We start from the raw sequence: 144,179 nt of genomic DNA, 5'->3' as shown, positions 1-144,179 counted from the left end.
GAAATGGTGATTTTTTTCTGCTTGAGATAATGGGTGACTTGGTGGCACAGTGGTTAGTGCTGCTGCCTCATAGCACTAGGGACCTGGGTTCAATGCTGGCCTCAGGTAGCTGTCTGCGTGGAGTTTGCATATTCTCCCCATATCTGCTTAGGTTTCCTCTGGATGCTCTGGTTTCCTTCCATTGTCCAAATACATGCAGGTTTGGTTGATGAGCCATGGTAAACTGCCTCCTAGTATGAAGGGAAATTGGCAGGGTAAATATGTAGGATGGGAACAGGGCTTGGGTGAGATTGTTGTCAGTGCAAGCTTGATGGGCTGAATAGCTTTTTTCTGCACTGTAAGGATTCTGGAAGATACTTTCTGAAAGGCATGATTCCACAAGTAGAACTATGTCAAGCTGTTGCTTGGCTGGTTTGAGGGACAGCTCTCCCAATTTTCGCACAAGCTCCCAAACGTTCTTATAAAATAACTTTTCAATGTTAACAGGACTGGGCTTGTCTTTGTCATTTCTGCTTCCATCATGGTTGATCCATCCCTTTCATTAAGTATTAACTTTTCTGTAGCTGTTTGATACAACTGAGTGACTTGCGAGGACAATTCATAGGGCATTTAAGCGTCAACCACATTGTTGTTGTCTGGAATCACACGAAGATCAGACCAGTTATCGACGGCAAATTTCCTTCCCTAAAAGGGAATTAGTGAAACAATCGTATTTTTACAACAATCAACAATGATTTCACAGTCACTATTACCTGAGAATTCCTTTTAATTCCAGGTTAATAAATTGAATTTGAAATTCTCCCAGTTTCCACAGTGGGATTTGAACCTGTGTTGCCAGAACATTAGTCTGGACCTCTGGGTTTCTTCTCCAGTGACATTTCCACTTCATCATCATCTCCCCTTTGGCTGCAATTGCATCTAACCTGGCAAATTGAAGAGAATTCCATCCCACATATGATTAGTGCTTTGTAAGTGGTAGAGGACTCCTGAAGCCAGAACGTAAGATCATTGTCTCAAAGTACACAGCCTCTGGTCAGTACTTGCAGCACACGGCAATTATGTGGTTGGTGCATATGAGATCCTGGTCAATCTCCAGAACCTATATTGTGGAGCACTTGTCAATGGTAATGTCATCAATGTTAAGGGAAAGTTAAAATTTACTTATTAGTCGTGAGTAAGGCTTGCAGTAACACTGCTATGAAATTACAGTGAAATTCCCCTAGTCACCACAGTCCAGCACCTGTTCAGGTCAATGCACCTAACCAGCACGTCTTTCAGACTGTGGAAGGAAACCAGAGCACCCAGAGGGAACGCACACAGAGATGGAGAGAATGTGTAAACTCCACATAATCAGCAACCCAAGCCAGGAATTGAACCCAGGTCTCTGGCACCGTGAAGCGGTAGTGCTAACCACCGTGCTACCATGCTACTTGTGGAAGGTAGACAGATACTGTCTTACACCTGTGTGATAAGGTACCTTGTCTCTTGACACAGGAGCCTTTAATTTATGTGGGGACGCTGCGTGCAAATGTGCTTTGGTTTTGATTGGCAGAATTAACATTCAGGATGTTTGAAACAGAAGTCACGTCATTTGTATATTAATTGAATAAAACATGATTAAGATACAAAATGTTCTACAGAAGCTGCATTTTGCTTACGCAGAGATACATATTCATTCTGCTCCCAAAGAAATATATCTCTTTGATATATGTTACTCCAATCATATATTTCACATATTCAAGATTTTAGGGATTGATTTCATCAATTCTTTTTACAGATCCCCAATTTAATATGGCTCTTTTAAAAGTGCACGCACCTCAGTTCAGTACAGCGATCATAGCTCTCTTACTATATCAAAGTGGAAAAATCACTTACTTCCCATATTGAAAAATAATTAACAAAAGGCAGGCATCCTTCCAATTTTCCCCAATTGGACAACCCAGGCCCAGTGAAAATGCATTAAAATAATGACTGTCATAACAATTAATGATCAGTAACCTTCTCACATACAATCTTTATACAGCTAACTCAGTAAATGCCACCTCAGTAAACAAACACCTGTGCAGATTTTGTTCTTAGCATGTTGATAGTTGGAGAACAGATAGCAAATCTGCAATTGCTAGCTTTGTGCATGCACTGGAAGTGCAAAGAACCCTCAACATACTTGTGGAATATAGACAGGATGGCATAGTGGCTAGCACCACTATCTCACAGTGCCAGGGACCCGGGTTCAATTCTAGCCTTGGGTGACTGCGTGTGTGGAGTTTGCACATTCTCCGAATGTCTGTGTGCATTTACTCCAGGTGCTCCGGTTTCCTCCCACACTCCAAAAAGTGCAGGTTAGCTCGAATGGTCACGCAAAAATTGTCCCTCAGCAGGGGGGTAAACATATAGGGCTACAGGGATAGGACCTGGGTGGATCCACTTGTTGTAAGTGTAGGCTGGATGGGTTGAATGGCTTCCTTCTGTACTGTAGGGATTCTATAAGGATAAATAAACACATTGAAGTTGATGAAATGAAGTTTTTACCCCTGATCAGGATGGTGAACCTGGCTATTGCTCACTGCAGCCATGTCTAATGTTCCCACATACCACTGAATATGTGTATTTCAACTTCATACCACTTGCTGTCTCTTCCACCTATGGCTTTTTGTTCAAAGTGGTCAACTTTATCTGAGAATAATGATTCCTCTAACCTGGTTTTGTTGACAGTGAAGCTTGAAGCAATTTCCAATAAAAGTGAACTTTAAAAATACAGTAAACTTCAAACACTAACCCAAAGAGGAGTAGCTGTAAATGCTGCAACTCAGGTTCCCAGATTTTCCTGCTTTGGGGGCCCTCGCAAACTAATGGATGAAAGGAGGTGGAACCTCACAGGGATAGAAAGCTCTGAGGGAACAGTTTCTGTCATTTGGAGGAAATCAATATGAGGACACAGCTACAATGTTGCAAAAGGTTCAGTGATCTCACCAGAGCTATGAAGGTGATGTTGCCTTCTCACTCTCCTTGCTCACACTTGCATCACCTACAGCCAACCTACTAAAAATAAACAACCTCGTTAATTTCACTCTCCTATAGTCACTGCGTCATTCCTTACTATACTTCCTCCTGGTCACACAAACACCACTATTTCAACCCTCACTGCTCCATACTTGTTTATCCCCAAGCATTTTTCTCTGTTGCAGGAGACCAATTAATTTCTTCCTTTATTTGGAATAAAACACTCAGAATTATACAACGACCCAAGCATTTAGGTAGCTTGGCACTGCCAAACTTTCAGTTTTATTATTGGTCTGCTAATCTCCATGATGTTTCTTTCAGTTTCATTTAGACCCAGCTCGTTAAGCGCCAGAGCAATTGGAAGCAGCCTCTTGGTCTGTTCTGTTGTGCTCCTTGAATCCTTTTTCAGCCAGTCACTTCTCTTCAAACCCTATCGTTAGATAGTCACTAAAAATATGGACCCAGATCAGAATACACCGTGGGCTAAATCTCTCTCCTTATGCAGCCTGTTGATGCAAATAATTTATTTTCACCTTCGTTAGGAGATTCTATACGTTTGAGACATATAAGATGATGAAAGGGATGGATAGGGTAGAAGTGGAGAGGTTCTTCCTGCTCAGAAAGGACAGCAGGCCTAGAGGGCACAGCCTCAAGATAAGCAGGGGGGTGGGGGGGGTGCAGTTTAGAACGGGGTTGAGGAGGAACTTCTTCACTCAAAGGATGGTGAATCTCTGGAATTCTCTGCCCGTTGAAGTGGTTGAGGCTACCTCGCTAAATATATTTAAGATGCGGGTAGATAGGCTTTTGGTAAGCAACGGGATTAAGGGTTATGGGGGGAAAGCGGGAAAGTGGAACTGAGCCACTTCAGATCAGCCATGATCTTGTTGAATGGCGGGGCAGGCTCGAAGGGCTAGATGGCCTACTCCTGCTCCTATTTCTTATGTTCTTATGTTCTTATGTTCTGCCTTTCAAGTCTGGCACACAAGAGATGTCAAAACTGTTGGTAACTTATATATTGATAATATTTTTGCTTTTTTTTTGACTCTCTCCATCTTTCCCCTACACACTTCTTTCACTACTTACAAATCAGAGATTTTGTGCGCAAAAAAAACGCTCCATTTTCTTTTTTACGCCCTACATCACTGATGTATTAGACGTAAATCATTTTGTTCGGGGGTTCATTTCCCAATTATATTCTCTAATCTTTTCACTATACTGCTCTTTGTTTTCCACTCTAACAGCTCTTTGGGAGCAAGATACTGATACAGACTTATCAGAAGATAATTGGAAGTCTATTCTCTCGTGTGGATTCCTCACCTGTATTTGCAAGACGTGGGTTGCTGCAGTTTAAAACCTTACATCATATCCATCTATCCAAAGTTAAATTAGCTAAGCTTCATCCAAATTTTGATCAAAACTGTGATAAAGACCGTACTGCCCAGTCTCTCTAATTCACATAGACTGGTTGTGTTCCAAATTGGCTTTGTTGGACAAAAATGTTTGCATCACTCACATCTTGTGTAGTAACACTGAACATTCTCCTATTACAGCGTTCTTTGGAGTGGAACCAAATGGCCTCCCTCTTACAAAAATTCAGATTGATGCACTCACCTTTTCAACATAATTTGCTAGATGTATTATTCTACTAAATTGGAAGCAGTCTGCCTCACCTTGTTTTACTAATTAGATATGCAATCTTATGCAGAATCTCAAATTTGAGATAATAAGGTACACTATAAGAGGCTCACTGATGGATTTAATGTAGTTTCCCAAACTTTCCTGGATTATTTTGGGAACTACAGATCTCCATTTCCATATAACTGATCTAGGTTGCATATATTTTATCACTTGAAACCATGGCCGGAATTTTACAGCCTCACTCAGGCAAGACCGGAAATTCCACCCAAGATCAACAGAGGTTTCTGTCATCAGACCTTGCCCACACCGACGCTGTGGCGGGCAAAGTGGTGGACCTCCTGCCTATATCTGTCCTATGATTGTTGATGACTTCATTACTTTTTTTTGCGGGGGCGGGGGGGGAAGGGGGGCAAGGGCAGGTTTGTTTTAATCTTTAATTGTTTTTTCTTTATCTTCGTCCTCCTACTTCTCCTTTCCTTGTCCTTCTCTTCCAAATACAAATTTATTAAATTATTGCTATTTTCTGTACTGCTGTTCATTATGATCATTGTTAGAACTTAATAAACAAACAAAAAGGCCCAGAGCTCTTAGAAGATGACCACCACAGCCATTTGAAATGTCCACAATGAATGTTCAGCAGCCTCCCAAGCAATAGCCATTGTAGGAGCAACACAGTAAATGCAAGAGCTCAAAAACAGGACCAAGCTTTTAGGTGGAATATTTCTTTTAAGTATTGAATTCAGCTGGTTCATCTTTTTTATTGTGATTGATATTTATATTTGTAGTGAATGCCAGACTCATTAGGCTGAAGGAAGGTGGTCGTATTGTCACCAATGATAAAGATGACAAAATTGTTTTTGTATTGGGAACGAGACTGCTCTTTAATGAGCTGTTCTTCAAGAGCTTTGCCAAATATGAGGATTGATGGTTGATCCTACTCCTGCACTCCTCCTCCTATACATTTTACTACCTAGGATGGGGGTAAGGCCTGTTCCTCTCATTGACAAAGTTATGCACAGTGACCACAGATCTGAATGCCCACTGAAGTCTATTTTGCAAAGCTCCTCTGGAAGCATTAAGTGAACATGCCAATATTGTGCTTACATTCACAGCCCAACTGAAAATATTAGCTGTATCTACTCCTTATTCTCAGTACTGAAGATTTAAACAAAACCCAAAGAACAAAGAAAGTTACAGCACAGGAACAGGCCTTTCAGCCCTCCAAGCCTGCACCAAACATGCTGCCCAACTGAATTAAAACCTCCTAACTCTACTGGGGACCATATTCCTCCATTCCCCTCCTAGTCACATATTTGTCAAGATGCCCCTTAAACTTCACTATGGTATCTGCTTCCATTACCTCCTCCAGCAGCGTGTTCCAGGCACCCACTGCCATCTGTGTAAAATATTTGCTTCATACATCTCCTTTAAACCTTGCCCTTACACTTTAAACCTATGCCCCCTAGTAACTGACTCTTCCACCCTGGGAGAAACTTTCTGACTATCCACCCTGTCCATGCCTCTCACAATCTTGTAGACTTCTGTCAGGTTGCCCCTCAACCTCTGTTGGTCCAGTGAGAACAAACCAAGTTTCTCCAATCTCTCCTCATTGCTAATGCTCTTCATACCAGGCAGCATCCTGGTAAATCTTTTCTGTACCCTCTCCAAAGCCTCCACATCCTTCTGGTAACGTGGCAACTAGAATTGAACACTATATTCCAAGTGCAGCCTGACTAAGTTTCTATAAAGCTGCAACATGACTTGCCAATTTTTAAATTCAATGCCCCTGCCAATGAAGGCAAGCATGTCATATGCCTTCTTGACTACCTTCTCCACCTGTGTTGTCACTTCCAGTGTCCTGTGTACCTATGCACCCAGATCCCTCTGCCTATCAGTACTCTGAAGGGTTCTGCCATTTACTGTATATTTGCTATCTGTATTAGACCTTCCAAAATGTATTACCTCACATTTGTCCAGATTAAACTCCATTTGCCATCTCTCTGCCGAAGTCTCCAACCCCTTCAGTCTTTTTCCCCCAATTAAAACAAATTCAGTCTATGAGATTCTCTTTTAATATCTGGAACTCTATAATTACAGTATTACAAGATAAGCAAGGATGAAAAAGGCGACAAAGGTCATTTAGATATCTTGACTATATATTTTTATATATTCGGTGTTACTGTTCAGGTCAGAAACTCCAGAGTGTTTTATGCAGCCCGCCTGGATTATAAGTTTTGCACCTTGAATCGAAATGACCTTTGTCGCCTTTTTCATCCTTGCTTATCTTGTAATACTGTAATTATAGAGTTCCAGATATTAAAAGAGAATCTCATAGACTGAATTTGTTTGAATTTGGCTAGGGTAAGCATGATATGGTTCATCTTGGGTATGATTTAAATGACCCACTAGAGAGCTTTTGTCAAATAAAGTTTATTGAAGAATATAGTTAATATATATGGAAAGAAAATTAGTAATAACCTTTATCAATTACAAACAAAAACGAAACCACCACAATAAGATATAACCCTTAACAGTTGCAATCAAAACCAAAACTTCCTTTAGACAAAATCTTTTTCACAGGTTTTAACACAGCAAAGACTAATGCTCATGTGATACTGGAACTGAGTCCTTTGGATGAATGCTGCAGTTCCATTGATAAACTCAGGACAGTTTGAAGTTAGAACAGCTTCCCTGAAGACCACAGAGACTCTCTGGTCAAACCATCAACAGCAGATTTTCTACTTCAGGAAGGCTTTCAGTTAAACAGCAGGATTTCCCAAAACGAGGGAGGGAGAAAGAGAGAGATATACTTCTTTCCAGCTTGATGTCCTGCTAAAAACTAAAACCTGCAGCTCAGAACTGAAAATGAAACAGCTCCTGTCACCTGACCTGCAAACATTCTTCCTCCTGACAATGCAGGGTCATAAAACTAAATCCCAAAGTAAAAATAAACAAAACCTTATTTAAGTAGCAATAAAAGGGCTCTGAGACGACAGCCTGGTGCCACAATGACAATAGCTATAGCTATGAGCTACAGAGAACTTGATTTTTTTTAAAAAAATCTCTTAAAGGTACACTAACATCTTCTCAGGAATAGTGATGGAGGAGTTTGCTATGCTGGCTGATGAACATGGCTCCAAAGGACTATATCAGGTCACTACATGATCTTATTGAATGGCGGGGCAGGCTCGAAGGGCTGGATGGCCTACTCCTGCTCCTATTTCTTACGTTCTTATATGGTAGCTACGTGTGGGAAGAACTCTCCCAATTTGGGTCCTAGTCCTCGGGTATTAGTGATGAGCACTTTTCAGGGTTAAATAAGCTTAAATTCATTTTTCTTCATACCTTCATCACTGGCAAAGCCAGAATTTACAGCCCATTCCCAATTGCCCTCCAACTAAGTGGCTTGCTAGATCATTTCAGAAGGCAATTAATCATAGAACCCTACAGTGCAGGAGGCCACCATTTGGCCCATCGCGTCTGCACCGACAACAATCCCACCTAGGCCCTATCTCCATAACCCCACATATTTACACAGTTAAGCCCTCTAGCCTACGCATCCCTGGACACTAAGGGGCAATTTAGTATGGCCAATGCATCTAACCTGCACATTTTTGGACCGTGGGAGGGAACCTGAGCACCCAGAGAGAACCCACGCAGACAAGGGGAGAACGTGCAAACTCCACACAGTGACGCAAGCCGGGAATCAAACCCAAGTCCCTGGCACTGAGGCAGCAGTGTTAACCATTGTGCCACCATACCACCCATTATGAATCAACCACATTGCCGTGGTTCTGGCGTCTCAAGTACGCCTGACCTGGTAAGCATGGCAGATTTCCTTCCAAAAAGAACACTGATCAACTAGATGGGGATTTTTTTAAAAAACAACAATCAATGATAATTTCTTGTTCACGATTACTGAGACTAACTTTTTATTCCAGCTTCACTAATTTAACTTAACTTCCACCAGCTGCCATGATGGGATCTGAATTGTTTGGTCAATGATATCACAACAGCACCATCATCTCCGCTTGCCCTAGTTGATTGCCAACTTCATAGCTAAGATGTCAAACTGGTATTTCTCTATGGCTCTATCCAGTGGCTAACTGAGTAACTGGCTGGACAATTTCAGAGGACATTATGCGTGACTGGAATCACATATTGGCAAAGCATGGCTGACAAGTTCTTTCCTGAAGGATGGTGGTAACACAGCAGCTTTTATTTCTTAGTTTTCCTGTTGCCAGCCCATGAATTAGAAGATTTATTGAATTCAATTACATTTTTGCCATGGTGATATTTGAACTTATTAACACATCTGTGATATCATGATTAATAGCACCATTAGATTAACCATTAAAGAGGATGTGAAATACTTGAGTAAATATTAACTGAGTGAGTTCAACAGTTACATTTAAACTATATTTGAACCAGTAGCATTACCACTTACCATCTCAATTCAATTTAATAGAGCACCAGGTTATTCTTATTATGATTATGTAATTTAGCAGTTACGAGTAACAAAGCTGACTCGGTTAACCTTTGTGGAGATCCACTCTTTCTTCATACACTGCAGTCTGTGTAGGCATTTTTAAAGATCCTTCCATAGGACCTGTTGCCCAATTCTAATTGCCCTCAAACTGACTGGCTTGAGAGGGCAGTTAAATGTCAACCACATTGCTGTGGGTCTGGAGTCACATGTAGGCCAGACCAGGTGAGGATGGCAGATTTCCTTCCCTCAAGCTCTTAGTGAGCCAGATGAATTTTCACAACATTCTATGACAGCTTTACATTCTACATGTTATTAACTGAATTTAAATTCCACCAGCTGCTATGGTGGGATTTGAACCTTTGATTTTTAAAATTCTTTCACAAGATATGGGCATTGCTGACTAGACTGCTTGCTGGCTGGACTAGTGTTTATTTCCCATCCCCAATTGCCCTCGAAAAAGTAATGATGATTTGCCTTCATGAGCTACTTCAATCCAAGTGGTTTAGGTACTCCCAGAGTGCTGTTAGGGAGTTTCAGTACTTTGATCCAGCGACAGGAGGGAACGGTAATATATTTCCAAATCAGGTGGTATGTGAATTGGTGGGGTGGGGGAGACTTGCTGGTGTTCCTATTCTGCTGCTTCTTCCTTTCAGATGGGTGAGGTCACAGGTTAAAAACGTGCTGTTGAAGGAGTCTTGGTGAGTTGCTGCAGTGCAACTTATAGACGATATACAATGTTACCATTGTGCATCAGTGGTGGAGGGGAGTGAACGTTGAAGGTGGTGGATAAAGTGTCAATGAAATGGACTGCTTTGTCCTGAGTGGTGTCAAATTTCTTGAGCGTTGTTACAACTGCACTTAGCCAGGCAAGTGGAAAAAATCCAACACACCGGACTTGTGCCTTGTAGAGAATGAACAGGTTTTGGGGAAATCAAGAGGCGAGTTACTCACTTGCAGAACTCTGACCCACTAACCTGCTCTTGTATTTATATGGCTGGTCCATTGCAGTTTCTGGTCAATGGTAACCGCCGAGCTGTTTATAGTGGGGGAACTCAGTGATGGTATACCATTGAATATCAAGGGGAGATGGTTAGATTCTCTCTTGTTGGAGTTGTTCATTGCTTAGCATGTATGTGGCACAAATGCTACTGGTCACTTATTAGCGCAAGCCTGAATGTTGTCCCAGTCTTGATGCATATGGACAGGGACTGCTTCAGTATCTGAGTTTAGAATAGCCAAAGTATAATTATTGAATTAGAATGTCTGAACAAAGAATGAACGGTTTCTGATCAGCTTCAAGTGTAATACAATTTCCATTCAATATTGGTACATAAATATGTCAGTGCTACCAAATTTGCACTATTAAAGGTATTTGTATTTTGTTAGGACCAGGTGAGGAAGAATGAACTGACTCCCCTTTATTCAGCCTCCTTGGTTGATCACTACAAAGGTTTAAGTTTCTTTTTCACGAAGATATGCCTTTTCTGAATCCAAATGTATTTAACTATTTAAGCTGTGAATAATAAGTCAATCAAGGTTTTCTTGAGGGGAACATAACAGAAACACATGATGCATTTGACCTTCAGACTGTCATCGGGGACACATACATAGATGGACGGATAAACACATACATGGATACACACAGTATCAGAGATAAGGAGATAGGTATCCAATAAACAGTAAAAGAACATTTGGTTAATTGTCCTCTGATTGTCCATGAGATGATTGCTGCAACATGTAAAATCAATCTAGGCGTGCTGGTGTCTTGGATGCAGTCACCAAGAGCAGCTTGGTATTATCATCACAGACTGAGCTAGCCAGGTCCTAAAGGCCATAGCTGCTAGACTGGGATTGCAGCAAGTGGTAGGGGAACCAATAAGAGGGAAAAATTGACTCATCCTCACCAATCTGCCTGCTGCAGATGCATTCGTCTATGACAATATCGGCAAGAGTGAGCACCGCACAATCCTTGTGGAGACAAAGTCCCATCCCCACATTGAGGATATCCTCCATCATGTTGTGTGGTACTACCACCATGCCAAGATGGGTTAGACTTTGCATAGACCTAGCTGCTCAAAACTGGGCAAACCATGAAACACTGTGGTCCATTAGAAGCAGCAGAATTCTGCTCAATCACAATCTGTAAGCTCATGGCCCAGCATATCCCCCAATCTACCATTATCTCCAAGTCAGGGGATCAACCCTAGTTCAACAAAGAATGCAGGAGCAACACCAGGCATGCCTAAAAATGAAATGTCAAACCGGTTAAGGTACAAAAAACAGGGACTACTTGCATGCCAAACAGCATAAGCAGCAAGTAAAAGACAGAGCTAAATTATCCACAACCAATGGATCAGATCCAAGGTCTGCAGTCCTGCCATACTGAGCTGCAAGTGGTGGTGGACAATTAATCAGTTCATTAGAGGAGGCGACACCACAAATACCTCCATTCTCAATATTGCACATTTTGCACAATGCAAAAGATAAGGCTGAAGCATTCGTAACAGTTTTCAGCTAGAAGTGCCATGTGGATGATCCATCCATGACAATATTCCAGCAAAAGTATGGAAGACTTGTGCTTCTGAAATTTATGGAACACTGGCTTGATAACATCCAGGACAAAGCATACCCTTGATTGGCACCACATTCACAAACATTCACTCCCTCCACTCTGAAGAACGGTGGCAGCCACGTGCATAAGATGCACTGCAGGCATTCACCAAGCCTCCTTAGGCAGCACCATTCAAACATGCGACCACTATCATCTAGAAGGACAAGAGCAGCATATACCTGAGAATACCACTATCTAGAGGTTCCCCTCCAAGTCACCACCCTGAATTGGAAATGTATCACTTTTCCTGCACTCTCACTGGGCCAAAATCCTGGAACTTCCTTCCTAACACCACTATGGGTATAGATGCACGTCAGGGACTGCCGTGGTTCAAGAAGGCAGCTCATCACCATCTTCTGAAGGTGGACGATAGGGATGGGAAATAAATGCAGGACTAGGCAGCAACGCCCGCATCCCTTAAATGAATTTTAAAAATATTTATGTTGCAAATATCATGAGACCTCGATTTGCAGATTGGTTTCTGAGCAGTATACTGATAATATATACTAATAGTAACAGAGTAGTATACTAGTTTCAAAAGACAGAACAAGAGGGAGAGCCTAGTTTTCAGCCTGCTTCTTTTTCTGAAAACCTTCCTGCAGTCTCTGTACAGTGGATGCAGCCTGGCCTGAAATACTTCACCCACTGTATTTCAAAGGGATTTTGGCTGAGTCTATGGCAGCCATTACTTTACAATTCATACTTTGCACTTTTATGTCTGTTCCTTAGACAGCAACAAGTTCCAATAGATCTTGGAATTATTGAAATTGCCCTCTCCTTGCATTCTCCAGGGGGTATTTTGTTTGCTTTTACACCTTCACCTTGGAAGGTGGTCTTGCATTTCTAAGTAGTTTCTTTTGTCTCTTTTCAAGTTGCAAAATTTCAAGTCAGTTGAAAGCTAAAAAATCATGTGTTTGAAAATAAATGGGAAGAGTCTTGTGACAATATGGTCAATCAATGCTCTTTTCTGACATGATTACAAGCTAATTATTCATGTTACTGCACCTCTATTTTGGATTAATCAGATTAAGTATGTCTTTGAATACTGAACAAAATAATTCTAAATATTAAAAAGAGAACAAAAGCTTTTAATGAAAGAGTGTAATTATTCGCATTCCAAACACCAAGGAAGTCTGTATGTGTGAAGGTTGTCAATTCTCCACATCATTATTACTGGGATTTTCTGGCCAGGAACTCCTGGTCCTGCCTAAATTCAATGGACCTTTGGCTAATCTGCTGGGTCATACAGATGCAGGAGCAGAAAACACTGGCCTACGTAGTTCAGTGGTTTCCAACCTTTTCCTTTGTGCGGATCATTGATTTGTCAAAGGCATTTGCAGACCACGACATACGCTAGCTGTTTAATACTTTTTTTTAAAACGTAGCCTGCGACTGACAGGAGTCAAATTTGTATATCAACAGGTATTAAAAAGGCAGCTATTTCTAATAGTTTATGATGCATCACAAATAAACTAGACTTATCACAGCACACTTACTTACAGTAGGCCTACCAGTGAAAATAAGTAACTCTTAATGAGAAGGCTGATGTTCTTTTCCATGGATCACCTGCAGTACCCTCATGGATACAAGTTGGGAACCACTGGTTTAGCTGACTGTGTATGCAATTGCTTTTGGGGCCCTCTTTTCATGAGCACTGTAAGGGACGACTTTAAAGCCAGAAGAGAAAGCACCATTTTACTTTACTTAAAGAATCCACAACAGCTGTGCTTGAACAAAGAACAATACAGCACAGGAACAGGCCTTTCAGTCCTCCAAGCCTGCACCATTCATGTGTTCCTAACTACTCCATCTGTTTGTATCCCTCTATTCCCAGTCTGTCCAGAGCAAACAAAAAGATTAGGTCCTTGGGACAGGATAAGGACACTCAATAAAGATTTTATCTGCACAGGGAATGGGGATCCCAATGCCAGCCAACATACATGTTCAATGCATCTATGCATGATTCCTTAAACAGGACACGGTACACAAGAGTACGAAAATACTGACTTGTGAAAAAACACATTTGGTTAAAAAAGAGCGAAGTAGGAGGAGGGAAAATCAACACCCAGAGCGCCAATTAGCCAACTTATACGTGTTAAGACAAATATTGCTTTTTAACATGCGTTTCATAAATAAAAAGTTAAATTCCTTGCAAAAATGTCATTTATAGCTTTTTGAGTTGCAAATGAACACAAGATGCTGACACTGGTATTATTGCTATTTACATATTTGAAATATACTGGAAAGAATTTGCATAATATATTGTAGCTATTTACTCTTGGGAGTTGCATTCTAACATATTGGTGCTTAATGAACTCTGAAAAATTAATTTTCCACAGAGTAAATTACAGAATGCATTATAGCTGTTAAAGCAATCTTGAGGGAAATTGCAAGTTTCCACTGCAGCACCATGCTTGGTAAGTAATAAATTACATGTTATACTTATTTGCCTTAATTCATGCTAATTTTGCCCAATTAATGTATCACAGTAATTCAGAAGCCTGTCACAGGAGAGCTAATTATTTATTGGAATTTTGTGTTCTGCTCCCTGGGAGTTTACTAGCAAACAAACTAGGGATTGTCTTTCAGCTGGGACCACGGTGACATTCCTGGACTCATCTGTGTGGCTGAGACCCTTTCCTTCCCCTGTTCGGAGTTGGATATGTGGAACGTTATTATCCAGAGTAGGCTTTGTTTATGTATTAGTCGTGTAGCGCTGACAGCCTGTTATCCAGGCAGACACACCTAGGAGGTTTCTCCTGGATCGTTTCCTCTAGACAGGCGTAAACAGGAACTATCAAAATGAGGGAAAACGGTAAGGTCAGTCAGAGGAGTCAATTTGTTTTCAATGATTTCCGGAGCATGGTGAAAAGGTGGGTACGAAAGCAACCACTTCAATTACTAGGTTTGCAAGTAAAATAGTTAAAATAAAATAAATAAAAGAAGAAAGTTAAATTCAATTAAAGCCATTACCTATGTAGAATTAGCACACAGCTTTATACAAAGAAATCCCAGGAACAATAAATTGTGGTCTTAGTGGCAAGTTGTCTAATGATGCAAAACAAAATAGTGCAGATGTTGGAAATCTGAAACAGAAAACACTTTGCAGGTCAGGCTGCATCTGTGGAGAAAAAGAACAGAATTAATGTTTCTAGGTCAAAGATCTTGTGCCTTGAACTTTTTTTATTTCTAATGAAACATGTTTCCGAGAAGTTAAAGGGGTATGGGTGGGGGAGGGAGGGGAATGAAATGAAAGGTCTATAATAGGATGAAAGACAGGAGACATAAAGGTTTCAAAGGAGTCAAAGCGCGAGTGCGTTCAAACTGTCAGAGGCTCTACCTTTCAGATGCGAGAAACTGCCCCTGCCTTTCAAGCAGATGTAAAAGATCCTGCGGCACTATTTCAAAGACAATGAGTTCTGGCCAGTGCCCACAGCAACATTTATTCCTCAACCAATATGACAAAAACACAAATTATCTGGGCATTATCACATCGCCAATTTTGGGAGCTAGCTATATATAAACGAGTTGCTGTGTTTCCTACACTATCGTCAGAATTCTACTGCCTCACCCGTCATGGGAATCGAAGCAGGCGAGAAGTGGATAACAGAAATGTCTGTTGACTTCAGGCGGGAATTTCTGGTCTTGTTCAGGCAGGCTGAAACATTCCACCCTATATGCCATATTCTATGGCCTTGCTTGTCCTGAAACCATAAAATTCCACCCCAAGTCAGCAGATTTTTCCATGTTCCACCCTTCACCTGCTCCGAATACCGTGGCATGCGGAACGATAAAATTCTGGCCTATCACTCTGACTATACCTTTTTTTGTTTAAAATAAAAGCATCTATTTAGCTGTAAAATGCTCTGGGGCATCAGGTAGTCATGAGTGGTGATGTATAAATGCAAGACTGAACTACAAGAAAAAGATGTTGCTGTTATTGTATGTACTATTCTTAAGGCTCATAGCCAAATCCATGAAATAATAATCCATTCAAATAGGCTTTTAGAGTGAAATACCATCACAATTCAATACAAGGTATAACATTTTGTTTTTTTTCATAATGTTTGAACACTATGGGGGCAGGTGGGGTGGAATTTTCCTGTCCCACCTGCCACAGGAATCATAATGGGCGGGGGGAGGTGTTGCAAACATCTGTTGATCTCGGGTAGGATTTTCTGGTTTTGGAGCAAGCATGGCGGGAAAATCCCACTCTTTGAGTTTTAGTTACAAGACATAATTGGTGATAGAGATTTTGATAAAAATTCAGGAAGGCCACAAGAATGATACTCCATTTTAAAGCACATTTGATAGGTTAAAACACAGTGGTGGGGGGTTACTTTAGAAATGTAATTGCGGGTGCAACTTGAAAGAGATGCTTAAAATAGTGGAGAACCCAGTGTGCCAGACAGAGTGTAATTGGATAAATTGCAGGGGAGAAGGGGAGAAGTCATGCACTTAATGAAAGAGCAGTACTAGGTTATTCATCAGGAGGGTCTTCATTTCCTGAATAGACTTACGAAACAGTTGTGCTGGTTTGCTACGTAATTACAAAAAGAATTTACTACAAGGGTTCAAAACTGTGGCAGAGATCACAGTATTTCATCTACATTTTACATGCTAAGTAATGGTCAATGGGGCCTCATTTTTATAACTTTTTCTTGGGATGTGAAAATTGCTGGAAAAACCAGCATTTATTGTCCACCTGTAATTGTACTTGAGCCAATGGTCATGAGCTACTTTCATGAACCATTGATTCACACTCTGGTAAAGGCTTCAGAATTTTGAATTAGTGACAGTGGCGATGATGTGCAACTTGGAGGGGAGCTTGCATATGACGATGTTCCCATGCGTTTGCTATTCGTGTTCTTCAAAGTGGCAGAAGATACAAGCTTGGGAGGTGCTGTACAAGAAGCCGTAGTTGATTGCTGCAGTGCAGCTTGTCCACGGGACACACTGCTGCCACCTTTGCTCTGCTGTTGGAGGTGGTGAATGGGGTCCCAATCAAGTGAATTGATGTGTTGGATTTGCAGTCATCCAAGCAAGTGGAAAATACTTCATCGTACTCCTGACTTCTGCCTTGTAGATGGGGGAAAGGCTTCGGGGAGTCAAGAGATGGGTTACTTGCCTCAAAATTCCCAGCCTCTAACCTGCTCTTGAAGCCACATTATTTATGTAGCTTGTCCAGCTCAGTTTCAGGATGTTGATGGTTGTGTATCCAGTGTTGATAATACCACTGAATATCAAGGAGAGATGGTGAGATTCTCTTTTTAGAGATGGGCATTGCCTGATACTTAGATGGTGAGTAACATCTGTGTCACACAAAGGCCAAGTCTGAATGTTATCCAAGTCTTGCTGCATGAAGACACTGACTGCTTCTGTCTTTGAAGAGTCAGAAATGGTATAAAATATTGTGCAATCAACAACAAACATCCCCACTTCTGACCTTGCGATGGAGAGAAGGTCATTGATGATGCAGTAGAAGATGGTCAATCCTAGGACATTACCCTGAGAAATTCCTGCATCAAGGTGACGGAGACCAATTATCTCAGTTCCAAACAATCATAATCATCTTCCTCTGCAGTGGGTATAACTGAAGAGTAGAGATTTTCCCAACTCCCAGGGACTTCAAATTTTCTAAGGCTCCTTGATGTCCTACTCAAATATTGTTTTAATGTCAAGGCAGTCACTCTTGCCTCATCTCTGGGATTCAGCTTTTTTGCCTATATTTGGACTAAGATCATAAGACCGGGTGGCATTGTGGAACTCTGGTCAGCATTGCTGTCTCACGGCGCCAGGGACCTGGGTTCCAATCTCGACTTGGGTGACTGTCTGTGTGGAGTTTGCACATTCTCTCCATATCTGCATAGGTTTTCTCCAGGTGCTCCAGTTTCCTTTCGCAGTCCAAAGATGTGTGGGTTAGGTGGATTAGCCATGATAAATTCCCCCTTAGTGTCAAGGGACTAGTTGGGGCAAATGCATGGGGTTATGAGGATAGGACGTGGGTAGGATTGTGGTTGGTGCAGACTTAATGGGCCAAATAGCCTCCTTTTGCATTCTAGGATTCTATTCTATGTAATACACAGTGGTTGAAGCAAAGCTCAGCATCGGATGAGCAGGTTGTCATGTTAAGTGCCAATTGATCACAATTCCAATGACATCTTCCATCACCTTACTGATAATTGAGGGTAGACTGATGAGATGCTAATTTGTCAGATGGGATTTGTCCTGCATTTCGTGGACAGAGTATTCCAGGTAATGTTTTACATTGTCAAATAGAGGCCAGTGTTTGGAGCAGTCATGGAAAGTTTGCCTAAGTGTGTAGCTTGTTCTGGAACATATGTCCTTGAGCCTACAGGAGGGAATAATGCCAGGGTCACAGTCTTTGCTGTATCCCTGCCCTCAGCCATTTCTTGATATCACATGCAGTGAACTAAATTGAAGTTTGATATGCATAATAGCAAGGACATGGCCAAGAAAGTTCTTCAACCTGGCATTTATAGCTGAAGAATTGTTGCAAATGTTTCAGTTCTGATTTTCCATTGATATACTGAGCTCCCCCTCAATGAACCTGGTCTGTTCCTGGCCATCACAGTAGGACTAGGGGGCACAGCCTCAAGATAAAGGGGAGGCGGTTTAGAACGGAGTTGAGGAGGAACTTCTTCACTCAAAGGGTGGTGAATCTCTGGAATTCTCTGCCCGTTGAAGTGGTGGAGGCTGCCTCGCTAAATATTTTTAAGAAGCGGGTTGATGGGTTCTTGATAAGAGAGGGGATTAAGGGTTACGGGGAGAGGGCGGGAAAGTGGAACTGAGCCACAACAGATCAGCCATGATCTTATTGAATGGCGGGGCAGGCTCGAAGGGCTAGATGGCCTACTCCTGCTCCTATTTCTTATGTTCTTATGTTCTTATGTAACCGAATTTCCAATTCAAGCTCATACACACTATTCTTATTTTCACATGTCCATTAAAAAATCTGTTGTAAGTGTAGATATGATTTTAATAATGAAAATAGTAGACTAAAGTTTGTCATGTAATTATAGTTTCTGCCAATGGCAGTACTACTAGTGTCTCCATGGGTGGGGGTGTGTTACATTGAAGCCTTAACTTTTCCATCAGCAGTTCCCAATTCCCACGGGGATTTGTAATGGAAAATATTGTCAGGAAGTATTCAAGATGTAAGATTTTAAAATACAAACATGCTATGAGGGGTGGCACTATTGCGTCACAGCACCAGGGACCCAGGTTCAATTCCAGCCTCGGGTCACTGTCTGTGTGGAGTTTGCACATTCTCCCTGTATCTGCAAGAGTTTCCTCTGGGTACTGCAGTTTCTTCCCATAGTCCAAAGATGTGCAGGTTAGGTTGATTGGCCATGCTAAATTGACCCTACTGTCAAGTAGATTAGCAGGGTACATATAATCAGCTTACGGGAATAGAGCCTGGGTGCGATTGTGGTTGGTGCAGACTCGATGGGCTGATTGGCCTCCTCTGTACTGCAGGGATTCTATGATATTGGTCAGTTACATACTGATATTGCTAGATGATGACAAATTCAACCTTATAGGCAAAGATTTTTTTTGTTCTTTGGCTTTTTTTTACTTTAATAATACTGATTAAAACAGTAATCAAACTGATTAGGAACATATATTTCTTATAACTGAGCTTTATTTGCTCTTGCATATCATCAGAAATTGAAAGTAGCAAATATGAAAATTTAGCAAACTTATTGATGCAAAGTTATACTTAGCTTGTTTTTTCTTTCAACTTCATTTTTAGTAGGCAAAGCACCATATTAAAATAGCTATGGACATTGATATTCCAGCTGTAATATTGCAAAACTTTAAATTTTAACAGTATTGTTCCTCTGAAACTGACAATGCCTGCAGGCCACACATGCAGTTAAACAATGCAATCCAGAAGTTGCTATCAACGATTCTATGCGCTTCTCCTTGGATTGTGCTGCTGAAATTCCTGCAGGCTGCAATTAGAAATGATTGGGAACTTCCAATTTTACACTCACTGTACAAACCCTGGAAAAAGTTAAACCTTGTTGAATGAGGAGTAACTGGGTCTTTAAGTGGCATGCTAAGTCACAATCTATCTGATGCAGCAAAACTTTTTTTTGTGGATGTGGAATGTCTAATTCTATTATAAAAGTTTTTAAAGTTTATTTATATGTATCACAAGTAGACTTGTATTAACACTGCTGTGTTACTGTGAAAATCCCCTAGTGGCTACATTCCGGCACCTGTTCGGGCACGCAGAGAATTTAGCATGGCCAATGCACCTAACCAGCATGTCTTTTGGACTTGTGGGAGGAAACCGAGCACTTGGAGGAAACGACCACAGACACAGAAGAACATGCAGACTCAGCATGGAGTGGCCCAAGCCAGGAATTAAACCCAGGTTCTTGGCGCTGAGAGGTAGCAGTGCTAACCATCGTGTCAAGTAGAACTGAAATGTTTAAAAAATCTTAAGCCCTTATGATATCTGTAAAATGATTTAAGTAATAGACAATCTGGGCATTTTACTTTTTATTTTGCTACATGTGAAGATTGGTCAATGGCATTCGCTGTTTACCCTGCTTGATGGTATCTATGTTGCTTGAGGCCAGGAGATCTTCTTGACTTGGTTCTAGATTAAAACCAACCATGCACAGATAGCTAGAACTTTGTGGTAGGGATTTTCCAAGGTAGTGTTTTTCCCTCAGGACAGCTATCGCTTAACCACTGATCACAAAATTGAAGCCATTCTGAAAAATGTATTGATTACTTTTCATTGTGGTGATCATTCTTCAATTGATTTTTAGACTTGTTTCTTATCATATAACATGAATATGTAAAATATAAAGAAAAAGGAAAGCGTAGTTCCTTTGATAATGTTCAGCTGTAACTTCAGTGATATTAACTTATCGGCTTCATAAGGCTAACATATTACTTCACTTTTTTGATAAAAGTAGCTACTTCTAAATAAGTAGTCTAGGAAGAGAATAAGATCCACTCACTTATGGCCTACATGAAAGTTGGTGACAATTCCCTCCGATGATTAAAATCTTCATGACTAAAGCAGTAACAAATACTTTGTTGAAATATACCTCTGTATTTCAAAGTTTTTATGCCATTAACTTTAATATTATAACAACCGTCAGTGATTAACTAGAGTGAGGTCAGCCCAGTCATCGCAAAAGCCAAGAATTGATGGGTGGGAACTCTCTAGGACTTTTGTATTTCTTTCAAAGAATGAGAAAGACCATATCTTAGGTTCATTTCCAACAACCTCTTCTTACAAAAAGGGATACAGTACAGTAGAATAAATTGGCAGTGGGATTCTTAAACCTTACTCAGAGAATAGCAACACCAAATGCATGTTAGCAGCTGTCTATCCAAGATAACATTGTGACGACATTGAATGAAAGCAAGTACACTACTCCAGGTCAGTACCCTGCTAAAACATTGTTAGAGTAACACTTGGTTCTTGATCAAAATTTTAAGACAGAAAAAGGCCAGTGCAAAGGCTTCTTTTGCATTTTATGGTTCAAACGCCCACCTACTTGTTTTCTGACTATGATCTTTAATTATGTTCCTCCCCAGAATTGTAGTCACCTCCTGATTAGTCTATATATTTGTTCAATGGTTTTCCCTCAGAAACTTGATCCACAGATATATTATGTGCTTCCTTTCTAAAAGGTTCCACACAAATTTCTTCTACCTCCTAACTTCCGAATTATTTTTAAAATTTGGGTTGCTTAAGGTATAAATAATTTGAAATATTTTGTTAATCTTGGTGGTGGATTTTGCTGTCTTAAAGATGAGATCTATTGGTTAAAAAAGATCGTCATTTTGTGGTCAATGAAGTTGCAAAAGTAACTGACACTTCAGTATAAATTTCTCCACGTGTTGAAGTTTCCCAAAAGAAAAAAACCAACTATCAAAGGCCTTATATTTTAGCACTTGGAACATAACTCTGGTGCTCTTACTCTGATATGTAGCATCTTCTACAATCCTCTACACTCCTTAATTATCTATCCCCTCCAGCAGTTAGGTAGAGGTCACAAATCCATCAAAGCCTTAGCCTGCAAAAAAAGAAATCTTATTTCGGCAACCTCATTGCAAGGGCCATCATTTGGTAAAGAAATCAACCCCATGCAGCCCTAGTTTCAAATCTGAAAACAGATTACGTTTTAAAATATCATGTGATTACAGAGGACATTGAAGACAGCTGTCCTGAAAATTATTCAATGGGAAGTACTCTGACTGAAAATGCTCAACATCACTCAGCAAGTTGCAAAGCCAGGCAACTGCAGCCAGTAGGCATCAAACAATTTGTAGCATCGAAGTCAAAATTATATTGTCAAACAGCTTTAAAGCTTAGCTATCTGTATACAACAAAATAAGCATGGATTTTAAAAAATTACCCCGCTGTGCCAAAAGCCAGTGGAGAGGATTTAAATGTTTGGTGAACGGGATACCAAAGAATCAAAACTGAACTTTCATTAGTCCCAAGCTATATTCGAACAGAAAAGGCAATGCCTCAGAAAGAACAAAATTAGGCAATTCTGACTGCTATTTATAAGCACAAATGGTCTGAGAAGTAAAGCAGCCATATAAATACTGTGACCACAGGAGCAGGTCACAGGCTAGAAATCCTCCTGACTCCCAAAAGCTTGTCCACCATCTACAAGGCACACAGTCTGGAGTGTGATGGAATACTCTCCCCTTGCCTGGATGAATGCAGATCTAACAACGTTCGAGGTTTTGACACCAACCAGAGCAAAGCAACCTGTTTGATTGATACCCCTTCTACAAACATTTACTCCCTCCACCACAGACAAACAGCGGCAGCAGAGCGCACCGTCTGAGAGATACACTGCAGGAACTCACCAAGCATCCTTAGGCAGCACCTTCCCATACCCCTAACATGCCACCTAGAAGGACAAGAGCAGCAGATGCACAGGAATCCATCGCCTGGAAGATCCCCTCCAAGCTACCCACCATCCTGACTCATAAATACATCACTGTTGCTTCACTGTCACTGCCACTGTTGGTGGATCATGAATCAAAAACAATAGGGGACGCATTAGATGCAAAAGTGATAGCATGCGTAAAAATATTTGAATTACAATTCATTACAAAATTGTAAATGCATCTATGCCACAGGGACAGCAGCGGTTTAGAAGGCAGCTCACCACCACTTTCTCAGTGACAATTAGCGATGGCAATAAATGCTGGCCTAGCAGTGATGCCCACATCCTATAAATGAAAAAAAGTGACTACAAATTTGGAAAATGATCACAGAATCCTACAGTGCAGAAGGGGGCCATTCAGTCTATCGAGTCCGCACCGATCCCAATCTCACCCAGGCCCAATCTCCGTAACCCCATGCATTTACACTAGCTAGTCCCCTGACACAAAGGGGCAATTGACCTTGACCAATCCACGTAACCCCCTAAAAGCTTGACTTTCACTCAGATATAATCATATTGCAAAGTTTCTAGAACACCCGATGGAAACCCACGCAGGCATGGGGAAACCATAAAACATAGGAGCAGAATTAGGCCACTTGGCCCATCAAGTCTACTCCGTCATTCAATCATGGCTGATATTTTTCTTCTCCCCATAACCTCTGATCTGCTTATTAATCAAGAACCTATGTTTTAAACCTACTCAAAGACCTGGCTTCCACAGCCTTCTGAGCCAAAGAATTCCACAGATTCACCACTCTGGCTGAAGAAATTCCTCATCTCTGTTTTAAAGGATAATCCCTTTAGCCTTAGGCTGTGCCCTCTAGTTCTAGTTTTTCCTACTAGTAGAAACATCCTCTCCACATCCACTCTATCCAGGCCTCGCAGTATCATGTAAGTTTCAATAAAATCCCCCTTCATCCTTCTAAACCCCAATGAGTACAGACCCAGAGTCCTCAAATCTTTCCTCATACAACAAGCTCTTAATTCCAGGGGTCATTGTTGCGAACCTCCTCTAGACCCATTCAAAGGCCACTATATCCTTCCTTAGATGTGGGGCCCAAAACTGCTCAAATACTTCAAACGGAGAATGTGCAAACTCCACACAGACAATGACCCACTTCAGGACTCGAACACAGATACCCAGCGCTGTGAGGCAGCAATGCTAACCACCGTGCCACCCAATAATGAACTGCAACTTTTCAATATGACTGTCTAGGTGGAAGTCAAGCTTTTACAATATTTTAAAAAAGGTTCCATCCAGGATCACTACAAAGACAATTAAGCAGGAATATTTATAAAAAACGTTTTTAAACCAAGCAGGAATACTATACTAAATCACTTCGCTTGTATCAGTTCATTCTTTGTACTGGTGACATACTGAACTCCTAGTTTAGAATCAAGCACTTTTTTTGAAAGCTGTAACACAATGTGATAAAGCTTGCTTTTGGTAAACTGAGGTCAAATTTATTTTGGGAAGACATGAATTGAATTCAGTTTAGTTTTAACAGGTCTAATAAGGAAAATGGAAAAACTTATTCGGTGCATGTGATTTCATTCCCTCTGAAGTAGTATGTTTGATCTAGTGCAAACCCACTCTCGAGGGATTGGTTGGTACTCTTTCCATCCTTTCTCAAAACAAAACATGTTCTGTAGTAAGTTATGTCAATAAATAGTGCCATTTCAAATATCTGATTATGAATCAAAAACAGTAGGGGATGCATTAGATGCAAAAGAAAAGGTGATAGCATGTGTAAAAATATTTGAATTACAATTCATTTCGACCACTTCAAACAAGTGTCAAAAATCACCAAATAAAATGCCTGTCAAATTACTTGCTTTGTACCACTCTAATATAAATAGATTTTAATGGGCATATTTTCTCGACCAATGTTTAAACAATTTAACAGTTCCAAAGCATCATAGATAGGTTACAGAACAGGATTGAGCCATTTGGTTCAGTGAAGCTATGCTGAGGATTTGCAACGGCAATTTATCAAGCCCCACTCCCCCATCCTTTCCCATTGCCCTGAAAATTCTCTCTCTTTAGGTGCTTATCCAATTCCATCTAGAAAGCTATGACTGAATAGCTCCTATTGCACTCCAGCAATATTATTCTTCCTGCCGATTTTGGTTCTTTTGTCAATCACAAAAAAATTGTTTCCTCTGATTTTAAGCACGCCCGCTAAGGGAGTAATTTTTACCTACATTGTCTAGGACCCCTCATGATTTTGAGCACCTCTTATCAAAACTCTCAACCTTCTCTTCTCGAAGGATAACAACCCCAGCTTCTTCAATCTGTTCCCTTGACTGAAGTTCCACATCTGTATATATCTTTTCTGCATCCTCTCCAAAGCCTTCACATCATTCCTAATGTGAAGAGTCCATAACTGGAGACATGACTCCAGGTACTGAGGCAAAAAGAGTGTGTTTGTCAAGGTCGATAACGTACATGCTTTTGTAGTCTGCGCCTCCATAAAGCCCAGAGTTAACTATTCCTCAACTTCTGCTATCTTCAACAATTGGTGTACATGCAACCTCAGGTCTCTCTGTTCTCCCTTTCAGAATTGGATCTTTTTTTCTATAATGCCTCCTCTCGTTCTTCCAAACAAAATGTATCACTTCACAATTCTGTTTTTCATTGCATCTGTCATGTGTCCACCAATTCCACCAGCTAATGTCCTCTTGAAGTCCATTACTGTCCTCCCTACAGCTGACAATGCTAACAAATTTCACATCAGCAAATTTTAAAATTGTGCCCTGTATACCCAGATCTAGGTTATTGATATGAATCTAGTACCAACCCTTGGGAACTCCCATTATATAAGCTTCTTCCAATCCCAAACACGACTATTTACCTTTTTCCTATCAGTCAATTTCATACCCATGCTACCATTGTCTTTTATATTTCATGGATATCAATTTTACTGACAAGTCTATTGTGCGACACTTCATCAAACATCTTTTGGAAGTCCATGGATAACAATCAACCCAACGTCATCACCCTGTTATCTCTTAAAAAAACACTCAATCAAGTTGAGTTACACACAATTTGCTTTAAACAAATCTGTGCTGGCTTTCCTAAATTAATCCATACCTGTCCAAGTGGTTGTTAAATTTGTCCCAGATTTTTCAACCAAAGAATTGCATTGCATTAGTGAGGTTGCCTCTCCTTCAATACACTAGCGCACTAGCAGTAAATCTTCCTAAAAACATAATCAATACAGCAAGTTTGTGATAAGCTGCAGATAACCAGTAAAGTTTAGCAACAGCATAACTCAAGTTTTAACCTATTGTGGAAATGGTTCAATCCTCTTTTAAAATCACCAGGTGATCTCAGACATCTGGGGGGGGTGGGGGGGGGGGGGGGGGGGGGCGGGATTTTCTGGCTGCGCTCGCCCCATTACCAGAAAATCCCACCCAAGGTCAGACCTTTGTGTGATCCTGTCCTGTCCGCTATGATTCCCATGGGTGGGAAAATTCCACCCCTAAAGTTTTCATAATAAACAGTTTAATAATAGTGTTTCTACTTTTCATAATGGAGTCAACAACAAGTAATGTCATGAATCAAGTATGTGCCCCACTCCAATCAACGTGTGTGATATTCTGTTGAAATAATGCTGTTATATATAAGAACATAAGAAATAGGAGCAGGAGTAGGCCATCCAGCCCTTCGAGCCTGCCCCGCCATTCAATAAGATCATGGCTGATCTGTCGCTGCTCAGTTCCACTTTCCCGCCCTCTCCCCATAACCTTTAATCCCCTCTCCTATCAAAAACCCATCAACCCGCGTCTTAAAAATATTTAGCGAGGCAGCCTCCACCACTTCAACGGGCAGAGAATTCCAGAGATTCACCACCCTTTGAGTGAAGAAGTTCCTCCTCAACTCCGTTCTAAACCGCCCCCCTTTTATCTTGAGGCTGTGCTCCCTAGTCCTACTGTCTTTTTTGAGCGGGAAGAGTCTCTCCACCTCTATCCTATCCATCCCATTCATCATCTTATACGTCTCAATGAGATCTCCCCTCATTCTTCTAAACTCTAACGAGTACAAGCCCAGTTTATTCAGCCTCTCCTCATAGCTCAGCCCCCTCAACTCCTTTTAACTTTCTTTTAACAATTTGAACGAACACCCTTTACATTTGAAAATTTGTACTGATTAAACTAGTACCATTTACTTTTGGCAGATTCCTCAAGTCTGGATAACTTGTAATTAATTGGCCATAAAAGCATTACTAACATTTTGCAGGATTAGAATGTGAACACCTACTTTTTTAACCTGAAGCTGGTTTATAAAGCAGAAGCTGTGTCATGTAATTTTTAAACAGTAGAGGTATCAATTCATTATGAAAAATAAAAAGATTATTGTTATTGTATTACTGCTCATCAGCAATGATTTAAATGAACATTTTATTAGCAGCAAGGGCCCAATTTGTTTTACCTGGTATTACATTTAATCAGACGATGGTTCAAATCAAATTTATATATCAGTCAACAAGCCTGCAAACGTATATACATAACAAGTGCTTAAACCTCAATCCAAAACAGAAAATGCTGGTAAATCTCGGCAGGTCCGACAGCATTTGTGGATAGAGGATAGAGCCAACTTTGAGTCTGGAGGACCCTTCAGATCTACTTGAGATTTGCCAGCACTTTGGTTTTTGTTTCAGATCCCAGCATCCGCAGTACTTAGCCTTTAGTTTAAACCTCAAATTACCTTGACTTCGTTGCCTGCCAATAGAATATATCCAGGTACAGAAAATAATTGTTCTGTAGTTGACCCAAACATTAAATTAACAAGACAGTGGGCAGAGGGAACAATAGTGTCACGATCCCCCTGGGGATCAATAATGTTAAAAATAAATTGAATTACTTGTTAACTGAAATGAATGACGTGACAAAATTTCACCCTTCCACTTTTACTGCAACAAATGACAAAAAAAACACAACTGACTAAATCATGTTTTTTTTAGGCAACCTGTACTTTAAACTACAAAAATATCTCCCCACTCACTTCTTACTCTTTGTCCAACTAAAAACAAACTTGTCGGGTACAATTTACACTATCCTGTACATAGATATCAATCCAAAGTGATTTGTAGCTCCCAAGGATTTACTCCTGTTCTTTTCGTTTCTCAACCTTATTACTTACAATATTGACATGGTCTTTTGCAGTGAGGCTCTCTTTTCCAAGAAACTCTCCTTCTAGCCCAAGCTCGAGGACTGTTCCAGCCTTGCTTTAACACACTATGAAATTTGGTCATCACAATCCAAGTGCAAGCTTCCATCTACATTCCTGCATGCCATACTGTAACTTCCCCTCTCTCCTAAATCCAGGGAGGCTCAGAAACATTGGCCAAAATTTTCCAGCCCCATCATGGCAGCACCCACCACAATAAATTTGGCAGCCCAGCCAAAAGTCTATTGACTTTTGGCAAGATCAGATGATCCCAGTGGTGGGATCTATTGTAAGAAGTCTTACAACCCTGGGTTAAAGTTTAACAGGACAAACCTGTTGGACTTTAACCTGTTGTAAGACTTCTTACTGTGTTGACCCTAGACCAACACTGGCATCTCCACATGGGGATCTATTGTCACAGACCTACTGTCTGTGATACTCATTGATATTTTAGGAAAGTATCTGATCTTTGCAATGACTTCCTCTGCATCCTTCCCCATGCCAATGTGAATCACATGAGCTTTGTATCTAAGTTGCAATGCTAATTAGCTATCTTTGAGAACCCAACTCTCCTTAAACTATCTATTTAGTTCCAAGATGAAATCACAACAGTTTACAATCATACAATCTCAATACTTTCTTGGGACTTTGGAGACTCACAGTCTATCCACTGTCAACACACAGGCTATTGCCATTGTCTCCAAGTATAAATACATTTCATCTTCTTCCTAATAAAACAGTCAGGGCCCTTTTAGTTTCTAAAACGTTTGCTGTCAAGCAGATTTCAGAACATTTCCACTATTTTACCTTAATGATACAGTGCTAAACATCACACTTTATAAACCCCATAACAACACCAACAGAGGCATGAAAAGGTAAAGAGACATAGAGAGGGCCGAAGGGCCTGTTTCCTGTGCTGTATTGAAAAGGAGCATTTGAGCTATGAAAACAAGCACATACAAAATATACAAGAACAAGATAGAAGAAAAATATATGGGGGGATGGAAATAGAGAGAGGGAGTGTCTAAGCAGATGATTGGATGGACAAATGATCAGTCATTTTGATTTGAAATTACTGTTGTATTTTTTGAAATTGAAAGTGAAGGTGTCATCTGGACTACTAGAAACCAGACTTGAACCAAGTGGATGAGAGGTTTAAAAAAAAAATGAAGCCAACAGGGTAGGTGGAGGAAAGGACATTTTGAATGAATGAAATAGTCAATAAGAGGGAGAGTGGGTAGGCTGAAGCACGAGTGATTGCAAAAGGTGGTGATACAGCATGGCAAGGTAAAGGCAAAAAAAAAGCCACAAACCACACTTAACCTGTTAATCCCCAATTCGAATGTAGCCTGAACAAAAGGCAGCGTAAAAAAGAGGGACAGGAAGGAGCAGAAAAGAAAGCTAAAAGCTGAAGAGTCAGAAAGAATACCAACACAAACATTAGAGATGGTTGATAAACCAGAATATTTGACTTGAGGTGCAAATCCATGAAATTAGTGAACATAACTTTTAAATAATTCAATTTTCTGGACAAACTATTTTTCTCACCTCAGTTTCTTCTTTTCAATATCTTAGTGCAGATTTGCCCTGCAGAATTCATGCCATGATCAAGTACCATTCCAGAGGCTTATGCTTCGAAACAACTTCACAACAGTGCTCAAAATGCCTACATTCCATGTTACATGTTAAAAGATAGGCAGGGAGCGGATGCAAATCATTGTTAACGATAACAAACAGCAGTATAACTATGCTGAAGGAACGATTGTTAACTTGACCCAAAAAAACCAAAACATTCCAAACTAATTGACCATAAAAAAGTTTCAACAAGATCACTCATGATAACGTGAACTTATTTTGAAGAGAAACAACATCACTATATGTGGGACAGAATCCAAAGCAAGTAGCCATCCCCAATAACCTGTGACATAGTCAAAAGTGAATATTAGAATTAGAATTCAATTTTAAAAGTGCAGAAAGGATTTGACCCAACTGTTGTCACAGCCAATTAGAGCTTCCAGGTTTATAATCCCATTAAATTTGGTGAGCTAACTTACAACTGGGAATTCTAATGGAGACACTACCCAGATAAATTAATAGGATCAAAATTAAGTGGAATCAAAATTAAACAGATGCCTTTTTTAAAACATCTGACAACGCTGTATTTATCATCTAGTCTGGCATAAAAGAAAGTTTTCTTGATAAAGTCCAAGTCTTAACTTGAATTAAAAAAACCCTTCAATAATATGGATTAAAACCAAAATGGGTGTAGAAATTGGTGTGTTGTTAATTTTCAGGTGCAGGAGTACCGTGCTCAAAAGCATCTGCTGAATCAATTGTAACTAAAGCACCAACTGTCACATCGAGCATTTCTCCTTCTTTAGGATGAGACATTAAACCAAGGCCCAAGCAGGTGAGTTAGCCCTGATGTTCTGGCCAATGTTCATCCGTCAGTCAACATCACACAAAGTGATTGTCTCTTCATCATCAAATTGCTGCTTGTAGGAGCATGTTGCACCCAAATTGGTTGTTAAGTTTCCTACATTTTCAACAGTGACAATACTTCAAAAGTACTTAATTGGCTGTAAGGCACTTTAGATGGCCTGAAAAATCATCCAAAGTAAATGCAAGAGCTAAACACGTAGGTGTTTATGGCTACAACAACCTTTAAGTGCCTTTGGCAGTGTAATGCTTACACTGGTGGGGCTACAATTCTCAATCCAACAGATGGTACAGGTAGGTGACAGTCTCCTTATTGACACACATCTGTATTTTACCACGTTCCTCCAAGAGGTTTGTGCATCATGTTCTCAGCATCTCAGTGCAGTAATGCCTTCTGTGCCCTTACATTGTTTGTCCTCTTCTTGCACATTGCGTAGTTCTTGGCTGCTGCTGCTCCTCTTGATTTGTAAGTCTGAAGGGTAAACCCAGACACATTCTCATGCTTAGCAACTAAGGACAACAAAAAAAAATCAAGAACATTCCCTTCATCAACCCACGCTCAAAGTATCTCAAATCAGCCCAGTCAGCCTAAACCATTCCCAACAAAATCTTAGAAGCCTAAAGCAAATAACGGAGACAAACCTTAATTGGAGGTGATGATCCCGTGAAATATCAATCGAAAAATGGTCACCGACTGTTCCAGCCAGGATTTGCTCGGTGGTCTTAAGAAAGTGATAATTCAGGTGTGCGTGGACATCAATTTCACAAGGTACAAGACTCAAATCACCATATTTAAATGGACATTGTTTCAGGCAGCCACTTATAACGCACCTGGATCAAAATGACATCAGGTGCTTTTTCAGTAAGGAACACTGCCCGATAGAATTTGACTTTTTGGAACCTGCTTTGGGCTGCAGAAAAATACGTAACAATTCTGACCCCAATGATTCTACTATAATATTGATCATTCTTTACAAGACATTTTCTTCTTCATAATTAATTCAAATTTATACTTAACTGTTATTCAAAAGAATGCATATTCTGTCAGATTTCATGGTGCATATTTAATACTTACATAGATATGTCATGACCAAACATTTAATCTCAAACCATTATATTCCAATCTGGTATTTTCAGGATTTGAAATCAAATCCAATACTCAAATCACAGAATTGTTATATTTCCCACTTGATTCTGTTTGGTAGGGTCTGTGCGTACACCACTGTCAAGACTAAAAACATGCAAATAAAATCTTTAAAAAAAGTCTACCGTTAAGAAAAGAAAAGCAATGCGTAAAATTCAGAACATGATCAATAAGATCCAATGTGTCAACCAGGTTATTACATTCACACAGGGTTGAACAAAATATAACCAATGTTTAAATTGAGTCTAATTACTTTTATTTTTGTGTTGGTTGTTTTAGTACATGGCTTAGGCTAATGCTCTAATCTTTTAAAAAAATACAGAAAGCCATAAAAAATATATGTATCTGGTTTATCTCACAAAATAAGGCTACGTACAAATTCAAAGACAACATCTCTAACCTGCAATAATACAATTTGCTTTATCGATTTAATTTGATTCATTACTAATTGACACAGTAAGTTTTCAGAAATAAAACACAAAGAAATTAAAATCTTAAATTAATGAAGTAAAAGTGTATTTAAAACCCCTCCCATTTTCCCCATGCAGGTATGCTTAACCATGTTTTCAATTAAAAACTAACTCCAGAAAAATAAGCAGAGATGAATACTTGTAACAATCATTCCTATGTTTAGGATGCATCAAAACAATGGCTTTACACTGTCAAATCCATAACTTGTATTTAAACCAGACGTTTAAAGATTATGCTCTTAACAGTAGTTTACAGTAATATGCATATTTAATAATTTAAAGTAACATTTTAGTATAATCGGTAACCAAACGGACTCCTTAGTTTGAACCAAAAGCATTGAGAAAAGGTAAGGCTGAAGGTTGTGAACCTGGATTGTAAATCTGGTTAACCGCATAATACAAATTGGTTGAAAATGATCGTTATCACAAACAACATACAACATTAATGCATATAAAACTTTGCAGAGAAACAGCTTTAGTTTTCAAAACTGCACACAGACTAATGATGGACATTTACAATGTTCATGGCAACACGTTTGCCTATTAAAGCAACATTTGCAAACATTAATGAAGAACTTGTACTGCACGTTGTAAAACAAAAATAGCAATTCTATTGTCCACATTAGTAGAGATGATGTACATTTCCACAGAGATTTAAAACAAAAAAATCAATGTAGAAGTTAAGAGTGCAACTGTTTTGTCTTCATAATGTTCAACATAGCCACGTATTTTGGTACCTCCAGTCTTGGCAACAGTATGGGCATTATCTCCAGTTTATTCAGTTTTCTTTTGAAAAAAAGTAATGGTGCTTCAGGTGATCACGAAGGAAAGCAAATCCCACAACATTCCATGCAGATTTCCAAGCAGTCCGAGGACTCGCAGCAGGCATCCATAATGCCACAGTCCATGTCACATGGACAGTTACAATCATCCCCAAAGTCATCTGCTCCACAACAGCAGCAACAGTTTTCAGATGTACAGATACCACAGGAAGCTTGTCCCAGGATAATGTTGCAGAAGGTGACAAACTCACAGAATAGGCAGGTGAGAATGCAATGCACGCAACCATCTTCAAATGGGGAAAAAAGTAGATGGTAAGTGGGGGAAAAGAAGAAAGGGATAATATCACACAATAGCTAGGCAAAAGAGACAGTAAATCAAAACACACTGGTATGAAGGTATCTTCTGTTTAATAGTAACATCTTGGCCAGAATTTTGCCGTCCCGCTCGCCACAGAAATCAGAGCAGGCAGCGAGCAGGCCATGGAAAGGTCTGTTGACCTCGGGCGGGAATTTTCGGTTTCAGGGCGAACATGGATGAGAAATCCTGCTGATTATGACTATTGTACAACTGAAAAAAATACATTTTTTGAAAAATCTGCAACTAATATCAGTGTTGGTTAGTAAAAATACTGACATTTCTTGATATCTATTTCACCAACTTCACACTGGAGTGATTCCAATAGAGAAAGAAACTTAATAATCATTCTATTTTGTGTTCCATCCCCAAAAACAAATACTATGCCAGCAAACATCTGTCTGTGATAAGGGAGACTAAATGAAGCATTCAATGTCCTTTCATTTTTCCAAGAAACAATTTCAGGTTTTGGGTTCGAACTCACTGAACTTAATGTTCCAAAGGGCATGATCTAAAAAATACACTTGAATGTTACTTAAAGCCAAGTCCAGGCACCAGTATACAGGCTGCACAAAAGACCTACACTGAAATTTTCTGCATTCTTTTCAAAATGTTATATACTAGTTAACAAGTTTTGCTTAACTTATATCTAGATTAGAGTTGATCAGAATCCTATTTATAATTTTAAAGTGAATATACCATGCATTGTGAATGGTAAAGTCACTTGCATGCAACTAGTTGGGATCATAACACGTTACATACAAATAGAAGAGACAAAGCAGTTTTATTTCAAGAAATATGCAAAACATGTTTCCATTACCACTGTGAGAGTTCCAATAATTTATGTGAAAAAATAAACAATATTCTGCAATTGTATTCCACGCTGAGCAGTTGAGCTCTTTCCACTTGATTATCCAGTGTCACCATTGGGCAGCATGGTGGCACAGTGGTTAGCACTGTTGCCTCACAGCACAAGGGACCCGGGTTCAATTCCCAGCTTGGGTCGCTGTCTCTGTGGAGTCTGTACATTCTCCATGTGTGCTTGAGTTTCCTCCAGGTGCTCCAGTGTCCTCCCACAGTCAAAAGACATGCTGGTTAGGTGCATTAGCCACGCTGAATTCTCCATGTACCCAAACAGGCGCCGCAATGTGGCGACTAAAGGATTTTCAGTGTTAAAGTAAGTCTACTTGTGAGTCTAATAAATAAGCCTTAAACCACTCTTTCAACAGATATTCTACCATAAAAACATGCCTTCGATCCAACTAAGAGCACCATCTATCGCACCAGTCAAACATAATTCACATTTTCATAACAGCTATCTAATGGAGGACTTTAGATCGGTGCCAATTTTAGGCTAAAGTTTTCAATTGAGACCAATCAAGCTCGTTTCATGAAGGATCAATAGAGACTACAGGCAGAGCAAGTCTTCAGCTCACCTGACTAGACTCAATCTGAATTTATGCTCATCGGTGACTGTTTATTTTTATTAATGTACTATTTTTATTTTTCTTGCATTCAACCAGAATTTTTATACAAAGAGAGTTGTATAAGAAATGAAAATAGCATGCCACTTCTCAAGAACTGCACTAGCCAATTGCTTGGGATTTCTCCTAATCAACCAATGGAAATTTGACAAAAGATCTGCAGTACTCCATTTAATTGCTTGAATAAGGTTTCCCAATTTGCTCCAACCAATCGGGAGAAAGCCTGGCAATCGACATATCTGAATTGCTTGCAAGTAGATTTTAGTGCACAAATTGAGCAATGTGAAGATTGTTACCCAGTTTAATCTTTGAACTCTAATTTCTTGCTAACTGAAGAGAACAAATGCAAGGTTTTCCCTTAGTAGCTAATTTAAGGTTTGAACATGACATTAACATATCGTTAAACTCACTTATGCAACACAAACCGAGGGCCAGCTCTGACTTAGTTAGCTATGTTGGCAGAGTTCAGAGCACTCAACACAAATCTCCAGACACTAGATTGTCTCACAGCAAGAATTAAAGAGTGCAAAATCGAAGTCACAGACACAGTTGAGATCCTCAGCAGGGGTCTCCTCAAAGCTCAATGCAGCAATAGGCACAGCAATCACAACAGGAATTACAGACAGCAAGCTGACAAGAGCAAACCTGAAGGCGGCCAAGGGTGAGCTCGGCGTGGTGACAGAAGAGACAGGCCAGAACCAAAGAAGTGCAGCAGTCTGATGCAGAAAGGAAGGCTTGAATAAATAAAATAATTTCAGTAAAATAAGTAAACATAAAAGAACATGAAAAGAAGCACACTTGTTTAAATCTCAGTCCTAAATTTTTGGCTTTTGGTTTTTTAAAGAGATAAAATCTAATATACATGACAAGTAAAACAAACATTTGAATATTTAAACCAATTTGTGATCTAATACAAGGACAAAAGATACAAATCATCAGGCAAGAAGTCAAGTAGTGAATGTAACAACTAGATATTGTAAGTTTAAATTTATCATGCTTATAGTGTACGACCCAATAGCATTTCTGTAACTTGCTGGCCTCCTAATCAGAGGGTCACAAATTCAAGTCACTGCCTTGGTTGACAATCATCACTCACCTATCCTGATGGAGTAAGTGTTACCAGTTAATATTAGGATTTACAGATGAAGCACCATGAGGAATCTCCAAAAATAAAACAAAAAATCCAGTCAATACCAAAAAGATTAGAAGTTCATGTTAGCTAGCCACATCAAAACAAAACGCTCCCTTAAAAAAGAAAGCATGGTGGCTAAAAGCAACAAGGGTGGAGGGGCACTGGCACTTAATAGGAACACGCAAAATCAAATTGGTGTCGTTTATTTTGCCACTCACTGAAGACGCTGAAGAAATGATTGTTCCATTAAGTATCAAATCAAAATTGCGTAGATCATATGTTTAGTAAAGCATTTTATATTCTGTTACAATAGTATGCCTTCCATTTTCCTCTCCTGCTTCTACTTCACTGTCATAAGACACGTCAAATTAGCAATGCAAGCAAATGCATTGAGACTGCAGGACCTAATTTATATCAGAGTTTCTATAGCCAAAAAGGAGAATTTGTTCCATTAACCAAAGATCAACAGATGTGTGTTACATACTTGAAAATTAACCATTAAAATCAACAAACCGTCCCATAAATTGAGCAACATTCCAAATATTTTGATTCCAAATTGTGATGGGACAATTTTGTGCCAAGTCGGTTCTATTGTGGCACTCGATTTTCACCAGATATGGAGTGATTCACCAACAGATCCACCAGTGTCAGGTTATGTCCAGTTTGACTCTCCTTATTTGAGGAAGGACATGTTGGCACTGGCAGCAGTTCGGAGGAGGTTCACCAGGTTGATTCCAGAGTGAAGGAGTTAACGTACGAGAAGAGATTAAACAGTTTGGACTTGTACTCGCTGGAGTTTAGAAGGATGACAGGGGATCTGATCGAGGTATATAAAATTTTAAAAAGGGATTGGGAAAGTAAATGTGGACCAAATGCTTCCTCTTATGGGACAATTTAGAGCAAGAGGTCACAGGTTTAGGTCGAGGTGAGGAGGAACTGCAAAGGATGCTGAATCTGAGGAACCCGCTGCCCCATAACATGGTGGAGTCTGAATCGTTGAATGGTTTCAAGAGGGAGATATACATATTTCTAATTTAAAAAAAGGAAAGAGGGATATGGCAAACAGTTGGTGAGGTGGATTTGAGAGTAGATCTGATTGAATGGCAGAGCAGGTTCGAAGGGCTAAATTTGCTTACTTCTGCTCCTACGATCCTATGAGTGGATCTTACAAAGTTTCCACCCCAGAAAGAATTTTATGATAAAACACAAAATGAGATAAAGAATACAAGATAATCTATAGAAGTGTGTCATAAGTGGAAGAAGAAACATCATAAGGCACATTATTCTTCCCCGTCCCTAAAGCAACGTCCTGTTATGAAATGAGGTCTACATTTGAATGCACTTGGGGTCATATGCCTGTAAAAAGCAAATCAACAAACAGCAACAATTAGGTGAATTTTAACCCAATTCACGGCTGGGAAGCCCTCAGGTGGAGCGTTGGTTTTGTACCCCATTGAACATTACTCTGCATTAATTTTGATGAAGAATAAGATAAAGCAGTGAGTGAACTCAGTGGTCTTCCCAATCTCATCAGTTTCCTAATGGGCAGGTTATGCTAAATTACCTCCAATAGTTCTGCACTATTAGAAAGTGCTCAATTCTCTATTTCACTCAGCTGCAGGGCATTAGCAGCAAGAATACTAATCAGCTGCTAGATTTTCATTTTCACTGATATTGCCACCAGCGGGGCAAGCACATCATGACCATAACTGGGTTTCTGGGACCCCTCACTAGAGTACAATTTACAGCTATCTCTGGAGCACAAGACCACAGCCATGTTGTCTCCTACTTTTCACTTCAATGGCATAGGTCTTACACTATTGTTGATCATGTGCAAGAATAATAATTGTATGCAAGTTTTCATTGCAAAATAATTTTTAGCATTTCACCAAATGAGAAATGTTGCAAAGGTGCTGGTTACAGAAACTATTAACATATCTGTTATCTTTGTCATCTTTGGTATGTTACCAGCAAGTCTTTATTAACTACTTGTAACTATATACTTATATAAAGTAAAGGGTACAGGCATGGAGCTATCTCCTTCTCTAGGTCTTAATATGGCTCTGGCCAACATTATACAGAACCTAGCTCTAGGCCATGTGCTTTCTTGCATCACTGTGTGGGTTGTACTCCACTCAGTCCCACATTAACCCTGTGTATACCAAACCCTTCTATTACACCTCCTTCAAGTATTTATGCCAGGGATATAAAGTTATTCAAGTCTTATACTGTTATAAGTATTACGCATTCACTTTAGTTTTACAACTTTAATGCTATTCCAACAGTATTGCTATTACTGTATTAGCATTAACAACTGTTACAGAGAGTAGGGAGGTTAATTTAAACAGCACTACTTTCTCCTCTCACCACCCATCCGTAAACATTTGGTTTAATTCCCTCTAAGTGGTGGTATATTTGCCAACCTGTCGGTTTTGTGCAAACCAATTTTTAATTAAATAACCCCACTGCAAACTCAAGATAGGACAAACTCATGAGGTTAGTTTATTTGCACATAATAAAAAGGATCACCTCTCCACTCAAACCGAAGGACAGGGATAGAGAAAAGGAGGATTTGAGGTAGAGGGACCACAAAGGAAACAAACATTGGTTCATGTGGGTTCCAGAATTCAGGATCAAGTCCAAAGAAATATTTCTTCATGGAGGTCAATGGACTGAAAACCAATGCTGTATAATTCAGCTCTCTGGCAGTGTTGACTTCATATGAGATATATAGAGATGAATCAGTCTTGCAGCAATGGTGCAGAATTTCCAGTAGATGAGGGCCAGGTGTCCGCACCTCTCAAGCTGCTAGTCAGACGAGTAGACGGAGGCTTTGCAGTTCAGCAAGACTATATTACCTGTTTCACAAACCAGGGGCCCATGTCACATGACTCCCACCTCTCCACACTGCCTTTGACAAAGGATCTGTTCCCCTCATCTGGGTCCCCAAGATTGTTACATGTCTTAACCATTAAGAATGGAAGGGAAGGTTGTGGGGCCCTTTGTCTCAACAGTCGAGCAGACTCCTTTTGGCCAGCCTGGATTATGAATTGCTAATGGCCTTTGAATATCTGTTTTTGAATTTCTTTCAGGGATAATCATGCGCAAGTTTCCTCAATTGTATCAGGTGGCTTCTTTTGTTCAGAGTCACAGACAAACACAGATTCAGCTATTTTAGGTCTCTGTCCAGTTTGAAACTTTTAAAGAAAGCAATGAACATAAATGAATATTTTATTTAGAAAATACAGGTGGAGGTCTTAGCCCCTCCATGACATTCTCAGTACCCTATTTCCTCCACTTGAAGTACTTGAAGTCAAGAGGTTCAGGTAGTCTGGGGGCCTTAAAACATTTCCACATCTCATTTGCCATTCTGTTAATGGAGAGGTAGTCTCTGTTGGTTCTGGTTCTTGCCTTGGAATTTGGCTTTGCAGTTCAATATGCTTCTGTTCCTTTCTTCCCATTGCTTTCTTTTAATCCACTCCTGCTCGAGTTGGCTGTTGTGTTGCTCCATAGATAACGTTACTCTCAATTGTTTCGTGTGGTGGGCCAACATGGGTTCCTGCTTCTTGGCACCAATTTATCATCTTCCTCCATGTGGGCCATCTCAACACCCTCTGAGATTAAGGAAGAACATCCCTGTGGCCAGAAGAATATTGAGTGGTATGCTCAATTTTGTACTTTGTTGTCAATGGTGAGACACTGGTTGTCTCACCATTCCATGTGGTTGTGGCATGCTGGCTGTAAGTTGCTGTGTGCACAGTGGTTAGTGTTGACCAACTGTACCATCATAGTTGGAGGTAGAGGCTTCTCAGACTACTGGCCATTCTCTGCTACAACTTCCACTGGAGATGTTATGGTAATTTTATGGCGTTGTGTTGGTCTGCCCATGGGATGGTTTTCTGGAAGATAACGGATAAACATGGTCCACACAGGGAAAAGCATGAAGCTGAAATCAAAGTCTGGAAAGTCTTCAGAGTTAGAGCACTCAGGACCATGCTGTTCTGGCTGGCTAAGTGCAATGGCAATCATGACATCCGCTGGCATCTAGAGGAGATCCAAGGTGACACAGACATCCCTGCTCCGGAGAGCGAAAGGCTGGTTACGGATGACATACACTAGCTCACAGATTTGTTTGCTGCCCCATGTTGGTTTCTCTCCACTGACTGATTTTTCTCTTGGAAGAGTTTAATCCCTCCATGCTACCTTTCAACCACATTCTGTAATTTTGCTTGTGTCTACTGGTTTTGCAAGACCTCATGTTCTTTTAGTGAGGAAATCTATCTTCGCTTTTTTTTAAATTCACTTATGGGACATGGGTGTCGCTGGTTGGCCAGCATTTATTGCCCATTCCTAGTTGCCTGAGGGCAGTTGGGAGCCAACGACATTGCTGTGGCTCTGGAATCACATGTAGGCCAGACCAGGTAAGGATGAGAGATTTTCTTCCAGTGAACCAGATGGGTTTTTCTGACAACTGACAATGGCCTCATGGTCATCATTAGATTCTTAATTTCAGATTTTTTTTTGAGTGAATTCAAATTCCACCATCTGCCATGGTAGGATTCGAACCCAAGACCCCAAAACATTAATTGAGTTTCCAGATTAATAGTCTAACGACAATACCACTGGGCCTTTTCTCCCCTTCCTTGTCACTTATATTCTTGATTTTCATCTCTACTTTTTTGGCAATGCAATGATTTGCAAGATTCTTTCCAGACGCGCATCTGTTGCCTCTAGTGCTGCAACCTTTCTTTGTACCTCTTGGCTTCCTCCCAGAATACTAAAAATTTCTGAATCTTCCCCAGAAACTGATTTGTCAGTTAACTGAGTGAGATTAAATTAATTTTGTTCTGCTTCATAATACTACTGAGGACAAAATTCAGACCTGAGGAATACTTGGTGGTGTGAACATCCATCAACAGGCTTTCCTTTTCTCTCAAGTACTTCATCTCAAATTTTCTTGCAATTTACCAGAGTTTCACTGAGTTTTGAATCTGCTATCCTGCTACTCAGGTACTTTTTACTCTGTCACATTGACAAAAATGACCTATTACTTTTCAGCAATGTTTACTTTGAATATTGGGCAAGGCAGCTGACACTAACACTGGAATGAAGTTACTGCGAAAATCCCCGAGTTGCCACACTCCGGTGCCTGTTCCAGTGCACTGGAAGAAGAATTTAGCATGGCCAATGCATCTAACCAGCACATCTTTCAGACTGTGGGAGGAAACCGGAGTACCCAGCAGAAACCCACACATACATGGGGAGAACGTACAGACTCTGCAAAGACAGCAACCCAAGCTGGGAATTGAGTCTGCTTCCCTAGTGCTGACACAGGAGTGCTAATTGCTGTGCCATCCTAGAACCTGAGCCTGAAGGACTTGTCTTCTCAATCTGCATGTCATTGCTGTTAATTCTAATGTAGTTTTTTTCAAAATAGCGTTCAATGTCTTTTCCAAGGGCATATATTGATTTTTCAAAGTGTCTTACAGGGCAGCAATCCTTAGGCTCTGCACTCTCCTGCATATTCATCACAGCTGTTAATATTTCATCGAAGTTGGTTGAAGTCTCATTAATGCACTCTATTAGGATTACACCATTAGCAAGTTCACCAAACGAAAAAAAAGATATTCATAGAATCCCAGCAGTTTAGAGAAGGCCATTCAGCCTACCTGGCCTGCACCAACAACAATCCCACCCAGGTCCTATCCCTACTCATTTGCTCTGCTAATCCCCCTTTCAATCTAGACTTTTCAGATTGAGTTTAGGCTTGATGCACTCTGATAATTTAATTCCTCTCTCCCCATCCCTATTAAGGCTCCCAATCTTGGGCCTGGTTTAGCTTGGTTTGGTTTTAATTTTCTATCCATTACCCTTTATGTAACAAATGAACGTTTCTAATTCTTTTCAAGGCGGCTCTGCAGCTGCCATTTTTTTCTGCGATCGATAAAAAGGGCACTCTTTCTCAGGATTCCCGGCTGCTAGCTACTTCTGACCCTTCCCCATCACCACTGTCATGGTGTGAGCTACATCTCCAATATTGTTCCCACACCCCCCCCGCCCCACAAAGTGTTTAAAGTGCAGCTGGCGAACTCCACACTGTCTTCTTACTTACATTAAGACCTGCTAATTTCAGCAGGCTCCTATTGCACTGCTTGGGCAGCTTTTAGTCCTTATTAGCTGCACAGCAGTAGTTTTAGCAATCTGAGTTTCAAATCAAAGAAAAGCACGAGAAGGCAATTCATCCCCTCTCCCCCCCCAACAAATAGAGCTTGTTCCAGTTCTCTGGATTATAGTACGGCATTACTGTGAGACAAGGGGGTTCCCTGTGCTTGCCAGTTTTGCTGGACATCACAAATCATGGCAGTGCACTTACAGAAGAAGAATTTTAACAATGGCCATCTGGGTCAACGGGCACACCGTCTACCAACCTGACACACCAAGCGATGTAGCACTGCAAGTAATGAGGCATTTAAATAAAGTGCAGGCTTGCTGTTCAACGATTCGGATGGACACAAGCTTCTGAGAGCTGCGTCAGGTAATTATTATTTTCTCTTTTCAACTTGGAGGACAAACTCGGAGTCGGAGATTGGGATGAGCAACGGGTTTCATTCAAACAGTACTTTTGACAGAAGGAGTAAAAGGGGCTTCTCAGAATTGTCTGATGGCTGATCATTAGAAAGATTTAGCTCACCCTTGGTGGTGGGTGGGTATAGTTGCAGGTAAATCTCCTACAACTGGTCCTCAGTAAAACTGCCCAAATATTAAATATATGACTAGGAGCACTTAGAACTCTGGAAATCCAACAAAAAACAGAACAGGTCATGAATGTAGTTCTAGTATCTCTTCAAGACTGAGTCGATATTGCCGCAATCCAATAGCAAGTTAATTAGTCATTGTCCATAACAGACCAGAGGCACCACACTCTACTGGAGGCAGACAAGTGACATCAATCCACATCAAGTGTGAAAGTCTGCAAGTCTGCTTCCTTAATTTGCCCCACGAATTATAGCCAGTGCAGGGATTGTACCAGTCATGCAGGCTTCATTCTGTACTACACTCTAGCCATTTAGTCAACTGAGATAACTGACTCCCTTAACAAACAATGATTATAACATAAGCGAACAATTAACAGACAAAAGCCTAAACACATCATAATGCACTGGAACAGGGTACTTCAAATAATTCATTTACATAATTAAAAATCTGGCCAAAATTATTACACTTTAAATATTGTAATATGGAGAAACATGATTACACTAAACAAAACTACTCTCCAAGAAATATGCTGTTTTGCATATTCAGCACCTTTCTGGTTGAGATACTTGGGTGTTTATTGCTCTGGTACAGCTTTTGAAATGGAGTGCGACATTTTCCCTCTCAATTTGAAACAATTAGGCAAGCTGACACATCTTAAATGCACTTGAAAGCCAAGGTTTTCTTCTCCAGGGATATTCTATTTTCGATTCCTTTCCCCCTCATTTCATACATTCCCCCGATTACATGTAGATATGCAACCTGTACGAAGGAGATGTGCGCACATTTCAGTTCCATGTCAAATATATCTGCCCACCTTTTTTTAAAAAACATACACATCCTGGAAACTCTGTTTTTTGCAGAAACAGTTTCATATTTCAATTCATTTTCTGTCCCCCTAAATACCATTGAAACATTACAAAATCATATAAGCGGTGATAATGAGCTAATTCTGTCAATGAAGGCTAACACAGTCATGAAGGCTAACAGGCAGGGATGTTGTGTTTTTTTTAAAAAAATCACCCATTAGTATGCTGCTTCAAATAGAGTTCTCAACTCACTTCCTTTATGTCTTGTACATCCTGTTTTGATTTCCTGAAAAATTAGTTGCTCCCTAAAGTCTATTAATTATCGTTAATATAACTGACTGTTAGGCCCTGAAGGCAGAAGCAGTAATTGACTCATCAATTTATCTCCAGTTTCAGGTATTACCGAAGTTCAAGACATCGATTAAAATACTATAAATGCACTTTCTGGCTTCACTAAACCCAAAGTGATTTGAGAAGACAAAAAGTACATCAAAGACTGGAATGAACTGGCATTTCTGTGGTTAAATATGAATACAAGAAATATGTATTACTTCCTTGCTCCATTATAAAATGCAAATAAGGCACTGGTAAAATAAACTACTGGCTTTGGTTTAACTGAGAGAAATTCACAAGTATGAATAAATCACATTTTTATTCAATACAGATCAGAAACTGCGCAGACTATTCTCTGTTTAAATGCAAATTAGAGAAGGATCTAACTAAGCATTTGATGAATCCCCTACATTTTAAACCTAGCAAAGGAATCTAGTTCAGAGATTTTCATATTTATGCAATAGACATACAAGTCCCCTGCAGAGGTGAAAATAAAAAGTGAATAAACACCAAGTTACATTTCAAATAATGCACAGCACCATCAGATTGATGGCAGCTTCCAGTATAATTTGCTGATTGGCATGTACGGGGTTAAAAAAAGCATGTCACATCCCTCTCTGTATAGACAGCAGGTGCCTCTACTGCATTAGTGTTTCAGGTGGCAGTATCGAGTTCGTACTGCCCAGTTGATGCACTCCTTGCATTTGAAATGTTTAGACTTTGCAGGTACGACTGCAAGCAATCTTTAAATTATGTACGTGGAGGTGTTCCCCCCCACACCCCTCCCGTAGTCTCAGAGATCCTATGGTTTGAAACAGTGGATTCCTTTTCCCTTTATTCTTTCATGGGATGTGGGCATTACCAGCAAGGCAACATTTATTGTCTTCCCTAACTGCCCAACAAGTAGCTTGCATTTCAGAGAGTAGTTAAGAAATTGCTGTGGGTCTGGAGTCGCATATAGGCCAGACCAAGAAAGCTTGACTGATTTTCTTGTTGAAAGGACAAAGATGAGGAGAATTTGACTTTTTTTCCCCCCCAATTGTTGTGCAGCTTTGCAACTCCACTTCAGGTGGTGATGGAGGTGGTGGGGTGGGTGTGGAGGGATCATTGAATATTTTAAACTAAGGTTCCTTTTTGTTTGGGGGAGGGTGGTGTAGATGGGAATGTGAAATTTGAAACACAAACAAGATCAACCTTGATCTAGTTAAATGGCGGAGCAGGCTCAGGGGGCCAAATGGCCTACTTCTGCTGCTAGTTCATATGATCGCATTGGTGAACCAGATGTGTTGTATAACATAGCAATGGTGAATGGGACACATTTTAAATTCCAGATTCATTAACTGAATTTAAAATCCACCAGCTGCCATAGTGGGATAGGAAGCTGTGTCCCAGGATCATTAGCCTGCACCTTTAGTTTTCCCACTATGCCACCATTCCACACGATGACCATCCCCCCCACCCCCCTCTCCAAGACTCTGTATATCCTATATACATAGAAACAGGTAATTGACCCAAGCAGTCCATTCTGATATTTATGCTCCAATCAAGCTTTTTCCCATCCTTTTTTATCTAAAGCTACCACTGTAATCATCCATTCTCTTCTTCCTGAAATGCTAGTTTAGCTTCCCCAAGAAGTGTGGAAACAATATTGAAAGCAAGCAATGATGCTTTTGCTGAGTCCAGAATTAGACCCAAATTTTGATTTAGACTGGTTCTAAAATCAAACCCTCAAAGATTAAGTGGCTTCACAGGCACTGGGTCCAATTTTCCAAACTGCACTTTAGGAATGGGTAGGAAGAGAGTAAATGAGATAGATGAACAGCTGTCATATTTAACCAAAGAGCTGTGACATAGTTGCACGGTTTAATAATTCGTGAGAAGGAACTTGAAGTTAAGGGAACTATTTTTTCAAAAATAGCTGTCGCTGCACATTCACTAGTTCTGCGTAATAAAGTTATTTAATGATTTTGCATCTGGCCTTGACTCACTGAGGCCACCTTTGACCGACCTACTGAGAAAAAAAAATCGGAAAAAAAAAGGAGAGCCGGTGGATGTGGTCTGTCTTGATTTTCAGAAGGCACCTCACAAGACAAGGTACCTCACAAGAGGTTATTGCAGAAGGTCAGGGGACATGGAGTTGGGGGTAGGGTGTTAGTGTGGATAGAGGATTGGCTGTCAAATAGGAGGCAGAGAGTGGGGGTCAATGGGTGCTATTCGGATTGGCGGTTGGTGACTAGTGGAGTGCCCCAGGGGTCGGTGCTGGGGCCTCAGCTATTTACCATTTATATAGATGATCTGGAGAAGGGAACCGAGTGTATGGTGTCGAAATTTGCTGATGACACCAAAATTGGTGGAACGGCAAATTGTGCGGAGGGTGTGGAGAGTCTACAGAAGGATCTAGATAGGCTGGGCGAATGGGCCAGGAAATGGCAAATGGAATTTAATGTTGGCAAGTGCGAGGTGGTCCACTTTGGTAGGAATAATGGTAGGAAGGATTATTACTTACGTGGAGAAAAACTGCAGCAGCCGATGGTGCAGAGGGACCTCGGGGTCCTTGTGCATAAGTCACAAAAACCCAGCTTGCAGGTGCAGCAGGTGGTCAGGAAGGCGAATGGGATGCTGGCCTTCATAGCGAGGGGGATTGAATATAAAAGTAGGGAGGTCTTGCTGCAGCTGTATAGGGCATTGGTGAGGCCACAGCTGGAGTACTGTGTGCAGTTTTGGGCGCCGTACTTACGCAAGGATATTTTGGCCTTGGAGGGAGTGCAGAGGAGGTTTACTAGGCTGATACCGGAGTTGAGGGGGTTGAGCTATGAGGAGAGGCTGAATAAACTAGGCTTGTACTCGTTATAGTTTTGAAGAATGAGGGGAGATCTCATTGAGACGTATAAGATGATGAATGGGATGGATAGGATAGAGGTGGAGAGACTCTTCCCGCTCAGAAAGGACAGTAGGGCTAGGGGGCACAGCCTCAAGATAAAGGGGGGGCGGTTTAGAACGGAGTTGAGGAGGATCTTCTTCACTCAAAGGGTGGTGAATCTCTGGAATTCTCTGCCCATTGAAGTGGTGGAGGTTACCTCGCTAAATATTTTTAAGATGCGGGTTGATGGGTTTTTGATAAGAGAGGGGATTAAAGGTTATGGGGAGAGGGCGGGAATGTGGAACTGAGCCATGACAGATCAGCCATGATCTTATTGAATGGTGGGGCAGGCTCGAAGGGCTAGATGGCCTACTCCTGCTCCTATTTCTTACGTTCAGGAAGACAAAGATAATGGCGAACCAGATGGACTTTTTACAACGATCGACGACAGCTTCATGGTCACCATTACTGAGACTAGCTTTCAATTCCAGATTTTCTCAATTGAATTTACATTTCACAGCTGCCATTTTGGGATTTGAACCCATGTGCCCAGAGTTGGATTACTAGTCCAGTGACGGCACGGTGACGCAGTGGTGGGCACCACTGCCTCATAGAATCAGGGACCTGGACTCAATTCCAGCCTTGGGTCGCTGTCCATGTTGGGTTTACACGCTGTGTTGGCATGGATTTCCTTTATCAATGCTAAATTGCCCCTTAGTGTCCAAAGAGGTGTAGATTAGAGGGATTACAGATTATGGGAATGGATTGCAGGTTGGGATGGGCCTGGATAAAACGTTCTTTCAGAGAATCAGTACAGCTTTAATGAGCCGATTAGCCTCCTCTGCGCTGTAGGGATTCTATGGTTCTATGACATTACCACAACATCATCTCTGCTGATGTATTTGGTCTCCAGGAAACACCCTGACCGTCCAAGATGTAGAACCTCCTTATGAAGTAACCATTGCCACTGAATTCAAGGAAATATTTAAGACAAATACACAACATTTATTCCAAAACAGATTCAGCAGAGCTAGTTAAATATCAAAACTCAAGCAAATGCACTTAAACACCATTAGTCTCTTAGTTATTTGATCAGTATTCAAACATCCTAAAGAATGTTAACCATTAATGTCTAAAGATGTATCGAATCATCAAAACCCTACAGTACAGAAAGAGGCCATTCAGCCCATCACGTCTGCACCAACCACAATCCCACCCAGGCCCTACTTCCATATCCCTACATATTTTACCCACTAACCTCCAAATCTCAGGACACTGAGGGGCAATTTTAGCACAGCCAATCAACCTAACCCACACATCTTTGGACTGTGGGAGGAAACCAGAGCACCCAGAGGAAACCCATGCAGAACGTGCAAACTCCCCAGTCAGTGATCCAAGCCAGGAATCAAACCTGGTGTGTGTGTGTGTGTGTGGAACGTGGCCACACGATCCTGCTGACGTGAACAGTCAGAAAATTCTGACGGGACCTAATGTTGAGCCCATGCAACACTTCACGGATTTGAAACGTTAGCTCCATTTTTCTTTCCACAGATGCTGCCACACCTGAGTTTTTTCCAGCATTTTCTGCTCTTATTTCAGATTCACGCAGTATTTTGCATCCAATCAAGCAACCCAAGCTGTTTTACCAATATGGTATAATGGAAGAAGTCGCGCACCAACAACTGTTTTTTTTTCTGCTTCCACATTCATCATTAAAAAAACAAGTGATTTCCAAGTTCAAATTTTGTTCTGCGCAGTCGCCTGATCTCCACTGGACAACGTGAGGTGTGATACATTCAGTGATCACCATCCCTGAGATGGGGGAAAATTGATCAGGATTGCTGAAACTGAGTAGCATCCAATCACCAGCTGCTAACTGCATACAAATAGCTGTCACATTAGAAAGAGATGGGCTTAACTCTTACATCACAACAGTTATACAAGCTTGGAAACACACTATTTGGCTTATGTATTAAAAAAGAAATGTCTTATTCTGGACATGACATTAAAGGAAGGAAGGAAGGAAATCCAATATTTTGATAAGAATTCAAGTCCTTGAATTTAGATCGTGCAAGATACACAAGAGGTTTTAAATGAACAGAATGATTAGATTTTGAAGCAGACATCTGCAAAATCTGTGCATAATTTGAGATACATAATTATGTATTCACACTGAATCACATGACAAGCAACCAGTTTGCATGATGTTAGATCCTTAAATTAGAAATTACTTCCTGTGGGTCGGTCAGGATGTCCGGGTAAAGCAAAATGATTCATAAGCCTACAAGGGAACCAAGTCATTTTTTAAAAATCTGCTCTACTGAAAGAAATAACCCTGGGCAAACAATAACGCAAGACATGCTATTGTTCTTAATATTTCTATCAAATAAATTACAAAAGCATTTTTATTAAACAAACAAAAACAGCTCCTGGTTCCTGCTAGTCATGTCCCATAGCATTATTTTAAAAGTAGTACTGGACTGGAGTGTAATAAAACGATCCTGTATAGTTAAACTTACCATCTGGTGTGGATGTTGGTTTTTGAGAGTTTGTAGAGCTCAATTTGCTTTTCCTGCTGCCAGTACTACTTACAGAAAGGCTTGATTGGAGTTTTCTGTGCATTTTCTGAGAGACTGGAGCAGAGAGCTTTCTGTGGTCTGGAATCCCATGAGTGACCCCATTGTGCATTCCATTTACATTACTCAGGCTCACATGGCCATTTTGTAATTTGCCAGTTTCCCCCTCAGTCTGTTCCAGTGCTGAAGTAGTCGGCCAAGGCAGTGATTGAGGTTGAGCTGAAAAAGGGGAAAAAAAATTTTTGCTTTCCAAATAAATGCTGATTTCCACCAGAAGTCAAAGATTAGCAAAATGGCTGAAATTCTGGAAGAGAAACAGTTGTAACAATCTTTAAATGCAAGTTTTTAAACACAACATTTCGACTCTAGAAATAACCATTCTGTATAAAATGTTTTAAAAGCAATTAATCTGTGACAAAATAGGACCAGTTTCAATATAATTTAGCAATTTAGTATAATTTTGCACTATTCTTTCATAGGTGCAATCAGCTTACATGTTGACTAAAAGGACAACTGAAAACAGCAAGAACAACCGAACTATAAATGGCAAAGTTAGCTTTATTTCTAAGTAAAGTAGCCACACAACAGTGACTACACTTCAAAGGGTATTTTTTGGAGTTTGGGGTTGTAAAATTTACTATACAAATGCAATCTTATATCCATTAAAATTAGGCAAAACTATGAAAGCACAAACTAAAAACACGTCATCAATAACTTGTATCTACATAGCACCCGTAACATCGTAAAACATCCCAAGATGCTTCACCAATGTACCATGGAATAAAATTTGACATTGAGCCACACAAATAAATATTAGGACACCTTGGTCAAAACATAGGGTGGGATTTTCTACCCATTCCCGCCAACAGTGAACCCCCACAATGGGTTCCCCAGCGGCAGAGGGTGTGAAACGGCAGGGCTTGAAGATCCCAGTGCCGACCAATGCTGGCTGCAAGGTAGAGGAAATCACATCTATAGGCTTCAAGGAGCATCTCAAAAGTAATATAGAGGGTCTGAGCAGCAGAGGGGTCAAGGGAGGGAAGACCAGAGTTTAAGGCAGCTACAAGTACAGCCACCAGCCGTGGAACATTCAAAATAAAAAAAAAATGCAAGAGACTGGAATTAGAGAGGCAGTGATCTCACAGGATGAAGGGTGTCACAGGGATAGGGAGGGGCAAGGGCATAGAAAAATTTGCAAACGAGGATGAGAATTTTAAAACTGGACTATCGCTGGATCTGGAGCCAATATTGGCTGGCAAGCTTAGAGGTGATGGTTAAATAGGATTTGATGTATGATATGGACAGCAGGGTTTTGATGGGTTTAAATTTATGGTGGGTGAAAAATGAGTAACTAGCCAGAAGACCGTAGCACTTATTAGCCAAGTCAGGGATGAAAGGACAGCAGTAAATCAGCTGAGGTAGTGGTGGAGCAGAGCAATGTTAGAGAGTAGGCAATCTTGGTCATGGCTCTGATTTAATTGACAGCGGCAGAGCTTTGTGCAAAACATGTAGCCCAGCAGGTTTAGCCCCACGTGGTGTTGGTCAGTTGTGGCAATCAAGGACGCCCTCCCCCCTCACCTTATGACCACCAGCCAACCTGGCCCTGGCGAGATCATGGATTTAACTGGATTTCAGGGCATAATGATACCTCATCATCCTGGCCTTCCTACAATATCAGTTATTGTCACCAACCTTTTCAGGCAGGACTTGCTCATGGAGACAGATGGAAATTCTGCCTCATTCTAAAGAGTTGTTGCCCAAATAATGAAAGTCAGGCTACCTGGCCAACCAGAAGTGGACTCACCCCAACATTTATTCTGGTGTGCAGGGAGCTGACCTTCATATCACCCAGTCCATTCTCTGAAATTTTGGAAAACTCCAAATCCCAAACTGTATTTCCTTATATTGTACCAAAATCATCCAAAAAACAATCCATGTTCGGGTAACATGCCTGTCTGACATGAAGCTATAGGCAAACATGAGCTTTCTCCAGTTCAACACTGGCCGAAGAGCCTTTACAAGCCTTCACTAAAAGCCTTGCACTTGGTTCTCAATTTCATCTATCTCTCTGACTACTTATTCAGGATCAGACCATGTAGAGATCTCCTCTTGAATCCAGAGTCAAGCTTTAAACCCCACATCCTCTGAAACATCATTTCCTTCCATCCCAGCAACTGGACGACCTTGTTTTGAGCTGAACCTCAGCACTGCTGAAATTCTTGTCCTTACTTTCTTCACGACCAGATTATTCCTCCAACACATTCCTTGTCAAATCTTCTGAACTCTACCCCACACTAAGGATCCTTCCTGGTTGCCTTCATCAGAATCCAACTGCTCAACACGCTGCTTTCAAAATTCTCAAAACGTACCTATAAATCTCTGTACAGCCTTACTCCATTCAAACACTGCAATCTTCTTTTTTATTATCAAGTTTGTTGCCAATGTTTTTTTCCAACTTCAGACTACAACTCTTCCACTGCACCATTGGTGACAGAACCTTTCATCATCATTACTTTGCATTTTAATATTGTTTTCACAAGTCTTTCCCTCTCAGTTAGCAGCTCAAAAATCAGAATAATAAGCAAGTTTTTCTTTGTAAAGTGTTGTGGGCCATTTCAGCACATTAAGTGCAAATTGCTGCAGTAGACACATTCAGCAAAATCTGAAAACCTGGTTTATAAGCTCAAGAAAATGATACACATTACCCAAAATGAATAGCCAAAAGGCCTCTTTCTGTGGTGTAATTACCCTGATTAAAAATAAGAAAAAATGTCTGCTGGTGGCACAGTGGTTAGCACTGCTATCTCATGGCACTAGTGACCCAGGTTCAATTCCCGGCTTGGGTCACCGTTTGCACATTCTCCCCGTGTCTGCACGGGTTTTCACTCGGTGCTTTCGTTTCCTCCCACACTCCAAAAGACATACTGATTAGGTGCATTGGCCATGCTAAATATTCTCTCAGTGTACGCGAAAAGGTGCTGGAATGCGGCAATCACGGATTTTCACAGCAACATCATTGCAGTGTGAACGTAAGCCTACTTGTGACACTAAAAGAAGGTGCTAGACTTAAGGTCAAGTTAATCTCTGGGTGTGGGCAATTAAAAGGTTTGTTTAGCCTACATGAAACGGCTGAAAGTAAACCTCATTCTTCATACAGTTATCCTTCATTATAGAGTAAAATCACATATGATGCTCATCACCACAGTGCTTGAATCAGGATGAAAACCAACGTCCCCCCTTTGCCTTTTTACACAGAATCCCCAAATAAATGTTTCAAGTGGGAAGCAACTGAATAGCACAAGATCAAGACAGAAGTCCAGAGCAGATCTTTAAATCATTCTCCTGGCCAAGTCATTTGGGGATTATTTAACATTTATAAATAATAAAAAAAAGCAGCAAATTTAATGTGCTGATTTTGGTCAGATGTTTCTGGAAATTAGAAATGTATTCAAGATTGAGACACGCTCTAGAGGTTCATAACTCGATTTCACACGTCAGACCTTCAGTCTATCAGCCTTCGCAAAAATGCAGTGATACAGAGCCGCTAACAGTGAGAGCTGTACAAAATTCCAAATTGAGAAAGACAGTTCGAAAAGATTAAACCTGAAGGTGAGGGAGGAGTGATAGAAACTATGACACAGGCAGTAATTATTCCAAAGTTGAACTTTGCTCCCTCTAGGTATAATCTCGCATCCTCTTCTACTTGTATTATTCATACATGACTAATAATTCCCTTTCAATAAACACACAGATACGGGGAAGAGGCTGGCAAATATCTGGTAAATTTCCAGCCATCTTTCCCCATACTCAGGTGAAGAAGATTATCTGCACTTTCACAAATCAAAAATTAAACTATTCCTTCAGTGTTCCATAGCTAGTACAATGAGTAGTTTCATAAAATCCATTCATAGGATGTGGGGCATTGCCAGCTGGCTCAACATTGATTGCCCGTCCCTAATTGGCTCTTGAACTGAGTGGTACTGGTCATTTCAGAGGACAGTTGAGCGTCAACCATATTGCTGTGAATCTGAAAACACGTCATCCAGTTTGGTGAAGGATGGCAGATTTCTTTTCCTAAAGGACATTAGTGATCCAGATGGTTTTTACAACAATGGCTTTATGGTCATCATTAGATTTTTTTCTAAATCAAATTCAAATTTCATCAGCTGCTGTGGTGGGATTTGAACCAGGGTCCCCAGAGCATTTACCTCAGTCACTGGATAACTAATCCAGTATCAATACCACTACACCATCACCTTCCCATATGGTCCAGAAAGAACAAGAGGCAAACAAAAAACAAGTTTTCAGCCAAGGTTAAAAATTAATAGTAAGATCAATTAATTATCTTTAAATGCAATGTGAAGAGTTCAGTCATTTGTAATCCCCTCTATATAGTCAGGGTGGCATGGTGGTACAGTGGTTAGCACTGCTGTTTCACAGTGCCAGGGACCCTGGTTCAATTCCACCCTTGGGTCAATGTCTGTGCGGAATACACACGTTTTCCCCTTGTCTGCATGAAGTTCCTCCGGGTGCTCTAGTTTCTTCCCAAAGTCCAATGACGTGCCGCTTAGGTTAACTGGCCATGGTAAGTTGCCCCTTATTGTCAAGGGATTAGCAGGGTAAATGCCTGGAGTTACGGGGACAGAGCCTTGGTAGGATTGCTGTCAATGCAGGCTCAATGGCCAAGTGGTCTCTTTCTGCACTGTAAGGATTCTATGAGAAATATGAGACATCAAACCATTTCAGGTCCATACAAACAATTCCAAGTTTAGGGAAACCAGAAAGAATTCATCTGGAAAATTGTGGATACTGTTAGGATCCATCTTAACGATAGACAATGTTGCTTACTAACAAGGGTATACAATTCACCTATTTAATGGATATAATATGAGCTCCTGGATAAGCAGCTTCAAATCACATTGATGAGTGGCAAACAGTGGGGATTTCACACATTGCTTGTCCATTCTATGTCAAGTTGCAGAAGGTTTCATCAGATGGAATTTAAACTGTATGATGATGCATTTTGATACAAGGAATAGGGAGAGGCAACATATATTTACCAACACAGTAGTAAAGTGTGTGCAAAAGAAAGGGAACTGGGCGTGCATGTGCATTGATCTTTGAAGGTGGCAGGACATACCGAGGGGGGAATTCTGGGCTTCATAAAAACGGCATCGAGTACAACAGGGAAATTATGCTGAATCTTCAAACAGCTCTGGTTAGGCTCCAACAAGGGTACTGTTTCAAGTTCTGGTCACCACACTTCAGAAAGAATGTGATGATCCTCAAGATTGTGGGATACAGATTCTCCTTGGGGCAAAAGGAGATTGAGTGGGAATCAGTGTACAAGATCATGGCAGGTTTGGACAGGACAAGGAAACACTATTCCAAGGGCAGAGAGATACAGATTTAAGGTCATGGGCGCAAGATGTAGGGGGAAAGAGCTTATTTATGCAAGTGATAATAACCTAGAATTCGCTGCCCGTTAGGGTAGTGGAAGCACAAGCAATGATTTTAAGGGAAATTGGATGGGCACTTGAAGGAAATAAATCTGTGGTGTTACAGGGATCGAGCGGGGCAGTGGGATTGACTGGATTGCTCCACACAGAGCAGAATGAACTTGATGGGAGTTAATCAGCTGCCTCTTTTCAAAACAATCATGTTTCCTGTGAAAGAAGTAGTATTTGTGTATGAGGTGTGTGTTAACGAAGGGCACTGGTTTATTCTTTAATATCCTAGAAGTCAAAATAATAAAATCCTGGCAAGCATTTACATGTACTGTACAGGTGATATTTAAGATTACAAATATCTAACTTCAATAAAGCTGGACACAGGATATTTCCAAGCTCTGCATCAGCCTAATAACTTAGAACAGTTATAATAGCTGCTCACATCCCTTTTGAGGTTGGGTCCAGTTGGATTTACAGGCCTGGCACAAGAGCACTATACTTCTAAGATCTTATATCCTATCCAAGTATAACTTGGACCAATTGCTTCTCAGCGGTAGGCATTGATTCATAATAGCATTCAAAATAGTGGCAACTCTGACATATCCTCAGGACTTCAAAATAAGCCAAGATATGCATTATTGAGGGAATCAAGATCCTTTATATAGTCAAAGAGCAGATGCATGAACGTACACAAGATCAGAGAATCAGTTTTACGGGGAAAGAGGGTGTACACTGCATCTTTTTTTAAATAAAATTATCGTGAATATAACTTTGATGTGTGCACGTGTGTCTGTGTCCAATCTATGAGAGTGGCAAGAAAGATATGAAAAATGGTTAGTGAGTTAAGAATGTTTCTCGCCAGGGTACTTCTAAGACTGGTAAACAGGGACTTTTTGGAAATTTTCCTGGAATAAATCATTTACGCCAAAAAAATTACCCTTTTAATACAAATATTTACACTGCAGTGTCAATCATGATGAAAGAAGCAATCACAGTATGGTTGAATTTAAAATACAGATGGAGCGTGAGAAGGTAAAATCCAATACAGCGTCTTATGCTTAAATAAAGGAGATGCAATGGGATGAGGGAGGAGTTGGCTAATGAGGAGTGGGAGCAAAAACTTTACGGTGGGACAATTGAAGAACAGTGGAGGACTTTCAAAGTGATCTTTCACAGTGCTCTGCAAAAGTATATATCAGTGATAAGGAAGGCCTGTAGAAAAAGAGAGAATTAGTCATGAATATCTAAGGAAATAAAGGAGGGTATCAAATTGAAAGAAAAGGCATACAAAGTGGCAAAGATCAGTGGGAAACTAGAGGCTTGGGAAATCTTTAAAGGTCAACAGAAAGCCACGAGAAATCTTTAAAGAAAGGTATGATGGATTATGAGAGTAAACTAGCTCGAAATATAAAAACAGGTAGCAAAAGTTTCTACAAATATATAAAATGAAAAAGAGTGGCTAAAAGTAAACATTGGTCCTTTAGAGGATGAGGAGGATTTAAAAATGGTAATTGAGAAAAATGGCTGAGGCATTGAAAGAGATATTTTGTGTCGGACTTCACAGTGGAAGACACAAATAACATGCCAAAAATTGATGACAGGAAGGCTATGGTAGGTGGAAAACTAATCATTATCACAAAACAAAAAGGTAGTTTTGGGCAAGTTAATGGGGCTAAAGGTAGACAAGTCTCCTGGCCCTGATGGAATGCATCCCAGGGTACTAAAAGAGATGGCAGGGGAAATAACAAATGCACTAGTGGTAATTTATCAAAATTTGCTGGAATCTGGGGTGGTTCCTGCAGATTGGAAAACAGCAAATGTGACGCCACTGTTTAAAAAAGGAGATAGATAAAAGGCAGCTAATGATAGGCCTGTTAGCTTAACTTCTGTGGTAGGGAAAATGCTTGAATTGAGGAAGAAATAGCGAGATATCTGAATATAAACTGTCCCATTGGTAAGACGCAGCATGGGTTCATGAACAGAAGGGATCACGTTTAACTTATTCTCAAAGAATTCCACCAAATATTACATGCACAGTGGACAATGGGGAACCTGTGGATGTGGTGCATCTGAATTTCCAGAAGGCATTTGACAAGATGTCGCACCAAAAACTGCTGCATAAGATAGAGGTGCACAGTATTACAGGTAATGTATTAGCATGGATAGAGGATTGGTTAACTAACAGAAAGCAAAGAGCAGGGGTAAATGAGTATTTTACCGGTTAGCGATCAGTGACTAGTGGTGTGCCTCAGAGATCAGTGTTGGGACCACAATTGTTTATGATGATTTGGAGTAGGGGACCAAGTGTAGTGCGTCAAAATTCACAGATGACATTAAGATAAGTGGCAAAGTGTGCAGAGGATGCTGAAGGTCTGCAAAGGGATATAGATAATCTAAGTAAGTGGGCCACAGTCTGGCAGATGGAGTACAACGTTGGTAAATGTGAGGTCATCCATTTTGGCAGGAATAACAGCAAAATGGACTATTATTTAAATGGTAAAAAAAATTGCAGCATGCTACTGTGCAGAGGGACCTGGGTGTCCTTGTGCAAGAACCACAACGAATTGGTCCACAGGTGCAGCAGGTCATTAATTTTGTCCTTCATTGCTAGAGGGATGGAGTTTAAAAACAGCAAGGTCATGTTGCAGCTGTATAAAAGGTGCTGGTGAGGCCACACCTGGAGTACTGTGTACACTTTTGGTCTCCTTACTTGAAGAAGGATATACTAGTACTGGAGGAGGTGCAAAGGAGATTCACCAGGTTGATTCCAGAGTTGAGAGGGTTGGCTTATGAGAGACTGGGGCTATATTCATTGGAATTCAGAAGAATAAGGGAGATCTTATAGAAACATATAAGATTATGAAGGGAATAGATTAGAAGCAGGGAAGTTGTTTCCACGGGTGGTTGGCAATAGAACTAGGGAACAAAGTAATAAGGCCACAAAATAAGGGGGAGCAGATTTAGGACTGAGTTGAGGAAGAACTTCTTCACACAAAAAGCTGTGGAATTCCCTGTTCAATGAAGCAGTTGAGGCTACCTCGTTGAATGTTTTTAAGGAAAGGAGAGATAAGTTTTTGAACAGTAAAGGAATTAAGGGTTATGGTGAGCAGGCAGGTAAGTGGAGCTGAATCCATGAAAAGATCAACCATAATCTTATTGAATGGTGAAGCAGGCTTGAGGGGCCAGATGGCCTTCTCCTGCTCCTAGTTCTGATTTTGCTTTGTCATGTTCCTCCTGAATAATCTTCCCAAGTTACTACTGGATTTAAAGTGGCAATGATATGGGTACATAAGAAGCCAAACGAGTACACTAGATTGTGTGTTCCTCTGTTGATTTAAGAAAATGAAAAAGGTAGAAATTATAAAAGGCTGATAGATGGGCTTTCACAGTTCAATCTGCTGAGTAGTACAGCAATTTTTGCCAAGATTATACGGGCTATTTTCTCAAGGCTTTCCAGCATGTGGTAACTAAGACCAGAAAGGGAGGAGGTGGCAGCTATCACTGAAGCAAGACAAAATAGGCCAATTCGTAACACTTACCAGAACATATTTACAGAGCTGTGTTCATTTGATTTTATGTAATAACTCCCTTTAAATCAACACAAAATATTGAAATAACTTGTCACTAATTGATCCACTTGTTGCTCATTCTGACGTCAGTTCTAAATTCATTTTTTTTTAAAAACAAATTTGAACCTTTGTCCCCTTGTCCTACTTTTAAGGCTTAGTTCAGTAGAACACAACTAGGAGTCGTAAATCAAGATAATTACTAATAAATCCAATGGGGAAACAAAGAGAAATGTCTTTACTTGGTTAACAGTTAGAATGTGAAACTCACCACCACTGGACATGATTGGGGTCAATAGCTTAGATACTTTCAAAAGGAGACTAGAGTACAAAAGAAAAAAATGAAATAGAAAGATTTGCTGAGAGGCAGATGAGTAGATAACATTCATATGGCACATCAGCACAAACTATTCGAGCTGAATGTTTCTATTGTGCACATTTTCTGTAATTCTGTATAAAATGGTAACTGCCCTGCAGTATTTGACTACTTTCACATTGTATTTTGGTTGCAAACAACTTTTTTTTAAACCCACATTTTGTGGAAGTTACAGCTTGTAGAACCACAACAGCCTTTATGATTGCAATTACATAAAATGAGGGAATGTTCCAACCTAATCATGGTGTGCGCTGGATTCACTAAGCCAGAAGAGGAACCATGAATCTTGGCTGACAATTGGATGATGGTGTAACCAGCATAAGTTTAACAGTATTATTTAGGATGCTTAAATTCCAAATCCATATGATTGCAATCAGGTCAAGCAAGAGCATCACCAACTATAGAGTTTCCACTATATTGGCTTTGTGATCACATGGTGATCATCTGCCTCATAAGTAGTAAGTCCAAGGTTTTCAACAGACATTTGTAGGAGTGACAAGTATTTATTAACAGGTAGATTGCACAGACTAAAAGTTAACTTGCCCCAAGTCAAACAAGATCAAAATCGGTGGCAAAAACTATAACTTCTGTTGGATTTTCCGGCCCCCTTATAGTGGGACCCATGGTTTTGACTTGATTTATTGTCACATGTACTAACGTACTGGGAAAAATATTGTTTCTTGTGCGCTATACAGATAAAACACACCGTTCATAAAGAAGGAAAGGAGAGAGTGCAGAATATAGTTTATAGTCATAGCTAGGGTGTAGAGAAAGATCAACATAATGCAAAGTAGGTTCACTCAAAAGTTTGATGGTAGCAGGGAAGAAATTATTCTCGAGTCAGCTGGCACGTGACCTCAGACATTTGTATCTTTTTCCCAATGGAAAAGGTAGAATAGAGGATGTCCGGGATGTGTAGAGTACTTAATTATGCTGGCTGCTTTGCTGAGGCAGCAGGAAGTGTAGATGGAGTCAATGGATGGGAGGCTGGTTTACATGATAGATTGGGCTACATTCATGACCTTTTGTAGTTCCTTACTGTCTTGGCAAGAGCAGGAGCCATACCAAACTGTGATACAACCAGAAAAAAATGCTTTCAATGGCACACCTGTAAAGGTTGTTGAGAGTCATAGCTGACATACCAAATTTCCTTAGTCTTCTGAGAAAGTAGAGACATTGGTGGGCTTTCTTAACTATAGTGTCAGCATGGGAAGGTTCAGGATAGGTTTGGGGGGTGGGGGGTGGTGTGCGGTGGTGGTGGTGGAAGAAATCCCCATCTCACTAGCTAAACTGACCAGAGTATTTATATTTATCAGATTTGATAATAAAGCTCTACTCAAGCTTCTAAGTAGATTTTATATCACAGCTAGTACCCCATTCAGAGAAAGATCTTCTACAGGATAGTAGTTTAACAGCATGCCCTCTATGTCTTGCTACGTGATTCTAGGGGACAAAATTCAAATCTATCAACGTGCCAGAGACATCTTTTAGTTGCTGACTATTGACCCAAACATCAGATATTCCTGGATTGAGGAAAAGATTTGTTGCCGAGGATTAACACAAACACCTCGCCAACATTTCAGATACTAGAGGACAATATCAGATGCTGAATTGTTAATTATTACCTTACCCAGCAGACTTCCCAGCACAAAATTAAGATATAAAACCATATCTGGGCAAATTCAGCTCAGAATTCAGAACACAAAGCAAGGCGGCCCATGTCTAATTAATGGAGGTACTCGAGGACAAATATCATAGTTGACAGCTAACTATGCAAGAGGACTTCCTTGAGATGAGGCACAGTGCTGATAATGAGCTGCGTACAGATTTTAAAAAATCTTTTCTAAGCTACATATCGTTGAGTCAGTGGGGTGTCGTACTATGCTTGCTAATAGCTTCCTCCTTTACGAGATTTTAATTGGCATTTCTAAATGAAATTCCAACCCAAAAATGTCTTATATAGAAACAGCGCTTCATTTAAAAAAAAATCAATGAGGACAGAGAGAAAGCAGTCTTCTGTTGATTTCTCAATCATGTTATTTTTGGACACTTGCACGTGCCATTTTATTAAAGGCTTTTGATTTAAGATGACACTTTTCGATCATTATTGAAATATTTGCATTGCGAAAACCATTCCAAAGTCATGTGTCATATCCCTTTGATTTTCTGCTCTTGCAAGTATTTGTATGCAGAAGTTCTGGTTTGGAATTGGAAAGAAGTCTAAGTGTATCATAAATCAAAGATAGATATGAAAAATCAACTGCCTACACTTTATCAGAATACAAATGCAAAGAAAATATTGCTCAGAATGTAATATATTTTATGATTAAGCTTCAAAATCAACCTCTATTTGAGTTTGAGCTGCACACAAACATCCACGAACTTTACCAACTTTTCAACATCCCCAAAGCAGAAAATAGGTTAGACAGCATCTTTACGTATCCTCCAAGGACATGTATTCAAGTGTAAAAGCATTGAGGCAACTTTTAAAGTCATCCACTTGTACACAACTGGAAGTCTGAGTGCTCAAGTCCAAAATATCTAGCTGATCTAACAGTAAAAGTGGCCAATGATGAACAAAGCTAAAGTTTCTCCTACTACACTTGTAATTAGAAACACACATGGCCACCACACAACGTCTTGCCAACGATGAGCCTTCCAAAGCCTCTTTTTTTTTAAAAAAGGCATTTTGCCGTGTGAAATCAGAGTCTTACACTGGAACCTTTCTTCTACCCATTCCTCTCATTCTTGCATGAAAAATGTTGGCATCCACATTTCAGGTACAGACCAATTTTACAATTCACATTAAAACTAAAGCTCTGGCTCTCATATTATGAATATGTTTTTACGATGTTGAAGAGTCACAGAATTAGTGGCTTTCAAATGTTTTCCAGTTACTGCACTAACCTATGCTGGACATTTAGAAACATTCCCATTTAAACATTTCCAAGTTAAATGGCATTGCTAAGGCAGAACATTGAAACACTTTCTTCAGAAAATCTCAGTGCTTTACATCTTAAATCACAAACAGATGTGGAAAATCTACTGTCTGCAATTCATCAGAATACAAGCTGAAGAAAATATTGCTTAAATTGTGACATATTTTATAGTTAACCTTCAAAATGCTCCTGTACTTCAGTTTTGAACAGTATGCAAACATGTATGAACTTTACCAGCTTTCAATATCCCCAAAACAAAATAGATTAAGTGACAGCACTTTTTTCCCCTCCCATACCCTTCAAGAATAGCACAAATATTCCGGTAAACTTTTGCGTAAACTTCAAAGTCAATGAATATGGCTAATAAACACTTAGAACATCACAGGTGTTGATGGCTGGGAGTTGCTGGCGACTAGACATTCAGATTGATGGCATCTTATCCATCAAGCTGCATCATGCTTCGAGTCCAAACTATTTAATATTGATGCAGAGGAGCAACAAAGGAGGAAAGTAAAGGAAACAAGTTCTGCACTAGCCTGCAGAGTATCCTACCCTGCCTTATGTACTCAAAGATCTGTAGGTCAAGAACTGCCTTGTTCAGTCACAAGAAGACCTATTGTAGAAACATGCAACTTTGAATAAGCATCATCCTCAAATTGAGCGAATTGACAGAGAGGATGGGTAGGCTTGGGCTGTTTTCATTGAAGCAGAGAAGACTGAGGAGTGACCTGATCAAGGTATACAAGATTACAAAGGATAGAAGTCGAAGGGTCAGCCACGAAGGGACATAGGTTCAGGTTGAGGGGCAGGAGGTTTGGGGGAAGAAAAAAGCTTTAGTGAGGAAAAACTTTTTAACCCAGAGGGTGGTTATGGTCTGGAATGCGCTGCCTGAAAGATTGGTAGAGGCAAGTTGCCTCGCATCCTTTAAAAAGCACCTGGATGAGCTCTTGGCACATCATAATATTCAAGGCTATGGGCCAAATGCTGGCGGGTATGATTAGGTGAGAGTTCAGGTGTTTCTAATGTGTCAATGCAAACTCAAAGGGCCTCCTCTGCACTGCATGATTCTATGAGTCTATGACCATTGGAAGAAGGCTTGTGGAGTTTCCATCAGTGTCATGTCATAAAGATATTAAAATGATGTGTCCAAGCTCTGCCGTTTCAGAAAATCTGATTGCTTCATTAAGTGGAAAATGTGAGTCTTCAATAAAGGCTTGTAATGGAATCCTTGGTTTCAAAACTTGTATTTTCTTTTCAGTCAGGCTTTAACTGAAAGGGAAATTGAATTTAAGTTTCTAGGGAAACAAACTAAAATGAAGATTGATACCAGATCAAGGACATGGAGCCATTTGATCACTCAGTGGTACAATGCAGGCAGGCTGAAGAAAATGAAGGCTTGATTCAGCAGTTGGCTATAGAGAAATGCAAGGTGAAAGTAATTGATGGTCCTGGCGGCACAGTGTTTCACACTGCAACCTCACAGCACCAGGGTCCCAGATTCAATTCTGGCCTCAGGTCACTATCTGCGTGGAGTTTGCATATCCTCCTCGCATCTGCATGCGTTTCCTCCAGGTGCTCCTGTTTCCTCCCACAGTCCAAAGATGTGCAGGTTAGGTTGACTGGCTATGCTAAGTTGACCCTTAGTGTCAGGGGGATTAGCAGGGTAAATGCATGGGGTTATGGGCATAGCGGCTGGCTGGTCAGTACAGATTCAATGGGCTGAATGGTCTCCTTCTGTACAGTAGGGATTCTATGATTGTCTGGACAAAGGTAGTGTTGGTGGATCCATGCTATCAAGACTATTGTGAGTGGAGCTAAACAGCTTCTGAAAAAAATGAATCATTTTGCTGAAGAGCACGTCCATGGAAGTCAGGTTGGTCAGGAATTGCTGTTGAATGAGAATCAGTGTCTAAATCCTTAAAGAAAATGGAATTCTACTTCAGGACATTCACAGTTTGAGTAGTTTCGTGGCTGAATTTGTGGTCATGTTGTCTCAGGACAAAAGAACAATCATTTAGGATTGATCAGGAGAAATTTCCACACTCAAAGGGTTGAGAGTCTTTGGAATTCTCTACTATAAAGGGCTGTGGATACCCCAATGTTGATGCTGCAAGATCAAGCCACTCTGGCAAAAATCAAAATCAGTTGTAATCAGAGGAAAGCTATTCATTGGTTGGAGTCATACCTAGCGCAAAGGAAGGTGACAGTTGGCGTTGGCAGTCAATCATCTCAGTCACAGTGTATTATTGCAGGAGTTCCTCAGGGTAGTGTGCTAGACCCAATTATCTTCAGCTGCTTCATCAAAGACCATCCCTCCATCATAAGGTCAGAAATGGGGATATTCACTGATGACGATGATGCAAAACGTTCAATGGTCAGCACCATTTGCAACTCCTCAGATAACGAAACGATTCATGTCCATATGCAGCATGACTAGAACAACATTCAGGCTTGGCTTATGCATGGCACAAATATTATTAAGTGATCTGTTCACCAACTTAACCATTCACCCCCTCCACTATTTAATGTACTGTGACATCAGTGTATACTACAGACAAAATGCACTACAGCAACTCACCAGGAGTCCTTTATCAACACCTTCCAGCCCTCAATCTCTACCAGCTAGAAGGAGAAGATGCATAGAAATACCACCACCTGCAAGTTTCTTCTCTAAGCCAAACATCAAGCTAACTTGGAATATACAACTATTCCTTCAAAATTCCTGGAACCCTCTTCATAATTGCACTGTAGATGTACCTGCAGCAGTTAAGGGAAGATGCTCACCACCAATCCTCAAGGGCAATTAGATACAGGCAGTAAATGTTGGCCTTGCCAGCAATGCCCATGTCAAACAAAAGAATATATTTAGGCAGATTCTCAAGGAATACATAATTCCATCCATGATCAGCCATCATTGTATTGAAAGGCAGAGCAGGTTCAATGAGTCACATGGTCTACTCCTGTTCCTACATTCCGTCCTTCCTGCAGCTGGCTGATTTTCATTGCTACCTCATGATCCTTAGGTTCAGCTTATGTCTTCTGTGGTCATTTGAATTTTGAAAGAATTGAAAAAAAGAATATGAACATTGTGCAGGGTCAGAACAGCACTTAGCCAACTCCCTCTTCAGTCCCATTGTAGGCCAAGGTCTTCAGGCACCTAGGCAAGATAGGCTCCAAAAATGGTGCCTGTATGAGACCAATTAAGGACCCTCTCATTGACACTGCAATCTCCTGCAGAGCCAAATGCCAGTGGCTATCATAAGCTTAATCAGAGTGCAACTGCTGGGATTGCAACTTGTGACATTTCAACCTCTATTTATCATAGGCCAATGTTCAGAGATATTTCTGAAATACCAGTGTTTCTGTGAGGTTGTTAGTCAGCTTTTGTTTGTTCCCCAGCATAGCACTTGGAATTGAAAACCTACGTTTTCCAAAAGCAATCTACAATCCTTGGAAGCACCATGGAGCTTATATGGGTCAGTGCACACAAGGCTGATGGGTAAATGCGAACTGATGTGTGATAGGATATAGACAACAGAATTTTAGATGAGTTAATATTCCTGGAAGGCGAAAGGGGAGGACTGGAATAATCAAAGGCATGAGTGAGCCAAGTCAAGGGCAGGAGGCTTATAATAGTTTGACAATAACTGTTGCCTATTGTTGATTTAAAAAGGGTTTAATAGCATACAATAATAAAAAATTGCAACTAAAATTGCATCCCCTTCTTTAATAAGATGGACATTCAGCTTTCAAGTTACGCCACAGATCAACGGAAAGCCAACTGCTTCAGACCAACATTAAGAAACTTTAAAGCACTTCAATAGATCTCATGAATTTTAAATTCAAAGAACCACATAAGAGCAATTTGAAAACTCATAGTAAGCCTTATTGGAATTTTGAAAAAAAATTACTGTGATGCAATCAATAATCAATCATGGAGAACAGACTGCTCAATGCTGAAACATTGCAATGTTTGGGATAGTACCAAAAAGAAATGATGATGAATACTTTTTTAAAATCTCAACTAGTTTATTAATACTCTCAAGGGAAGAGAAGCTGCCACCCAAATTCAATCTGGCCCGCATGTGGCACGTAACATTGTCTGAATGGACCTCACAAGCCATTCCACTGTAAAAGCAATCTCTGTCCAGAATTTGTAGCATTGCCATTATTACCCCATGAAGAAATAAATATGAAAAAACACTCCCTATTACCCCTCTGATACTAAGCGTTTGCTCCTTGTCTTATAATTCTCTCAAAATATCAAACACCACCATTCTACACCTTTCCCAGCCTGACTAAAAAGGCACATTCACAAAAGTAATATTCCTACATATCCACTTTCCAGGTGTTACTATTTTTTAATCTCAAGACAGTGCAGAGTTTGTGAAGCTGGGGGTGGGGGAGGGGGTTGGATTTTCTTTTGAGTGCAATATTTTAATTGAATTTCAAATAAAGAAGTGAATTTTGTTTCATGATACCAACTCTAAAATCCAGCCTGTGAACAAATTGGTGCCTGTGGGAAATTTAGCAAAGTATTAGTTTGGATTTCTGCACAAATCAAGAATGTTTGGGTACATGTCAGAGTGAAATATTATCAACAATAGAGACTCAAAAGGATTCATGTTAAGGCTACCACGAGTTATGTACAAACTGACTAGCTATGTACAAGCACCCAAGACAAAATTACTGACCAGGGTGTTCAAGTTTGCCTACACCAATAAACTGTGTGCAATCAATAATGGCAACCAACATGCAATAATCCAAAGAGATCAGCACAAGCTCAGTCAATAACCAGAGAGACAATAGACACAAATCAATTCAACATGGATTAGAAAAAGGAAATGAGGAAATGGATTTCAATCAAACAGAGCAATACTTAAAAGCAACAGGATAAAGATATTTCAATTTTCGCTGATAAACCATGAAAAAAATCATGGGTTCAGTGCTCAACAACTGAAAAAACCCCCACAAAATTAAATGTGGGGATGTAACATACAAGCCTGCACAGGTGAGATTAAAAGATGTACCTGGCCTTGGTGAGATCGCATCAAGCAGCGATACATTTCAGTTGCCCTCCAAAATCATCAAAACGGAGTCATAAGTTTAAAAAACTTTATTTATTAGTCACAAGTAGGCTTACATTAACACTGCAATGAAGTTACTGTTAAAATCCCCTCATTACCACAGTCCAACTCCTGTTTCAGGTGCACTGATGGAGAATTTACCATGGCCAATCAACCTAACCTGCTCATCTTTGGACTGTGGGAGGAATCCACAGCATCCAGAGGAAACCCACACAGACGCGGAGAAAGTGTGCAAACTCCACACGGACTGTGACTCAAGCCGAGAATCGAGCCCGGTCCTTGGCGCTGTGCTAACCACTTTATCACTGTGCTGCCCCCAAGAAGTGAGTGCAAAGCTAATTGGGCACAGCTAAGAACAACCTATCCAAGGACTTTATGGAAAGGTATAAAAGAGCCTAAGATATGAAAATTTGCCATCAGGTTGAGGACTGGGGGATATTGTTTAATGTGTTGAAATTAAAATGGGGAAAAAAACTTTCATAAAACTTTCTTTCCTTTAAAAAAAAACAATAAAAGTGTAATCAGTGGAGGAAAGCAAAGCTAGAATTCTGTAAAACTAAAAAAATGTATTTGAAAACTTTTTGCATCTTATTATTACAACGTGCTCTTAATACTTCTGGAATTTTTCGTTCCTCTTATCTGCCTACCACAAATTCAAACCAATGTGACTGCTGATGTCCCCAGTATATTGTCACCAACAGAAATGTTAAGTAGAAGATAAAATTTGATTGCAACAAGTGCACTACAACAGCATGCAACAAGGAAGATGAAGTTAGGACAGAATTATCCTATTTTGAGACTAAGTGCAGCGGCGGGCAGATGCAGACAGATACCTTTCCTGTTAGCCAGAACGTTGGGATGCCACACAAGATTCGGAGCTGGAAACCTAATTTATTACGCACAGGTGAGTTCCTCTCAGAGTTACCGCGTAGGCCGACAGCTGGTTAGGCTGCCAGCCTTCAGGTGGCAGGTTCAATTTAAATACGATATTTAAACACCAGGCCCGCGCAGCCACATCACTATTTAGTTCACCTGTCTTCACCAGACTGTGCAGGATGTCAGCAACCCAGAGGAAAAGGCTGGTAGCCTCAACAAGAAAACCACCTTCCCCCTGAGCCCATCACTAACAAAGCACCCATGCCACATTTGGAACTCTACCTCAGGTATTGAAAGGATGGCAGGCAGTTTTCTTTTAATACAAATTCATAAGATGCAAATTAACACAAATGGCATTCACACCACTAGAAGCCCGGCCCACCACTAACCCACCATGAGGAGAACTGCAATACGATTTTACACCAGTGAGTTTCTGACTTTTTGACTCCTGCCTACCAAAGGCAGGATAGGAGAATTCCACCCCAAGTTTCCTTCTTGCATCTCTTCGCAGCACACATTACTAACTTGTCAGTGCAACTTTTAAATAACTGGATTGAATAGTGTGGGACATGGATTTGGTCAGTAATGGCCTAAAATCCACCATCTGTGGGCAAGGTTCTAAGATACAGAACATAGGAGTAAGCCTCTTAGCTCCTTGAATCTGTTTTGTATTTCTACAAGATCATGCATGCTCCACAACCAACCTTCATATTATACCCCTCTCGATATGTTCATATCCCTTGGCACATCCAGAAAAAAAATATAGCAATCTCAGATTTAAAATTTACAATTAATCTACTATCAATTGTTGTTTGCTGAAGAGATTTCCAAACTTTGGCTCAAGGGCCGCACAAGCAGAAAATTCACCCTGTAAAATAATCCCTTGCTGAGAAGCACATTAAAAGAAAGAAACGCTGCACAGAACAGCTGGAAATGTCAATGATAGCATCACATTGATCTATATTATATTTTGCTGCCCTTTGCTGTTGTGGTTGTAGCTAGCCTCATACATCAATCCAGCTGGACAAATTCAGCTGTACTTGCATAGAATAGGAACAAAGGAGATTTTCATTTTGAAAATGCAATAAGTAATCTCCTGCACTTATATACATCAGTTTGACATTTTAATAAATTATTAAGTCCCAGTCAATTTGACAATAACTACTGTGTCACATTCACTTTTTTGTACCACAGATAAGCTTTGAAAATAATTTCACAAATATCTGCTCCATAAGACAGGTCCACCTAAATTCACTATACAAAGATTTCTGTTTAAATGAACAAACATTAACTACAGCTGCTCATTGTATAAATTTTGGTAACAATAATAAAATGGTAGTTCTAAGAATCTGAAATAGAACAGCTCAGAGAATATTATTATTTCTCGCAATTCTATATTTGTTAAAGAAAAACCGAGGCTGCAATTTCCGAACAACAAGTTTCTCCCTCGCTCAAATTCAAAGAACTCTCCAAACCCTGCTAGAGATAACAAACGCAGAGCAGTCAATTATCCATTGTTCTCCAGAAGGTTGTTATCCATATCACATAGCTCCTTCAGGCACAGGCCTTCAAGTCAACAGTTCTGGGCCTGATAAGATGGAGAATGTGTCCGCTTATCCAAATAAATGAATGGAATGTTCTTACAGAAGACAAGCAATGAAGTGACCTCAAGGGCAAGGTGAGGTTGGAAAGGAAGTGTCCACCATAGGCACCCACCCCTTGATAACTGGGCAACTGGATGAAAAACGGCAGCTGAACAAGTGGTTGGTATACGATATTCATCAACCCCTAAAAATGAAGCATATAAATGTGCTCTCAAAAGCAGAATAAAAAGCATGGAGGAGAGAGGCAGGGGAGAAACTTTTCTCAGGTTTGCTTGCTTTGTCTTAACATTCTGATCAGATCAAAGGCACTACATTATGGCAGGCAGCAGGGCACAGGTCACTTCATCCGTCTGATCCAGCACCAATGAATCTTCTTACCTATCAAAAGGTCGTATGTCTGCCCTGTCTATTCTGATAGTTCCATCACACAATCTCAATAAACCCCTTTAAGCTAAACCACTTGTGACTCCCAGCACTTGAGCTACCTGTTACCCAACAACTTTTACAGTAGTGAGCAAGTGCCCAGTTAACACCAGAAAACGCACTTGAGGAATTGCAACTCATGTAATTCTTTTGAAATTGCTTCAAAATAATATAATTTAAAAAGCCACATGGTAATGGTTGGGTAGGAAAGGATACATTCAGTATGATCATGCCCACTTAGTAAACTAAAAAAACTGGGGGAGTTTTCCATCTTACAAGATATTCTAATGTTTCAGAATTGTTTAATTAAACCTATCGCTGAAAATTTCCCCTCACATATCTAGATGGTGCATACAGCAGTGAACAGCCCCATAACCAAACCTGTAACGGCCCTAGAAGTGCTGAGGTAGACCTCGAGTTTGTACAGGACAGTAAAACAGATAGATGACAGTGAGTCAGCAGGCAATCTTACGTGGCCACTGATGTTTTGGCCTCCAAAGAGAGATGTAAACCAGGCTGCTGATTCCCCGTCACTTATTTTATAGCGTCACACAAAGACAAAGACTACCCAAATGCCTTAACTATGAAAAAGCAGTACTGAGGAACGCTGTAAATGTTATTTGCAAATAAACATGGCCAAAATTACAAAAGCCACATGATTATTTTCAGGAAATATTCTTACTGCTGTGGAATACTTAAATAAATACACCAACACTTCCAGGTCAGATGAACAAAAATTAAGCATGCTTTTTGTTTTAAAAGCAGTCATGGGATAAGAGCCTTAGTGGCAAAGCCAGAATTGCAGTATAATGCTAGTTACCTTGAGGTGGTGGTGGTAAGCGGCCTTGTTAACCCAATGCAGTCTGGAAAGTGGCATTAGGGAGGGAGTGTCAGGACTTTGACCCAGTGATAGTGATATAACTTTTATGCTACTTGGAGGAGAATTTGCAATTGTATGTTTTCCCCATACATCTGTTGCCCTTGTCCTTCGAGATGGTGGGGACATGTCATAGAATCTCAGAATTGCACAGTGCAGGAGGCCATTGAGTCTGCACTGACCACAATCCCACCCACACCCTATCCCCATAACCACATGCAATTACCTAGCTAGTCCTGCTGCCACTAAGAGGCAATTTAGTATGGCCAATCCACCTAACCTGTACATCTTCGGACTGTGGGAGGAAACCCATGCAGACACAGGGAGAATGTACAAACTCCACACACAGTGACCCACGCTGGGAACTGAACCCGGGTCCCTGGTGTTGTGAGGCAGAAGTGCTAAGCTCAGTGCCACTCTGCCACCCAAATGCCTTATGGGTTTCAGAGGTGCTGTCAAAGAATGCTTTTTTTATTCATTTGTGGGACATGGCTGTCACTGGTGGGGGTGGGGGAGTATAAGTTGCCAATGGTGCACGTCTGGTGCAACAGTCGCCCCTGATCCCAATGGTGGAAGGGATTGACAGTTTTATAATCTTCTTCCCAGTCTTTACCATGCATGACACTGGTCCTGTTTTTGAGAGAACTCCTGGGATCCACCAGGAGCTGTCCATACATGGATGGTGTCTCCCGCTTTGACACAGCAGTGCTAATCACTGCGAAGGGATTTTTCACCTTCAGTGATTCAACCTCTATTGCAACTTACCACGCACTCACTTTTGAGTTCACTGCCATCCTTGGCCTACATTTAAGCACTTCAACTTCTATTCAGCCCTACCATCTTCATTCCTGTCATTTCAATTACAGTTAAAGCCAGCTCTGACAACTTCCTTGTAATTCTCCTCACTCAGCTTCTCTTCCTCAACTCCACTTCCTTCTCTGTCCAACTTCTCTCCAAGTCACTTACAAATTCCCAATAATTCACCTTCGGCCCTCTGTTCACCATAATATTTATACAGCTACCAATTTGTTCCATCACAACCTTACCTTCACCTTTGATGCCCTTCTCCTACATTCCCCCCCTCCACCCTGGGCTAGACCACGCAAATGCCAGAAATGAGGCCAGAAGCCAATGACAAAATCAGCCCCACTACCACAGGAGTGAGGGGGTACCCCTCAAACTTGGAGGGGGAGGAGTATGATACCCTATGAAACTCATGAGGGTTATCTCTAATCGATCTCCCTGTGGGGCTCTTCAATACAAGTTCTTTTGGTTATAGAGGTTTATAGCCTGGAAACAGGCCATTCAGCCCAACTTGTCTATGCAACTTTTTTTTTTAAAAACCCCCAAGCTAATCCCAATTGCCCGCATTTGGCCCATATCCCTCTATACCCATCGTGTCCATGTAACTATGTAAATGCTTTTTAAAAGATAAAATTGTACCCGCCTCTACTACTACCTCTGGCAGCTTGTTCCAGACACTCACCACCTTCTGAAAAAATTGTCCCTCTGGACACTTTTGTATCTCTCCCCCTTACTCCTTATCTCTCTGGGGTGTAGAATTCCAAACACTAACCAATCTCTAAGAAATAAACCCAACAAATGTGGGAATTTACTCCGCTTTGATTTACTTTACACCTGATGTAGCTTTAAAAGACGGCACTTAATTAATCCCTGGCACAATATTAAGAAATTCTAGGTCTTCTCTTTCTTAATTTAGCAACCTGTGCCTTGGAAATCTCTAGTTAAATAAATATGGGATATGAATGTGGTGTGGATAGATTATGATTATATTAACAACACAATTACAGATTTAATTTTTTAGATTTTGCCTTAAGGCATCCAGGGCCAAGGTGAAGAATAAAAGAAAAGGCAACGCAACAATTAAATACATATGTGGTGCACTGCTTTGGTTTGAGGGGGTCTCCTATCGAGTTGGTTGGAACATGCTGATCTCCTGAAACAAATCAAAATTGGTAACAAGCAATGGCCTGCCCAAGTGGAACTTGTTACCTGAGCCCTTTACAAGGCAGGCACCAGGAAAGGGTCTGCAGAACTACTGTCCCATTGCGACTTAGGTATTCACGCCATATAATGCCCTTTTTGTTTGCATTTAACAATAAATACTGCGTGTTTCCAGTTGAGCTTTCTGAATTATAACACAGACCTTATGCTGCTCATTTCACAGTCTTTCATTTGGATAGTTTACAGAGATGTCTTGCTTTCCTCTCTCTGATCCCAGATGCCCTGTAGGGAGTGCAGCACCAGTTCCAACTCACTTAAGCAAATTACAGCACAAAATATCATCAAGGTTAAACATGCAATGGCAAAACTATTCCACTATGGCAACATTCCTCGAATATTGTTGAAAATAGATTTAAGTAACATTCATTGATCATTTACAGTTAATTCAGGGCTGGGCCAAAACGTTAAAAGGTAATGAAAAGGCAGCCAAGTTTCTCGATTGCTCAGAAATTGCAGGCATCTTGGTTGCTTGAGAATTTAAGAGGGTACAGATAGGGTCCCAAATAAATCATATTACATCTTCTCTGATTCAATTGCCGGAAATCTCTGACCTTGCCCACGGCTGGGATTCTTCAGTTTCGCTACTGTGGATGGAGTTTTGGCCGAATACCAAATTCCCCGTTCTCACTGGCAGTGGTAGCAGGGCAAACAAGACTGGAGAATCCCGGCCATTATCTTACACGCTCATGTATGTGTACTGCAGTGTCAGAAGGAAACATTAAAAGTCAGGATTATATTTCTTCGCATGTCAATGTTGTAGATAAGGAGTGGTAATGGAATATAAAAGGAGACACAGGCTGGCAGAAATTTTATTTCCGTTGAAATGCTATGAAAATATGATGGGGGTTCTGGATTCATGACTTAGGACATTTGATTTATTATTGTCACGTATTACTATGTAGTGAAAGAGTATCATTTCTAGCACACTATACAGACAAAGCATAGCGTTTATAGGGAAGGGAATGAGAGAGTGCAGAATGTGGTGTTACGGTCATGTGTTACATTGCCTGGAAATTGTGCAGTGTGGCACAGACATTAAACATTGAATAGCGGAGAGAACACTCTTCAACCAAAATTTGGAGGGAGAGAAATAGTTAAATAGTAATTTGGAACATCAGGAAGGAGAACCACCTCCATATCCATCTGATGATTTTCCATTTTATTTAAAGTTTAAGAAGATTAAAACATAGTGAAATGGAAAAAATAAATTGATTCACTTGGCTTAAACATTTTTTTTCAATTTACTTGTCTATTAACTTAATTTTATTTGAGTTACTCAAGGAGTTTTTCAATAAAAAGTCTTATCTCTGCTATTTTGCCAAGTTCCTGTCTATGATGATACATCAATTTTTGAAGATGGCAGATTATCCATGGGCAATCAACGCTTTTTACTGCTCACACTGTCTGCCCATTTACTCAATTTGGATTGGTTTTACATGCCCAATAAGTTAGGGAGTGGTTGTACTTTTCCCTTGTGCTGCACAGCAAACAAGGAAAAGTGCTTTACCGTCAGTCTCATAGAACAGTACAGCACAGTAGAGGCCCTTCTGTCCTCAATGTTGTGCTGAGCTATGTCCAAACCCAAGATCAAGCTATCCCACTCCCTATCATTCTGGTGTGCTCCATGTACCTATCCAATAACCGCTTGAAAGTTCCTAAAGTGTCCGACTCCACTATCACAGCAGGCAGCGCATTCCACACGCCAACCACTGTGAGTGAAGAATCTACCTCGGACATCCCTCATATCTCCCACCATGAGCCTTATAGTTATGCCCACTAGTAACAGTTACATCCACCCAAGGAAGTAGTCTCTGCACATCCATGCTATCTATTCCCCTCATCATCTTATAAGCCTCTATTAAGTCACCTCTCATCCTCCTCTGCTCTAAAGAGAAAAGCCGCAGCTCCCTCAACCTTTCCTCATAAGACCTACTCTCCAAACCAGGCAGCATCCTGGTAAATCTTCTCTGCACTGTCTCCAATGCTTTCACATCCTTCTTATAGTGAGGTGACCAGAACTGAACACAATATTCCAAATGTGGTCTCACCAATGTCCGGTATAGTTGTAGCATAACCCCATGGCTCAAACTCGATACCCCTGTTAACAAACGCTAATATACACTATAAGTCTTCTTCACGGCTCTATCCACTTGAGTGGCAACCTTCAGAGATCTGTGGATATGAGCCCCAAGATCTCTCTGTTCCTCCACATTCCTCAGAACCCTGCCATTAACCCTGTAATCTGCATTCAAGTCTGTCCTACCAAAATGAATCACCTCACACTTATCAGGATTAAACTCCAACTGCCACTTTTGAGCCCAACTCTGCATCTTATCAATGTCTCTTTGCAGCCTGCAAGAGCCCTCCACCTCATCCACTACTCCACCAATCTTGGTGTCATCAGCAAACTTACTAACCCACCTACCCTCATTTAGAGTCTAATTATATATTTTTGCTCCTTTTATTTCCACATTTCTATCATGGGCAGCATGTTGGCACAATGAGTTAGCACTGTTGCCTTACGGCACCAGGGATCCTGGTTCAATTCTGGCTTTGCTCAGCTTTCCCACGTCTGCGCGACTTTCCTCTAGATGCTCCAGTTTCCTCCCACAGTCCAAAAGATGTGTGGGTTAGGTTGATTGGCCATGCTAAATTGCCCTGAGGATTCGCTGTAGGGGGTTACGTAGGGTTATGAGGATAGGGTCTGGGTGGGATTGCTGTCAGTGCAGGCTCAATGGGCTTAAAGAAAAAGGCCTCCTTCTGTTCTGTAAGGATTCTATGACATTGTGCTAACAATCTTAAATTTGGTACTACAGACTATTCAAGGTAAACTCTCTCCTCCCCCATCCATTCTTATTTTTCCAATTCAAAAATTCACTTTGGAAACAAAAATTTAAAGGAATTAACTGATCCTTTGTGTAATTAACCACTTCAATACTGTGCAAACATATTCAAGCATCTAAATGTAAAAATTAGAGGGCAAGCAACATACAGGTTACTTGCCCTAAAGCCAGTATCTGAGATTAAAAAGAAGTACAACCAAATATATCAAAACCAGCACTCAACCTTGCTATAGCCGACCTGGTGCATGCTTGCGTATTCGTGCTTGACATCAATAACTGGTATGCCTTGCTTAGGTATTGGATAAATCCTTGGTCCACTATACAACATTTGATTAATTACTATCATTCAAGATATGCATTTTATTCAATCGGTTTCTGTCGGACGTGTAGCACAAGACATGGAACAAAAACTATAATTTCAATGGGTTTGAAAGTCCAGCTTGCTGAAGCCTCCCTGCACTGAGATACCTTTCACATGCTGCATGTGTGGCCCTCATCATTATGTCTCAACTTGGTCTGTCACCTTCCTCCTCAGCACCTTGTCTCTCCTTCAAGATCCTCATTTTCTTTATCTCTGCGAGATAATTGTCTCACTTAGATATCTTCAGTAATTTCTTTCCTCAACTTCTGCACCCCAAGGGATTTTTCACCCTGTGATTCAACCTCTATCACAACTTATCGTGCACTCGTTTTTGAGTTCATTACCATCCTAAGCCTACATTTAAGCACTTCTACTTCTATTTCAGCCCTACCATCTTATGTGGCCTTTCCACTCCTGTCATTTCAACTACAGTTAAGGCCACCTCCGACAACTGCCTTGTAACTCTCTTCACTCAGCTTCTCTTTCCTCCCCCAACTTCTCTCCAAATCGGTTACAAATCCCCAATGATTCACCTTCAGCCCTCTATTCAGCACAATATTTATACAGCTACCTATTTATTCTATCACAACCTTACCTTCAACTTTGCTGCCCTTTTCATACATAAAGCCCTTACTCTCCACCACTTTTTTTGCCCCTCAAACCTGCCCTCATTTCCACCTGCTTATGTCCAAGATCATAGATTTGAACATTTATGACAGATAACTGGTTGAGCCATTTACGCAGATCTGGCTATACTAAAAAGCACCAGCAGATCCTGCTCCAATCTACCAAAATTATCCATTGCTCTCAGAACATCCTGAACAGCTCTTCACTACTAGACATTTTTTTTAAACTCTTATACCTTTTCCTCTCCACAAAATCTGAGCAATTAGGGGGAAGTCTCAAATCATTGAGATTATGCCTATCCCCCTTCCCCCAGCCCCATCCAAACATCACCCAGCCCTAAATTTTCATCATTCTTGGAGTTATCTTGATCACAAGGCATTACTCCCAAACTTTATTTCAACTATGGTTTCCATGCTTGCTGGCATTGTTAAAAGTTCTCTCTTCTCTCATTTTCCCCTCTCCCTTTTAAAATCTGCTGCCATTACTTCCCATCTTAAAAAACCTCACACTTGACACCTCTGTCCTTGCAAACATTCACCCCATCTCTAATCTCTCTTTCTGCTCCAGGGTCCTTCAACATGTTGCCTCCCAATTCATACCCATCTCTCCCATAACTTCATGTTTGAACCTCTCCAATTATGCTTGTACCCTTTCACAGTGAATGATTCATATCAAAATCACAAATTGGGTTCTATAATGATCGTGTACTATTATGGCACGTTGTTCCTCATTCTTCCCAACCTATGTACCACCTTGGCCACAACAGCCTCCTCCAAAGCTTTGTCTCTATTGTCCAGCTAGATTGAGCTGTGTCTTTTTGCTGGTTCCATCCTTATCATTTCATATCAAGAGAATCTCAAGCAATGGTTTCTCTATTTGCTCTCAGTTAACAGTTCCAAAGATTTGTTCTCCATCCCCCAACTATTCCTCATCAGAAAAAGACAACTTCACTTAGCTTAGCAATTTTTGTTTCCACTGCCTTCCCAAACACTGAATTTCATACATGTCTTCTCACAAAATTTTCTTGTTGGTTATTGTATACAGCCTCCTTCAATCTGCACGTGAATAGGTGCAGCCAGATCCGTCTACCATTTCCTTCAGGTCAAAGCTAAAGGAAAATCCACTCTCCTGTTTCAATCTCCAACTCCGCCACTCAAGACTGAAGAGCTCATGGACAATATTTTTCTCAAAAGATCAAGATCAACCATTCAGCTACCTCAACCACCAACACAAGATCAACAAAACTTACGTTGGAAGTCTGAAAAATAGACATAAAATACTAATTCATAGGAGAGCCAATGAGAAGAGACAGGTTAGTATTTCAGCTTGAAGTATTCGTCAAAGTCTTATAACCACAGTTTTTAGATGCTGACTTACTGCTATGTATTTTCAATTTGCAGCTTCAGCCATGCTCTCCTTCTCCATTCCTATCCAATCTGGGCCCAAATCATTAAAACATCTCCCCACGTCCTCAGAGATCCATCTACAATCAGCGAAATCACCTTCCTACAGAACTACATTCTCTTGCTCCAATATTTCATGGAGTCCCTGCAGTGCAGAAGGCGGCCATTTGGCCCATCAAGTCTGCATCAACCCAATCTCATCCTATTCCTGTAACCCCACATATATACCCCGCTAATCCCCGTAACACTGGGGTCAAATTAGCATGGCCAATTTGCCAAAGACATTGTTACTGTTGTTTTTGCCAAAACCCACAATTTTGCCTTCACAAAAGCCACACTTTATCCCTTCATCCTTTCTCATCATCATCCCACAAATAAAACTTTCCCTTCTTCTTCTTCAAGTTCATTCCACACTATCATAACCACCCAGCTGAGTGCAACACTCTGAAAATTCCTTCTATCAAAATCCTTCCATCTAACTTTCATCCTTTCATCCACAGGATGACGGTAAGCTTAGTCTTTGATGGCTTTGACACGCTCTGCAATTGCAACTATAGTTTTCTATCTGTTCTCAATGCAGCGTCCGGTGTTTGAAATAGTTGATCACACCACAATTCTCTAACCATCTCTCGTGTTTTCATGAGGAATTGTCCTTGCACAGCTCCATTTCCTCTATCCACCACACATTTCCAGCAATGGTTTTACGCTCACCTCCGCACGCACACCCCAATTACAACAGCCCATCTTTTCCTTTGTACAATGTTGGCCAATTGAGACATGAGCAACAGAATTAAGAAAGGAGATGGCTTTCTGTATTCTGGAGCCAGGAGGAGACTTCCTTGCCAACAATACAGTGAGGAACTGAATGCATTAAGTCGACAGGAAAAATTAACCTAACATTTAGACAGCAATCACTTCTGTTGTATCCAAAACATATGATGCTGAAAGGCTTTTTAAGCCACTGCGGATCTTCAAACCCTGCAGCAGCATGTTATTTGCTGTTGTGAATCAGGTGAGCTCTAAACCAGAGGAGTGGATATGAATTATTCTCATTAAACTGACACGCAAAATAGCAGAAAAATCAGAGCAATGTCAGCACCAGTGACATTTGGTGTGAGTCATTCTCATCCTGCCACATTTTCGGAAGGATTTCCATCCTTGTGGAAAATCCAGATTTTTGTAACAACGCACCAAAAACAAAAACACCTTTCATCCCAAGTTTTGATTGCAAATGTCAGTTCTTCGCAAACAAACCAAAGTTTGACTGAACAGCAGTATTCCTCATCTGAATCAAGAGGTTGTGAGCTCAAGTCATGGATCTGAGCGTATAATCCAGACTGAAAGTTGTGTGTGGGATTGAGGGAATGCTGCAAAGTTGTAAACATGTCATTAGGATGAGACATTAAACTGGTTTGCCTGTTTATATGGTACTTTCTCTTGATGTCCAGACCAAAATTTATCCCTTAACCAACATCTTCTAAAACAAAACTACTGGCTATTTATCTCGCTGCTGTCCATTTGTGTGAAATTTGGATGCTGTATTTGCCTTCAAAATAACAGCAACCCTGGGGGTGATTCTCTCAAAACGCTCAAGTGCTGAATTCACAGGGAAACTGGTGCAAATCATGATTGTTTTCTCAGTGAGAGTTCACACTAGAATCTCTCACACACTGTGCAATGCAGAGGTCACTATTGGGAATATTATTTAAAGGTTGGGGGTGGGGCGGTGCTATTCACGCCAGAGGCTGACAGTTCCGAACTCTGCGCGTGCATAGTAGCCCCTTTCGGTCATCCTCTCGTTTGCTGACCAGTCCGGGACCCCCCCCACAGTGCCCCTTCCCTCCCCCACTACTACGGCCTGACTGTGGCCCCCATGAGCATTCCCAGGTCAGCCCCGACACCCCCTTCCCATCCAGGAATACCCTGATCTCCAGTGCTCCTCTCCACCACCACCCCCCCTCAACCCTACAGGGGGCAAACTCCCCGGCAGACAACATCCTCCCCACCAGTCCGCCCCAATCATTGGCCTCCATCGAGCCCTGACCAATCTCTCCAATGACCGCTCCCTAGGCACTACCCAATGGACAGTGCCAGGATGGCCCCTGGACATGGACATTTTCCCCCTTGGGCAGTGCCAGGGAAAGAGGTTTGCTCTGTCACGATGTCCAGGCCTGAGCCTTTTATAAGACAGACCCAGAACTGAGTCTGCTGAACTATGGTTATGGGCAAGGACTAGTGTATGTACACCACTGCAGTGGTTTTACTTTGCATTTGGCAATAAACTATGTTCCTTTCCAGTCAGGTGTCCTGAGTCATTACATGTAAATAGTGTTTAACTAAGTCTTTTTTTGATGAGGTAACAGAGAGCTGTAGTGTTGATGTAAATGGATTTCCAAAAGCCACATGATAGGCTTCAAGCTTGCTGACAAGCCTATGGAACAAAAGGAAGAATTGCAGTATGGCTACAAACATGGTTGGATAATAAGAACGATTAGTGGGAACGATTGCCTTTCAGATTGAAGGAAGCAGGGCTGCCCAGAGGTCAGCAGTAGGATCACTGCTTGTCTTGATCAACAGAAATGACTTGGACTTAAGTGTAGGGTACGGTTTCAAAACTTTGAATGATGAACCGTGAGGGGGATAGTGGTGGATTTCAAGAGGACATAGTCAGGCTTGTGGTATAAGTAGACATGTGGCAGATGAAATGTAATGAATGAAATGGTGCAGTTCAGTAGGAAGAAGTTGGAGATACAAAATAGAATAAAAAGCACAATGCTAAAGGAGGCAGAGTAACAGGGAAGACACCTGAGGGTAAGTTTGCACAGCTGAAGTTTGTAAGTCAACTTGAGAAATCAGTTTAAATGACGCACAAGATCCTGGGCTTTATTCGTAAGGGCACAGATTACAAAAGCACAGAAGTTAAGATAAACATGCATAAAACACTCGTTATCCTCAATGGGAGAATCAAGTCCAATTCTGGACACTACATTTCAAGGACATAAAGGGTTTAGAGGGTGAAGAAAAAAAGGTTCGTAAATAGTAAAAGCAAATTACTGCGGATGCTTTAATTAAACAAAAGTAGAAAATACTCGAAAATTTCAGTAGGTCTGACAGTTTTGTGGTGAGAGAACAGATCTAATGTTGAGTCTGGATCAGACCTGAAACATTAGGTCTGTTCTCTCTCCACAGATGCTGTCAGACCTGCTGAGATTTTCCAGCATTTTCAGCTTTTGTTTCACAAAAATGGTTCCAGGGACAAGGGACTTCAGTTACATGGAAGAAGGAAGAGAAGGTTGAGAGGAGAATTAGCTAAAGGCTCAAATTCATTTGGAAAGAGTGCACAGAGACAAACTGTTCTTTTTGGTGAGAGGGTAAGAACTAGAGGACACCAACTTATGGTGACTGACGAAGGAATGTGTTTGTGACAAAGGAATTGAAGAAGCACGTAAACAGAAAAAAAATCTGTCAGATTATAGTGGGGGAAAGAATAGTGCAATGGTACTAGCAAGAATTGCTTTTGTCAAAAGTCATTATGAATGAGATGGAATGAATAGCCTCCTTTTGAGCTATAACCATTCTATGATTCATTGATTTTGACAGCTTAGTATAGCCCTCCTTACCTGAAATAGTCCATGCTTTAAATTAACTTAATTAGAATAACATTATAGGCATGATTTCTTGCTTTTCAAGCTAAGCATCTCTAGGACTCGTATACCATTAGAGCACAGAAAAAAAAAGCTTTTGCAGATATGAAATGTCAAAGTAAGCAAAGATATCATTCAAATGTAATTCATATAAGATGGCAATCGACTGCACTTGAAATTTAATGGGATAGAAACTGTACGCTGCATCTGCTACGAAAATTATACTTTGGTCATTGGGGAGCAAAGGTCAAGAACTTCAACGCCCAACAGACTTCAGAGCTCTTGCGCATATGCAGACTGCAGCAAGTTGCACATGCACAGATCTGCAATCTACTTGCATAATTCCGCAAAAAAAGTGCGATAAAAAGGTCAGGTGACAAGGTGCGAAACACTATGTAAGACTAGAGTCCAGACATTGGACTAAGGGAAGTCTCAGATGGACAGGAACTGGGAGAGAGATCCCAAAAAAAAGGGACAGGAAAAGGAGAAGTTCCAGTTCAGTTTAAAAAAAAAGCAGAAAAACCATGTCAAAAAAAGGAAGAGGGTTACAGGGAGCAGATTTTACATGAAAAATGCAGCCAAAGAAAAGGGATTTTGTGCTACAGGCCACAGGAGCAAAGGTACCCTTTTGCTGCAGTAGTGTTTTGCTCAACATGGCCAGAGAACTGCTTGTGAGTTGGCACTCAGGTGCCTCATCAGAATCCATGGAATGGAAACTTAGAAGACATGATTGAGACTTTGCAAGATGGGCCCTTGTTGATGTCAGAGAATTGAGGAATCTCAAGGATAGGCATTTGAAGGCGAAAACTGTAATCCCTTGTGAAAGTTATAAAAGTTCAGTGAGGTTGGTTGACTTAACGGTAGTATAGATGTCTGGGTGGATCGTTGAAAAAAAAATCCATGGACTCTCGGTCAGTGACCATCTGTCCTGGTTATGTCTGCCATTTGTTGAGTAATGTGATGCATTTGACCACAGTTAACTTGTTAACTTACAGGTACCTGATACTAACCTTGAATATTAGAGTATGAGATAAATATTGTAAATTGTTTTGATTCTCTCAGCTTGCGTAATAAAGTTTATTTTTTGTTTGTTCAAAATCTGTGGAATCTTATTGTTTTATTCAATGACAAGTGCCTTGAATTCCAAAGCTTGTCTACTTTGAACAAACTGCTATTGGTCCCTAACCAGACCTTTCTCAAGAACCTAGGGGTCTGGTCTCAGATCACAACATGCCTTGTTTCGGTGCAGGCATTGGTCCCACTGCTGGATGGGCATTTCAGACAGATGCCTAAAAACAGGCCTCGGTTTCCTTGAATATGTTAACACTTGTTGTCAGACCCCCTTTATAAAATTAGCTTTTTATGATTGGTTGCTGATCTCATAACTTGTTTTCACATTTTTGGTCCTCAGTTGGTGAAAAAGAAAGACAAAATGAACACTGGATCTGTTTTTTGCAAAGAGTGTTTTCTAGATCTTGCTTACAAAGTAATTTTAATGACAACTAATTTAGATAGATTCAAGACCAAAAAAGTGACAAAGAAAGTGTTACATATTTTGATTAAAAAGAGTGTTTTCCCTTTTGAAAAATGCCATGGGTACAAATTTCCTTTCCACAATTAAACAACAAGAAACTGTGGAAAGTGAAGTTTACAAACCAGAATTGTTATAAACTTAAGCAGGTCATGTTGCGTACATACAATGGGCTACCAATGAATGTGTACCAGAATTATTCCACCAACAGTGAGCTTCCTGTTCTTCAAAACAAAGGCAACAAATCTGTAATGCAAATATCACTGCAAGCACACACACAAGTTTGACAATATGCATGTTAATGAGAAAGAGCAGCCAGCAAATACCTGTGGCACTTGCAAAACTGTTAATACACTCAGACAGCCATCATTCTGTTAAAGCAATTCCGTTGACTCATGTTACTCTACTGACATTATCACATTTGACACAAGTTAACTGTATGTCAATATTGCCACTATCTGTAATTGTGGTATTATTGTAATACTGTCAGACAGCAATTTGTTCCAGAATGCACTACATTAGTCAAAAGACCTTCCACGCACTTACTTCTGATGAGGTCACCAGTAGTGTCATTCACCGGGGTAGATGGGTGTTCTGCATCCTGATGTACGGCCCAGTTACCTGGTGAAGGTAAGGCCTCCTGCTGTGCAACTTCACTCCCCTCGTCATGTTTACTGGTATCTGAAAGAGGCAATTATTCAATATTTTCTCCAGTTGTCCAAGCACTAAAAACACATAAGATGACATAAGTGAACAAATCATTTCCTTTATTTTGGCCATCTAAGTGGATGCCAGGGATTTCTCAAACATTTGTGGCAAAAGTCACATCACTCACTGTTCAGGTGATTATACATTTTGCTCCAATTTGAGGAAGAGCAATTTCACAGCACATCAGATGGAGTGACAACAGAGTACACTGAGAGAAAAGAGAAACAACAACGGTGGAGTTGAGAAATCTACTTTGGTAACTAGAAAAGACTGAGTTGCCACTACAGTGCCTATTCTATACAAATCTTGTGCAATGATGATATTGATGATCAATATAATAGCACAGTAAACAGCAGCTAATAACTACTCAGAAGAGATAGCTTCTTTAATAGTTAAAACTTCTATCACACTTATTACTACTTAAGATCAGGAGGTTTTGGGCCTTGGAGAGAGACCTGGGATTCAATAAATTCTGCGTGTAGGAGGCAACAAATCATTTTTCAGGGGTAAGTACTGAGGCAGCTGCCCCAGGGACTGATATTGAGCATTCTATTACTTTAATGTTCATTAACAGCTTGAATTCAGAACCTTAATTCAATCTGGTTGAACTTGCAGTTGATACTTAATGGTAGCACAGGTGGGAAAAGGGTGTAAAAGGTGACAGATGGAGAACTTCAAAATGATTTAGAGTGAGCATAATAGTAATATCAATGGAAGATAAAATTTAATGCCAGCGAAAGCAATGCAAATAAAGATAAAAGTGATATAAAAACACTACGAATGGCATGGAAATTGTTAAAGATCAAGTCGAAAAGAATTGAGAGGTTTTGGGAAACTCAACACTCAGCCGACATGATCATAGCAGGGAAGGAAGTAGCAAAAACGGAATACAGAACTATTTGGGAAACAGGACAAAAGATGTTCTTGCTCCAACTGTGAAATGCACAGGTCACATCTTACTTGGCCACTCAGCCCCTGAGTCATTAAGATCATGGCTGATTTGATTGTCACCTTAAATCCACACTCCTGCCTACCCCCAATAACCTTTCACCCCTTGCATATCAAGAATCTATCTATTGTGTCTTAAAAATATTCAAAAGCTGCCTCTGCCAACTATTGAGAGACAGAATTTCAAAGACACTCAACCCACAGAGAGAAAACACTCCCCATCTTTATCTTAAATGGGTGACCCTTTATTTTTAAAAGCAACCGCTAGTTCTAGATTCTCCAACAAAAAGAAATATCCTTTCTACATCCATTCTGCCAAGTCACCTCAGGACCTTAAGCTTCAAACAAGTCGACTTTTACTCTTCTAAGTCTATTAGATACAAGTCTAGCCTGTCCGGCCTCTCTTCACAGGACAACCCAACCAATCCAGGTATTAGTTTAGTGAACCGGTTCAAATGCATTTACATTCTTTCATTAAAAAAAAGGATGAAATGCCGTACAGAGAGTATTCCAGATATGGTCTCACGAATGCCCCATATAATTGAAGCATAGCCTTTCCATTCTTGTATTCAATTCCCCTCATAATAAACAATAGGTTAATTATTTGCTGTATATGCCAACAAATATCTGTGATTCATGCACTAGGACACTCTCCATCTCAGATGTGCAATCTTGCACAAAATAATCTTCTTTATTCTTCCTGCCAAATTAGACAATTTCACATTGGCTAGGTATCTGCCCACACACCTAATCCTAGCTATGTAATTTTGGTCCCCTTCTTAAATTTCCTAATTTTTTTTATGTCATCAGCACATTTAGTAACCATACATTCAGTCCAAGTCATTTATATAAATTCTAAAAGGTTGAGGCCCCAGCACTGATCCCTGTGGCTGTGTCGAAACATTGGCTCTATTCTCTCTCCACAGATACTGTCAGACCTGCTGAGATTTTCCTGCACTTTCTGCTTTTGTTTCTGATCCCTATGGCACTGGTTGCATCTTGCCAACCAGAAAATAAGCTATTTATACCTAACCTCTGCTATCTGCCAGCTAACCAATATTTTATCCAGGCCAATATGTTATTCCTGACACCATGAGCTTTTGTTTCCCACTATAAGTGTGGTTCCTTGTCAAATGCCTTCTGAAAGTCTACGTACAGTGCATCCACTACTCCTCCTTTATCCATAGCACATGACTTCTTCAAAGAACTCCAATAAATTGGTTGAACATGATTTCCCTTTCATGAAACCATACTGACTCTGCCTAATTCCCTTGAATTTTCTGAAGTGCCCTACTATAATGTCTTTAATAATTGCTAATATTTTTCTTATGACAGATGTTAAGCCAACTGGCCTGTAGTTTCCTGCTTTCTGCCCCCTTGCTTTTTGAATAAAAAGAGTTACATTCATTATTTTCCAATCTCACAGAAACTTCCCTGAATCTCATGAGTTTTGGAAAATAAAAACCAACACATCACTGACCATTTTTTAAAATCAGACCCTTGGATGAATTCCATCAGGGCCCAGGGCTTAACCACTTATTGGAATTGCAGGCTGACAAGAACAACTTCCCTGGCTACTATCATTTTCTGGAGTTCCTCCCTCGCAATTCTTGACTTACAGCTACTTCTGGCACGTTACTTGAATCCTCTATAATGAAGACTGGCACAAAATATCAGTTCAATTCATCTGCCATCTCCTTAGTTTCCATTTTTAATTCCCCACACTTGCCTTTTATAGAACCAATACTCACTTCATTAGCACTTTTTAAAAATATATATATAGAAGCTGTTACCATCTATATATTCCTAGCTATCTTTCTTTCGTACTCTAATTTTCCCCTTCTTATTAATCTTTTAGTCATGCTTTACTGTTTTTATATTCTGTCCAATCTTCTCACCTGCCACCCATCTTTGTGTTGTTATATTTTTTTAAATGATACTGTCAGTAATTTGTTTTGGTTAAACACAGATGGTGGGTCCTCACCATGGGATTTTTCTTATTGGAATAAAGCTTTCCAGCTGTGTACTGTGAAATATCCCCTTAAATTTTCCACTATTGTATCTTTATTGAACTATCCTTGAACCTAAATTGCCAGTTCACTTTCACTCAATCCACTTTCATGCCCTAATAATTACCTTCATGCAAATTTAAAATATTAGTCTTAGACCCCTTCGTCTTTCCCGCAAGTTGCATATAAAATTCAATCTTATGATCACAGACCAAATCCTGTTCACCAAGACAGTAGGGAAATAGACTTTCAGGTCCTGAAGTGGTTCAGAAAAAAGCCAGTCTGGTGTTAATCAGAGTCTTGAGTTATAAAATTTAAGTAGCCCATGGGCTACTTAAAAAAAGATAGAACCATATAACATAATCAATCTGATTTCTATTTCAAATTGCCATATGAAAGTAAGAAAAGGAACATTGGTTCAAAGTAGCAAAATACAAATTTAGGATGTCTGGGAGATCTTCTGCATATTAAACGCTCAAAACGTGCAATGAGTTTTCAGATAGAGAAGCAGAAGAAAAATTCTTGAAATAATTTGCAAACAGTTGGATGCCATTTTGGAGGTAATCAAGGTCTTCCTGAGTAATAAGCCAAAATAGATTCTGGCCATCATTTTCAATTATGGGTGGGATTTTCTCCTTCTGTGTGGTGAGTTTCATGGCCGCAAGTGGCAGGATCTTATGGTCCCACTGTTGCCAATGAGGCTACCCATTGAATGCACCCCTTGATGCTGGGAAACACCTGGCGGGGAACACCACTGACGAGACACAAAATCCTGCCAGTGTGAAAGGTAGTAAGATTTCAGCAAGAAATTAAAACCCATGACTGTCATGATCTGAGTAGTCCTCCCATATCTATGAAGAGATTCTTGAAAAAAATGCTAGAAAATCTCAGCACTCTAACAGCAGCTGTGAAAAGAGAATAGACCCAATGTTGCGAGTCTGGGTGCTCTGATGAAGAGTCATCCAGACTTGAAACGTTAGCTCTATTCTCTCTCCACAGCTGTCGTCAGACCTGCTGAGATTTTCCAGCATTTGCGATTTTTGTTTCAGATTCCAGCACGCGCAGTATTTTGCCTTTAAGACATTTTTGGATCAAATCTTGCACTTTTGCAAAAGTAATATTGGTTTGTTATGCAAGTCCTGTAAATCTTATGATGCTCCAACTGCCTCCAACCATAAATCCATTCCAACCATTCTACCCTTGCTCTAGGTCAGTACTGCTTTTCACATGGCATTCTACAAACCCTCATTCCTCCTTTCACACGTTGGGTGTCATTACTTCTTGAATTATTTAAACATATTTTGGTATGGGTCTCAAAACTGAAACTTCTCTCGCTCAATTTTACCTTCTTAGGATCATCAAAACATTCAAACTCCAAACTCAGCATCACAACTTCCTTAAGTAGCATATTTTCAATTTTGCTTTTATTTTGGAATTTGGTGCTACACCTTGGCATTTCATTCTTTTAAAAATCAGTTTCTTCACTCCTTAATGCATGCCCCCCAGAAAGGTTAATTCTACTTTAAAACACAATTGTGCAAAGGGACAATGTGTCTAAGAATGACACTATGAATACCACAAGCATGACAAGTCATGTGTGAAAACCCACCGCTGATGTTCAGTACAGATTTCTTTGGACTGAGCATTAATTCATATTCTGTAGAACTATGTCTCAGATTAAAAACCCTGATATTGTATTTGCTTGTCAACCCCATTTTGAACAGCACTATCTGTCCATTACTCATCTAAATGGATGAGTTAACATTTCATTATTTTCCAATGCACAATGTGGCACCTGCACAGCTCAGTGGATTGCTCATGACACTTTTTAAAGAGATGGCGAGGTTAATTTTAAAAAATGATTAAAAAGCTCAAATGGCAAAGTGTTACTGCCTTCACCAATTTACTTCTATAGGCCACTGTGTGACTGAAAGCAGAGTTTTCAGCTGCCTCGTAGAGGGCACTAAACTACTGTCCATCCTCAAGCAGCTCACTGACGCAAGTTCAATTTAGGACAGCACTGTCAGCAGCAAAGACTTCAGGTAAGTGATTAAAAGGAGCAGGGAAAGCATTGGGGAGTGTGGTAGTGGGCACAATCGTGAGGGGGTGGGAAGCAACATGGTGGCACAGCAGTCGGCACTGCTGCCTCACAGTGTCAAGGACCCGGGTTTGATTGCCGACTTGGATCACTGTCTGTGCGGAGTTTGCACATTCTCTCCATCTGCGTGGTTTCGGCAGGATGCTCCGGTTTCCTCCCACAGTCCGAAAGACATGCTGGGTAAATGCACTGGCCATGCTGAATTCTCCCTCAGTGTACCCGAACAGATACAGGATTGTGGCAACTAATGGATTTTCACAGTAACTTCATTGCAGTGTTAATATAAGCCTACTCGTGATATTAATAAATTAAAACTAAAGTCAGGAAATGGGGCGGGGAATGGGGCTTCTTGACAAAAGGAATGAAATGCAATTACACTTCAGAAAATTACTTTGTGGTGGTGACAGTTTAAGGTCCATGCATTTGATTCCAAACAGTCTTGCTTTTCCTGATTGTAATGGGGAAACCCAGTTTTGCACAGGTGCTCAGATATGTACGAGGGCTGCATGACAGCACAGTGGTTAGCACTGCTGCTTCACAGCTCCAGGGACCTGGGTTCCCAGCTTGGGTCACTGTCCGCGTGGAGTTTGAACATTGTCCTTGTGTCTATGTGGGTTTCCTCCGGTTTCCTCCCACAGTCCAAAGATGTGCGGGTTAGGTTGATTGGCCATGCAAAAATTGCCCCTTAGCGTCCTGAGATGCGCAGGTTAGAGGAATTAGCAGGTAAACATGTAGGGATATGTAGGGCCTGGATGGGATTGTGGTCAGTGCAGGCTCAATGGGCTAGATGGCCTCTTTCTGCACTGTAGGGCTTCTATGATGATTCTATGATGTATCATGCTCCTATTTGTACATATAAAGGCTCTAATGGAGGCTTGCACTCAGGATGCATTCTGCTCACACAAGTATGCTGAATGATGCACTTCCAGCCTATAAGTGTGTAATTTCTGCTCTCAATATTGAAGATGTCAGCACTGATTTGGCACCTGGGAAATAGGCACAGCCTTAGTAAATTTCTGGGCCAAATACACACAGAAACAATGATCCTTAGTTAAAAAGGCAGCCGTATACTAATACACAAGCCAATCATGCAATAATGCTTTCATAGTAACAGGCCTCAATTCAGTAGGTTTACCACTGACATTTTTCCTTCTCTCAAAGTAATCTTCCTCTTCTTAGTGAAACACCCTGCAGCACAGCAAAAAGAGAAAACAAAGTCCTCAGAGGACCTCTTCAAACTACAAAGATATTTCAGCAACTAATTTTACAAGGTCATTCATTCTGGTCTATTTGAGTTCATTCAAGAAATACTTCTGATGTTATCACTGTGCACTACTTAAAAACTTTTTTATATAGTTGAACAGAAAGGAAATTATAAATCCTTGGGACAGGATGCAAGTGTTTAGACTTCTGGCATCTCACTGAGAAATTGTTGTGATGTAGAGTTTGAGCTGCAAAGAGACTGGAGAACTATGAAATAAGAAAACGAACAGAAAATTCTGGAAATATTCAGCTGGATAAGCAGCAGTTGTGGAAAGAAAATCAGATGGAGTGATCTTACCAGCCGTTCCTATACTGCTGCTGCAGCGAGGATGGAGAATTTGGCACCCAGCCAAGTCTCCATTCACTGCAGCAGGACCAGAAAATCCCACTGGCATGAACGGCTGTAAGATTCTGGCCAGAGTTAACCTCTCAAGCCAATGACCTCCTGTTCTGCCCCCAGTACTGTCAGCATTTTGTTTCTGCTTCAGATTTTTTTTCCTGTACAGATGTATTATAAAACTATACAATAATGGATGCATGAATGACCCTCATGTCCTGTCACCAGAATTGCTGAGGACTTGATAGAATGGAAAGGAATTTAAATTTTAAAAGGCTGTATCCTCCAAGCAATCTAGGTCAATTAAGTGCTTTGGAAAACTGCTGTTTAGTGAGCAATCTTTTATTCAAAATTCATAGGCGGATAGGACTTGGAACTAAATTCCCCCACCTCAGCCAAAACAAGGACTCTATGGCAACCTAATCGGTGTAAATAAACATCAGCCCACGTTAAGCTGACCCAAGAACTTGGTACAGAGTCAATGGTGCATCCAAGGCATGATCATGTTTTGCATTCAAGATCCACCCACAAACTTTCCATCCCTTGATTTCCAAAAACTCAACTTCATATTTTTAGGTTTGTATCATGTAATGGCACCCTTGCAGAATTTTGAGTGTTTACTGGGAGAGCCAGAGGGCAGCACTGTCAGAAAGGAAATAGAGGACAATGAATGGATTATCTAAAAAGGACACAACATGCAGAATGCTGGGTGATCTTGATTAATGAGACAACAAAAATTATTTTAAATTAATAGATGTGTAGGACCAACAATGCTGCTTACTTTAAGAAATCAATGGATAAGGACTGGCTAATCCAAGGCAGTCTCTTCAGAACTACATGGGCTATAATTTCAGAACAATTTATATGTTCACACTTACAGCAGAGGGGAAACGAGAATAAAATTATCTCCATGGACTTTCTCACACATACCTCACTCCGGGATACAAACTGAACTGCTCCTTCCTGTAAAATCTCCTCTGTGACCAAATAATATGAAGTGTTGCAAAGAAATTTGCACTTGGGTGAAAACATTCAGAAGACCAGAGACCCAACAAATCATCATGCGAATCAGCCAAATCCAAACAATGATGTTCCAGCATCGATGTGACTATATACCATTCGTGACAACAGGAAACTAATTATCCCAGTCTCTGAATTTCATGCAATCTTTATTCAGATTTTCTTCGTGATATCTAACCAAATACAAAACAATGTTTTTTTTCCCCCATGACTACAGTTGGTTCTGTCAGCAGTACTACCTCCACATTGTGATCAAAACACATATTACTGCACAAGAAATGGGTTTTATAGAGAATTACTGGGGAGAGAAAGAATTTTCTGGCTAATAAATGCTGTAATGGCACACGTAAACTGAAAGACTGGGAATATCAAGGAGCACTTTGAACAATGCTTAAGTGTTACCATTTCTAATTCCCATACATGCTTCCTCTCTAGTCTCTCACTTTAGTGAGAAGGTCAATAACTTTGCGCGGTGATGTGAAACCAAATCTTGATCACTCAACTTATTTAACTTATTGCCCTTGCATCACTAAAGAAAGAGCTTCTGTAGCTGAGCAGCAACTGACCAGAGTGGAGCTTTTTTCTCTTGTAAAGTAAAAGAGGATTTCTCAGAGGTTAGGACAGGACAAAATATGAATGGTAGAGACATTAAACAAATATTGTGTCCATTTTCAAAGTAGCAAAGAAATACCAGAAATAGCAATATTAGTAAGGAAAAAAAAAGTTTAAAAGGACTGATGTTGACAAAACATAATGGCCTGACTGTCCACGTAGAATTATTGTTGGATTTTAGAAGAGGCAGCTGTGGAAATAACACTGATCTTCCAAAATTCCCTAGTTTGTGAAATAGTCCAATGGATTGGTAGATAGCAAACATAACATGGCTATTCAGGATAGGATGGAAAGAGAAAATAGGACAAGTTGATAGCTTAACATCAGTCATCAGAGAAATGCTTCTATCATTATGAAGTAATAGCAGCACATTTTGAAAATCAAAACACAATTAGGTGGAATCAACATGGTTTTATGAAAGGAAAATAATGTTTGACAAATCTCTTCTGCATTTGTTTTAGATATATATTTTATAGTTTTAAGAATTGAAATCTAAATGAAGGTCAATGGAAATATTGAAAAACTGGTAAACAATAACTGGTAAGTGTAATTCAAACAGACCTGGGCTGATTATAGTTTTTAAAAGTTTCATTGTGTTATTGGGCCTATGGTAAGAAGCATTCACACTGAGGATTATAATGTTATTTTGGATCTACCTGGAGGAACCAGTTTGTCTCAAGAGATCACAGAAAATGTTTTGAAATTGGAGTAATAAGTGGGGAAGTTTCAATTATTAATTTAAGTTTTCCAGATCAAAGAAGCTAAAAGCAAATTATAAACACCAAGTCTACCAGTAGCCTTGTTAAAGCCATCTAAAGTCGTTAAAGTAATTAAACCAGTAAGTCTAGTTAAAGGACCATGATATCAATTGGTGATGTAAACTTTCCATGCAGCTCCCAAAATCAAAGGGCTGTTTTGAAGGTAAAAGATGATTAGTATAAATTTCTGTTGGAACGGTTCCACACAAAAATGCTACATTGCTATGGAATCAAGTTGTACAGGAAAATGTTTTTTTTTTTAATTTCTGTTTTCTTGCAGTCACCTTGAAGGGGAGATAGTGAAATGATTGTTTGAGTGGGAGAAGGGAACAAATTTGCAAATATTATAATTCACAAATTAATCTCTAGGCCAGCTGTAGGTAAACCCAGATGACTAAGTCATTTTTAACAGTCATTTTACTCAGCCCTGACAACCGCTCTCTTCTCACTAAACAATGAGATTCAGTGCTTACTGTCAATCTTGACTGGTCTGGAGTTGGAGTTGAGGATGTTGAATGGATGTGATCTATAATGGGTGTGTAATCCCACACAGAAACATAGAACAGTACAGGGCCTTCGGCCCTCAATGTTGTGCCAAGCTTTGTCCAAACCCAAGATCAAGCTATCCCACTCCCTATCATTCTGGCGTTCTCCATGTGCCTATCCAATAACTGCTTGAAAGGTCCTAAAGTGTCTGACTCCATTATCACAGCAGGCAGTGCATTCCACACCCCAACCACTCTCTGAATGAAGAAACTACATCGGACATCCCTCCTATATCTCCCACCATGAACTTTATAGTTACGTCCCCTAGTAACAGCTACATCCACCCGAGGAAGTAGTCTCTGCACGTCCACTTTATTTATCCCTCTCATCATCTTATAAACCTCTATTAAGTCGCCTCTAATTCTCCTCCGCTCTAAAGAGAAAAGCCCCAGCTCCCTCAACCTTTCCTCATAAGACCTACCCTCCAGACCAGGCAGCATCCTGGTAAATCTCCTCTGCACTCTCTCCAATGCTTCCACATCCTTCTTCTAATATGACGACCAGAACTGAACACAATATTCCAAATGTGATCTCACCAACGTCCGTTGCAGCATAACCCCACGGCTCTTAAATTCAAACCCTGTTAATAAACGTTAACACACTAAGCTTCTTTGTGGCTCTATCCACTTGAGTGGCAACCTTCAGGAGATCTATGGAAATGAACCCCAAGGTCTCTTTGTTCCTCCACATTCCTCAGAACCCTGCCATTGACCCTGTAATCCGCATTCAAGTTTGTCCTACCAAAATGAATCACCTCGCACTTATCCTCTCCACCTGATTTTTCTCTAAAACAACCAGCTGGTTATTTATGACAAATGAAGATAGCCCAGTCCATCATGCAAACCAGTCTCCCATCTAGTGATATTATCATACTCCCCGCTACCTTGAATAGTAGCGGGCATCATCAAGGACCCCACACACCACGGACATACTCTCTTCCGCCTTCTCCCGTTGGGAAAAAGATACAAAAGCCTAAGGTCACTTAACAATCAACTCAAGAATAGCTTCTTCCCTGCTGCAATCAGACTTTTGAATTGACCCACTTCCTAATAAGTTGATTTTTCTCTGCACCCTACCTACGACCGTAATAGTATATTCTGCACCTTCTCTTTGTACGGTATGAACAAAGAAAATTACAGCACAGGAACAGGCCTTTTGGCCCTCCAAGCCTGCTGCCCATGTGAACTAACCTGTTGCCCGTATGAACTAAGCCCCGCCCCACCCCCAACCCTTCCCGGGACCATATTCTTCTATTCCTATCCTATTCATGTATTTGCCAAGACTCTGTTTAAAAATCAGTATCGTATCTGCTTCCACCACCTCGTCCGGCAGCGAGATCGAGGTGCCCACCACCCTTTGTATATTAAAAAAAAATTGTTTTGCCTGTATAGTGCAGAAGAAATAACACTTTTCACTGTCTACTAATTCACGAGACAATAATAAATCAAATCAAGGCTGCAAGAAGACAATGGTGAATTTGCCAGCAGCCAGAACAAGGAGTATGGAGGCCATCAGAATCAGGAGTATTCCTGATCTAGAGTCACGGGCAGAAATTGCAACTGGGGCCCATGCTTGGAATGGAAAGTCCAAGCTTGCGAGGAAGTAAAACTGCTGGAAGAGATCAGTAGTATAGGATTCTCAAGAGAGCACGTGCTTTGGAAACCTGAGTGCCAGGCTGGGAAACTAAGGAAATTTGAAAGAAATTCCTCAGACTTGTCACACACATTGGTTTGGACTCAGGAAGGGTGAACAAATCCTCATGGTCTTGACATGTATAATAGAATTCTTGGGTGGAACAAAATAGAACAGGGAATCCTGTTGAGGTTTTCAGGCTTAGATAATAAGGGTTTGTAAAATAAAGTGTTAAGTTAGTTGTACTTAGTTTGTTTAATTCTTGTATAGTAAAGGTTTATTCTGCAACGTATGAAATCTTGTGGCACTATTCTTTCAGTTAACAGCTGGGAGTTCAAATTTATTGAGGGAGGGGTGTCGTATCAAATTCTTAGTGTGAGGCCCTTCATTTTAGTTTTATGATAATAAGTAGGCTAGGTTAAGGTATTTATAAAGTGCCTTACATATAGTGAGGATTCACAGTGTGTCTGGAACAATATATACAAAAGTATTATAAACTGTATAGCCACAATTTAACAAAGTATAATGAAATTAAACCGTATTCTCAATGTGTTTGTGAACTTTGGCCAAACAATGATCTAGCTGCTCAACATGATGGGAACCTCTGTGATAGGGGGATCAAATTATTTTAATACAAAGGGGTATAGAAAGACAGATTCTCTTATCTGCTTGGGATACACAAAAAAAAGTTTAGTCAGAGGCCTGGAATGCACAGGAGTGAATTTGCTCCTGGGTAGTGAGGTTGGTGCAGTCTCTCAAGCTGAAAAAAAGAGGCCATCCTGAGTGAAATAATGACTCCTTTCCCTATTAACCCTGTTAAAAATTGTAGATTTTAGCTGTGGCCTTGGATATACCAGATGTATGTGGGTTACATTTCCTAGGTAACAGGGTAGAAACCTAAATGCAATGATCTCTTAACCCTGTTGGAACGTTATTGACTAAGGTAATACTGTGTAATATTGTAATCGGTCCCTCCAGTTTGGGTGACAGATTGAGCAGGATATTGAAGTGTTCAGAAGAGTATATCAATCTCATGTTATTATTCAGAGAGAACAGTCAACCCTTGACTGTTCTTTCTCCTGATGCATGCATTAATAAATAGATTCCTTTTCATTCTTTAACTATATGTTGACTTTCGTAGTCTAGAGTGAGATCAACCGAGCAGAAGACAGCTGATGGGATACTTTAAAATTCCTCTCATAGACTCCCTCAGACAGATTTAAACAAAATGGTTCATTTTCAGGCTTGCAGCTGCTTGTGAGATGTTGTAAGGATCAGTGCTATGGTCTCAGTTTAAGTGAGTGTGTAAGAAGGTAGCAAACAGAGTGTAATGTGGGGAAATATGAGGTTATTATTGTCAAATATTTATTTGAAGTGACAATAAACTATTAAATGTTGCTGTTCAAAGAATTAAAATGTTCAAAGTTAAAATGGAGGTATAGCAAGCAATTAATTATAAGATTAAGCCTTATTGCAAGACTTTGCAACACAAGGTTAAGGAAATCTTGCTGCAATTTTGTATTTTTGCGACTTCCCAGCTGAAGTACTGTACAGTTTTGGCCTTTGCACTCAAGGAAGCTTAAAAGTTTAAGGAAGGCCCAAAGAGATGCAAAGGTTCACTGGATTGATTCTGAGGGTGAATGGGTAGTCTGATGAGGGACTTGAGTAACATGGGCATAAATTCCCTGAAGTTTAGAAAAAGCAAAGTGATTGCATTGGAACATGTAAGTTTTTCCAGTAGGATTGACAGGAAAGTTGCGAAAAGGCTTTTCCCCAACTGGAGAGTCTCGAACTTGAGCACATAGTCTCAGCAAATGGGGACAGCCATTTTGAACTAAGATGAGGAAGAATTTCTTTACTCAAGAGAGAGTTGGGAATCTTTGGAATTCTCTACCCTAGACTGCTCAGTTTTGACAGTATACGAGGTCAAGATTGATAAAAATTATTGGGATGGGAAAATATGATTGTGATCAGCCATGACTTAACTGAATGGCAGAGCAGGTTCAGGTGGTCATAATTCTACTGCCATTTCTTATGTTCTTAACCAGCCACCATAAATTTAAGTTTCATTACGAAGATAGTTTTCCTCAGAACAAAAAGAAAGGCTGAGAGGAGTTTTGATCATGATATTCAGAATTACAAAGATCTGAATAGAGTAGATTGCGAGAAACCCACCACTCTTGTAAAAGTATTGAGAACAAGGGGGCACAAGTTTAAAGTAATGGCAAAAGAATCAAAAATGTGATACATAGCGAGTGATCAGGGTTTGGAATGCACTGTGTAGGGTGAGGCAGGTTCAACTGAAACACAAAAAAGGAATCAGATTATTTTCTTAAAAAGAACAATATGAAGGGTAGTGAGAGAGTTGCCCATTTGAAGAGCTGGTGCAGCTGTGATGGGCCAAATGATCTCTTTTCATACCATAATCAATTCTGTGATTCTGTAGTTGCCAATATACCTAATATGGAACTCAGAAGCAACTTCTTTACTCGGAAGAGTTATGAAAACACTGACCACTCCATGTGGTAATTGGCTCAATGTCAATAGTATAGATGTACTTAAGAGGAAGCTAGGTAACTGCATGTGGGAGAGAGGAATGGAATAGGCTGCTAGGATGAAATGAACACAGTGGGAGAAGGTTCCCATGGTGCATTGACAATGACCAAAAAAACAGTTTCTGCGCTGCAACCTCTTTGTAATTCAATATTTGTATTTTAATAGCTTCCAGAGATGACAAGACAGTGAACTTAATGTCAGTACACTCTTTTTTGCATTTGCTGAAAATTTAAGAATCTTTAACCCTGATTTGCAAAGTAACAAAAGCATTTATATTGTACCTTTAATGAAGTAAATAGTCCCAAGACACTTAACATCAAACCACATGAGGAGATGAAAAAAGCAAAAAAAACCTTTTCCTTCTCTCAAGTTTTAAACAGCATCTTAAAAAGGAGGAAAGAGTTTTTTTTCCAGGAGAGCAGGGTGATTTTCAGAGCCTAAGACCTCAGTAACTGAAGGTCTGCCAAACAGTGGCATGATTAAAATTGGGGATGGGCACGAGACCAGAACTGGAGAAAGGCAGATATTTCAAAGAACTGTGTGGGAACACGCAGAGGTGGGGAGGCCGCAGACGTGAGGAGCAGCATGGCCATGGAGGTAGGAAGTGAGGAGGCCCTGGATGGGGATTTGAAAGTAGAGGTGAGAATTCTTTTAAAAATTCAAAGCATTGTTCATCTTGGAACCAACAGGGGTGAACACTTGAATAGCGCCTGGTGCAAAATGGATGGAAAAGCTTTAGACGAGCTGGTGTTTATGGAGGTGGATGAGTGGAGGCCAACCAGGAGCAGTCAAGGAAAACGTTTCAAATAGCAGGTAAACTGCTGCCACAGTTGAGTTGTGTAATATTCAATAGTGGAAATGAACAAACAGTCTTCATGATGGTGCAGATGCATGTTCAGAAGCTTAGCCAAGATCAAATGCAACATCATGGTTGCAGAGAGTCTGTTACAGCTTTGACCAGTTACCAGCGACAGGGATGGGGTCACTGGTTGAAGAAACAAGAGTTTGTGGCAGAAGCCGAAGATAATGGTTTAGTCTTCCAAATAAGAAAAAACACACTCTTTACATTTTCTAGCCCTGGAGAAAAAGAGAAGTCAAATTCTGATGAGTGAAGCAGCACCATACCCTAGCTATCCAAAATTCACAGGAAATTAAAGTTATTGAAGGCCTGGTTCAATGCCTTTTAATGACTAAATTAGTCCAAGTTATTTACTTACGTGGAACAGATGAAAAACTTAAAAACGTGAAGCACTTTTATCGGTTTGTTTGAAACGGTCTGCATTCATCACAATATATTGCAACAGTTGGGTGTGGGTAATCTCACACATTAGTGTTCCCTTGCACTTTTACTTTAAGTGGGACACTCCGCAACTTCCTAAATAAATTGAATTCATTTGTTTGAATGTTAATATGGGGTAGCACGGTGGTTAGCACTGCTGCTTCTCAGCACCAGGGACCTGGATTTGATTCCCATCTTGGGTAACTGTCTGTGTGGAGTTTGCACATTCTACCCATGTCTGCATGGGTTTCTTCCAGGTGCTTCGGTTTCTTCCCACAGTCCAAAGATACGCGAGTTAGGTGGATTGGCCATGCTAAGTTGTCCCTCGGTGTCAAGGGGACTAATCAGGGTAAATGTATGAGGTGATGGGGATACGGTCTGTGTAGGATTGCGGTTGGTGCAGTTTCAATGGGCCAATCGGCCTTCTTCTGCACTGTAGGATTCTATGATTGTCACAATAACACTTCTGTTGACGTCAGGAAATACATTTACGAGTTCAGTTGCCAAATAAGAAAGAAGTTAATGCAGCAAAAGAGAAACAAATTGTTCACAGCAACTGAAATCAGAAAGTTGAGGGCTTTGAAATAAACAAAATACAAAGACAACAGAAATAAAACAGCTGCCTAGCATATAAATACACAATGAACTGGCAAAATTAAACTGCCGGCTGTTGATTAGGTGACACACCCAAACACCAAGTTCATGCAAGCTGCTGTCTCTCCAGTTTGTTTATCTAACTTACAACTTTTTGAATTGCTTGTTTGAAGTTGTAGCTGTGTTATGGTGATAGCCAGAGAAGTCTTTCATGAGATTCTGATAACAGATGCAGTTCTAAGAAAATTACAGGAGCCTCAAATAAATATTTTCCACAATATTAACTTCAAGACAGAGACTCCTATATGATTTAACTGATTTTAAATTTCATAGTAGCTTTTTAAAACGTTGCTGCATTTCAATGTAAATCTTAGAAGAAATTCTTTTTAATACCAATGAAATTGATTGGATTTTACTAAGATAGATACTCTAAAACCAGAAATTATCAAAAAATTAAAGGTTGCCCTTTTTTAATGTTTACTTTTGAGTGCATCTCCTCGCAGAAGAGACACTACAAGTCTGAAAAACCAATGTGCACTTTCGCCCTGCGGTGCAAGGCATCCCAGTTTGAATCTCAAAAGTATAAATCAACCCTGCAATGCAACATGCATGAGCATCATCTAAAACAAACCAAAACGAAAAGCTTGGGGGATCTTATTAAATTACCACTACAAGATGTCAAACTTCAACAGACCCCAAAGTATAGGTTGGATGAATATTCATCTCAAGTTTCAACTAAAGTCCTAAAACTATTCTAATTCTTGTAGCAATCAAACGTGTATGTGGAAACTTGATAGTGTCGTATTCAGATATTCACTCAAGGTAATTAAGCTTTACAGATGAAAAGATGTAAATTGAGTGAGGCATTCACCTCTAATTAAATTCTCATTTGGCTGGCTCTGTGTGCACTTTGGGGGCCAAAATGTTAAGTTTTAAGTTTAAACTGAAACGTTTGAACCTCTAAGGCTCCAGAAGCATGAGATGCCCTGCGTTACTCCCCCCTCCCAAGTCTCCTTACCATCAGTATTGAGTAAAAGGCAGTTTTCTGTAAAAATGTCCTCTTCTGGCCCTCCAGGCCCTGGAGGCTCCTTCACCTGGGACATCTGCCAAAAGCAGCTCTCACTCAGGCGCAGATGCTGGAAACGGAATCAGCAATCCTGAGAGAAAGGGGGGAGGGGGGAGGGGGGAGGGGGGAGAGAGAAGGGAAACTCAAAAGTAATCAACTCACAGATTTTTTTTTCAAAAAAAGGGAAAAAAATACGAAATGTAGAAAGCAGTCCATTCCACCCCATCCCTTAACTTAAATGTGGAAAACTGTTTTTAATAAATGCCTCCATTATATGAATTACGTCAACAGCTGTTCCAAAAATTAGAAAACAATCAATGTACAACAAAAATGTCGATTATTTTCCTTCAACAACTAAGAGAAATTAATGCTTTATTTACTAACAGTGCAACACCCAGTCTCAGGTCTTGCCTTAGGTTACTTACCTGAAAACCATCCCAGAGCCAATTGTTTTGTTCTCGAGGTGTGATTTGATGGCCCGAATTAAACAACAAAAAGTTACTCAAGTCTTCAAACGATGCCACTTTCTGCAGTTCACACCGTTCCCCCCCTGCTCTGCAGTCAGGGCTTGAGTTCAAGGCAAGATCTGCTACAGCTGCTGCTCTTACATTATCCCTCACCAACTCATTTCTTCACTTTTCTTCACATACAGTCTTTTTTTTCTCTCTCTCCTCTTCGCCCCAGACCACAATTTTCATCATTTCCGGATGCCAATGGTATTCAGCATTGGAGTGAAGCCACCAAAGAGTGTGTGTGTGTGTGAGATACCCGCGGGGTCCACACGCCCGCCGCTTTAACACAGCCTTCAGCTACGCCCCAGTTGAGATCTGTTAACTCTTCGCTCCGTCTGATTCTATTTGCATTTCAATTATTTCTTCCCTTTATAGGCAACACTGCAGTTTTATATATATATATTTATCTGTTTACGTTGAATATTAAGAGCCCTTTCAAAACCCCATGCCCCAAAACAGTGAATATTATCCAGGCTTGGCGCTGCAAAGCAGCTGATTTTCAAACGCTGCCTGATATGTATTCTGACCGTTACACAGCAGCTTATGGGTTGACGCCCAGTGGAACTCCAGGCCCACAGAGTTAAAAAAAATGTCTTTTTATTCACGGTGTTTGCACTCAATGTTCAGCAGGAGAACAAAAATTACACTGGAATATGTGGCTAGTGACAGAAAAGAACTTTTTCCATTCAATTCTGCACGGCAGCGTCGTTTACAAGTTAGAAAACTTTCACAACTAAGTCAAACGATGCCTTTCATGCATACGGTTGTCACAGTGACCAACTCAAGATTTAAAAATTCACCACGGGAAGGATTTCCTTTGTCAGAAATGTATCAACTCTATTATAAAATTAGGGAGTTTGTAGTTTTTAGTAGCATCCTGTAGGATTCTGAAAGCACAGTAAAAAGTCTCACAACACCAGGTTAAAGTCCAACAGGTTTATTTGGCAGCACTAGCTTTCCCAGTCTCAAGCTCCTTCATCAGGTGAGTGAGGAGTTGTGTTCACAAACAGGGCATACAAAGATAAAAACTCAATTTACAAGATAATGGTTGGAATGTGATTCTTTACAGGTAATCAAGTTTTAAAGGTACAGACAATGTGAGTGGAGAGAGCACCAAGCACAGGTTAAAGAGATGTGTATTGTCTCCAGACAGGGCAGGTAGTGAATGCAACTGATTCAGAGAGTAGTCCGTGGTGAGTTTGATGGTAGGATGGAACTTGTTGATGTCATCATATAGTTGTTTCACAACAAACGACAAAGTAGAGTTGCTGAACAGAGACTGATAGCCAAGTTCCGCACGCATGAGGATGGCCTCAACTGGGATCTTAGGTTCATGTCACACTATCTGTAATCCCCATGACTTGCCTGGGCTTGCAAAATCTCACTAATTGTCCTGGCTGGAGATAGTACACATCTCTTTAACCGCGCTTGGCCCTCTCTCACGGTGTCTGTACCTTTAGGACTTGATTACCTGTAAAGACTCACATTCTAACCATCATCTTGTAAACTGAGTTTGTGTCTTTATATGTTCTGTTTGTGAACACAAGTCCTCACTCACCTGGTGAAGAAGCTTGAGACTCTGAAAGCTAGTACTGCCAAGTAAATCTGTTGGACTTTAACCTGGTGCTGTGAGACTTCTTACTGTGCTTACCCCAGTCCAATGCCAGCATCTCCACATCATGGATTCTGACAAAACTGATGTACAATTTTACAGAAGTTTGAGTTTATTTAGTAGTGTCACTTATTTTCACAGTAACACTGCAATAAAGTTACTGTGAAAATCCTCTAACAGCCATAGAGTTGCCCTGGACCTCATGAAATTTGGCATCAGGTCAAACAAGGGCAAGGAAACCTCCTACTGATTACCACCCTCCACTCCATCCTGCTACAGCCCTCATGCCCCAAACCACCCCCCTCCCACACACTCTGGCTCAGCTGATGATTAAGTGCTCCTCCATGTTGAACATGACTTAGAAGAAATCCTGAGGGAAGCAAACACTCAGAACGTACTCTGGGTGTGGACTTCAATATCCATTACTAAGAATGCCTTGGTAGCAATACTACTGACTGTGCTGGCAGGGTCCTAAAGGACATAGCTGCTAGACTGGGTCTGGAGCAAGTTGTGAGGGAACCAATAAGAGGGAAAAACCAACTTGACCTCATGCTCACTGTCATGAATGTGCCAGCAGCTAAAAAGCATTTCAAATGATATTTCACAGGATATGAGTCCCAGGAATGAGATTAGAAGTATGGACAAACTAGGCAAATACAATGCTCTGCTAATAAGAAACATTTTGGGTAGACCATTCCACATCCAGGGGAGGCATATATATGTTAATCTTTTAGAACTACAGAAGCTGAGGGTATAGACAGCAAACACACAAGGAGAACCATAAGCAGAAAATGATTGTATGATTGTCAAACTTTTTGTGGAAGCAGGGAAGCAGCCTGGAAGCTGGTACTGGCTAGCAGACCAGAAACAAGAGTGCAGATACCTTCGTGGAGGCTATTAGAAAATGTATATTTGTAGAACCAATAAGAGATGTTCCCCAGAATAATACCTCAATCATATAGAGTAAAGCAATAATAAGCTGGCCTTTACTTATAGACCTATTGAATTGGTTGTTGTTTGGGGAAAGGGAAATCCTTAAAAGGGTTCAGATCTCATAAATGTGCTTTGGATTAAAAAAAGATAATTTCTATTTAATCTGTGTAGATGTGTTTAATAGTCCCGTACTTAACTGTCTTAGATCATAATAGTAATAGTCCAACAACGACACTCCCCCCCAAAACAAGGCCAACTGCCACATTCCTCAGTTAGTCCCCTAACAATCTCTACCTTTGTTCTGTCAACCATATATTCTAATCACTTAATGGATGCTTTTAGCACCTTTCTTAGCCTTTATCATCATCATTTACATTCCCTTTGTCCAAATACCACCTCTCCCCATAGTATAAATCTTGTCCTATTTTCCTTGTAATGTAAGTGAGATAGATTTTGAACAGAACTAATAACTCAAAATTGGGCTTTGGTATGTCACTGTGGACCATGATAAGCAGCAGAATCCACAAATATCCCCATCCTCTAAGATGGGGGAGCCCAACATATCAGTGCAAGAGATAAGGCTAAAGCATTGGCAGCAACTTTCAACCAGAAGTGCCAATTGAATGATCCATCCTAGTCTCCGATGGAGGTCCCCAGCATCACAGATGCCAGTCTTTAGTCAATTCAGCTCACTGCATGTGATATCAAGAGCTGGCTGAAGGCATTGGATGCTGCAAAGGTTCTGAGCCTGGCAGCTTTCCAGCAATAGTACTGAAGGCTTGTGCTCCATAATTTGCCATGCTCCTAGCTGTTTCAGTAAAGCTGCAACACTGGCATCTACCCTGCAATGTGGAAAACTGATCAGGCATGTGCTTTCTACAAAAAGCTGGATAAATACAATCCAGCTAATTACTGCCCCATCTCGATCATCAGCAAAGTGATTGACAATGTCATCGATAATATAATCGAGGAACTTTCTCAGCGATAACATGCACATTGATGTTCAGTTTGATCACCACCAGGGCCACTCAGCTCCTGACCGCATTAAGGCTTTGGTCCAAATATGGAAAAAATAACTGCACTCTAAAGGTGAGAAACGTATGACTGCCCTTGACATCAAGGCAGAATGCAATCAAGTGTTGCATCAAAGAGCCCTAGCAAAACTGCACTCTATGGGAATTAGAGGGAAAACTTGTCAATGATTGGAGTCATAGCCAGCACAATGGAACATAGTTGTGGTGGTTGGAGGGCAATCACCTCAGCTCCAGGATATTACTACATGGGTTCCTCAGGATAGTTTCCATCTTCAGTTGTTTTATCAATGACCTTCCTTTCATCATTAGGTCAGAAGTGGGGATGTTTGCTGATGATTGTTCATTACCATTTGTGACTCCTCATATGTGAAGCAGTCCATGTCCAACTGCTACAAGACCTGTGTAACATTCAGCCTTAGACTGATAAGTAACAAGTAATGTTAACGCCACAGATTTGCCAGGCAGTAATCATCTTCAGCAAAATGAACCTAACCATCTCCCCTTGATATTCAACGAAATACAATTGCTGAACACTATCAGCATCCTGGGGGTTATCATTGACCAGAGCCCAACTGGACTGGCCATATAGGTATGAACAAAAATGAGGTAGGCAGAAAGGAATCTGAGTTGGTGACTCTGCCTAACTGTGTCCAACCTTGAGGTGGAGATGCCAGCATTGAACTGGGGTGGGCACAATAAGAAATCTCACAACACCAGGTTAAATTTCAAAGGTTTATTGGGAATCACAAGCTTTCAGATCTATGTTTGTGAACTAACCGCCACTCACCTGATGAAGGAGCAGTGTTGTGAGATATCTTACTGTGCCCATCTCAGTCCAACACCAGCATCTCCACCTTAAGGTGATGAAGAGAGATACAAAGGGTCCAGAGGGGCAATGTTTTCAAAGGGTGTTGAGTGTCTGAATGAGCTGCCAGAGACAATAGTAGAGTTGGGTACAATTTTGACTTTTAAATAGCATTTATACAGTTACATAGGTAAAATGGGTATAGAGGGATGTGGGCCAAATGTGTGCAATTGGAACTAGCTTAGTGGTAAAACTGGGCGGCATGGACAAGTTGGGCCAAAGGGCCTCTTTCCATGCAGTAAACCTCTATGATCACATAAAGTCTCAAGCATTAGGTCAAACAATGATAAGGAAATGAGCTGATTGCCACCAACAGCTGCTGAATCTGCTGAACTCCTCCATATAGAACACCACTCAGAAGAAGTACTGCAGGTGGCAAGGACACAGAATGTAATCTGGGTGGAGGACGTCAATATCCATCACCAAGAATAACTCAGTTGTTTCACTACTGACAGAATCCTGAAGACATAGCTACTGGACTGGAACTGCAGCATGTAGTGAGGCAACCAATAAGAGGGAAAACTTACTTTAACATTTATTTATAGACCTTACTGCGCAAGGAAGCTGGGTTCAATTCCCAACTTGGGTGACTGTCTGTGTGCATGGCATGTGAATAGCAACAAAAACTTAGCATTCCCCACTTACAGCAACACACAAGTGAAGTTGGTGTGTCAAAAATGCTGCTAGCAATAATCATAATTCCACTGATTTTACTCCACACTAATAAATACACTAATGGTCCTAATAGTTGGGCAGGAAATCCCTTTGAATTCAGTTTCCACCCTTAGTTGATAATCACATTGGTCTGCTCTTCTTGGCCCACTGGATAGAATGTGTAGCTAAAGCAAGGACAAAAAGAAGTCCCCTTCCATCACATAGGGTGAACCAATTAAAGAAAGGAATAGTTTTGCTAAGATAGTCTGATTCTGCCAACTAAAGTGAAATAGAACAGGAAAAAGAATGTAAGTTCTCAAAACAAAATCAAAATAGATGTTTGAAGACAGAAAATACTCAGTAACATTTTTGATGTTGAATATAATATTAACATCCCACAATCAACATTAACTGATCTAGTTACGCATAGCTGCTAAAATTGGTACAATACTAGATGGTACATTGCATGAGTACAATGAGTGCGATCTATCTTAAATCTATTTACTTATGTGTGAAGATTTGTGCTGATGTAGGTTGACAAAAACAGCTTGTATTTTTATGCCAAACACACATCAGAAATATTAGACTTAACAGCTCTGATTTGCATTTTATTTAGTCTTGGTGTTCTAATGCAGTTGTATAGCATTGTTTGTTCACACTTCAGCCCAATTAATAGTGGAGTTTATACGCACAAAAACAAATGCTAAGGTTTGAATTACAGAGATATGTACAAAGGGTGGTATTTAATTGAAGAGATGGGGCTCTTGTCTGGCAGCAGAATCCCAAAGCCATCTCATGTCAAGGAGTTCCCTAACCCTCACAGTCATCCCCACACCTCACACCCTCCTATTCCCACAATCTCACTCACCTCGCTCATGTGGGGCCTTTGATTTAATTTTGACACTTCATATCTCACCGTTGCTGGCCTGCCCACAGCCCTGGGTTGAATTGCCTGGTCATCTCTCTTGCTGCTCCTCTCAGTGGCTGAGCTCAGCTCATGGCTAGTCTCAGCACCTCACTCCTCACTATTGCTGCCCTACCTTGGGCCGAGTCACAAACCTGCTCGCCTTTTGCAAAAATCAGTAAAACCTCAGCACTCTCTCCCTCCTTGCCTATTCGCCTCTCCTAGTTCCTAGCGCACCTCAAGTTAACCATTCGTAGGTCTGGACCAGTGTTTTCCCAATCTTTCAGATTCTCCAATCAGAGTCTAACTTCACTCTGCATTGCCTGCAGTACAGTCATTTGTATTTGTTAAGGCTATCAGCAAATGCAGAGGAATCAGGCTCTGATTGGGTGCCCAGTGCAATGGGTCTCCTCCATTGATCAGGACCCTGTGCCTAGGCACGGTGTATTTCATTGAAAATTCACATCTGGGAGCCAACAATAACGGAGTTATTGCTGACAGGGGGCTTCAGGGATTCCATCTTTAAATGACAGTCCTACTGTTTTCATACAGAGTGAGTGCACTCCTCTACAGTGGTGAGACCTGGTTAACATATGTGAGGCAGGAGAAAAAGCAAAACAATTTAGACCTTTATTGTCTTTGATGTATCCTTGGAACATCTCAGAATCTCCATTAATCATGAGTTATTCCCCTTTAAAATTATGTCTTGCTCAGTTCTGCAGCTTCCTATCTACTTCTTTCACTATACATTGAAAATAAATTGAAATACCAGGGAAGGTTCAACACCTCAAAATTCACTCAGGACAGCCCTCTAAATTATGAAGGCTATGAATCTAGAAATATAAGTTTTTATTTAGCAATAAGAGTACAACTATTTGAATGCTTATACTGAAAGTTATTCAACAATGGTTGCATTTTGAAAATGGTTGGAAAAAAAACTGTAGTTTCAATAGCAATGGCGTAAATATGAGTCCACCACATACTGTGTGCTTCTTTGACCATCTTACTACATTAAAGACAATTTTACAGAAATGGCACAATGCCATGAATGTTATAAGGAATGTCTCTATGATGTTAAAGGTAAATTAATTTCCCAAGACCTGCATCAATCTGTCTGATTATTGGGCATGCTTTTTCTTGACTTTCCAACAGGGTTGGCCTTGATAATGGTCCAGAAGCTGTTGAAATGGCACGTCCCCTGATGATTGACATGAATCACATTTATTTCCTTACCCTTTTGGTCACACTGTATTGACACTGCAAATGGTCAGAAATGCAACAATGTCACTGATGCACCGAGGACCTTGTGAACATTGTGACCATTGGACTCTTTCTTTAATCAATGAAATTTTAAAGATCGAGAAGAAACTAGTGCTAATGAGAAATGAGCCAAATGGATTGAATTAGAATCAAATTAGATCTAAAAAGTGGTGCAAGGAGTGGATTGAGGGTGGATTAAAAGAAACACAATAGCAATGTTTAGAAAAAGGAAAGAACAAGCTTTAAAAGGGGATATTGTAACCTAAAGCAACTGGGAATTGTTAAATTAACCCTTGAGAAGTTAAGTATCAAGAATGGACACTAATTTTCTTAAAAAAGGAAATAGCAATATGGGACAGTAACACTTTATGGATTCCAGAAAGTCAGATGATTACTATTGTGGCTTCTGGACAGGCAGAGAAAGTGTCTGGGAAGTTGCTTAAAATGCAAATAAATTTGTAAGAGCTGATTGACTACTTTTCACCATTTCAATGGAAGAGATTTAAAGGACAATGGCCTGTACTGATCTCAGCCACCGACGAGGTGTGCGTGTGCATATATGTGTGCGTTTTTAAAGTTTATTTATTAGTGTCACAAGTAGGCTTACATTAACACTGCAATAAGGTTTCTGCGAAAATCCTCTAGGTTCCACAATCCAGCACCTGTTCGGGTACATGGAGGGAGAATTTAGCATGGCCAATGCACCTAACCAGCACATCTTTCAGACAGTGGGAGGAAACTGCAGCACTCAGAGGAAACCCCCACAAACACAGGGAGAACATGCAGATTCCGCACAGTGACCCAAGCCAGGAATCGAACCTGGGTCCCTGGCTCTGTGAGGCAGCAGTGCTAAGCACTTTGCCACTATGCTGCATTTACAAACATTTATCCTTTTTTATCCTTTCTTCTAATTTAAACATTCAAAAAGGCCTGTTCATTTTTGTTCTTTAAAGTGACAGTGTGCAAAAGCACCTGAACGAAACCCACGCAGCAATGGGGAGAATGTGCAAACTCCACACAGACAGTCACCTAAGGCTGGAATTGAACAAGTGTCCCTGGTGCTGTAAACAGCAGTGCTAACCACTGTGCCTTTGTACTGACTGACAATACCCTAAAATTGTTTCTTGAATGAAATTTTTGCCTCATTTGCATTCTGAATGTCAGAACAACTTTGCATCCTAACACTTATTGCCCTATGACCAATGTACATACTAATTTATTTTGGAGTCTGCAGGCAATTTGTTTCAAGTGCATAGCCCCTTTTAAGTGGTTTTGTGTCACCACACACATGCCATAGTTTTAAGAGCCCAACTTGTGCATGGGAACATTTGGGGTGCTGCATGACTGTGAAAAGTTGCGTCTGATATGAACAGCGAGACTGTCACAAGACTACTGGCAAATGAGATTAAAAAAAGGCATTTTAAAAACCTCTTGGAATAACCCACTACATGTTGGAGTGAGACACTGCTTTGTTCATTCACCAGGCCTCCGAGGTTGGGTTTCATATCAAGGTCATAACAGTGCCATTAATTGGGTCCTTAAGGCATTTATTACCAGCCTTAAATGGCGACAACAAAGATCCATATGCATTATGGTGTAAATCCAACAATTTCATGCAATTAATTTCAAAGCAGAGGCTCATGGAGAAGTTTCCATTTTTATTTTTAGACTAATAGAGGAGCAGTGCAAATTATCCAGCTATTTGTGAAAGGTCACAACTTATGGTGTACCAATTTTTTACCACAAATTGCTAGATATTTAGCGAACTAATAATGGCAACCAGCATTAATCTGCAGTTTTTCTTCCAGTCATTTCTGGATCAAAAAATCATATTGTTTTATATGCTACTTCAATTCAAACCACTGATCTTGTTTATTCTTCTGGTTCCCAGGAATTTGAAATAATCAGACTCAAAATGCCTGAGCTTTACGGAGTGTATTTCCTGTTGCTCTCCATATTGCTGGTGGACTGATATATTATTGCACCCTGGATATATCTGCCTAACAATTAAAACTCTTTAACTCTTTACAATTAATAAACCAATACAATGTCCCTTTTTCTTTTAGCATAGTATAATGTTTTGATATCAAAATAAAGTGTCCAATTATTAACTTATTGTACATACTATATATAACTAAAGAATATTAACAATCAATTTTTATAATTGAAGTGAACCTCTAGAGTTTGTTATGATTTGATCTTTTTCCCCTGAAAATATTATATATGGTATCACTTAGGGTACTAAGATATTGTGTGTCCATATTGTAGATTTGGCATTCATCACTCAAGGTGTGTTGCCACACTGCGCTGGCAAGGTTGTGCTTGTTGTTCCTGGTGTAGTAGGAGTCATGCTTGATATCACTGATGCTGTGTCACTTGTTGGTGATGTTGTTGAGATTGCATCTCCTGTTGATATTGCATTGCTTGTTGGTGATGTTTTTGAGATTGTACTGCTTGTTATTGATATTGCACTGTTTGTTGGTGAGTGCTGTTGATATTGTACTTTCTGTTGTTGATATTGTGCTGCCTATAGGTGATAGTGTACCATTTGTGGATGATGTTGTTGAAAATGGCTATAATTCTCCAGTCGTGCATGTTGCACCACCACCACCAGGGAGAATGGAGAATTTGGCGCTCAATCAAATCTCAATTCACTGCAGCGGGGCTGGAGAATTCCAGCCGTAGACGTGGTCAAAGAATTCTGACCATTGTCTCACTGGTTAGCGATGTTACTGGTGTTGTTAATAATCTTTATTGCTTTTCCATCTCATGTATTGGTCAAATATGGACTCTGTTCCTTCTGCTTTGCTTTCCGGCTTTAATCTCAATGATGTGTGACCTTGGAGCCTCGGCTGATGTTATGTCTTTGGGTGCAAATTTTATCCCCCTTAGAGCAGGGCTGCTCCCATTCCTTGTATAAAAGCATTTACATGCTTTTTTTTCTCATTGCAATGTAACAGACTTGTCTCTTTGCATTCCACTTCATTGTTTTTGTTGAAACTGCTCTCAAGTGACTCTGATTACTGGTACCCAATATCTTTTCTCATCTGCTCTCACAGGTTAACTGTATGTTGTGACATGTGAGATATGAAAGATCTCTGCACTGGATCAAACCAAGGAAACCTCTCAAACTTTTCTTGTCTCTTGGAACTTCCATTTCAGAGGTAGCTGTGGTTCTTTCAGGATTTGACTCTATCATTCCCAAGAACTGGCATTCTGTTACCTTCACAATGCAACTGTCCATGTTTAACTTGATCTCAGATTTCCTCAATGACCCCATGGGGAAAGATCATTTTACTCAAGCAGCACAGTAGCACAATGATTAACACTGCTGCCTCACAGCATCAGGGACCTGGGTTCAATTCTAGCCTCAGATCACTTTCTGTGTGGAGTTTGTACTTTCTCCCCGTGTCTGCATGGGTTTTCTCTGGGTGCTCCAGTTTCCTCCCACAGTCCAAACATGTGCAGGTTATGTTGATTGGCCATGCTTAATTGACTGTAGTGTCAGGGGGATTAGCAAGGTAAATGATGGTTACGGGAATAGGACCTGAATGGGATTGTGGTCAGGATAGACTCGATGGGCCAAATAGCCTCTTTCTGTACTGTAGGGGTTCTATGATTCTATCTGCATCATAGATCTGGATATCATCGGCTATGCCAATTGATCCTTTACATCCTTGGTATGTCCCAATAATTTTATGCTGGAGCACATCTTGATTCACTTTAAGCCTAAAAGGAAGACACAGGAATCTATACCTGCCAAAGGCTGAGTTGAAAGATGTCAACAGTGAAGATTCCACTTCAAGTTTCACGTGCCAGTAGCCATTTTCAACAATGAACTGGCTGAAAACATTTGCCTTTGCCATTTCTGGTGTGATCTCTTGTATTGTTGGAATAGGGCAGTAATTCCTCCTTATTATTTGATTAAGAGCTTTGGGATCCAAGCAAATTCTTAGCCGTCCATTTGGCTTCTCTCTCACCATGATGGAATTTTCCAGTCTTTATGTTCTGCGATTCTGGTGGTCATTTCTTCTCCCTCGTCCGTTGGAGCTTTCTTTCAAGCTTTCCATTTGGTTCTAGTGGTATTTTATGTGAGGGACGAATCATTGGTTTCTCCCCTAGATCAATAGTTATGCAATTATCAAAATCTTCAAAGCATCCAACTCCCTTATCAAAGCACTCTGGATACATTTGTACCAGATCATCCTTGCTTCATGTCAAGGGTATTTTTCAATAAATATATTACCACCTTTAATATCACCACCTTTACCGTCTGATTTACTGAGATAAGCTACAGCTCTTCACAACTGCCAAACCTCAGAATGTGGAGATGTTGGCATCGGACTGGAGTAACCACAGTAAGAAGTCTCACAACACCAGGTTAAAGTCCAACATGTTTATGTGATAGTAAATCCACAAGCTTTTGGAAACACTGTTCCTTCATCAGATTCCACACATATGATAGCGTTTCTGAAAGCTTGTGGGTTTACTATCAAATAAACTTGTTGGACTTTAACCTGGTGTTGTGAGACTTCTTACCGTGTAAACCTCAGGATAACAGGACTGTCTAGTTCAGTGATATTATCATCCTTTTCTTGTGTGTCCCTCTGATTTGGGTAATTCCTAACTACTGAATCTCGGTTCCCTAATTCCAATAGCATGATGTTGTACACATTCAGAGCTTCTTGGGGTAACTATTTTCATTCAGATTATCAGGGAAGATCTGGTACAGTCCAAGCAATGTGATGTTACTGGGTGCTTCAGTATGAAGTTTCATCTTAATTTGTGACTGTAGATTTATTTTTCACCCTCTTTTTGATCTAAATATTGTGAGAAGATTTTATCTGTCACATCCAGCCATTTCATGCAGTTGTATGGTTCATATGTCTATTGTGTTCTTAAACTCATCAATATCTTCTGGAGTATGGATGCATTGGTTTATGTTCCTTCTCATCCATCTTGTTACTCTGCCTTGAATAACTGTTTTACTATGTTCTTTCTGTGTCCTATACACCATTTCCTAGTGATTAGGATTTCCACCATCTCTGCAGTTTGATCCATGTGGAAGACAGTTCCTTCTGCCTGTGAACACCTTTTATCATCCATAGTTCCTACATTTTCTTTCTCTCTTTTTGGAATGTGTTCTTTTTTTGCTATTTCACTGCATAAACAGTATTGCCTTTCTCTTGACTTAACTAAAGGCTGGCTGTTTGGATAGTCTGCAGCTTCATCAATCTACCCATGGCTTCATGTGCTCCAATGGTGTCTACATACTGTGATAGTGTGAGCTTGCCCTTCCTAATCAAATGTTTTTGTACAGCAGGATGTACTGATCCCCAAAAGGGCTGACCATTATTCTTACATCTGTTTCCTTGAGTTTATGTTTTCTGGAGTATTTTTCAATCTTAAGGAATTGTCAACAGGCTCACCTGGTTCCTGCCTCAGGGTTGGAAACTCATGTTGATGGATCCAGTGATTTGCCTTTAGTAGGAGATGTATGCTGAATTATGGGAAAAAAATCCCCAGTTATTGAACAAATTTAACCCCTTCTCTCTGACTCAGAGAAGGATGGAGCTGACCCTTTCCTCTTCTCTCATGCCTTTTAGGAAGCTCTCAAATGTCAGTCTGAACTTTTGTTCAAACTTCTCAAATGCCTCCATGACGTCATCAGTTTCCCAGTTTATTATGGCCAGTAGCTGTGTGTTCATTGGTGCAGTGGTGACTATTTCCTCTTCACACAGCCTTTCTTTCTCTGGTACTAATTTGGGGAGATTTTTCTCAGTCTAATTCAACATGAAATCCATTTAAACTGTGAGTCTTTACATGCACCATCTTTGCAATTTGATCCATGTCATCATTATATATCTTCTAGTTCCTATAAATTCAAAATAATAAGAATTTTAAACTCAAAATGCTGAAGCTCCATCAAGCTTAATCCTTGCTGCTCTCCATGTGGACAGATATAGCCTGAAGATATTACTTGGCATCTGAGTGCATTGCAACAGTAAATGTACATCGCCGGGTATACATTCGCATAACAAATAGTTTCTATTTTTTTATAAATTATTTTTAAACACCCTTCCTCCAATCAACCTAGGAGAGGTTACAATCAGGCTACTGCTCTCAGGCTGAACCATTTTCCTGCCAAGTGACATTGTAAATTCATTGACTTTGAAATTAGCCGAGGCTCATGCTGAAACAAGTGAGGACCTTATTTAGAATTCAAAGGTGCAGCTTGAGAATATCATTGGTGGCATGGTGGTATTTTGTTCTGAAGACCCACACAAAACCTGAGTCATGGTACCAGCTGGCTGGAACAGATAAATGTAAGGTTTACAAAGACATTTACAACTAAAATGAATCTGGGAAATTCACTTTTGTTCTCAGTTTAGTACTGTGTCTTACACTCTAATAGGGTGGGATTTTACAGCCTTACTTGACCCGAGACCTGAACTTCCCACCTGAGGTCCATGGACATTTCCATTGTCCGCCCCAGCTCACTCTGATTCCGTGGTGGGCGGGGCGGTAGAATTCTAGTGTATATCACACCAGCTGCCTTTATTCTTATTTTTACAACTCCTAGTTTACTAATTACTTTTAGATTTTCTACATTCTGAAAGAAAAACAAGCCCCTTCAAATATTTTAAAAATGTACGTTCCCAAATCCTTAATCTTGGTTTTACTCCAACTTAATTCAATCTGATTTGTTTCTTTTCCCCAATTCCTGTTTCCATGCATTTGTTATTGTTGGTACTTCTTTGTTCTATTCCACAATTTGACTTCTGATAGCCTTGCATAGGAGAGACACAAGAGACGCAGTTTACTCGCCTAATTTCTCGTCAACTGACTCTATCAAGGATATCAAAAGGATAGATGAATTGACACACACAATCAGTCAAAATGGTAAAGCTATATAATATTTCTGTACTAAATTCTTGTGAGATATCAATCTGCCTTCCTTTGAACTTGAATGTTCCTGATGTACATGCACCAGAAAATAATAAAACATAAAGCATTCTTTTTGTTAAATTACAGGCTCTTTCTTCCAAACTCAGCAGTGGTAAATTGACCATTTTCAGACTAGCAATAGAAAATGACCAATTTTCCCTCACAGAATCATTCTTCACATTTTCGAACTGTGCCCTTAAGTGCTATGTTTCAACACAATTCGGAGCCAAGAGATTTTTCAGCTTCATTCAAAAAAACCTCTCTGCATTTGAGTCATTATTGTGCAACCATTTTAGCAGATAGTGACCTCTGTCATAATTTATGAATAATAAAGAGTAAAGTTGTAAAAAGAGTCTCACTGCGAAATAATTTATCATACAAAATCCACAATATTTCTGGCATCTTATAACATACTTACTCATTCATTTACTTTCAAGCATCAAATAATATTTTGGAAATGACACTAAAGCCTTAAGGAATTTTATACAAGAATGATTTTTATTTAAACAAAGAGTCAAAAATACTTAGATCTTCTCAAAAATACTTAGATTTTCTTAGAAAGAAAATCAGCAGGAGTAAGATGTTTATTTATTGGTCACAAGCAGGCTTACATTAACAATGCAATAAAGCTACTGTGAAAATCCCCTAGTCGCCACATTCCAGCATCTGTTTGGGTACATTGAGGGAGAATTTAGCATGGCCAATGGACCTAACCAGCACACCTTGATCTATTGATTATTAATCTAGCGACAATACCATTGTGCCATTACCTCTCCTAATGCCAACAAGAGATGAAAGGATCTGCAAACAGTTTACGGAACAACATAAAACAGGGAAATAATATTGGGCAATAACTATCCCAAGATAAACCAAAATGCCTATAGCAAATGTGAGAAATGCAATTTTAAAGACTGCTTCTAGGATCAGTATATTTTTTATCAATCAAGGATTGCTGACTTAGTTCTGCAAAATTAACTGGGACAAATAACTGATCTGAAAATAAGAGAAGAATAGTGACCACAGCATAGTCAGGTCCTAAAGGAACAGAAAATAACAATGTTGAATCAAATGTAACAGCGCAGGACTGGAAAAAAAAGGAATAAAATGAATTAAGATAGAAATGATTTGGCTCAAATTAATGGGACAGCAAAGTAAGAAAATAGATGGAAAGTAAAATATGGGATAGATAGAATACAAAATATTTTACCATTAGACAAAAATGAAATATCTCAAAGTATGGAATTCCATGTATAAATAGAAAAGAAATGAATTAACTTGAAATCTAAAATAGGAAAATTTAATAAAATTGGAACTAACAATATTAAAGATAGCCACAAGAAATATGGAAACTATAGAGGAAAGATGAAAAGGGCTAAAAGAGAATGTAATGAAGTATAGAAAATAATATAAAAGGAAAGAGTAAGAGCTTATACAAGCACATAAAAAGTAAAAGAACAGTTAAAGAGAGTGCAGGAACATCCAGAGATGAAGGAGGGAATCTAGTTATGCAGGATTAAGATATGGCAGAGATAAGCATCAGTTTTACAAATGATGATGGAAGTTATAATGTGGGTGCAGCAAAGGAGAAAATGGAACAATTGTCAGAGATAACTGTTGAAAAGGAATTGATTCTGAAAACATTAACAGAATCCAATACAGTTAAGTTCTTGGTCCTGATGGCATACCGCCTCAGCTGTTGAAACACATTGGGCGAGGGGAGGGGGTGGTGATAGCAGAGACTCTAACCATAATTTTGCAATCCTCCTTAAATGAGCAAATTGAGCACAGGGACTGCAGGGTAACCAATGTGACCCCTTTGTTGTTGAATTACACAATACCGAAGCTGCCCTTTGGTCCACCGAGTCCGCACCGAAATGTGAGAAAATCTGACCTACCCACGTAATCCCATTTACCCAAACTTGGTCCATAGCCTTGAATGTTATGGCATGCCAAGTGCTCATCCAGGTGTTTTTTAAAGAATGTGAGGCAACCCATCTCCACCACCCTCCCAGGCAGTGCATTCCAGACCATCAACACCCTCTGGGTAAAAAGGTTTTCCCTCACATACTTCCTAAACCTCACTTTGAACTTGTGTCCCTCATGATTGACCCTTCAACAAAGAGAACAGTTGCTTTTTATTCACTTTTTCCGTGCCCCTCAAAATCTTGTACATCTCAATCAGTTCACCCCTCAGTCTTCTCTGCTCCAATAAAAACAACCCAAGTCTATCCAACCTCTCTTTACAGCTTAAAAGTTCCATCCCAGGCAGCATCCTGGTGAATCTCCTCTGTACCTTTCACTGCAATCACATCCTTTCTACAATGACCAGAACTGCACACAGTACCCTAGTTGTGGCCTCAACAAAGTTCTATGCAACTCCAAAAAGACCTCCCTGCTTTGTAATCTATGCCTGGATGAGTGCAGATGCAAGAACACTTAAGCTTGAGACCATCCAGGACACAGCAGCTTACTTGATTGGTACTCCATCCATCACCTTCAACATTTACTACCTCCACAGCTGATGTATGGTGGTGGTAGTGTGTAGCATCTATAAGAAGCACTGCAGCAACTCACCAATGCTCAAACTCAAATATATGAACAACTAAATAAAAATGGATATGATGTATCTACGTTTGAAAAATATGATTTACACTTAAATCACTATTGTACATCCAGTGTATCTATATTAAATTCGCACTTTGGGTAAACATTTGGGCTCAACAAAATCGAAGATTCTACGAATATAAACTGGAACCTATGGTTCCTTTTTCACACAATGGCAATACCATGCACTCCAAAGTCAGGTACATAAAGATCTTGTTAAAACCTTTTTCTATTTACTCCAATAATGTACTTTTACAATAATGTACAACCTCACAATTGCAGGGCATATTACACTGGTGTACATTTTCCACATTTTCCAGTTCTATGATGTGCTGTGTAACGATTGCCAGTTTAGAATTTGTATTAAATTATTGCCTGCTTTTTGCATTAACAAATGATCACTTGAAAATGCCCAAGCTTGTTATAGGAAGAATTTTTTTAAAGAAATTGTCTAGGTTTTGACAAACCTTTGAAAGACCCATCAGTACAGTGTGTGGAGGAAGTCTAAACAGTAATATCTGTATTTAACCTCTGAGCACTAATATGTTGGCATCAGAGCCTCTTTAGAAGAATTACTTCTGAGACAATCATCACTGCAGATGAGATATAAGAACAGTTTGATTTAAATGCCACATAAAATATGAAGCATATATCACAGGCAGCATACTGTGCACGGCTACAATAACTTGAATTTACTTAGCACTGTTTGACATAAGAAGATTCTAAGATGCTTTACAAAAGTAAGAGATAAAAGTAAAAGATGCTGAGACATGTTCAGAGGAAATAGGCAGAGTGAGTGAGGTTTGGTTGAATTGATGACTTTTCACAAGTGGAGACAGAGGGGGAGATACAAGGAGGTTTAGGGACTCCAAACAGCATAGTTGAGATGGGTGAAATTTTCCTACAATCATAGTTCAAAGAGTGCTGCTTACACTAAAGTGGCCTTGTTGAAATTTCAGTGTATTGCCTTCCAAGTAGAGAGCTGGCTAGAAACCTGCGCTGCCTCTTTCCAGGAAGGTCTGCCAAACCACAAGCCAACCCTTGGGCCTTCTCCTGTAATCAAAACTCCAGGGGTGGTAGCCCTGCCTCATGAGATCTACCAGCCGAATAGAGACCAGCAGCTCAACCAAGAAGGTCATAACTGCAGTCAGAAGGACATCCAAACCCCCTACACCCCCTGGCACTAGAGTCCCAGGATTGCAGAGGACCCAGACTACAGTAAGTCATGGTGGAAAAGGAGGGGAGGGGTGTGGGCTGGAGAGATGGAGTCACAGAATAAGGGATGGGGGCCATAGGGAGAAGGGACAACAACATGAGGCACACCTTTGTTTAGTCCTCAACAGAATCAGGGCATTACAGTTAAAGCTCAGTCCTACATGGGTCACTTGCTCACAGCCTATGGTGTGATGCCAGATCCAGACAACACAATGACTATGCGACAGATGTCCGTTCCCCAGGGCAAACATGCTTTACAGTACTTCCTTAGTATGACAATTGCCAAGTTTCATTGCGACAGTGATGTCACTGGACCCCTTTGTCAGCTCCTCCACCAAGATGTCGAATAGTGTTGGCAGGAGCACCACATTATTGAGTTCAACAAGCTCAAACAGGCATTCTCAGTCCCTGCGGTGCTGCAATACTTTGACGTTTGGGCACCTGTGCTCCTATCAGCAGATGTCTCCCAGTGCAGGCTTGGTGCAGTCTGCATCCAGAATCAAGGGTCCTCACATCAAGGGCCTTCACTGACACTGAGGGAGCAATTTTACCATTGCATTGTGCCCATTTTTAGGCGCAATGTGGTGGTAAAGTGGGAAGCAAAGCGATCTATGTGATTAGTGTCGGTTTTCTCGACTAGCACCGTTGTATGAACGCTGGGTTTCTGATGCAGTCAGCCTCTCGCTGGAAGAGGCAGGTTAATGTATTTAAATTTATTTAAATGCTGTTTAATACCTGCTCAGCGAGCCCAGCGCTCAATCATCCGGGCTAGCCCCCCCCCCCCCCAATGCCCCCCCTCCGGCTTTATGGTCTCGCCGGGAAAGCTTCTCGCTGGCAAGGAGTAGACATGCTCCCCATGACCAGGGAGCAGTCGGGTTGGCCTCGCTGGTGGAACTGGAGGACCTTGAGGGCCCCGGCAGAGAACCGCCCCATGGGCGGTGCCAGTCTGGCACCTTGGCAATGCCCACCAAGGAAGTGCCGGGGGGAATAACTAAGGGAGGGAAGGGTCCAGTGGGGGTGGTGTTAATTGGGCAGGGAGCCCACTGCCACTCTGCAGCAATCGGTGTGGGGAGGGAGGGCGAGGGGCCCTGTTTTAAATCTACAGCAATCGGTGGGGGAAGAGAGGGGAGACAGGGCCCACTGCTACTTTGCAACGATCAGTGGGGGAGAGCAGCGGGGCCATGATTGGTCAGGGAGAGAGGGGGTCATTGGCAGTTGTATCTTGGGCAATGGGCCCCTGCAATTGAAGAGAGGAGAGCTGCTTCAGGCAGTTTACACTAGCAAGGGTCTGACAGCTCTCTCTTTTTTTCAGTCAGACTCCTGCTATTGCTAATGTCCATGTGCAGCATCAGAGGCCTGTACATGTGCACTACCTCCCCCTGCAGGCTTTTGGGTGCACTAAGCCCCATCCACAGGCTTCTGCAGCAAGCAACAGACTCGCTCAGAGTTTTGCAGGCAGCATGCTAACCTGGTTGGGGGGGTGGGGGTGAGTGTGTGTGTGTGTGTGTGTGTGTGTGTTAAAACACATCCAAAAAACGGATTTGAAAGTCTCCCAGTTTCAAGTTCACCAGTACTTAGACAAAAAAAATGGTGAAATCACTCCTTGAGACTCATTATGGCCAAATATAGAAGGAACTTCTTGTCCTCGTCTTCATGTGTTAGAAATTTTAAGACTTCGTCTATTGTCATCCAATAAATGTTGAAACTGATTATCAGCCACTTATAACTATTCTTAAACAGCCTCTTCAAGCTGCACGACTACAGCGGATAATGCTCAAGCTACAATGCTACAACCTCAGAGTCATCTTCAAACACAGCAAAGAACTGTACCTTGCTGAAGCCCTTTCCAGAATCTTCCAGCCACCAGTGACCAAGCAGTTTATGATATCACAACTGTACAATGATTTGCATCTCCTCAAATTGAGGAACATCAGGATGCCCTGCAGGCAGACCTTGCATTCAGACAGAGCCACAATTTATTATGAAAGGCTGACCCGATTCCTTAAAGGAGCTTCTCCATGAGTTCTGCACATTCTTCTTTATGAGCAAGGGGCTAACAGTACAAGATGGACTGATACTGCGCAGCCAGCAATTTGTCATCCCCACCTCTCTGCAGAGGTAACACACTCAGCAACTCCACCGGGGACAGCCAAGGGTGGAAGCAACCAGGCACAGGACAAAGGAATCCCTATACTGGCCCTCAATGTATGCAAACATGGAGAGGCAAGTATTCAGGTGTGCATCACACAACATACTCAAGCTTCTTCAAGCTAAATAATCATTGCACCTACATGAGGTCCTGGACCTCCCGTGGTCACTCACGGCATTGATATCTGTGAATGGAATGGTAAACCTGGCCAACTCCCCTGACATGAAGAGCAACATAAACAACGACAAGTTCAAGAGGCATTTTGTCGCATATGGCGACACTCAGAGGATAATGACAGATTACGCTCACCAATTCATCTCCAGGAAGTTCAGGGACTTTGCACACACGTGGGACTTTGAGTGCATCTTGGTAGTCTTCTGTACCCATAGTCCAATGGCCCAGCAAACAGCGGTACATTCAGCCAAGCATTGACTTAAGAAATATGCCTGAGAACGTACAGATTATCATGCTGGACTCCTCAGCCTGTGAAACTTGCCAAGACAGAGTCTGAACTTGTAAGCACAATGAATGTTCCTCAGGCACCCCAAGACCTCTTGCAACTGAATGGGGAAAGAGATATTATGATTGAAATGCTCACACATTCTGCCCTTTCAAACCTGGTCGAATGGTCAAGATCCAGACATCCTGGTTTGCCAGACAGCTATCACCATTAAGCATCATAAGGAGCTCTATTCCAAACTGGCAAAGGGCATGGTGTGGAGCTAAAGTTTGCCTGTTCTGCAATCTTGCTACCTGTCATGCTATAAACACCGAGGCACTGGCTTTGCAGCCCATGCATGTGTTGCAGCCTGTGTGTGGATAGATCATCTATTTCGCTGCCCAATAGTATCAGGTTGTAGCAACACTGTCTGGCAAATGAACCAAAACAACTCCAAAGAGAGTCATGCATACTCTCACATATTTTCCTAGTTTAAGAAGTTCCATAAATGTTATTAAACGGCAATCAGAATCGATGGCCCCTTAAATAACATGATGGCAGGGTTCACCTTGCTGCTTCAGGCTTTGTTTTTCAGGAGTGGACAATATAGGTGTTGCCTGGACCTACATGGTTTAAATTTGGAATTGCAGCATCATATCAGCTAATCAGGCTATGAGACATCAGGATAGTGCCAACATAATGTGCTCAGGCAAACACAGAGAACCCAACAGCGAAAGGAAAGGAAAGGAAAGGAACTTTGGAGCAGCAAGGTGGCACAGTGGTTAGCACTGCTGCCTCACTGCGCCAGGGACCCAAGTTCAATTCCGGTCTTGGGCTACTGTCTGTGTGGAGTTTGCATGTTTTCCCTGTGTCTGCGTGGTTTTCCTTCCGATGCTTAGGTTTCCTCCCACAGTCCAAAGATGTGCAAGTTACGTTGATTGGCCATGCTAAATTGACCCTAGTGTCAAGGGATTGATGGGGTAAATATGTGGGGTTGCGAGAATGAGGCCTGGGTGGGATTGTGGTTGATGCAGACTCAATGGGCCAAAAGGCCTGTTTCTGCACTGTAAGGATTCTATGACTGTAACTGTATGTGTCCATATCGATGAAGAGTGCTGTGTGTGCCATGGGAATAGGTCTGAAGTGCTGCCTGTTGCCAGGCTAACCAGGTAGGCCAATAAAAAGGCCTAAGTGATTAATTTCTTTGTCCATGTTTTGTTCTTTTTAATCCATACTGCAGAGTAAGGCCAGGATTTATTACCTGGAGTTTGATGTGCACTTCAGAGTCAATTCCAAGTTGTTTTGTGACTGGAATCACAGCAAGGCCAGACTGTAGATTTTCTTCTCTAAAGGACCTGGATCCAAACCAATTGGTTTCTTATAACAATCTGATGGCTTCTTGGAGATATTTTTACTGATGCCAACTTTTTATTTCCAGCTTATTTATTAAAACTAACTTCAAATTCCCGAATTGTCATGGTGGGACTTCTTTGATTATTAGTCCGGACATACCAATTTTCTCATCCGATAATATAACTACACAAAGTACTGTGCCCAGAATTGCACACATATTCCAGATATAAAACCAAAGTTGCAGATAGAAATCAATGAGAAATTGAAAGAAATTAATCTGAAATTCATTGACGTGTCAGAGAGAGAGTGGCAGCATGGATTTAGAATGCTCCTATCTCTGAGTGGCACAGTGGCACAGTAGTTAGCACTGCTGCCTCACAACTCCAGGGACCCAGGTTTAATTCCTGGCTCGCTGTGCGGAGTCTTCACAACCTTCTTGGCTGGAATTCGCAGAACAGAATTCTCCATTGGCTTTGGGTGGGATTTTGTGACCCTTGCCAAAGCAAGTCGTAAAATTCCATCCCTTGTGACTGAATGGGTTTCCTCCGGGTGCTCCGCTTTCCTCCCACAGTCCGAAAGATGTGCTGGTTAGGTGCATTGGCCGTGCTAAATTCTCCCTCAGTGTACCCCAACAGGTGCCAGAGTGTGGTGACTTGGGGATTTTCACAGTAATTTCCTTGCTGTGTTAATATAAGTCTACTTGTGACACTAATAAATAAACTTTAACTTACAATAGCTACCCTATCACACCCAGCAAACCTCTGTGTATGCCAGTTTTCATCTGAAATTAGATGCAAAATAAAATTCCAAATAAAAACAAACTTTTTGGCATAACCTCACTTTTTTTTGTTGTCTTTAAATGCTTTCAAAGTATAGATGTGGACATTTATGTGAAAAATTATACTTATGTAATACGTGGACCGGTCACACATATGTAACTTGTGAAATTGAACCTCTCCAGCAAAGCAAGACATTTTGCCAAATTTTAAAATGAACCATATGCTTTTATCAGCTCAAACTGCCAAAATATGCTGCCTGTCAACTACAAATAACCAGTAACAAAAGCAAAATATTGCAGATGCTGGAAATCTAAAATACCAATCTTGCACAAACTGAGTTTTTAAATGATCCCAAATTTCCAGTAAATGGAAACATTTTTGCGATGGTGATTGAACAATAACATCTGGGAATTTTGCATTTGGAAAACCATTCCATTTTGCAAAACAAGACGGCTAATTTCAACCTTGCCTGCCTGTTGGAGATCGGGAGAGTGAGCTGCTATAATGACCTGTGCAAATCACCCACTGCCTTCCTGAATGAGAGGATGGCAGTCAGGATCTTTCTTTAAAGGTGCTGAGCAGTTTTGATGGCAGCTTCAGGCCAAATCATAGAAACCAACAGTGCAGAAGGAGGCCATTCAGCCCATCAAGTCTGCGTCGACACAATCCTACCCAGGCCCTCTCCCTATAACCCCATACATTTACCATAGTTAGCCCTCCTGACACTAAGGGACAATTGATCCACCTAACCCGCACATCTTTCGACAGCGGGAGGAAATCAGAGCATCCAGAGAAAACCCGCGCAGACACGGGGAGAATGTGCAAACTCCACATAGACAGTGGCCCAAGCTGGGAGCCAACCCAGGCCCTCGACACTAGATGTGACCACATGTATGCTTGGGGAAGCTGTTGGGGCTGACGATAAATGAATTTTACTTCAGTTATCCTGAGGACTGAAAAAAGAGTTCCCTCCCCCTCACTAACTGCTGGGATTTCCAATGAGCCTCCCGCTGCCTGAAATCCCATTCCTGCAGCCAGCCAGCTACTGCTGCCTGCCCAGTTCAAACAGGAGAATGACTCAGACCAAACAGGAGAATGACTCAGACCAAACAGATGCCTCCTGTGACTTAAAATCTCCCTGTGCTGGGCCAACATGGTTTAGCAGTCATCCCCACCCACAATACTCTTGGCTGGGACTCAAAATTGAAACTAATGTTGTTTTAAAAATACTGATGCTTATAAAAAAGAGAAAGAAAGGCTAAGAAATTTGATCACACAGCACCTATTTATGAGCATTAAACTGTTCACTATATTCCCAATATGATGGGCAGGAATTGTATGATGCCAGATAGATTTATCCAGAAGGGGAAAAAAAGATCGGACTAACATTATTTCCCTGTTTCACTGGTATTCCATTGTGAAATATACAAGATCAGTTCAGACTATCATTCTTATCTCCCCATTTTACTGTTTTTTCTTCTGGGTATTCCAATGCCAATGTAAGCACTACCTGTGGGTTTACCCAATGGATACGAACATGCAAAGATAAGAACAGGAGAGGCCACTTTACAGCTCAAGCATGTTTAGCCATTCAATGAAATCATGCCTGTCAATGATTTAACTCACCTTTGTCCCATAACCCTTGTAACCTTCAGCCAACAATAATCTATCAATCTCAGTTTTAGAATTAACATTTAATCTAGTGTCAATTGCTGCTTGTATAAGAGAGTTCCAAATTTACTCTACCCTTTGTGTGAAGTTGTTTTTCTTAGTTTCACTTCAGAAAGGTCTGGTTCTGCTTTTTTTGACAATGCACCCTCGTACTGGACTCCTGAACTAGCAAAAAAGTTTCACCCAATCTGTCCTATTCATTCCTCCGTAATACCTTAGCAACTTCAATCCAATCACTCCTTAACCTTCTAAATTCCAGGGAATACCCCAAAAAGTATCTTGGCGGTTACTGTAAAGCTGATTAACCAGTAACATTTGGAAGTATTATACTTAAGGGGTGCATTGATTTACATTATCTTTAATATTTTTGATGCTGATTGGATTTTTCATTTTTCCTTTACAGCAGTGATGAGAAATGTAGACTGCTGAGTGGCCCTTCTTCATCTCAGTGGGTCACAAGATTGAAATCGGGCATGTTCACTCACTGTGACACCATAAATAAGATTAAATACATTTAATATGCACCAAAAATTTCAAAATGAGTCATAGAAAATGTTTAATCATTTCATATATTAATAGAGCTGTCATCAACTTCAAACAGAAAAAACAGAAAGATTTAGGATGGAGTTTTCACTTCCCGCCCGCCATGGGAATCAAAGCGGGTGGGATACATCCATGCAAAGGCCCGTTGACATTGGGCATTATTTTCTGGTCTTGGGGCGGGTGTGGCTGGAAAATCTTGCCCTTATACTTGATTGGATGCAGAATTTTGTGTGCAATCCGTGTGCACCTCACTTCCCAATCTTTGTTTTGCATACGCATCACTTTAGGTGTGCCAGTAAGAAAAAAAACTGTATGGACAAAAGCCAGCAGAATGTGATAACCCTACACATGGACAAACAGTCAACAAAGATGCCTTGTGAGCCACATTCAATATCCTGATGGGTCGTATGTTACCCACCATTGCCCTACAACACACGATTTTTGCTTGCCAAATAGCAAGCTATGGAAGACTTGACTTTTTGAAAATTGATAGCAATGCGAAACCTGTGGTTATATATACCCAACTTGTCAGAGATTTTCTCTCTAGCTCCTCCATCAACCATCAGCTTAAAGAACACATTTGAAAAATACAATTCAAAAGCATTTCATCATATGAAACACTGGAAGCAAAATAATAACTTTCCTACATTTGATATGATCAAAATATATGTTAGATGCCGTGTCCAATTCAAGGAGTGAACTAAATTGTTATTTTTCCCAGTGGAACGCTGTGTCTTGTTGATATGAAAAGGGAATTTTAACCAACTGATCTTCACACTCCTCTTGTCCAAAGGTGTGCTGGTTAGGTTGATTGGTCATGTTAAATCAATCCTAATGTCATTAGGGGATTAGCAGGGTAAGTATGTGGGGGTTACGGGAATAGGACCTGGGTGGGATTGTGGTCAGTGCAGACTCAATGGGCTGAATGGCCTCCTTCTGCACTGTAGGGATTCTATGATTCTATTAGCAGTAAGGGAAAGGAATTTGGATACCTTTGCTCGGATCAATACACTCTGCACAGATGGGAATTCACAGCATAGAGTCAGAGCAATGACTCTGTATGGAGACTGGAGCTATTACAGGGGCATAAATATTATTGCTATTAAATTTAGACTGTTAAATCACATTTGAGGCACAAATTTGTATTTTTCAAAGAACCATTTATAGCTATTTGCTATGGTTCAAAAGAGAAGAATTAACTCTGTAATTACATTCAGAATCAGTCATCAGTAAGTATAAATTTAGGTTTTAACACAATTACCTTACTATTGGTTTCTTTTCAAACACTCATACATAGTATCCCTAGCATCAATCATCTGTACAATCCAGATGTAGTTAGATCATAGGTGTGGTGGGCAAGGTGGCATTCTTTAAACATTGGCTTCTCTTTTCCCCCATGAGATTCAAGATTAAACAACACATACAGATTTTAGATGACTGCTGGCTTGCAAAAGGAAACTATTGATTTTTCTTACTCTGGAGAAATTTAGATGGATGGCAAAGCTCTTTGTGAAAGACAGATGAAAAGAGTAGGAGGGAAGACAATGTAAATCAAAGCAATAGTTAGGTGACAGCCAGATTAGATTTTGGGAAGACTTAATTGTAAGAGTAAGACAATGCTGAGGAAGGTAAGGACATCCATAGGTTTGAAGTCCTGGAAAACCACAGTGGGTTTGCATTTTTGCCTCACAGGGTTTGATTCCCAGCTTGGGTCACTGTCTGTGTGGAGTTTGCACATTCTCCCCTTGTCTGCATGGGTTTTCGCCAGGTGCTCCAGTTCCCTCCCACAGTCCAAAGATATGGGGGTTAGGTGGATTGACCATGATAAATTGCCCCTTAGAGTTAGGGAGATTAGCTACGGCGGCTACGTTGTGTTATGGGGAAAGGGCCTGGATGGGATTGTGATCAATGCAGATTCGATAGGCTGAATGGCACCCTTCTGCTCTGTAGGATTCTATGACAGAGTTAGGGTGGGAGATGGTGTGCTAAGCTTTAACTGCCTACATCTGTTCCATGAATCCAATCATTTAGATCAACTGAAGAGTGTTTATGCTCTTTGCACATGTTTGCCATCTAATCCTGTCAGAGTTCCTTTGTTTCTGTCTAAATCAACTCTTGTGACTTGAGAAAGACACAAGCCCGGAGGGCCTGCCTGCTGGGTGACAATGAATAGAATGTGAAAGGATGGCTTGATATTCAACTCCTAAGTACGATTCCACGTGGGGATTTGAGAAATAAGGGATACATCTGTCTGATTGCACTGTTAATTGGACATGATCAAAATATATTTCAGATGATTTGGCCAAATCAGGAAGGGACTAAAATGTTGTCACTTCACGTGAAGGAGGGAATTTTAACCTCAAAGAACAGTTACATTTGATCAAGTAAAAGTCTGAAAAGCCAGAAATCTGAAACAGAAATCCCATCCGTCTCAAACCCACCCACTTCCAGTTTTGATGGAGGTACTAATCCACTCACAGGAGGCAGATTGCCAATTAAATATTTTAGTTCAGCTGCATGCTTTCATTTTTCTGTTTTTAATCACAGGCAGCCAGGTTTTTCCGGCATCAGTACACTCAACAGCTGGAAGGAGATGAGCTGAGTGTCTTTACTGCACTTCTTGGGAGCTGGGGGGAACAGAAATGCTTCTGCCAGCCCTAACAAGCCATGCTGTTAAGCCCTCATCTGGAAACTGTTTGCACACCCTCCCACTTCCCCTCGCCCCTCTATTCCCCATCCCCCCTTCCCCTCTCCCCATCCCTTCCTCCCCCTTTCCCTCTCCCCATCCCTTCCTCCCCCTTTCCCTCCTCCTCTCCACTCCTTCCCCTCCTCCTCCCCTCATCCTTCTCCTACTTACCTCCTCATCCTCTCCTTCCCTTCTCCCCCCAGTCTGCAGTTCCCCCCTTCCCTCACCTCTTTCCTTCCCTTCCTTCATTCCTTTCTCTCATTCCCTCCTTCCCCTCTTCTCTCACCCTCTAGTCCCCCTGTCTCTTCCCTTCCTTCCCCTCCTCCCTTCAATCCAATCCCACGCCCACCACCTTCTGCTTGCCCCCAACATCTCCTTACATGATCGGACCCAAACACCAATATCTCTCCCTCCCCATTAGACACACCTGTTCTGAGCCCAGCTTGGCTACAGCCTTTTGCTTTGGGGGTTACAGTCAGCCTGGCTTGTGGGCAGGAAACCAACTAAACATATTTTTTCAGAAAACCATTCAGGTTCTTAAGGCTTATACTCAAGTAATTTCCAACCCCTTGGGCAACACGGTAGCACAGTGGTTAGCACTGCTGATTCACAGTTCCAGGAACCTGGCTTTGATTCCTGGCTTGGGTCACTGTCTGTATGGAGCTTGCACATTCTCCTTGTGTCTGCATGGGTTTCCTCTGGGTGCTCCAGTTCCCTCCCACTGTCCAAAGACGTATGGGTTAGGTTGATTGGCCATGCTAAAAAAAAAATGCCCTTAGTGTCCTAAGATGCATAGGTTAGAGGGATTAGTGGGTAAATATGTAGGGATATGGGGGTTGGGCCTGGGTAGGATTGTGGTCAGTGCAGACTCGATGGGCCGAATGGCATCTTTCTATACTGTAAAGTTCTATGGTTCTAACCACAAAACAGCTCACCAGTCCCAACCCTCTATTATTCCCTTAGAGCTAATGTCCAGCCCGAAATCTCTATTTGTCCACTAGCAGATTGATGAATTTTTTTTAAAAAGTTGCAGAATTATACGACAATGCTGTGCATGCCCAACTCTAGCAAGAGCGGCACAGTGGTTAGCACTGCTGTCCCACAACGCCAGGGTCCCGGGTTCAATTCTGGCCTCAGGTGACTATCTGTGTGGAGTCTGCACATTCTCCCCGTATCTGTGTGGTTTTCCCCCGGGTGCCCCGGTTTCCTCCCACACTCCAAAGATGTGCCGGTTCGGTGGATTGGCAATGCTGAATTGCCCCTTAGTGTTAGGGGGATTAGTGGGTAAACATGTGGGGTTATGGGGAAAGGGCCTGGGTGAGGTTGTTGTCACCATGATTTTAAGAGTATCAGAAAGATATAATCCAACAGTATGTTGAACTTTTTCCCTGGATATTAATTACCAGTGTGGGTCTGTCAGAAAACCATGCTGGTGTGTTAATTTCCTGCTCACAAACTCACAGCACTTGATTTTAATTGTTGTGTCTTATTTAAATCCCACCAGCCACCTCCAACATATAGTGTATGGGTAGCTAATAGGATGGAGCAGAATGCTGATGGCCCAGAGGTTTCCATAGCCACAAGGTTCTAACACAGTCACATTTTGGAATGGATGAGATGGGAAAGGCAGTTGGGTCCCATTGGCGTCATGCAAAGAACCATATAATCCATAAAATCCCTACAGTGCAGAAGGAGGCCATGCAGTCCATCAAGTCTGCACTAACTCTCTGACAGAGTATCTTACCCAGGCGCATCTCCTCCCATCCCTATTACCCCATGTATTTATCATTGCTAATCCAGCCAACCTACACATCTTCAGACACTGAGGGGCAATTTAACATGGCCAATCTGCCCGCCTAACTGTGCTTCTTTTGGACTGTGGGAGGAAAGCGAAGCACCAGGAGGAAACCCATACAGACACAGGGAGAATGTACAAACTCCACGCAGAATCAAACCCAGTGCTATGAGGCAGCAGTGCTAAGCACTTTTCCACTGTGCTGCCCACTACTAATTCTACCAGGACTCTACCAGCTTTAGTTGGGTGTCATTAATGCCTGCTATAAGCAAATGGATTAAAATCACAAATAATGTGATTCTGGATCTCCGGAGCAACAAAGACTGGAATGTTCCAGCCCTTCATACCAGCGAAATCTTCTAATCCCACAGATGAGAACAAAGATTTCAATTGCTTGTGGCCTTGCCGTGGGTTCTCCCACGGTGAGGGGGCTTAAAATTCTGGCCTAAATAATTTTGGTGCATTTTAACTGCATATAGTTGTTATATTTTGGTAGCACAGGATAGATTGCTGATTGTTATATCAATAACAAGAATAAAGATATGTGGCTGGATAACAGTGGGAAGTGAGTGCCAAAATCATGAGTGAGCTGTATTAGGTCTCATAGAATCCTACAATGCAGAAGGAGGCCATTCAGCTCATCGAGTCTGTACCGATCACAATCCCGTCCAGGCCCTTGCCGCATAATTCCATGCATTTATCCCAGCTAATTTTCCTGACACTAAGGGGCAATTTAGCATGGCCAATTCACCTAACCCACACTTCTTTGGCCTGTGGGTGGAAACCGAAGCACCAGAGGAAACCCGTACAGACACAGAGAGAATGTGCAAACTCCACGCAGACGGTGACCCACGTCGGGAACTGAATCCAGGCCCCAGGTGCTGTGAGGCAGCAGTGCTAACCACTGTATCATCATGCCACCATGCAACCTCATGATGATTTTCCTTCAGCATTGGCCTTACCCCATCATCCCTTTAAAATGCATTCTTTCAATAACTCTGATTTATGACATCAAGGTTAGAGATTTTAAATTGTCATTATAGTTCATGATTACACGTGTGACTGAAAAAAGCATTTATACTTTTCAGTCAAATAGATTTCTTGCAAGATCTTCAGGTCTTTCATTGCTCAATGTCCGCTGTGTTTAACTGAACACCAGGCAATATCATTTATTTGCCTTCATGCCTACGGGATATAATTGTGTTTCCACCAGTGTTTACCCATTTAATACCTGGTTTAGAAAGGCATTAGATCATAACATGAGTTACAATTAAATATTTAAATCATGAAATGCAAGAATCTATAATTTTCGAGCTATGAGTTTTAATTTACCTCATACAGGGAACGTTGGTGGTCACCTGCAGTGCGGTGTTGCTCAAAACTTTGACTAGCACATAATTTCTGAATAAGACTGTGCATACAGTGAAAATAAATGAACACAATTTACTGAACATCAGTCAAATATTTAATCAGTTGATGAAGCACACTTGATCCTTTCCTCCAAAGATAATTAAAGACAACCTTGTAAAAAAGACAAGGCAACATTTGCATTACTTATAATATAATTCTGAGCAACACAAACAATTTGGCTTCCCCTATCTGTTGCATATTTCAGTTTAATCCCACCATCCCCAAAGATATCGATGTGAGTATGTATCTAAGTTCTAAATACTTTGGAACAAAATATTTTTAGTTCCTGTTATGATCAGACAGTTAGCCATTTTTAAAAGCAACATTTTTGACTGGAATTTGGAAAGCACCCTTCCTTACTGAGAGGATTAGTTCTCCAAATGAATATGTTAAAAGGCCAATGAAATGTATTTCATTTTTCCTCCACAATTATAGCTCTCTTCTCTATTAGAAGAATCGACATTTGTTGAGATTCTGTCCTTCTGTACCTTCTCAATTTGCAATTTCTCATGTGTAAGTGTAGATAGCAAGCTATCCTGACAATGGAAGTCACAGAGAAAGTTGATCCTAATATCTCTCAACATCCACATGTGCATTTTCTGCTATTTGATATGAATGGAACTCTGGCTCGTTCAAACCCCTAGATTTTCCAGCAATTCTGTGGCCAATATTGAAGTCCCTACTGCTGTCCAGATGTGGACTGCTAAGTTAGTGCATTCACTAAACAGAAACCTTCTTTATCTATGTGAATCGGTTCTGCATTGGGTACTGTGTCAGGTGAAGCTCCACTGATACCTTTTCGGCAAGGCCACATCCAGGATATTACTTGTGGTAACATTTTGTAAAATGTAGTTTCAAAGAATCATTTGCACATCAATATTTTGTAGTATTGTATGTGAATAAAGAATGATATCACAAATAGTCACTGTCCTCTGTGCATTCCGTGTGAAATTTCACTGGTTTCTCGCAAAACTATTCTACTGGGGCAGTGAAGAATGAAAAGTTTCCACACACATCATCCAACATGATGACAAGAAGTTGTGCATTGATTGCAATCAGTTATGATGGGTAGATTATGTTTCCAGGGTGCCAATACAGATCCTGGTCTGAATTTTATCTCAGGGATTTGAAAGGAGCCTGGGCAGAATACTGGAGAGGTTTTTGAGGTGCCTCAGAATGGTGGCATCCTTTTGAAGGCTTTTCAATGATTAAAAATACTATGTGGCCGAAGTTGCTGTACCAATTTTGTGGAGGGAATGGTCTCTACAGGCTGACCTGTTACTGCAATTGTGCCCCCACATCCCCATCCACCCTTCACCAGCCGAACACTGCTATGCCCCTGACAGGATGCTGCCTTCATCCACCCAATAGACTTTGGCCTCACCGAGGCATTGCATTCCACTTCAGATATACCAGATGGCATGTGAAGAGTGCCCTCAAGTGGCACATTAATTGGCCTAACTGCTGCTGGCAGGCAGGTAGTCAGTCATCACTGCCGCCCACCCCACCTCCCCACCACCATCTGAAGCAACCTCATTAAGTATAGATCTGACATGCAAAGTGTACCAACAGATACCTGCCGGTTAGGGGACATTGCAAGTGCAGCCACTCCGAGTCCACCTCAGCTCATGTGAAGAAAAATCCAGCCCAATATCTTCAAAATTTAAGAGAGTGCTGTAAGAAATCGATGGTTCCTCAAAACTTTTAAACTTGATGAATTCTTAAACCAGTGCCCATTTACGCATCATTTGATCACATCAAATTAGTCATCATCAAATCACAGCAGTGGGAAACTGACATGTTGGGAAATGCTATTTTTGCAGTATTACAGATATATAAAAAGGTATATGCATCAAGCCAAATGGGCGGATTCTTGAGCCCGCAATCTCCATCCGTGAGATCACTGGCAGGAGGTTAAAGATCTGGCAAAACTGCTTAATAAATATCGTCGTTACAAGAGCAGGTCAGAGGCTGGGAATCCTGTGCTGAGTAACTGACCTCCTGACTCCCCAAAGCCTGTCCACCATTTACAAGGCGCAAGTCAGGAATGTGATGGCATATTGTCCCCCTATCTGGATGAGTGCAGCTCCAACATCTCTAGAAGCTCAACACCATCCAGGACAAGGCAGCATGCTTGATTGGCACTACATTTACAAACATTCACTCCCTCCACCAGCAACACACAATGGCAGCAATGTGTACCACCTACAAGATGTGCTGCAATAAATCACCAAGGTTCCTTAGGCAGCACCTTCCAAACTCACAACCACTGTCATCTAGAAGGCCAAGGGCAGCAGATACAAAGGAATATCACCACCTCCAAGCCACTCACCATCCTTACTTAGAAATATTTTGCTTATTCCTTCACTGTCACTAGGTCAGAATCCTGGAACTTCCTCCCTAACAGCACTGTGGATGTACCTACACCACCTGGACTGCAAACAGCTCAAGAAGGCTGCTCACCATCACCTTCTCAATGGCAAATAGGGATGGGCAATAAATGTTGGCCTAGCCAGCAATGTCCACATCCCACGGAGGAGTAAGAAAAAACTCAAGTAAAAAGTCCACTCTCACTAAATTTAAAATGGTACCACCTTCCTTTCCAGAATTTGTTCAAAATGCATAAATAATATATAAAAATATACATTGCAGAATTGGTGCTGAATGCAGACTAAACCTGATTCAGACTATCTGATTAGCAGGGATACATTTTAAAATAATTTAGATTATTATTTTTTAATGTTGTGTGGCTGTTATATACAAACATACACCTAACTGTGATGATTCAAAGTAAATATAGAGTTTGATTAAAAATCCTATTGATCAGGGTAATAAGTGTTTGAATCTTCCAGTGGGTTTCATTGACACAGTTATACTTACGCAAAACCTACTGTTTAGATCTATTTCAAGTCTCCACATTTAGAACAGAACTGCATGAAAAAGAAAAAATCATCTGCAACACAGTGGAAATTGTCTCCATGATTTTCAGGTTATTCATGTCAGTTAGAAAACCTTGATTCTTCCATATTCAAATTAGTTATTTTGAAATATATGTGTGATCTTATGGTCAATTTAAAATATATAGAATCACTTTGAAATTCATTGATACTTGTTTATTTAAATGATGTAGGGCATTCATTTTTAAGACCTTATTTCAAGTAATATATCTTTAAGAGAAAACAGCATGCCATATGATCCAGCCTCAGTTTCACTTTGGCTAATGAGCAGAACACAGCACATACAGCTCTGCTACTGATGTCTTTATGTTTTCCATCCATGTACATATGTTCTGGTATGCTTAGTTTAAATAAATGAACCTATAGTATATCCCTTAAGAGTGATTGGCACCTTTATGTCACTGTAAAAGCACAAGATTTTGGGCAGCAACATGGTTAGCACTGTTGCCTCACAGCGCCAGGGACCCCCCCTGGGCTTGATTCCTGGCTTGGGTCACTGTCTGTGCGGAGTCTGCACATTCTCCGCATGTCTGCAAGAGTTTCCTCTGGGTGCTCCAGTTTCCTCCCACAGTCCTAAAGACATGGTGGTTAGGTGCGTTGATCATGCTAAATTCTCCCTCAATGTATGCAAACAGGTGCCAGAGTGTGGCAACTAGGGGATTTTCACAGTAACTTCATTGCAGTGTTAATGTAAACCTACTTGCGACACAAACAAATAAACTTAAACAAGATTATCCATCTGTCCGCAGAATCAGTTAAAAATGAAATCCAGCTCTTGTGGTTCTGGCTTTTGTCACAGAGACTGTGAGAGATTTCAAAGAACAAAGAACAAAGAACAACACAGCACGGGAAACAGGCCCTTTGGCCCAATGAGCCCGCGCCGCCGTCCCACTGTCTCAGTGACCTATTCATGATATTTCAATGTAAATAAAAATCAGGAGAGATGTGAATCAGCCTGTTGATTTATTATGATCTGTTTTATAATCAAGAACAACCCAGAACAATGTAGTGAACCATTTCAGGATAAATTACTGCCCAACATTTTCTGTCAAATCACTCACCAGTAGCAATAAAAATATGGATAGACACAAATTCCTCCTATACCAACAATCATTATTAGAAACAGACAACATCTATACCTGTACTGGCATGTAAAGCCACATGCAAATTGTCTGTCAGGAATTTGCATTGAAAAATTTGGAAGCGAGATCATAAAGAAAAGTATATTTCATAAAAGCTGAATATTTTTGGGTGAAGTTGCATTGACCACAAGGTGAGATGCACTGGTCATGCTAAATTGGTTAGTAATCCATTTTAATCTCCCCCAGATACTTAATCCACTCAAGACTGGATTATATAACAACATTGATTTCTGTATTAAAGTATACGTAATACACATGGTAAATACAGCCCTTAAACACGTGATCTCCTTATTGGATACCAGACAGGAAGAAAGGTTTACTTAAAATTCACCATCTCCATAGACTATTCATTCAGGGGTAGAGAGTAAATTATACTGGGCGCGATTCTTCCAAAAAAATTTGAAGGGTCGAATTCATGTAAAAATTGGAGTAAATCCCACTGTTTTTTTCAGCGGGACTTTCAAAATAAATCTCCCGTACTCTGTGTACTGAGGAGTGCCTCAGCGTGAATCACACTGAAATTCTGGGGGCAGCGCCTATTCACGTTGAGCGGCCGGTAGCATAGAGCTGAGTGGGCCACTACACATGCGGCAATCTGTCAGCACAGAGATTGACGCATATGCAGTGACCCCCACTCTGCTGGCCTCCTGATCGCTGACCATTCCTGTGACTCTTCATCGCTGACCACGTGATCCCCCCATGGCCAAATTGCTGGCCCCCCCTACCGAACACATCCAACCATCCTCAACCCGCCTCGATGCCCCCACCCCATAACCCCAATCTCCCGATCAGCCCCTCCCACTGGCAGGCCTAACCACTGCCCCCACCCCCACAATCATAAACACCCGCCCTGCAGCCCTGAGTCCCCCAACAGGCTGACCGCCCCCCACCCCGGCCCCAATCACTGGCCTCTCTCCCTCTGTCACACAGCCTGACTGTAGAGCGGCTGCTGGACCCCTCCCATCCCCACTGATCTCCACCTCCCAGTGGTCCCTCCCCCATAAAGCCCTGCCCTCTTGGCATTATCCGGTGCCCATTGGGTACTTGCCCCTTGGCAGTGCCAGTAGTCACAAGCTGGCACTGCCAAGGTGGCAATGCCCGGGGGGCATCCACCCTCGGTGCTTGACCCTCTGCGAGCCTTGATGCTACCCCCCCCCTTCACTCCAGCAGGGTCTGGATGCTGACTTCCCATTGGGGAGAGCTGTAGTAAATCCCGCTGGAATGAACCACTCTTGGCTGGGGAGGGGGGGGGGGGGGGGCAGTGGTGAAGGGGTGGGGTGGGGGGAAGAGAGACATTAGCAGGCCCAAAGATTTCAGTCCCTAATGATATTTAAAATATATTCAAATTCTAATTTGCATACATTATGCAGCTCTGTGCTGATTTCTGGAGTGGAGCACCGTAAATCCAGCTACCAGCGACACGTGGGGATCGGGGCACCCAGCGAGGAGCCCGCTAAACGGCCTCTGCATGAGTCTACAAAAGCAGTGCAGCAGGATGGGGGGATCTCCCTCCCCCGCACCCCATTGATTCTGGAAGCAGTTGCTTAACAGAAATGATAACTCAGATGTGCATTTTACAGAACACCTGCCAATGTTCCTCAATACTGACTTCTTACGATTTATAAATATTGGTAATTAAAGTGTGACACTTACAGAAAATAAAGTGCCATACTCTCATGTAATCACAAATTGGATAATGCATTTTTGTAAGGATAGTGTGTGTTTTCCATGAAGATTAAGTTTCCTGCTCAGACAAGAGGAAAAAATCCTTGGTGTATGGTTCTAAGTGATATGTGCTATTATGACAGACCAGACTGACTCTGAATACAAAACAGCCAGATGCCAAGATTCAAATGAAAGGGATTAACAACATGAAAATGGAAAATTACTTTATACCTTAGAAATCTTGAGTGTGGAATGGTGTTCTTCAGGAAACATGCTCAATGAATCTGAATGCAAATTACCAGAAAACTGTAAGCTGATTATGCAGTCAAGTATAGTTTACAGCTAAATGGCTCCAATAAAAGAGGAACGCTGCAAAATTGGGCAATATAGCACCTGCAGTTTGTGTTGTGTTGGCACCCACGTTACATAACATGCACACAATTCCAGCACAGCCCTTGTCGAATCTCATTTTGGGTACGCTTTTGCAGCACAGGTGTTAGAACGCATGCCACAATTATGCAGGGTGTGCAGATCAAGGTAATAGCCAATCCACAGCTCTGATTTGATACCAAAGTGGCCATTTTCAACTCATTTCTCCAGCAAATGCTCTCGCTTAACTTCAGACAAGTAAACACATGACCAGCAGCAGAAAGGATGCTGGCCAGCAAATTTCGAGGGAACCATTCTCAGGTTAGTTGTTGATGGATTACTGCTGACTTCGTGCTAAGTTTCTATAAGTGAATTTGTAGAAATCATAGAATAGAATAGAAGCTTAGAATTCCTACAGTACAGAAGGAGGCCAGTTGGCCCATCGAGCCTGCATCGACAACAACCGCACCCAGGCACTATCCCCATAACCCCACACATTTACCTTGCTCATTCCTCTAAATACGAAGTGGCAAATTAGCATGGCCAATCAACCTAACCAGCATGTCTTTCAGACTGTGGAAGGAAACTGAAGCACCCAGAGGAAATCCAAGCAGATACAGGGAGAACATGCAAACTCCACATAGACATGCTTAAGACCTGGTTCTGACTTTTAAGGTTTTGATCAGCCCTTTCAATCGCAATCAACACTGCGAAAGTTATCATCCGCCTTGACCTGCAGCACAACAGGAAGATTAAGCAGAGGCAATACAGAGAAGGACAAGCTGTTTGAAGGGGAAGGGGATGAGGCTGAGAAGGACGATATGGGCTCTCAGATCCTATCCACCTAGGGTCCTTTAGGAAAGATCCATTCTCTCAAAATAAACCAGGAGCATGGTGTGCGTTAACTCCATTTCACAAACAGGGTGCTCACAAAAATCTGCTACCTCTTGCAGGCAGACCTGGGCAAGAACATCACTGCCTATGGCTATGAATTTGACAGTGGCCACGAATTTTTTTGTGTCAAAATCCGTACAGGCTTGAGCAGGCAACATTAATATCTCCGGGTTGGCTGCTAAAGAAGACTGAGAGGGGATGACGTTCTCCCTGGTTAGACAAAAGCAAATGGAGCATCCAAGTGGTCTTGCTTGGTTAGTAGGCTTTCTGATGGTACAGGGTGCCATTAAAAGTAAAGGAATGGCTTGTGAATGCTGCATCTAAGCACTGAGGTGTACCTGTAAGAGGTTCCATTCCTCGAATGTGCAGCAGGTATGCAACCATGTTCAGAACAGAGTGCATGTAAACACCCACTTGCTTGACATAAATCACAATGTGTTTACTGTGTGCCTGTCCCCTGTTCCTCAGTATCTGAGCCAACGCTTTAAACCAGAGAGTGACTGCAACATGACAAGGGCTTATGGTCCCAGTGTACAACGAAACCACACATGGCCAACATGCACATAAAGAAAACCATGCTGCTACTGAAAATCTCTTAGGGCAGACCATTAAGATGATTAAGCAACAGTTCTGCTGGCTGAAATGTTCTAGAGGAGCCCTGCAAAACTCAACAGAGCATGTACCTCAATTCTCCATGGTCTGCTGTATCCTGCACAATCTTGCTATCATGAGGCCAACTTTTGCCAGCAGCAATAGTTATGGTGGACAGAGTATAATGTGGGAAATTGTGAACTTGCTCATGTTGGCAGGAAGAATAGAAAAGCAAAGGAGAGAGATTGCAGAACTCAGTGGTACAGAATGATCTGAGTGTCCTGGTACATGAATCACAGAAGGTTAGCAAATGATTATGAAGGGAAATGGGACGATGGCTTTCTTTATAAGGGGAATAGAATATAAAAGCAGGCAAGTTTTACTGCATCTGTATAGGGTCTTACCACACCTGGATTACTGTGCAGTTTTTATTTCCTTTTCCGAGGAAGGGTATAATTGCAGTAGAAGCACACCAGAGAAGATTCATTTGATGGATTCCTGGGCTCACCTTATGTAGATTAGGTTGAGTCAATACCCATTAAGTTCAGAACAATGACAGCTGATCTTACTGAAACATATAAGATCCTGAGGTGGCTTGATAGGGTGGTTACTGGGAAGATGTTTCCACTTGTGTAAGAGGCTCTAAATAGAGAGACAGTTTAAAAAATTGAACTCTCTTTTAAAGTAGAAATGAGGGGAATTTATTTTCTCTCCATAGGTGCTGGTTTGTAGAATTCTCTTCCCCAGAAAGAAGTGGAGGCTAGTTGGATAGATTGCTGATGTACAAGGGGATCAAGGATTATAAGGTGAAGACAGAATGATGGAGTGAAGATTTCAGTCAGACCAGCCATGACATCATTGAAGGTTTAAATAAGACCATAAGATATAGGAGCAGCATTAGGCTATTCAGCCCATTGAGTCTGCTCCACTATTCAATCATGGCTGATATGATTCTCATCTTCATTCTCCTGCCTTCTCCCTGTAGTCCTTGATTCCCTTATTGATTAAGAACCTATCTATGCACTCAATGACTAGGCCTCCACAGCCCTCTGTGGCAATGAGTTCCACAGATTCACCACCCTCTGGCTGAAGAAATTCCTCCTCATCTCAGTTTTAAAGGAGTATCCTTTCATTCTGAGGCTGTGTCCTCGAGTTCTAGTCTCTCCCACTAATGGAAACACCCTCTCCACATCCACCCTATCCGGGCCTTTCAGTATTCTGTAAGTTTCGATCAGCTCCCCCGTCATCCTTCTAAGCTCCATCAAGTATAGGCCCAGGCTCCTCAATCACTCCTCATATGACAAACTCTTCATTCCTGGTATTATTCTTGTGAACCTCCTCTGGACCTCCTCCAAAGCTAGCACATCCTTCCTTAGGTTTGGATCTAAAAATGTTCACAATATTCCAAATGGGGTCTGACCATAGCCTTATGCAGCCTCAGCAGTACATCCCTGTTCTTGTATTCTAACCCCTTAGAAATGAAGCGAACATTGAATTTGCCTTCCTAACTGCCAATTGAGCCTGCATCCTAAGTCTGAGGTTCCTGTGGAAATGCTTATTGGAAAACAAATGACTTGTTTGAAATGATGAAGGAGCCATGCGAGGAATTATTTATTCTGCAATAGGCACCATGTGAGAAGATAATGCTGTTTGCGGCTGCTGTGGAGAGGAAAAGATCAAGAGGTATGCGCTTGGGCAACAAACAAAAGATCGTAAATTGGCCCTGGCTTCTGTTTCGGAGATGGGTGAGCAGTCAGGAAACTTTCAGGCTTACCACATGCACCCCTGAAAAATGCACCCTGAATTGCAGAACTTGGCTCTGGAGGAGGGAGGATGTGGGGGGTGGGGGTGGGGAGCGGTGGGTGCATGCTGGAGTCAGGCCTGCTGCCCACAGAAACAATTTGGAGTGGCCACAGGGACTGCCCAATGACAAAGTAGGATGCTTTAAAGACCTACCTTGATCCTCCAGAACTTCATTACGGTTGTTTTGTTCAATATTGAGCCCTCTGAACAACATTCATCACATCCCCTCATCCCCCACTAACTCTCTTTACCCCATCCATGTCAATTCATGCCAACCTATGCCCTCTATGCACTACAATGGCCTCTCATATCCTCCTTGCCAACCCCTGTCCTTTCACCCAGCCTCAATGGCTCTTCATGCATTGCATTCCAACCCATGCCCCTCCACTCATCCACATGACCCCTTATAGCCCCTATGCCAATTTAGTGCAAACCCATGATTCCCCCATGGTCACATAGCCTCTAATTTAGTTTAATATCAACTCATGCCAACCTATGTCCATCCATGCCAACTCAATCAGTATCCTCTATTGGCAGATCTCAGGAGCCATGCTGAGAGAAAATATTCATGACTCAAAAATATTCTCATTAATAAATACCCATTCAATAGATTTAAATCCCCCCAGCACTTACCCCGCTATATAAATGAACATTTGTATCCATAATCCCACATCAAAGACAACTAATTATTTTGGAGATATCAATCAAACTGTGAACTTACAGCCCTTCACCACAACACCCTCCACCCACCACACCTCTGTGATAATGAAGGGTTGCGGAAACAATCAAGGAATAATAAATAATATTACCATGAGAGCCCTTAGATTTACATCAACACAAATTAAAACAGCAAGCATTGATTTTGTTTCAATTCAGAGACACAGGTAGGCTGTCTTTTTCAAAATTTAAAGGGCTGAAGATTGAAATAACTTTTCAGTTTAACAGTTCCACGGACTTTATTTGCCTTTTATGAGATTTATGTATAACCTAAAAAATTGTAATTCCTACACTGCAGGATAAGGGCCTTGCTGCAGTGACAGTTGTTTTTTTTGAACTCAGCATTGAGTTCAAATGTTCCTGCTGGGTTCAGGTTTCTCCCAGATATGAGTCACCTCATGCCTCATTCTCCAAATGGCAAAAATAGAATCTGTTGGCAATGGAAATAGACCTTCTGGTTCCGCAATCTCGGTACTATTTTGGACAAGGTGCAGAATATCCGTGACACTATGAGAAACTAGGCCATTGTGTTCATCTGAGGGTTGGTGAAGAACGCAATGCAGGGGAGGGAATTACTCCGCAGGCTGGGAAAGAGGGGAGGGGTACTGCCAGTTGTCACTGTGAGAGATAGAGAAATGAAAGATTGTACCTCCCCTTCCCAGACCATTGAAGCGTTTTGCATTGCACTCAGGTATTCATTGAACTTATGTCCATTGTTTCCATTGGAACCAGAAGACATGAAGAATAGAATTCATTTCAGGACCTTGACTGATTTCTCTCAACTATTCTTGCTGCTATAATATCCTATAATTTGGTAAAGGGACTGTTACAAACACAGATAAATGAGAGTTTCATTCTCTTGCACTTATCCCTGCTGAGTGGACCTTCAGATATATCACAGCTCATATTTTTATCCATCATAACCGCATTTATTGTAACTATAACTCTTTAAAAATTTAAAATAAGTATAGTTTTGTACAGGTCTTGTGGCACAGTGTGTAGTTTCTCTGAGCCAGAAGTTCTGGATTTTTTTTTAAATTCATTCGCGGCTCATTCATCATTTATTGCCCAAACCTAATTGTCCTTGGGAAGGTGATGGTGAGCTGTCATCTTGAACAATTGCAGTCTACATGGTGTCGTTACACCCACAGTAATGTTGTGGGGGTAGTTCCACAATTTTGACCTAGCAACAGTGAAGGAGCGGTGATATAATTCCAAAAGAGGATAGTGAGTGATTTGGAGAGAAACTTCCAGGCGGTGGTGTTGTTGGGTGTCTGCTGCCCTTGTTCTTCTAAATGATAGTGGTTGTGGGTTTGAAAAGTGCTATCTAAGAAGCCTTGGTGAGTTTGTGCGATGTATTCTCCCCCGAATCTGGCTAAGTTAGGGGTTCCATTCGTAGACACACAGGGTAGAATAGGTGTAGGGTGATGCGGCGGCGCGGGCTTGTTGGGCCGAAGGGCCTGTTTCCCGTGCTGGGTTGTTCTTTGTTCTTCGTTCTTTGTATTTTGTAGAGGGCACATAATGCTGCCACTGTGGTTGGTGCTGGAGGGAGTGGGATGTTTGTGAAGGATATGCCAATCAAGTGGGCTACTTTGTCTTGGATTGTTTCATGTTTCTTGAATGTTGTTGGAGCTGCATCCATCAGGCAAGTGGGGAGTATTCCATCACACTCCTGACTTGTTGATGATGGACAGGCTTTTTGGGTGCCAGGAAGTGACTTACTCACTGCAAGATTCCTAGCCTCTGATCTGCTCTTGTAGCCACAGTAGTCCACCTCAGGAACTGAAGCCCAAAGCAGGTGAGTTCATAATGTGGCCAAGCAAAATCACTATCAAAATGCAATTCCTTCCAATACACTATCAATGGTAGCTGGCAAGAGTGGGAGACACTCCTGCTCAGCCATGTAATGGAAAGGAAGTTGGGGCCTCTGAAATCAGTATCCATTGCTCTAGATTGCAGCATTCATCTAAAAGTGCAAGTTGGAACTGCAGCTCAGACCCCCTGAGTAATCTGTAACACAGCACCACACAACACTTGAAAGAATTTTCAGCTCAATTCAGAGAGGCAATACTCGGATTATTGTAAGTATTAATGTCAACAGCTGTGATAAAAACTTCATCGACTAATGCTTTAATTGCAATATTAATTTTTAAAAGGGCAAACCAATGCCCTGCACACTAATTAAAGAATATGATCTCTTACTCATTTTTGCATACTTCATGTTACTTTCTCTCAATGTCTCTTTTTTGCTTCTCTTACTTTCTGTTGTCCACGCTAAAATCTTCTTTTGTTTTTCTTTGTCCTCTTTCCTTTCTTCCTTTCAGATGAATGGTTTTGAACTGTGCTGTCAATTTCTGTTCGCTCTCTCCCTCTTGCTGTAAAATTATATTCCACACACTGTCAGTGGTATTTGGTAAGAGTGGGAGACACTCCTGCTCAGCCATGTAACGGAAAGGAAGTCGGAGCCTCGGCAATCATTGCCCATTGCTTCAGATTGCAGCATGCATCTAAAGGTGCATGTTGAGCACAGCCTACTCACATCAGGAAGCCGACTGGAGACTGCTAGGTGGATCAGTGCACAAATGCCCTGACCCCCAATATACTG

The 144,179-nt window shown here is 40.9% G+C and overlaps 1 protein-coding gene across 1 annotated transcript; it reads right to left on the bottom strand.

The window, feature by feature from the left end:
• Positions 1–31,691: 31,691 nt before the first annotated feature.
• mdfic (MyoD family inhibitor domain containing) lies at positions 31,692–100,761 on the bottom strand. Its single transcript, XM_080191079.1, has 5 exons — positions 100,496–100,761; positions 100,023–100,161; positions 83,191–83,325; positions 48,956–49,231; positions 31,692–32,997 (listed from the first exon to the last, which is right to left on the bottom strand). Exons 2-5 carry the CDS (start codon positions 100,105–100,107, stop codon positions 32,747–32,749), a joined length of 747 nt encoding a protein of 248 aa, XP_080047205.1. The 5' UTR covers positions 100,108–100,161; positions 100,496–100,761; the 3' UTR covers positions 31,692–32,746.
• Positions 100,762–144,179: the final 43,418 nt, after the last annotated feature.

This window comes from Carcharhinus amblyrhynchos, chromosome 6, assembly GCF_965287045.1.
Source record: "Carcharhinus amblyrhynchos chromosome 6, sCarAmb.v2.hapA, whole genome shotgun sequence".
NCBI classification, from domain to species: Eukaryota; Metazoa; Chordata; class Chondrichthyes; order Carcharhiniformes; family Carcharhinidae; genus Carcharhinus; species Carcharhinus amblyrhynchos.
This window is presented reverse-complemented; position numbering and strand designations above follow the sequence as displayed.

Coding starts and splice junctions, on each gene's coding strand:
- mdfic (XM_080191079.1), bottom strand. CDS start 100,107: ATGTCCCAGGTGAAGGAGCCTCCAGGGCCTGGAGGGCCAGAAGAGGAC. Junction 83,326..100,022: donor CCTTTTACTCAATACTGATG/GTAAGGAGACTT, acceptor TGCCTCTTTCAG/ATACCAGTAAACATGACGAG. Junction 49,232..83,190: donor TACTGGTGACCTCATCAGAA/GTAAGTGCGTGG, acceptor CCCCTTTTTCAG/CTCAACCTCAATCACTGCCT.